General features: G+C 38.0%; 5 protein-coding genes, 3 long non-coding RNA genes and 1 other non-coding gene across 14 annotated transcripts; 5 read left to right on the forward strand and 4 right to left on the reverse strand.

Annotated features, from left to right (window-relative positions):
- Window positions 1-5,105: 5,105 nt before the first annotated feature.
- On the forward strand, window positions 5,106-7,996 carry LOC113341185 (O-fucosyltransferase 19-like). Its single transcript, XM_026586170.1, has 8 exons — window positions 5,106-5,822; window positions 5,935-6,019; window positions 6,127-6,194; window positions 6,300-6,388; window positions 6,476-6,608; window positions 6,696-6,928; window positions 7,029-7,505; window positions 7,606-7,996. The coding sequence occupies exons 1-8, from the start codon at window positions 5,274-5,276 to the stop codon at window positions 7,871-7,873; spliced, it is 1,902 nt and encodes a 633-aa protein (XP_026441955.1). The 5' UTR covers window positions 5,106-5,273; the 3' UTR covers window positions 7,874-7,996.
- A 40,834-nt stretch (window positions 7,997-48,830) lies between these two features.
- Window positions 48,831-50,370, reverse strand: LOC113341163. The gene is made up of 3 exons (XR_003355805.1): window positions 50,355-50,370; window positions 50,159-50,270; window positions 48,831-49,249 (listed from the first exon to the last, which is right to left on the reverse strand). It is a non-coding gene; the product is annotated as an uncharacterized LOC113341163 (long non-coding RNA).
- Window positions 50,371-51,075: 705 nt separating this feature from the next.
- On the forward strand, window positions 51,076-55,273 carry LOC113341197. Of its 5 annotated transcripts, XR_003355814.1 has the most exons (12): window positions 51,076-51,320; window positions 51,712-51,808; window positions 52,417-52,515; window positions 52,982-53,119; window positions 53,226-53,328; window positions 53,410-53,556; window positions 53,669-53,791; window positions 53,874-53,970; window positions 54,097-54,217; window positions 54,314-54,400; window positions 54,827-54,905; window positions 55,056-55,273. It is a non-coding gene; the product is annotated as an uncharacterized LOC113341197 (long non-coding RNA). The 5 variants fall into 5 exon arrangements; XR_003355815.1 differs by having other exon boundaries at window positions 53,874-53,980; window positions 54,827-55,273; XR_003355813.1 differs by having other exon boundaries at window positions 54,827-55,273.
- Window positions 55,274-63,926: 8,653 nt separating this feature from the next.
- Window positions 63,927-65,406, forward strand: LOC113341158. The gene is made up of 3 exons (XR_003355802.1): window positions 63,927-63,950; window positions 64,076-64,110; window positions 64,795-65,406. It is a non-coding gene; the product is annotated as an uncharacterized LOC113341158 (long non-coding RNA).
- An 11,253-nt stretch (window positions 65,407-76,659) lies between these two features.
- On the forward strand, window positions 76,660-76,731 carry TRNAR-UCU. Its single transcript has one exon. It is a non-coding gene; the product is annotated as a tRNA-Arg (tRNA).
- Window positions 76,732-80,871: 4,140 nt separating this feature from the next.
- On the reverse strand, window positions 80,872-83,280 carry LOC113341145 (fructokinase-like 1, chloroplastic). Its single transcript, XM_026586133.1, has 3 exons — window positions 82,476-83,280; window positions 81,336-82,235; window positions 80,872-81,214 (listed from the first exon to the last, which is right to left on the reverse strand). The coding sequence occupies exons 1-2, from the start codon at window positions 83,199-83,201 to the stop codon at window positions 81,543-81,545; spliced, it is 1,419 nt and encodes a 472-aa protein (XP_026441918.1). The 5' UTR covers window positions 83,202-83,280; the 3' UTR covers window positions 80,872-81,214; window positions 81,336-81,542.
- A 324-nt stretch (window positions 83,281-83,604) lies between these two features.
- Window positions 83,605-87,588, reverse strand: LOC113341150 (syntaxin-81-like). Its single transcript, XM_026586140.1, has 9 exons — window positions 87,528-87,588; window positions 87,302-87,392; window positions 85,690-85,769; window positions 85,506-85,589; window positions 85,301-85,405; window positions 84,875-85,024; window positions 84,539-84,781; window positions 84,312-84,443; window positions 83,605-83,920 (listed from the first exon to the last, which is right to left on the reverse strand). Exons 3-9 carry the CDS (start codon window positions 85,765-85,767, stop codon window positions 83,762-83,764), a joined length of 951 nt encoding a protein of 316 aa, XP_026441925.1. The 5' UTR covers window positions 85,768-85,769; window positions 87,302-87,392; window positions 87,528-87,588; the 3' UTR covers window positions 83,605-83,761.
- A 130-nt stretch (window positions 87,589-87,718) lies between these two features.
- On the forward strand, window positions 87,719-90,575 carry LOC113341154 (immediate early response 3-interacting protein 1-like). 2 transcript variants are annotated; one of them, XM_026586142.1, is made up of 2 exons: window positions 87,719-87,780; window positions 90,044-90,575. In XM_026586142.1, exon 2 carries the CDS (start codon window positions 90,048-90,050, stop codon window positions 90,279-90,281), a length of 234 nt encoding a protein of 77 aa, XP_026441927.1. In that variant the 5' UTR covers window positions 87,719-87,780; window positions 90,044-90,047; the 3' UTR covers window positions 90,282-90,575. The 2 variants fall into 2 exon arrangements, with proteins under 2 accessions (XP_026441927.1, XP_026441928.1); XM_026586143.1 differs by having other exon boundaries at window positions 90,047-90,575.
- Window positions 90,576-90,854: 279 nt separating this feature from the next.
- LOC113341153 (probable proline transporter 2) lies at window positions 90,855-94,061 on the reverse strand. Its single transcript, XM_026586141.1, has 7 exons — window positions 93,681-94,061; window positions 93,278-93,502; window positions 93,081-93,175; window positions 92,680-92,869; window positions 92,203-92,327; window positions 91,638-91,853; window positions 90,855-91,517 (listed from the first exon to the last, which is right to left on the reverse strand). Exons 1-7 carry the CDS (start codon window positions 93,769-93,771, stop codon window positions 91,137-91,139), a joined length of 1,323 nt encoding a protein of 440 aa, XP_026441926.1. The 5' UTR covers window positions 93,772-94,061; the 3' UTR covers window positions 90,855-91,136.
- Window positions 94,062-144,179: the final 50,118 nt, after the last annotated feature.

Consider the following 144,179-nt stretch of genomic DNA (forward strand, 5'->3'; position numbering starts at 1 on the left):
TGTTAAACCTACAAAGCATAATGATTTGTTTATCCTACTTTTTCTTGTGATTATATATATTATTATTTTTCATATTTTTTGCATACATGCAAGCTCACAAAAGTCTTCATACTCGACGTTGAAGTTCAAGATATATGTTTAGAAGTCACATCAATATTTAGTGTCAAATTGGATCGTGTTCGACCCAATCCGATTTACCTGAACCCTAGCATTGTTAGTATATAAAGACATTGTAAGTTTAAATAGCCCTAGTTTTGTTAGTGCAGAAATCCTAGCCTACCTAAAAAATCAAAAGCGATGATGATTAAGTATGTGCATTCATTAACTTTCTCAACTATGAAAAGTTGTTGCAGTGGAGCCTCCAAAGACAAGGCATGGTTGTGTGTTTCGTTCTCACATTTTCAGTTTTTATGTGATGTTTATTGTATTTGGTGTTTAATCTGATATTTTTTTCTCAATAGGAGGTGAATGGTAGTGCCGAGTTACTCAAAATGGGTTTATGTACTAATACAAAAGTGCTCTGTTTAATCCATTGATTTTGTATGAAATTGAAGAAGGGGGTTGAGGTAGATCTGTTTTTTTTCGATGTTCACCTTATAACATAAGGTGAAAATATAAGTTTTTGAGGCGATGTTTGTTATATTTTTCGATGTTTTTTTCTCAATAAGTGAATCAAAGACCTAAGTTTCTTCAAAAGGCTTTTTGAGCTGGTGCTAAAGTAAGTGCTATGTTTATCCCGTTTTTTTTTTCCCGTGTTTTACATTTTTGGTTTTGCTTTTTATGAGTTTAAAGAAGGGGTTTTAGGTAGATCTGTTTTTTTTTCTCGTTCATATTGTATTACATAAAGTGTGAACAAAAGTTTGAAGTGTAGATTTGGTTTTTTGTAGGTCGGAAAGTGTGTTATCAAGAGGGTTGAGCATGCCTCAGTTTCTATAGGCAAGGTAATATCTTCTTATTTTGGAAAAATAATATAAATTTATGATTTATAACTTATTCTTGATTTTTTCTCTCTAGGATTTATTTTTATTACAAGAATATGTTGTTTTAAACCATATGTATTATGGAAAAATAAAGAGTGACATCAAAAATTTATTATAAACAGGGAACATGTTTCTTTTTCAATGAAAAACTAGGTAAAAAAAAAATTCGCTCGAAACTCAGGTGGAAAAAAGATAATTTCACTGGAAATATGTATGTATCATAGTCTTAACTCAATGGTGAAAACACTTAAAACACGGGTGGAAAAAAAAATCTCCATGAAATGCGATTGTTTTTAGAATCTTATCAACCTTATGGTTGGTGTGTAAAAAGAAACTTTCCCAACAAAAATAAGTGAAATCTTTTTCATTTGAAATCCAAAAATATAAATAAAAGAAAAATTTACTCAAAACATGGGCGGAAAATGAGTTTTTACTCAAAGCACGTTCAACAAAAGATTTTTTTACAAAAAATATGCATGTTTCATTATCTTATAAGTTTAAGGGTGCGAACATATGTTTTTTTTTCACAAAAATAAAAATCCACATACTAATATTGAAACACACCAAAAGGGTAACTGAGAATCGTATCCACATCTACTTAATTGATTAATGCTTAGTCCCTCTACCAATTGGCTAACGCACCAAAAAGAAAACTTCACTACAAACATAAGTGAAATCTTTTTTCACTTGAAATCCATCTCATACACCGCATGTGAGTGACTAATAATTTTTAATATAACATGAATTATATTAATAACACATGGAGATAAATAAGTTTGCACATGGTAATTAACAACTCCAACTCTATTTTAATACTCATCTTTAGGATGCTTGATGTTTGGTGGCCCGAACCTATCTTTGTGTATAATAAACCTCATACTGATGCCCACAATAGTATTATCAGAGTTAACCACGTCGCTCCATAAAAATTACAAATTTGTCCCTTGTGCTACACTGCACAAGAAATCGGATAAAATTTTTGTTTCTATGGTAACATGTTGATATTGATAGCCTCGACCAAACCAATATGAGCCTTCATCCTTAACTCCCATCTTTATATTTAGAAAATTTTTCTTTACTAACGCTTCTTTTTCCAAACAAAAGCTTTTTCTCTAGCACGAGTGAGGGTATTTGGGAGACGAACGATATCTGGATGATCATGTCTTAACTTCAATAAGTTGATTGCATCCCCACAATCCGATCTATTAACTACATCCCCATTACATTGTTGGATGTGTGTGAATACATCAGTTTGAATAGCCTGTAGTTCATGGTAAGTAATACTTACATAATATCGGCCATCAAATTCTCTAGCTGCTCCGTAATGGCAGACCTCTAGATAATCCCGAACAGTAAAACCGATGGCTGCCCATGAAATATGATCTTTTCTAGAATCTTATTAACCTTATGATTGGTCTGTAAAAAAGAAAAATTTCCGAAAAACAAGTGAAATCTTTTTTTACTTGAAATCCACAACAGTAAAATAATAATAAAAAAAATCCTTGAAACATGGGTGAAAAATGAATCTTTACTCAAAGCACGGGTGATAGAAGAATTTTTTACATAAGATATGCATGTTTCATAATCTTATAAGTTTAAGGGTCCAGATACATGTTTTTAGACGTCTTTTCACAAAAATAATTTATTGTGTAAATATAAGATAATATGATAATATTATCTTATAATATGTCGTACTAAAGATAATATCATTATGGCATAGATATAAGAAGTGTAAAATCTATTTTTTGTGTAGAAATCATTGTTTATCAGTTTTTTTTATTAATTTATCAGTCCATCAGATCTATTTTGTTTGTGTTTTCGATTCTTTTTATGAATTTATTTTTGTAATTGGTATTATTTTGATGGAGTAGATTGTCAATTCCAGCTTATTTTATCTTTTTTGTCGTTTATCTTTATGTTTTTGTTAAATCATGCTTTTCTTGTTGTTTTTAATTGTATGATCTAGCATTACATATATGTAAAAAGATATTTAGGATTCTACTTAATAGTATCAAAAAAATTCATTAAAAAAAAAGAAAAAAGACAATTTCGGTAACAACTTAACAGTAGTACTGAGTAAGAGCAAGTCCAATGGTACATATCTAATTTAGAGATATGCATGTCTAGGTGGCTGGAAAAACTGAGTTTTGGGCAGTGGGGAGAGGGTTCCTCGAGTCAAAATGAGGCGGCCGGAGGATCTTGAGACGATTGGCTCAAATTGGACCGAGACTCGGCTCAGATTGAGATGAATCTCGACCCAATGTGAGTAGATCGTCTCAAACTGATCCGACAATGATCAGATTTCCTAACGGTTAGTTTTCCGCCTATAAATATTCAATCCATTTAAACATACGACTCACACCAAAATTCAATCTTCTCTTGAATTTTTTCCACTAATTTTTCTCTGGAAATGTCTCATAAGGAAATTTCTCTTTTTTGAGGCTCCTGGTAATTTAAAAAAATTGAAAATGGTAAAAAGGAAAGAGCACTGCAAGTTTTAGAAGTTAAATCAGGAAAATGTCCCGTTAAAAAGCAAAAAAAAAACAACTTCAGTTTTGAAAGTTAACAACCGAAAATTCAAAAACAGAGGAGAAACAGTTCACGAGCGCGTTGAATGGAAGTTACGTCAAATGAAGAAAACCAAGAGGCCAAAGATTGTATCAAATTTTTATTGATGTAATTACTTGAGTTCTTATTATTGTCAAGTTTATATCTTGTAAAAGAATTGGCACTAATATTAATTAATGAAAATATTTAAACTGCAAAAGTTGACTTCCATTTTATATTAAGAGATACTTGTTACATTTCCTCACATATAATAACTTGATTTCATAAGCACAACAATAACGTCGAGCATTCGAAATGCTTAAACTCTCTTCCGTTTTCTTCAATAAACTTGGCTTGAGCCATGATTTCAGAAAAACATATAAACAACAAGTTAGGTAATATGATTTTAATTAAACTATGATGCAGTTGCTCAATGAGGACAAATGTATTAAGATACTCACAAGTTCTTCGTTGGACAATCCAGAGTTATCACGCTGAACCATCCATAAAATTTATGTAGAAGTTTGACATCCTTACCGATGAATACAAATCATAGTTCTAGGCTCTTGTTGTTTCTTATATATCGATTTTGCGATGCCACAAACTTTTGCAACACTCTTTCACAATCTGAACCGCTCAGTCAATATGAGACGATGCTCGTCTCTATTGCAGCTGAGTCCCGGTTTTGTATGAGTCGCTCGGTCCAGATAAAACCGATCGTCTCAGACTGAATCGATACACTCAATCTGAGACGCCACGAACAAACCCTTTTATAGTTTATGGTTTGTTCATTCGTTTTAATGATTAGCCGGCCAATTATAGGTGCATAATGGGCAAATATATTCGCTTGTTGGTCCATTAAAATTAGTCTAATACACAATGATTCAATGAAACTATTTTGGGGAAACTTTGTTCATATAAATGACACGGAATTCCTTAGTGATCTTTGCCAAAATTCCTGGTATTTACCCACGACTTCCATTGGTGAGGTTCTAGAGAACGAAAATTGACACCCTTTGGTTGACCTGACACCCAGAGACTACCTTTGACCAAGGTCGGACGCGCATACAGTAAGTTTTACTTGGACCACCACACACACCAAAGCGAGCTAATGTCATGTCGACTAACCAGACCTTCAACATCAACACGTTAGACCGGACGAGGAAGACCAATCGATTTTGCTGAATTGGCTATTATGTGAAACTCAACTCATCCTCCTGATCCGTGTTCCATACGGTCGGTTCTTCAAAGGTCTTTCGAACCTATTTGGATTAGGAAACCTAAACCCGTCGGGTCGCTTTTTTCTCTCCTTAATCCGGTAAAACAGTCCTGACTTCGAATTGCATTCGAAAACGTAATTCCCACTCTCAATCAGACTCTAAAACGTGACGAACACTGATTATATTATTTTAACGGTAAGATTTGCTGTTGACGAACACGTATCAAAAGTCACAATTGGACCCCACTGACAAATATCAGATACTCTTTTTTTTTTCTCGTGTTGTCAACAAAATCATCATATAAATAACGGCAAGTAAAGCAACCTATTCGGCACAAAATTCGGAGATTTGTAAGAGCACGGATAACAAAAGAAAAACATCAGAGAAACAAAAATAAATAGAAGAGAAGAAGCCGACGGTTCTCTCTTCTCATCAAAAATCCTCCATTAACGTCGTCGCCTGATAATATTTTTATTTATTATACTGTTATTATATGAATTCGAATTCTGAATTCAACTTCTTCTGAATGATGTCGAACAGTGGCACGAATTCATGTACAGGGAGTCCGAAAATCACAGGACCATCAACAGCGAGAAGAAGAGTACCGGACGTTATAATCGATACAGAGAAAGGGAATTTAGCTGAGTTATATTCGGACGGGAATGAAGACGATGAAGCGAATTATGATGGTAGTGGAAGTCATAACCATAATCATCATCACCAGTTTCATGATCACCATTATTATATATTGAAGCCGATTATCATATTCTTGCCGGAGAGATGGATTTTTTTAGTTGAGAGATTATTATCTTGGATTCTCATGGTGTTTTCGTTGTTAACGTCGAGGAGGAATTTAGGGCGTCGGATTTTTGCAATGTTGATTATTTTGGCAGTTTTTTCCGTTTTTTTCAAGTTAACGTATTTTTCAAATAATCATCACCATAATCGTGATCACGACGAGGATATCATCAGTAAACGAAATAATATTGTGATGAACTGGAATCATATCCCTCAAAATATTGTTCAGGAATCTCAATCTAATCAAGTTGCTGCTGATGAAACCACCGTATTCCCGGTAAATTGATTTTTTTTTTTACAATTATCGGATGCATTATATTGAATCTTCTGTAGCAATGGTTTCTCTGGTTATATTTCTTTATTAATTTGGGAATTATCTTGAATAACAGGAGGAGGAGGAGGTACCTGAAATTTGGAAGAAACCAAATAGTGAAGAACATTACCGGTGTATTGATCGTCCGAGGAGCCCAACAAGTATGTAGAGAGACGGCATTCTCGATATATTTATATTCCTCGTTGTTTTCCGTATTCAAATGAATTTAGTAATAGCATATTAATAATTTATTATTGTACTTTTTCAGGGAGAAGCAAGACAAACGGTTACCTTCAAATTCATGCTAATGGTGGATTGAACCAGATGAGAACAGGAGTAAGCACTACTAGTACTTCTCACCAATTCTTTTTGATATTTTTATCTTGAAATTGTGTTCTTCTTTTTACTCAAAATCTTATGTTTGTTCTCTTTTTCCTGTAGATATGCGACATGGTGGCAGTTGCAAAGATTATGACTGCAACTCTGGTTCTTCCTTCTCTTGACCATGAATCCTTCTGGACAGATCCTAGGTAAGAATAACGCACACTTGAATCTTGTATCTTGCCACAGGAGTTGCAGTCGGAGCAAAGGTCTAATTCGTTTGTGGATTTTTGCAGTGGTTTTAAAGATATTTTTGATTGGCAACACTTCATAGAGGAGCTGAAAGATGACATTGAGATAGTCGAGTCTTTGCCGCCTCATTTAGCAGGAATTAAACCCCTCTTAAAGGCACCAATTTCCTGGTCTAAGGTTCGAATACAATAACCAAACCTTTTTCAAATTTCTGTGTCTAATCATCAGATTTCTTTTTTTGATTCAGTAATTTGATGTTTACAGGCAAGTTACTATAGAAATGAGATGGTTCCATTACTAAAGAAGCACAAAGTGATGAGGTTTACGCATACCGATTCTCGACTTGCTAACAACGGACTGGCAAGTAATATCCAGAGGCTTCGATGTCGTGCTAATTACCAGGCACTTCGTTACACGGACGAGATAGAAGAGCTCGGTAATAAACTGGTTAATAGATTAAAAAAGGACGGCAAACCGTATATAGCTCTCCATCTGAGGTATGTACTAGCTCAATTCATACTGGTTTCTCCTGCACACGCTTTCTTTGTTTGTGTTTTAAGGTTTCAATTTCTTAACAAGAATTCATACTTTTTGCAGATATGAGAAAGATATGCTTGCATTCACAGGTTGTAGTTATAATCTAACCAAAGCTGAGGCTAAGGATTTGAAAGAAATGCGGTACAGAGTGAAACATTGGAAGGAGAAAGAGATTGATGGCATAGAGAAAAGGATACAAGGAGGCTGCCCAATGTCTCCAAGAGAGGCTGCCCTGTTTTTGAAAGCAATGGGATACCCTTCTTCCACAACTATCTACATTGTTGCAGGGCCAATATATGGCAGTGGTAGTATTGATGCTCTGTTGTCCGAGTACCCAAACGTTTATACTCACTCCTCGCTTGCGACTGAAGAAGAGTTAGAACCCTTCAAGAAGTATCAGAACAGGCTCGCAGCTTTGGATTATATTGTTGCACTTCAGAGTGATGCATTTGTTTATACTTATGATGGGAATATGGCCAAGGCAGTGCAAGGTCATCGGATGTTCGAAGGTTTCCGGAAGAGCATCAACCCCGACAAGTATGTTACCATCATTTATTTCAACATCTACAAAACATCCGGGCTGACTTTTCTTTTTTCTTTTCTTACTAACGCTAGTTTCAAAATGGTGTTTTTACAGGAGAAACTTTGTAAGACTAATTGATCAGTTAGATCATGGTGAGATAACGTGGGAGTACTTCTCATCTGAGGTTAAGGAATTGCATAAGAATCGAGTTGGAGCACCCTATAGAAGACAAGTAGGAGAGTCACCAAGGCTTGAAGAGAACTTTTATGCAAATCCATATCCTGGTTGTGTATGCGAAACGGCACAGCTAAAAAACGATTTTACTAGCAGTCACATGAAAATTGATTTAAGACGGATCAAAAGCAGGTCGGCATTAGAATGAGGGATGTACAATTATATTTATAATAGTTAGATGATTTTTTTACTGTAAAGTATACGCCAATACCACCATAATTGGAAAAATTGTAGCAGGATGATTTCCATTTCAACAATTTTGGTTTTTTTATTGAGCTTGTGTAATCTCTGGCTCCCAGAATGAACTATGGGCCGTGGGCAGAAACGTTATTGGCAATCACTAGGTTGACCTGAACTCCCTGGTCACTTCTCTCGTGAACCCTGGTTTGGGGCTACACTTTTAGTCCGAGAGAGAATCAATAACACGAAATAGCTATAGCTTTACCATTCAGGTGTAAGTTACTGCAAATACTAGCCATAAATTAAACTCCAGAGCCCCTTGTTCTATTACCGCCTCTGCTGGAACCAAATTTAAAATTTTTAACAACTCAAATATGCCTATCACTCTATCTCGTGCTATCCAGAAAACAGAAGCGCAGAGGCTGCGGAAGGCAACTAGGTAAGAAACACATTTATAAAAATAACAGAAAACACTTGGATGCAAGCATTATATCTGAAACTCTAATCAAAATACCAAGACTCGTCTTACCCTCTGGTAGGCAGACCAGACCAGCATGCAAAACGAAGAATCGAAGTTGTGCAGATTAATACCAAATGGCCAAGAAGTTGAAAAGTGCTTGCAAAATTCTCCGCGTATTAGATACCAATAATCTTTAGTCAGAATATCATCAGTTAATCACCACTTGTTCTTACTAAAACATAAAAGTAAAACATACCTCAAATACCATCCTCTCAGCAGGATCTCCACATGCATCAATAGACGCATCTGAAAAAAACCTTAAGGGTTCTTCCTTGTCGATACCATTATCTTAATAACGGAACATCACATCAACAACCCTTTACAGAAAATAAAACACATTACCCACCAAAAAATTTGTACTGAAATTCGAAGATTCATCCACAAAATAATTATAATACAATACAGGAATAAGAAATCACAGAAGAAATTCATCAATAAAAATGATGTTCCATAAAGGGAAAAAGGAAAAACTGAAATCTACAATCTTAAAGAGTTATATTTTCATTTTAAAGATTACGAAATAAAAGAATGTGTGAAATATATAAACGAGTTCATTCTGATTTATCAGGAAATAGCCTATTGATATGCAATTCAAGATGGTTAACAGCATTCTCAGCTTCATTGAAATGCCTAGTGCTCTCTGAAAGAGCTTTCTCGGCTTCATTAAAATGCCTACTGCACTCGGAAAGGACTTGCTGACCAGCACTGATGGCAGCTCTCATATCTGACAGGTATTGAAAGGCAGTAGAGCGATTTTGTTGATTCTGTTCCTGTTGGTAGTACTGCTGCGGTTCTTGCGTCTTGAGCTGAGCTGTGGGATTGCTCCCATCCAAAAGGTCAACATGTTCATCCAAGAAGAAGTAGTATTTGCTGGTTTTTGACTGGTAGCACGAATAGAAAAATCCCCCAACTGTTTTCGATTGTTGCAGAGACCATATATTCTTGAAGCGTTCAACCATCATCGAATTTAAAGCAGCACAATCAGATTTTTGAGCTCGTACGGGCAACAGGGTTTTCAAAGAGCAGATGTTTTCAACCTCGCAATTCAACCAGTAGTGTTTGGCTCCAGCAGCTCGGGGTAACCTCTTCTTACTCATGCCTGAAACTATGTTCTTAACCACCTTGAGACATTTCCTGTGCAGATTGAAAAATTGAAAACTTTTGGGATTCGCCCAGTACATTAATATCTGGTCGGAGAAGCTCACAAAGCGAAAATTGTCACTGAAACGAATTGAATACGTCGAAAGATCAATAGTCTCCTTGTCCCAAACTTGGTCATCTTTGTAAGCTTTCAATATTTTCAAGTGAACCTTTTCCAAAGTAGTTGTATTAATTCCTACTACTGGTGGTGATTTCATTTCAAGAACAGCAACAACTAAGAATCCTTTATGCTCAAACATTCGAGTATCTGCATCGCGTTCCACTGGGATTCGGATGTATTGCAACTTCTCTTCATGGAGGTCAAACAAGAGAATTAACTGCGGATCAGTGGTCCGCCAAAACAAAGCTCCTCCTCCTGCTGCGGCTCCATAGGAAGCAAATGTGGCTGAAGTAGATGTTTGTAGTAACCCGGAATTAGGAGACCTGACTTCTGTCCAAGAAGATTTGATTCCAAAAGTAAAAAGCAAACACTTGGGAGAGTTGGTCTCGAGCATGAAAACGATGATTACCAGTTTAAACTCATTGTTAATAGAATCAAACCCAAATCCAGAAGAAATGAGCTTATAACTTCCTCCTCCTACACCATGGGGGATTATCCGTAATAGCTCTCTTGTAGTATAGTTCCAAACATGAAAGACGAGACCGATTTCAATAACAATCTGACTATAACAAAGTAAACCATTGCAGCGTCCAACAAATTCCCCTCTCCCTTTCTGTATTGGGAAAATTGGGAAAATGACCCAATATGGGGTGCAATGTTGGAAATCTGCCCCAACATTTAAAAGTTCGGAAAAATGCCCCATTCCGTCAAAAACTCAGTTAAGTCACATGTGTGAGCCCACACACGCGAATAAAAAGACAAATACGTCCTTCAAAATTCACGGTTAAGGGTTCAAAATCCAGGATTGAGGGTTTAGGGTTCATGTTTAAGGTTCTGGTGGTGGAAGCGGCGGTATTAATGGTAGTTCTGGTGGTGATGGTGGCTTTACGCATGTGACTTAACTGGGTTGGATGTCAAAGTTAACGAAATGGGGCATTTTTCCAACTATTTTTAACGTTGGGGCAGATTTCCAACATTGCATCTCATATTGAGGCATTTTTCCAATTTTTCCTTCTGTATTAGTGTCTGACTCAAACCGACATCGTAATTATCACTCATGTCATCTTGAATATCTCTAGTATGAAACAAGCTTTTGAGCAGACATTGTTGTTCCCCGGTACCATAATTAGTATAAAACACAAGGATGGGATTTTTTTGGGAATAATTAATAAAGTGTGATTTGGGAAATTGTTGATTTTGATTTATGTAATTGTACAAATACTTGCGCAGCTTAATCTCGTCAGAGAATTTACTGGTAGTCTTGATAGAAACTCCAGAATCAATTCAATTGGAAGAGATATCTGGAAACCATCATCCAATTTAACTTCTTCTGTCTTCGGCTTCTTCATCTTCTTCTTCTTCTTTGGGTTTCTCTTTCCTTCGTTATCTTCCACTTTTTCTTCGATCTTCTGATTCTTCATCTTCTTCCTTAAATTATTTCCATAAACATGATCTTTATGGTGACCTCCCTCATCTTTTTTGTGATAATTAACCACGAATTCTGAAACCGACATTCCCCTCCTCTTTTTCAAACTAGGGTTTTTGGTTTGATTTGTATTCTCGCCCTTTTACCGAGATGACACAAACAGTTCTAATATATACTTTTGACAAAATTTCTCAGCCACTCATCTGATTGAATCGACGGTTTTGAGTTTTGATGACGTGTCCCAACTTTTAACGAGAAGTGATACACTTACCGACATTATCTCGGGCAAAAAAATCCCGACAGGAGAAATCTACGGAAGATATCAAACCTTCTCAACATTTGGATCGGTAAAGGGCATATATGGCCCATTTGTTATTACCAGCGAGATAAAAATGATCAATTTCTCGGGGATCATGGTTTTTTGATGACCATGATTTTATTTTGCGTAAAGACATTAGAAGTAAATCTAGGTCACTTCTTATCTAGATATTTATATTAATACCTAAATTATTCTCCTGATTAATTTTGGGTGATGATTAGTTAATGTTCATAATAGTTAGTGTAATGATTAGTGAGATGATTAAATTAAAGATAATTAGTGAGATTAAAAAATCAGATGGTTTTTTTTAATGAAGTAGAATTATTGAGAGAGTAAAGTTAGAGAAGATGAAGAAGAAAAACATGAAAAACGATGGATTTTACCAACCACAACCGGAGGAAGGATATTTGGGTACCCAGGTAGGCTTCAAACTTAGATAATGTTGGTTGAATTGCTCCAAACTTTCAAAAAAAAAATGAATTTTTTATGTAGATTTGGGCCAGTTCGGTTACCATATATCAAGAACATGTAACCGAACACACCTGAAAGTGTAGTTCGGTTACGTTTTCCAAACACGCAGGTTACCGAACTCGCTCGTTAATGGAGGTTTTGGCCGTACAGTGTAATGTTCGGTTACCTAGGATAAAATGGTAGGTAACCGAACTTTGAACTTAAGAATTTATTTGGGTACATCTTGTGTGTTCGGTTAGTTCGCAAACTTCGACGCAACCAAGTTCCCAACCGAACTGCAGGTCAAAAGTAACCTAGTGTTAGAAGTTTAGTTGGTTCGCAAACTTCAACATATTTTGCGAATCAACCAAACTGGGCTTATATATGCATATACGCAATTAAGCAAACGTTCGGTTACTACGAAATTTATTTCTTGGTGAATTAGATAGAGTTCGTTTACGAAGTTTCAAAGGTGGAGTTCGGTTACAAAGAAAACTTAACATTTTTGCGAACAAACCGAACTTGTGGACTTCTCATTATTTTCGTAAACTAAAGTTCGGTGATATCCTTATTTTGTGAAGGAACCGAACTTATGAACTTGTGTTGTTCTAATACGAGGAGTTCGGTTAAAAGTATTTTTTGCGAATCAACCGAACTTAGAGTTCGGTTAAGAAAAAATTAATTCTTGATAACCGAACTTTTCTCTGAAAAAAAAACCTCCATTAAACCTCTCTGCAACTTCCATTTTCAACTCATTTTAATGATTACTTCTCATTTATTCAACCAAAAACGAATGACAAGTAATGGGTTTGTGAGAATATCTTTGTTAATGTTTTAAATTAAGCTATATATATATATATATATATATATATATATATATGTATATAGTGGTGGTTGGTGGTGGTGATAATCGGAGGTGGTGGTGGTGGTAATCGGCGATGGTGGGCGGTGGTGGTGGTGATAATCGGAGGTGGTGGTGGTGGTAATCGGCGATGGTGGGAGGTGGTGGTGGTTATATATATATATAGGTGATTATTGAGTTGGTTTAAATTAAATTAGGTTAAGGATAGGTTAGTCATTTCAATGCTTTATGACACCCCATATAACTATAGGGTAGGTGGCCTAATAGAACTATGGTCCCCAAAAAAAACATGATCCCAGAAAAATCGTTCATAAAAATCCAGGAGATTTATTCGTTCAGCGTATCATCTCCGAACTTTTAAGGGGTTTCTATTTTGGTCATGGTCTTTTAAATTGGAGTTGACTTGGCAACGGCGAAATTCAAATCCCTACCTCCCTGATGGGAGAAAGCATGAAAACTATCAGACAATTTGATATATCGTATCAACCTTCGCAGATATTGATGCATTACGACAGTGAAAGTGATAGTGACTAATACCAACTAAAATTTACCGATAATAAGAGATTACTCATCGCATAGAGTTGTATATTTTAAATATTATAATACTTTTTTACGAGATGCTGGTGCCAACTAGAGCTGACATGTACAAATTGGCCACGTGCACAAGCATAGAGCTGCACAAAACCGACTCAACCCACCAATCCAATCCACACCCGCCTGAAATTACCCGCATCCGATCCAATCCATTTAGGAGCGGGTCGATTATGGGTCACAACATCAAAACCCTTCGTATGGTGGGTCGACTATGGATGACAACTTCCTTCACCCGACCCAACCCACCCATCCACCTAAATATTTCTAAATTAATGCTAACCTTAGATTACCTATCCTAGATGAACCACATCCATTAAAGTGATAATATATAATGCCTAAACCTAATCATCGGTAGCTTCTCTTCACTGAAGAGTCTTCAATCAGTTCCCTTCAACGGCAGTCTCAGAGGCTCAGTTTATTTTTCATTTTCTCTTCGCTTTGTAAATCAAATCACAACATCACCAGCAGCAATCAATCAACATCGTCACCAGTAAACCAACAACCAAAGGTGAGACTAGGAATCATTGTAATTTTTAAATACTAATTAGGGTTTTGTTTCCTAAGATTGATTTTGGATTGGCTTATTTCAATTGGGTTCTTAATGTAATGTTCATTGTATTTTATGGTGGGTAATCCACCACCCACCCGATCCAACCCACCGTAATGTGGGTCTTGTGAAAATCGACCCATTGTAATGTTGGGTTGGTTGCGGGTGACAACTTCTATTACCTACCATCAGTGGGTTGGGTGACGGGTGAGGCCAAACCCGATCCATGTGCAGCCCTGAACAGGCACATACTTGCCGATCCGAGTTATTATTGAAACTTCGCGATTTGAAGGTTATAAAGAAAAAATGGTCTAAGCAGGCATATATTCGAAATATTAAATAAGAAAAAAAAAACAAAAAACGATATGACATAAAACTTTGAGCATACCTCAACGTTTATAAGTCATTATTATTCTCATTCATTAATATTGAATTCATCTGTATGTACCAAAAGACACGACGTGTCGGCACCACATAAATACAGACTCTATCGACGGATATGTGTTGGGCATACGGGGATATAAATAAACTGAGAATCTTGAATTAGCACCAAAATATACATATGCGATATGGAAAATGCCGAACTGTATCGGCAGATAAGGCATGTCATGACTATAATGAAACCTCGTAACTTTATTTTTATTCTAGTGTTTTTAACGGGAATCCAAAGATACACAACAAACAAAGATAAAATCATGTTAGAATTTTTTTTGTTGAAATGACGAGGGTTCCAAGTACACCACAATCTTTTCGTTATCAACCTTTATGATTGAAATATCACAGGTTGTGCGTAGTTCAATCAGTTGAGAAATCCGACCTTGCTTGTTGGATAGAAATCGATTGACACTTGGATATTGGTATTTGATACCATCCAAGTTATTTCTTATCAATCAGTTCACGGATTCCTATCCTGTTGATTTGCTGATTGATTTGAGGAAGATATATAACTCTTTGATAACTTTCCTAGATTGAGTATGACTGTCTAGTTGATTCTCTTGGAATTATATTGGATTTAAGTCCATACATATTGTCGAACGAATTATTGGGTATGGTTGTTATACCCCCACTTTTTCAATTGGTATCAGAGCAGGCAAACACGATAAACCTAACAAGTTTGTGTTTGTTTGATCCTAAAAGATTGTTCTAACGGGAAATCTTTTTGGAAAACTCGTTTCATCTGTTTCGACTGCACATCATAAATCCTTATGATTTGTTCAAAGTTTGATCTCGTTAAGACCTCTAGTCTCACAAGATAATTTTGAGTCATCTAAGAAGTTAAAAACCTTGGCTGATGGAAAACAACCTAAACGAAAAAGTAAAGGCTCCTCTAAGAAAAGTTGAATCAGGAAACGTGTTGACAAAAGCACAATAGATTGGTTCTCAATCTGTTTGAGGAATACTATCGTGATGGATCAATTGAAAGAGATTTCTTTGCTGCTTTTAAGGATGTATTTAAATTCCTGAGACGACTTAATTCTATTAAGGATAAGGTTAACTCCTATGTTGATTCTGGTTCTGCCAATTTATGTCCTCATGACTTACAAACTGGCTGTGTTAACAACTCATGTAAAAACAGTAAAATGTTTTCTGCTGAGTTTGCTATAAGTTCAAAGGATCAGAATTTTTCATTCCCCAATCACAAGAAGAATGAACCAAAGCGCAAAATAACCTTGGGTATCATCATTACTATGATTATACTTCTAGTACAATTCATAAATATCGACCTGAGATAGTCCGTGAGATACCTCCTGACTATCTAGCCGCTTATTAACAAGATTTGTCCTTTTCCCCATCTGTATATAACTTGTGATGGGGCGAGTAACAGGTTGATGTTCTTTGTGCCGTTGTATTTTTAAGGTTGTTTTTTAAAATAAAAATCTCAAAGTAAATCGTTTGCCATTTTTGATAAAAGCATCTTGCAAGGTGTTATGCTTTCCTGAGATTTAATAATTGTATGCAAAACTCTGGTTTTCTACCTTATTGTTGATGGTGGATTTTAGTTCAGGGATAGAATTGTAAAACCAATTTTAATATACTGACATCCTGCAAAGAATAAAGTCATTTTATAAGCGATGAGCGCAGAAATCCTCTCGCTTTATTTATTTGAAGCAATTCGATAAATACACAAAATTCACCCAGAATGGTGCATGTAGCAACAATCCCAAATATTCTGTGAATTTTTAGCATTATTAATTAATGCATAATTTGCCTAGTATTTCCTATGTTGTTCCTCGCCGAACTCTCATTATTAGCATGACATGACGACTGAGTGTTCACTCTCAGCAGAGTAGCATGAATCTCCAAGTGTCAATTTTGAGACATGCATGAAATACCCGTAGAGGCTACACCGTTCTTTAACAAAGAGAATCTCGCATCGGCGTGCTTATATTAGCCCGATCAAGCATGTTCAATTCCCTTAAAGAAATATGGATTGTCCGTATCATTCTCAGAAACGATCACGGCCACGCAAGTTGACCACATGATTTAACCAGCCTAGACGAACCCTAGAAGGAGCAGGCGATCACCGTAATGACCACCAGCGGGCCCGTTTTTTCCCTGGCCGGTCGAACACATGTTGTACTACCAAACACCCATCGAACGACAGTCAAGAACTAGGGTGGTTGAGCTGGTTCGTTTTTCCTTGGAGTGGCTCGCATGAGCAAAGACTGCCAAAGACAATCTCAAAAAACATCGAGACCGTCCAACTTCGCCATCCTAGTTTCGCGGCTTGGATCGTTCCGCAATTGATCGGTGAAGTGCTAATATGCAAATTGGCGGGCCCACTCCTCACCTACCCGATCGACTCTCTCACGGCCTAGCCATAGAGAAGAAAACGCTTGCTCGAAGTGAGGCTAGCGTGATGCTTAAAGGGTCATGGATCGATCACAACCATCCAACTTCGCCGGCATATTTGGATGGCTTAGATCGCACCTAGGACCATCAGGGAGGTGCACATATGTTCACAGTCATCCCAACGTGGGCCCCACACGATCGACCTCTCCAAAAGAGGAGCATAGCCTGCCAAACCGTTTGGCCAAAGTCATGCGTGCGTGACAATTAAAAACCCTAATTAGGGTTTGCGGCAATACATATATGTCGTAGTTCGATCTCGTCCATCCATCTTCGCCTGCCTAAACGGAGGGTGTAGATATAGACTCAAGAGATCCCAAGGATGTAGACTTGATCACCATGGGCCCACCTATGCTTGTGACCGACTGGTCTGGGCCAACTATGGCTGAGCGCCTCGAAACGCGCGCCCAAAGGTGGCATGTCAAGCTTCTTCCAAATTCTTTACGTCAATGGATTTCTATCGCAAACCGATCACGACCACTCATCTTTGCCGGTAAAATTTAGTGGCCTATATCGCATCTTCATGAGACAAAGTGGTACGGACATGCACAGGTCGTCTATACGCATGCCCGGTCGGTCCCACCAAAAACGTTGTCCATGCTTGATTTCGGTCAAGCTAAAAAGTGATGTTTGCGAAACTCTTTAAAACCCTAAAAATACATCAACGGTCGCAAATATGTGCCGTAGATCATCTCGTCCATCCAACTTTGCCAGCTTGGTCAGACAGCCTATGCTAAGAGTTAAACAGCCAATGAGGCACCTTGGTGATCACCGTCCGTCACTCTACCACAGGGAGTGATCGGCCAAGGGATGGCCTCCCATGCAGCCTTCGAACGATCCCTTGAAGATGTTTGAACATGATGCTATTTTAAGACGCTTAGTCCGCGACTTACTTCATTAAGCTTTAAAACAGCGATGCTTCATACACATTGATTGTTTTCAATACATTACATGCATCGTGTTATTTCCTGCGGCGGTTCCTACGACTCGACCCACTCACTCGAGACATCAAACATGTCACAAACTAGGGGATACTTACTGGGTATTGGTCTGGCGGTTTACAGCGTGCGGCGTGCAATGCTCCCATTTACAAGGCATGGACGGTTAAAATGATGAGGGAAGTGGGCAAAGATGTGATCGTGTGACAATCACCACTCATACACGACCCCACTACTCCATCACTTCACCTCCTTCACTTCCTATAAGACGAGGGTTGCGCTCAATGACTTGTATAAATAGGTCCCTCACCTATTTCCAAACAACACAGAAAACTAAGTGTTGTCATCAGTATCCAGAAAACACCATGTTTGTGGGTGAATACCGTTTCTGCTGATTTTGGTAATTTTGTGTGGGTGTGGGTGAGAAACGAATCTAAACCCAAAATAATGTACTGCAAGGGAGTACTTTAGATTCGAGGGATCAATCTGTACAAATCCGGCCTAAACCAAGAAATGGTCGTTCCAGACTTGCTTCAGTCACAAAATGAAGGAGAAGGGTTGGTTTTGGGGAGGGAAGCGAAGAGAGTATTGAGACCAGAATGGTTCTGGAAGAGTAGTTATTCGACTTGTATTAGAAAGTGAAAGCTAACAGATGGGAAAGCTAACAAATGTTTTCTGAGTGTTGTATGCTCTTGACCAGAACTTGTTGTCCGGTGGAAAATAGGTAATGCCTATTTATACAAGTCGAAGTGAAACGTACTCTGGTCTCATTAAGAAATGGAAAATTGGTGAGTAAATGGAAGGAGGTGGTAAATGGTAACGCATGGAATTGATGTTCCATAAAAGAAAGCGTTTCACCATTACTCCCGTATTTACTAACCGCCTCATCCTTATGACACTCTCTTATAACGTGCGTAGTGTATGTCGCACGCTGTAAACCGCCAAACCAATACCCAAAGAGCATCCCCCAGTTTGTGACATGCGTTGATGTCTCGAGTGTTTTCGTGGAAAACATGTAGCATATTGTTGTCGTCTAGCAAGTCGAGCTTGGGAGACTTTCCGGCTCGGTGACCTTCGATGGTTGAGATTTTGCATCTTAAGAGGAAAGGTAGCCGTTGATTATTGCAACCTTTCGTCTGGTAGCCAGTGGCATGAAAGCATGCTCGGTATGACTTTAATATGGCTTAATTAGGCGCGGCCAAACGAGGGACAAAAGTTAGTTGGTAACCTAGGACGGCTAAGATCTGCATCTTAGATGAAAAGGTGGTCGTTGATCGTCGCACGCCTTCGTTTTGGTAGCCGCATATGGAAGGCCGGTCATGGAATAGCGCAGCAAGGTGGTTGTCATGCCATTGGCACAGGTGGCATGGCATGCCTTGGCACGGTTTGGCGTGGCCAAAACTAGGGTTTTGGACCAAAGGTTACCATGCGTTTTCTGGTGAACTTGGACGGCTAGGATTTGCTCCTGGGATTGAAGGGTCGCCGTTGATCATCGCACGCCTTCGTTTTGGTAGCCGCATAGGGAAGGCCGGTCATGGAATGGCGCGGCAAGGTTGTTGGCATCCCATTGGCACAGATGGCATGGCATGCACGGTTTTGCATGGCCAAAACTAGGGTTTGGCCCACATGTTACCATACGTTGTCTGGCGAACTTGGACGGCTAGGATTGGCTCCTGGGATTGAAGGGTGGCCATTGATCATCGCACGCCTTCGTTTTGGTAGCCGCACAGGGAAGGTCGGTCATGGAATGGCACGGAAAGATGGTTGGCATGCCATTGGCACATGTGGCATGGCATGCCTTGGGGCGGTTTGGCGTGGCCAAAACTAGGGTTTTGGGCCAGAGGTTACCATGCGTTGTCTGACGACCTTGGACGGCTAGGATTTTCTCCTGGGATTGAAGGGTGGTCGTTGATCATCGCACGCCTTCTTTTTGGTAGCCGCATAAGGAAGGCCGGCATGGTATGGCCAAGGCTGAATGGTACGAACGTCTTGGCATAGCGGGGCCAAGGATGAATGGTGCGGACGGCTTGGCATGGCGGGGCCAAGGGTTTGGCATGCCGTTGGCGCATGGTGCGGCTAGCATGGATAGGGCCAAGGCAAGGTGCGGTTGGCTTGGCATGGTGGGGCCAAGGGTTTGGTATGCCATTGGCGTATGGTGCGGCTAGCATGGTTGGGGCCAAGGCAAGGTGTGTTGGTTGGCGACCTTGGACGGCTAAGATTTTCATCTAAAGTGGAAGGGTGGCCGTTGATCGTCGCACGCCTTCGTTTTGGTGTGGTCATACCGAAACCATAATTAGCGCCCTTTACTAGAATTGTCGTAGAATTCGCGTACGAAATCGGATTTTGACGGTCCGCCCCTCCATCTGGTCGGAAAAGAATTATATATCTCCCTACGCATAAATATTTAGGTTTTGAGCTCGTTTGAATGGTGAAAACAACCCGACAGTAAAAACCAGGAAGAATTCAGGAGGGACGGCGACATGGTCGGCATGCCTCGGCGTGGAGATGCGGTTGGCACGGCATGCCATTGACACATGTAGTGCGGCTGGCATGGTTGGCATGCCTTGGCGCGGAGACGTGGATGGCATGGTTTGCCATTGGCACGGTGGTGCGGCTGGCATGGTTGGCATGTTTTGGGCGGAGATGTGGCTGGCATGGTTTGCCATTGGCACAGTGGTGCGGCTGGCATGGTTGGCATGCTTTGGCACGGAGATATGGCTGGCATGGTTTGCCATTGGCACGGTGGTGGGGCTGGCATGGTTGGCATGCTTTGGCGTGGAGATGTGGATGGCATGGTTTGCCATTGGCACGGTGGTGCGGCTGGCATGGTCGGCATGCTTTGGCGCGGAGTTGTGGCTGGCATGGTTTGGCATTGGCACGGTGGTGCGGCTGGCATGGTTGGCATGCTTTGGTGCAGAGATATGGCTGGCATGGTTTGCCATTGGCACAGTGGTGCGGCTGGCATGGTTTGCCATTGGCACAGTGGTGCGGCTGGCATGGTTGGCATGCCTTGGCGCGGTAGCATGAGAATTAGGGTTTGCCATAGATGATGTCAGTCAATGTTAAGGGTTCTGCCGTGGAACATGACCCATGTAAAAAAAGGTACCCCGGTAATTCTTACCTAGGCATGCTAATTGATTCAATAAATGTGCTAATGGTCATAGTGACGTCATGTCAGTTGTACAATTTTACGATTTTAACCCTAAGCTAAAAACCACCATCAACATTAAGTCTCCTGCTTAGCTCGGAACAAGAGCATTGTTGCGAGGTAAGCATAAGATGGTGACGGAAAAGGACGAAAATAGAAACGACAAGTCGTGGAAAGATGGTCAGGAAGGTCCGATTAACCTTTTTCGAGAGGTAAGGAGAGTCCATGATCCTCGTGTTTAGTGGCCTTGTGTAGATTCTATTCGTGGTGTAGACCGTGAAGTGGTGATATGAAGATCGTCGGCTTAATCTGGTTATGCATCACCTTGGATGGGTTAGGGAACATCATGACGCTAGATTGGCGAGTTGTTGGTGTTGGCGCGGAAAGTCATGGCGCGACACGATGGTGCAAGTCATGACGCGGTTTGGCGAGGCAAGCATGCACGGACGGTGATGCAAGGCATGACACGGTTTGGTGAGGCAAAGCATGCGTTGTATTGGCTTGGAATGGAGTCGTCAGCGTTGTTCGGCTTGGAATGGAGCCGTCAGCATCGTTCGGCTTGGAATAGAGCCATCAACATCGTTTGGATTGAAAAGGAGCCGTCAGCATCGTTCGGCTTGGAATGGAGCTGTCAGCATCGTTCGGCTTGGAATGGAGCCGTCAGCATCGTTCGGCTTGGAAAGGAGTCGTTAGCATCGGTCGACTTGGAATAGAGGAAATGGTGATGACGCTGGAACTTCGCTATCAAATGGTGGTGATGGCGCCTGCTAACTTTGTCTAAATTAGGGTTTGGCATGTCGAAACCCTAATTAGCGCTCCTTAGTATAATCGTTGTAAAATTCTCGTACGAACTCGGATTTCGACGGTCCGCCCCTCCATCTGACCAGAAAAGAATTTCATATCTCCTTTCGGGGGAATATTTAGGTATTAAGCTCGTTAGGTATGTGTAAACATCCCGACAGTAAAATTCAGGATGAATTCAGGAGGGATTTTGCGGGTCCGAGGTGACATAGTTGCGCCAGTCATCTATTCCCGTTCATGGAGCAAGAAGGAATCTTCATTCTGTTCAAGCTCTAAAAAATCCGTCCGCATGAAAAGAGGCATCGACCTTCTTCTGTTTTTTTTTTCTGTTGCTCGTCCGGATCCGTGCTTTCGTCTGCAGTGTCTCTCCAGTGGATTCCAAAATTTACCAAACTCCGCTGCATTCTTGGGACGGATGGATGAAATATATGTTCGAAAACGATCATATCAAGGCTAATCTTGGAGATTGTTGTCGTGTTATCGGTCTACTCTTGACTTTAGGTTGTTCAGCGTCTAGACCTTCTGATTACGATGATGATATGTCGTGGATAATTGTATGGTAGAAATCTTTTGAAGTCACAAGGTGAAATAGATGAGTTGGGAGACATTCTGTTTCCGATGTGCTGCTATCAAGTCTTCAAGGATTTTATTTCAAGAGACATCCTTTGAACCAGCTTCTGAATCTTGGACTATCGTATGTAATGTGATGCAGTAGGAAATCCTCAGTTATATTTATGGAATGGCTGAATATGTGAATGTATCTTTGTGGCGTGCTTTTGGAGTATTCGATGCATATGTATGGCTTCACGTTGAGAAATTCCTGCGGCTCGTAAAACTTCGGCAGTGACGATGTTGAAATAAGAAATAACCAAGTTGAGGGGAGTGAAACCGTCCCATGATGGTAGTCCCCATGTGTATCCTACTTTCATTGCATCGCCTTGAATCCATGTCCACGGGATTTGATATAAGATTATCGTACTCTTCTAGATGTTGATATAAGAAATTACATGATGAAATATTCTGGATAGTGAAGTGGTAGGTCTGAGAGAGTTATGTTGTTTATCATGGCTCCCTCTGTTTTTTCAAGAAAATGTTTCAGCTGAGTCTCTGGAGTTATCTCATGAGTCTTTGATGGTCGTCGGGATGGATTGCGATGAGAAGTCCCCAGTTGTATTTTTCTTCAGTTTCTGAAGTTGTTTTTCTCTAATCAGGCTTGGGATCCTCCACGGCCTCGTAAAGTGTTGAACGCGTCTTCTAGACAGAGATGTGATGATATTCTTGCGCTATATCCTTGAAGAGTAGGTGACCTTGTTGTGGCTATGGATTTTTGGTTGACTGTGTCTTCTGAGCTTTGACAGTGAAGGGATTCTGTGTATATCCTCAGACCTCAAGTATGGTTTACATGTTTCCATATTTGTAGTGATTGCTGCTGTGGTGAAGCTCTGGCTGGTATCAACAAATGAGCGAGAACAGTTCTTGGTAGCAAATGTAATCAGAATAGACTACATTGTCGTGGTAACAAAGTAGGTTGTCTGGAATTGTATGGCTTCCATGGAAGTAAAAGGATTGGTTGGATGCGTAAGCGAGCAAACTGTCCATGATCACGAGTTTTGGCGAGATGGATCAAAAGATGGCCATGACTACGAAGATTGGATGGCTGTGATCATGATCCTTGACATGGGGAGCGTGGTGGTACGAATCTTTGCAGGAAGAAGCGGCGTTGAAGCAGCTTCGGCTCTTGGAGAGGATGTTGAAACTTAATAATCCAAACTCTAAAGCTTCGGCTTCGGATACCGAAGCAGCTCATGAAGAGAGCGTTGAAACGAAAGCGGCTGTCGGGATGAACGTTGAAGCGGCGCGGCTGCGTTAATCAGTGGGATGTCAAACTGGATAATCTTCAGGCAAACAACGATTAGGAGTCCCCAGTTCCATCTATCAGTCGTGCTTTCCAGGAGAGGTTGGGGTTTGGGAACGACTTCTCTGGTTGGAAACGGATGCTTCCCTGATACAGTGCGGTTGAGGGATGCAAATATGCCTTGATGCTGCGCCTACAGAATCTCACACAAGTTTTTCATCATAGACTGCATGATTTTGTGAGCGAAGTCCCCGGAAATCATGCAGCTCCTGACAGGAAGAGAGTCTTTGTGAACTCGGGGGGTTTACTGATTTTCTTTGCCTCGATTTTGGAGAAGTCATTCCTGATCTTTACGTGTTATGAAATTGGATTGCTAATTCCCTTCCACTGGGTGTTCAGAAGCAACGCTGGAAGGATGCAAGTTGCTGGTGCTGGGAAGATGCAAGTTGTTAGCGCTGGAAGGATGCAAGCTGCTGTAAAGATGCAAGTTGTTAGCGCTGGAAAGATGCAAGATGTTGGCGCTGTAAAGACGCAAGTTGTTGGTGCTGGACCGGCTTGGAATGGCGCTGGCTTGGCACATGCGCTGGCTTGGAAAGACATTAGCTTGGCGTGGTGCGGACTGTTGGCTTGGCACGGCGCTGGCTTGGCGTGGCGCGGTAGCAATAAAGTGGGAAAGCATATTTCAGGTCTGTACTCCAGCGTTTCTCTTCCATTTTGTTTTCTTGTGTTGGTGAAAACCCTAGCCATAGGTATGCCTTCCATAAATTTGTAGAAATATTGTTCTTCCGAACTGGTGTAAACCCTAGTCGTAGGTATGCCATTCATGAACTTGTAGAACTACTGTTCTTCTCTTCGAATATCACCATAGTAGCGTCGGCTACCTCATGAATAGTGATTGGTAATTGTTATTATGAAAAGTAGGTACGTATGGATAGGTGACTGATTCCACGAAGAACTTGGCGTTATGGTTTCTCTGAGATCCAAAAGTTGCAGGCCAAGGTGATCGAAGGTCTTTCTGTGGACGTGGTCAAACAACAACAAGCGGAGGTCGAAAGGCTGTCCAAAGAGTTGGAGATGAAACAGGAGGTCCTCCAAATGACGAATGACGCCTTCTTCGAGAAGAGCAAAACATCGCTGAATGGCTTCCTTTGAATGCACTTCTGTCTTCTGAAATTCTTTTGTTTCGTTTTTTTGTTGAAAGGCAAATGAAACACCTGGCTTATGGTTTTGATTTTCTGGATTTTTGGGTTGATAGACAAGTGTTACCTATGAGGGTTTTCGATTATTATTCGGGATGAAATATTTTAGGATGATGCTGTTTTTGGTTATGATTGTAAGCGACACAAACATCCCAGGGAAGATATGGAACCGTGAACGTTGCATGTCGGTAGATGACATGGGATGAAACATAACATGGATATTGGTTTTATCATTCCCGTGAAAACTTGAAATAGTAAACCATGTATTTTGTCTAGGCAAGACTTACTCGGATTTTTGGATCTGCTAACGAAAAACGAGTCAGGTGCAAGTCCGACTTTTGTGGGAAGCACGACGATTGTGGAAAGTCCCTAGTCGTCCCTGAGTCACTTGATAATCGATTTGTCGATCCTTGAGCGGATCGTTTGCTTTTAACCTCTGGAAAGTCCCCAGTCGCCCCTTGCCGTGTCATGACTGGTAATCGGGTCGTCTGGTAACTGAGTCGTCGATCCTGAGCGGATCTTATCGGGCCGTCTGGTAGCTGAGTCGTTGATCCCTGAGCGGATAATTTGCCTCTACCATCCTGACGTCTGGGTCGAAGTATGGGATCGAAGATTGAAAATTGACATTGTAACCGAAAAATCAATCTTGCACTGTGGTCGCCAATTGTTTGTGGGTGAATACAATTTCTGCTGATTTCGGTAATTTCGTGTGAGTGTGGGTGAGAAACGAATCTAAACCCAAAACAATGTACTGCAAGGGAGTATTTTATATTCGAGAGAACAATTTGTACAAATCCGACCTAAACCAAGAAATGGCCATTCCAGACTTGCTTCGGTCACAAAGTAAAGGAGAAGGGTTGGTTTTGGGGAGGGAAGCGAAGAGAGTGTTGAGACCAGAATGGTTCTGGAAGAGTAGTTTTTCGACTTGTATTAGAGAGTGAAAGCTAACAGATGGGAAAGCTAACAAATGTTTTCTGAGTGTTGTATGCTCCTGAACAGAACTTGTTGTCCGGTGGAAAATAAGTAATGCCTATTTATACAAGTCGAAGTGAAACGTACTCAGTCTCATTAAGAAATGGAAAACGGGTGAGTAAATGGAAGGAGGTGGTAACTGGTAACACCTGGAATTGATGTTCCATAAAAGAAAGTGTTTCACCATTACTCCCGTATTTACTAACCGCCTCATCCTTATGACACTCTCTTATAACGGGCGTAGTGTATGCCGCACGCTGTAAACCGCCAAACCAATACCCAAAGAGCATCCCCCAGTTTGTGACATGCGTTGATGTCTCGAGTATTTTGGTGGAAAACATGTAGCATATTGTTGTCGTCTGGCAAGTCGATCTTGGGAGACTTGCCAGCTCGGTGACCTTCGACGGTTGAGATTTTGCATCTTAAGAGGAAAGGTGGTCGTTGATTATTGCAACCTTTCGTCTGGTAGCCAGTGGCATGAAAGCATGCTCGGTATGACTTTAATATGGCCTAATTAGGCGTGACCAAACTAGGGCCAAAAGTTAGCTAGTAACCTTTGACGGCTAAAATCTGCATCTTAGATGAAAAGGTGGTCTTTGATCGTCGCACGCCTTCGTTTTGGTAGCCGCATAGGTAAGGCCGTTCATGTAATGGCGCGACAAGGTGGTTGTCATGCCATTGGCACATGTAGCATGGCATTCCTTGGCGCGGTTTGGCGTGGCCAAAACTAGGGTTTTGGGCCAAAGGTTACCATGCGCTGTCTGGCGAACTTGGACGGCTAAGATGCTCCTGGGATTGAAGGGTGGCCGTTGATCGTCGCACGCCTTCGTTTTGGTAGCAACATAGGAAAGGCCGGTCATGGAATGGCTTGGAAAGGTGGTTGGCATGCCATTGGCACAAGTGGCATGGCATGCCTTGGCGCGGTTTGGCGTGGCCAAAACTAGGGTTTGGGGCTAGAGGTTACCATGCGTGGTCTGGCGACTTTGGACGGCTAGGATTTGCTCCTGGTATTGAAGGGTGGTCGTTGATCATCGCACACCTTCGTTTTGGTACCCGCATAGGGAAGGCCGGTCATGGAATGGGCGCGGCAAGGTGGTTGGCATCCCATTGGCACATGTGGCATGCCATGCCTTGGCGCGGTTTGGCGTGGCAAAAACTAGGGTTTTGGGCTAGAGGTTACCATGTGTTGTCTGACAACCTTGGACGACCAGGATTTGCTCCTGGGATTGAAGGGTGGTCGTTGATCATCGCACGCCTTCGTTTTGGTAGCCGCATAGGGAAGGCCGGTCATGGAATGGTGTGGCAAGGTGGTTGGCATGCCATTGGCACATGTGGCATGGCATGCCTTGGCACGGTTTGGCGTGGCCAAAACTAGGGTTCTGGGCCAAAGGTTACCATGCATTGTTTGGCGACCTTGGACGACTAGGATTTGCTCCTGGGATTGAAGGGTGGCCGTTGATCATTGCACGCCTTCGTTTGGGTACCGCATAGGGAAGGACGGTCATGGAATGGCGCGGCAAGGTGGTTGGCATGCCATTGGCACATGTGGCATGGCATATGCCTTGGCGCGGCCAAAACTAGGGTTTTGGGCCAAAGGTTACCATTCTTTGTCTGGAGACCTTGGACGGCTAGGATTTGCTCCTGGGATTGAAGGGTGGTCGTTGATCATCGCACGCCTTCGTTTTGGTAGCCGCATAGGGAAGGCCGGCATGGTATAGCGAAGGCTGAATGGTGCAGACGGCTTGGCATAGAGGGGTCTAGAATGAATGGTGCGGACGGCTTGGCATGGCGGGGCCAAGGCTGAATGGTGCGGACAGCTTGGCATTGCAGGGCCAAGTGTTTGGCATGCCATTGGCGCATGGTGCTGCTAGCATGGATAAGGCCAAGGCAAGGTGCGGTTGCCTTGGCATGGTGGGGCCAAGGGTTTGGTATGCCATTGGCGTATGGTGCGGCTAGCATGGTTGGGGCCAGGCAAGGCGTGTTGGTTGGCGACCTTGGACGGCTAAGATTTGCATCTAAGGTGGAAGGGTTGCCGTTGATCGTCGCACGCCTTCGTTTTGGTGTGGTCATACCGAAACCCTAATTAGCGCCCTTTACTAGAATCGCCGTAGAATTCACGTGCGGACACGGATTTTGACGGTCCTCCCCTCTATCTGACCGGAAAAGAATTCTCTATCTCCTCACGCGGGAATATTTAGGTTTTGAGCTCGTTTGGGTGGTGAAAACAGCCCGACAGTAAAAAACAGGAAGAATTCAGGAGGGACGGCGGCATGGTCGGTATGCCTCAGCGCGGAGATGCGGCTGGCACGGCATGCCATTGACACATGTGGTACGGCTGGCATGGTTGGCATGCCTTGACGCGGAGACGTGGCTGGCATGGTTTGCCATTGGCACGGTGGTGCGGCTAGCATGGTTTGCATGCTTTGGCGCGGAGATGTGGCTGGCATGGTTTGCCATTGGCACGGTGGTGCGGCTGTCATGGTTGGCATGCTTTGGCGCGGAGATGTGGCTGGCATGGTTTTCCATTGGCACGGTGGTGCCGTGGCATGCTTTGGCGCGGAGATGTGGCTGGCATGGTTTTCCATTGGCACGGTGGTGCGCCTGGCATGGTTGGCATGCTTTGGCGCGAAGATGTGGATGGCATGGTTTGCCATTGGCACAGTGGTGCAGCTGGCATGGTTGGCATGCCTTGGCGCGGTAGCATGAGAATTAGGGTTTCGCATAGATGATGTCAGGAAATGTTAAGGGTTCTGTCGTGGAACATGACCCATGTAAAAAAACATATCCCGGTAATTCTTACGTAGGCATGCTGATTGATTCAATAAATGTGCTAATGGTCATAGTGACGTCATGTCAGTAGTACAGTTTTACGATTTCAACCCTAAGATAAAAACCACCATCAACACACCCATAACTGATAGCTTTCGTTGTGCAAGCCAGTTCATCATTCTTATACAAGTCATAAACATCCAACACCTTCATAATCTCAACACCTTCTTCGCTTCCTCCCTAAGATCAACCCATCTCCTTCACTTTGTGACCGAAGCAAGTCTGGAACGGCCATTTCTTGGTTTAGGCTAGAATTATATAGATTGATCTGTCGAATCAAAAATCACTCCCGTGCAGTGCATTTTTTTAGGGTTTAGATTCGTTTCTCATCCACACACACCCAAATTTACCAAAACCAGCAGAAACAGTTTTCACCCTCAAACAATTGGCAACCACAGTGGGAGATTAATCTGTCGGTTGTGAAGTATATTTCTTGAATACCCTATTCCGTTTGGTTGATTTCAAAATGGTTGGTCTTAGGCTACCCCAATAACTTCAAATCCTGGTCGAAGTTCCTCTAATGGAGATACCCCTCTTCCCGGCGGTGTATTTAATGGTGTAACTGGAAGAATCCCAACATTAATTGAGTTAGCACGGGTGCAGGAGATTCACACGAAGAATATGGACCTGATCAAACAAGCGATAAACGGCATACTCGATCTCCTCATCAAGATGACATTAGATATGAGTGGTTCTCCTGTCATGGAGATTTTTACACTGGGGATTGATCCTGGCAACGATCCTCCTGAAGTCAATAGTTTCGATATGAACCAGAGGTTGGTGGATCAGGAAGCGACTTCTCTAGTGGAAAGCTTATGCGAACTTTTACATCTCTCGAAGAACCAGCGGGCGGAGACGTTTGCTGCAATCAACCAGATAGCCCTGGACGTGCATTTAACTCCTTTGCGCCCAGAAGACTCAAAAGCACCAGAGATGTTTGTGAATAATATGACATTCACAGAAGAAGACATGATGGCGGAGGAAGGTCACAACCGGGCCCTACACGTTACTGCACGCATCAAGGATTCAGAGTTCAATAGGGCTCTCATCGACACAGGAGCATCTTCGAATGTGATTACTCTCAAGACTCTCAAGGTTCTCCCAGGCAAGATCGTACGGCAGCCTACCACGATGACAAACTTTGAAGGAAACCAAACCAACACGTACGGGTATATCAATCTGAATTTATCTATAGGACCCGTTCAGTCAAAAGTGAAATTCGAAGTCATATAAAATGAGTCGGACTACCATATGATACTGGGGAGATCGTGGCTTCATGACAATAGGATTGTCCCTTCGACGTATCATCAGTGCCTGAAGACTATGCTGAATAAAGAAGTCGTTCGTATTCCTGCATCGTTGTCTCCTTACGCACCGATATGTGTAGTGGAATTATTTGAACAGAAGCTCCGCGGGAAGAAGCAGACAAAGTTCATTGCATCTCACTCCCCACGTGGGCGTCAATCCAGGAGGAGGACCGACTTGATCATTGAGGGTTAATCCCCACGATGCATATTTGCTGACAAGGCGTTCTTCTTCATCCGGTGAAGCCGCGACCCACATTCACACTAAGAGGGAGCGAACTTTTATGGCGATCTGTGATCAGAAAGGGAAAACTGTGTACCGACGTCGTTGTTAGCATTTAGCAGGGGAGATTGTTGCCTAGTCTCTTCACCCAGTGGAATGCTACAACAACGACGAGCCACATGAAGAGGTGATGGATTCTCCACGACAGTTGCAAGACGGCACCAACTCCACGACTGATGAGATCGAAATCGTTAATATTGGGAATGAAGAATCTCCCATGCCTATCTCCATAAGCTCAACCTTGTGTACGGATGAACGCACGAAGCTCGTGGAACTTCTCAAAGAATACCGCGACATATTCTCTTGGACGTATGAAGAAATGACCTGTTTAGATGAAAAATTGGTCACCCATCATCTACATGTCATACCTGGATCCAAGCCGGTCAAACAATATTCGAAGCAGTTCAGACACGAGGTAGAAGAGCAAATCAAGACTGGGATTCAGAAGTTGCTAGATGCTGGCTTCATCAAATCCATTCATCATCCAACCTGGTTGCCTAATGTATTTCCGGTAAAAAAGAAAAATGGACAGATCAGGTGCTGTGTGGATTTCAGAGACTTGAACAAATGTTACCCCAAAGATGATTTTCCTCTCTAACATCGACATGTTAGTGGATGCCACCAGCGGAGACGGCGTGTTCTCCTTCATGGATGGATATAGCGGCTACAATCAGATAAGAATGTATAAGCATGACGCGAGTAAGACATCTTTTCGAACTCCTCTCAAAAAAATTTATTATACTGTAATGCCATTTGGTTTAAAGAATGTGGTGCAATGATATCAACGCGCTATGACGGCAATCTTCCACGATATGATGCATAAGCAAGTTGAGACTACGTGGATGATATAGTAGTTAAATCAAAAGCTTGGGCGGCCCACACAGGAGTCCTACGACAAGTGTTAGGAAGGTGGCAAATTGAAGATGAACCCTTTTAAATGCGCTTTCGGTGTTTCTTCAGGCAAATTTCTGGGATTCCAGGTGCCTGCTGAGGGGATCAAGGTGGAACCATCCAAGACCCAAGCTATCCTCACGATGCCGCCTCCACGAACGGTGAAGGATCTACAAAGCTTCATGGGCAAGGTGAACCACATTCGACGTTTTATACCTGGTTTAGCCCAGCTGGTTGCTTCATTCACCCCCTTGCTGAAGAATGAGCAAGTTTCTTCTGGACCGCACTACAACAAGAAGTGTTTCGGAAGGTTCGCGAATATTGTCGTCTCCAAATCATCATAAAGGGTTCTCCTATCATGTCAGCCCGGACGAGAGCGGGTCCAGGACACCTTCAGATCTACTGGAACCGACACCTCAAGAAAGCATCCCCAAGAAGATATCGATGTCCGCATCATCATGTCGAGAAAGAATCCTCAGCTTGGACGAATCACTCTGTCAGACTTAAGAGGAATGATTCAACGAACATCCAAATGATTATGTCAAGAAGTCCCGAATTCAGGCACTGGAGGGTCACGATCCAAATGTGACCGAACAACAAGTGGTGTAATTGTGCATCAATAGGGCGGTACCTGTCAATCGTGCTTTGTTGAAAAACCCGCGCTTTCAGACATCCTTTGAACTCCGTGAAGCTGCTAAACGCTCAGTTGCGACTGTACCTGCCCTGCTAGAAACAAAAAGCCTGCCAGTAATGAAGAGCCTCACGATGTTCGTGGAAGCATACATCTCACCAACAGGAAATACAACCTTCAGCCTTCTGTAAGCAGTTTCGCTGAAGCAGTAAGAGGAAAACCACCGAGATACAACATCCTGCGTGTCCAAAATCGTCAACTCCAACTCCAGTACCATATGCATGACTGCCACAATGATGAAACAACGTCCAAGATATTCCATATCTGGATCGACAGTAACTACATCAATGAGAGACGCTTTCATAATTTCGTCTCTCGTAGAAGAAGTAGTTGCGTTACCAAAGGAGATTGCACCTGGGACTTAAGAGGTACATACAGATCCTCCATGTCAAGAGCTTCATCATATTTGCAGAACCTATTAGTTAAGTCATTCACATGAAGGAACTTCCCTACTCCTCAAAGACACGATCCAATGATGATAATGGCAAAGGAGTATGACTGGGGACTGCTTAGCACTGCCTATCTCAAAGATGGTGAATTTAGAGAGATGCAAGCACGCTATCATTATGATTCCAAGATGTCCAAAGACGAGGGTATACTCAAGAGAGCAGACGTAAAGACGGCCTCATGAACCTAGCGTGACAACATCTATCAAGTTGAAAGCTCAGTGGATACTCGTGGGCAGGGGACTGTCTCCCTCTTCTCTATTCCATGAAGAAACATCAAGAAATCCATCGGTTACAGCTTCTCTCTCTAATAACGAGATTATATCTACCATTGTATGAAGAGTTCCAAGTTCGTGCAAATTGCCACCACGCCTCCCCCTGCCAGTCTCTTCTGATCACAGTTGCTGCCAAGAACCGTTGTTGCTCGTTGATCAATACCACCCAGAGCTTCACTATATCAACAACCACTACGTACAAAGGTAATATAAACTTCTGGATATTTTTACCCATGGAGAAGTATTATGATTACTAGTACGAAGGATGGATGGCGATACCTTTATTATGGTAGACCCATCGGGAATACAAGATAGAGCCACGTAGACCACGGTTGAGGACTGAGGCTCAACATGAAATTCCTTCGCCGTCAGTCAAGGACTTCTTCAACACAAGAGAGATGGTCAATCAAGGAGCATGTGATTCGTAAGGGAAAATTAAACTGAAGAAGAATCTGCTTCAACGCTCTCTCTTGAAGAAGCTACAACATAAACGCTTCAACGCTCCCTCCAGCATAAGCCGCTTCAACGCTCCCTCCAGCAAAAGTCGCTTCAATGCTCACTCCGGGACTCGACGTTCGTTCCAGAAGCCGCTTCAACAATATCTCCAGAAGCCACTTCAACACACCTTTCGGAAGCTACATCAACGTTCTCTTTGGGAGATACTTCAACATCTTTTCAGAAATTGCATCAGCATCCTTTTAAGGATATTCCTCATGATAGGGCTCGTCCACGTCAGAGTCGGGGATTATGGCATAAACCGACATCATGCTAGGGGAACGCTTACTTGGACGCCTCTTGAACGTGACATGTTCCAAGGACAGGACGACCCATCTCTCCTGGTAACATCTAACTTTGTCTCATAAGTTTTATCTTTATTTGTCAACATCTCATGCCTACCCCACAACAATGCAACCATTATGTGCTAGGCAGGGGACTTAATGTTGATGGTGGATTTTAGTTCAGAGCTAGAATTATAAAACTGATTTTAATATACTGACATCCTGCAAAGGATAAAGTCATTTGATAAGCGATGAGCGCAGAAATCCTCTCGCTTTATTTATTTGAAGCAATTCGATAAATACACAAAATTCACCCATAATGGTGCATGTAACAACAATCCCAAATATTCTGTGAATTTTTAACATTATTCATTAATGCATAATTTGCCTAGTATTTCCTATATTGTTCCTCGCCGAACTCTCATTATTAACATGATATGACGACTGAGTGTTCACTCTCAGCAGAGTAGCATGAATCTCCAAGTGCCAATTTCGAGACATGCATGAAATACCCATACAGTCTACACCATTCTTTAATAAAGAGAATCTCGCATTGGCGTGCTTATATTAGCCCGATCGAGCATGTTCAATTCCCTAAAATAAATCTGGATTGTCCGTATCAGTCTCAGAAACGATCAAGGCCACGCAAGTTGACCACATGATTTAACCAGCCTAGACGAACCCTAGAAGGAGTAGGCGATCACCGTAATGACCACCAGCGGGCCCGTTTTTTCCCTGGCCGGTCGAACACATGCTATACTCCCAAACACCCATCGAACGCCAGTCCTGAAGTAGGGTGGTTGAGGTGGTTCGTTTTTCCTTGGAGTGGCTCGCATGAGCAAAGACTGCCAAAGACAATCTCAAAAAATATCGCGACCGTCCAACTTTGCCAGCCTAGTTGGACGGTTTGGATCTTTCCGTAATTTATTGGTGAAATGCTAATATGCAAATTGGCGGTCCCACTCCCCACCTAACCGATCGACTCTCTCACGGCCTAGCCACGGAGCAAAAAATGCTTGCTCGAAGTGAGGCTGGCGTGATGCTTAAAGGGTCGTGGATCGGTCACAACCATCCAACTTCGCCGGCATATTTGGATGGCTTAGATCGCACCTAGGACCATCAGGGAGGTGCACATATGTTCACCGTCAGCCCAACGTGGGCCCCACACGATCGACCTCTCCAAAGGAGGAACATAGCCTGCCAAACCATTTGTCCAAAGTCATGCGTGCGTGACTATTAAAAACCCTAATTAGAGTTTGCGGCAATACATATCTGTCATATTTCGATCTCGTTCATCCATCTTTGCCTGCCTAAACGGAGGGTGTAGATATAGACTCAACAGATCCCAAGGATGTAGACTTGATCACCATGGGCCCACCTATGCGTGTGACCGACCGATCTGGGTCAACCATGGCTGAGTGCCTCGAAATGCACTCCCAAAGGTGGCATGTCACCGAACTTCATGAGACAAAGTGGTACGGATATGCACACCGGCTGGTCGTCTACACGCATGCCCGCTTGGTCCCACCAAAAACGTTGTCCATGCTTGATTTCGATCAAGCTAAAGATTGATGTTTGCGTACCTCTTTAAAACCCTAAAAATCCATCAACGGTCGCAAATATGTGTCGTAGATCATCTCGTCCGTCCAACTTTTCCTACTTGGTCAGACAGGCTATGCTAAGAGTTAAACAACCAATATGGCACCTTGGTGATCACCGTCCGTCACTCTACCATAGGGAGTGATCGGCCAAGGGATGGCCCGCCCACGCGGCCTTCGAACGATCCTTTGAAGATGTTTGAACATGCTGCTATTTTAAGACGCTTAATCCGCGACTTACTCCATTAAGCTTTAAAACAGCGATGCTTCATACATATTGATTGTTTTCAATGCATTACAAGCATCGTGTTATTTCCTGCGGCGAGTCCCACGACTCGACCCACTCACTCGAGATATCAAACATGTCACAAACTGGGGGATACTTACTGGGGTATTGGTATGGCGGTTTACAGCGTGCGGCGCGCAACGCGCCCATTTACAAAAAAAACATGTCAGGAGGCATGAACGGTTAAAATGATGAGGGAAGTGTGCAAATATGTGATCGTGTGACAATCATCACTCATACACGACCCCACTACTCCATCATTTCACCTCCTCCACTTCCTATGAGATGAGGGTTGCGCTCAATGACTTGTATAAATAGGTCCTTCACCTATTTCCAAATAACACAAAAAAAACAAGTGTCATCAATATCCAGAAAACGCCCATAACTGATAGCTTTCGTTGTGCAAGCCAGTTCATCATTCTGATACAAGTCATAAACAGCCAACACCTTCATAATCTCAACACCTTCTTCGCTTCCCTCCCTAAGATCAACCCCATCTCCTTCACTTTGTGACCGAAGCAAGTCTGGAACGACCATTTCTTGGTTTAGGCCAGAATTGTATAGATTGATCTCTCGAATCAAAAAGCACTCCCGTGCAATTCATTTGTTTAGGTTTTAGATTCGTTTCTCATCCACACACACTCAAATTTACCAAAACCAGCAGAAACAGTTTTCACCCTCAAACACTTATTTACCACACTGTGACGTGATGAAAATATAAAATATTCTTGTGCTCTGAATTTATTTTTTAGAATGGTTCATAGAGCTGAGAATAAAAGTAGTTTTTCTGCTATATTGTATAAAATCTCCACAATGTACGTTAGTCAATCAAATCAATTGAATACTAAAATAAACTGCAATTATCTAGTTTCCTATCAACGGTACTCGTAGAGCTTCCTGATCCCACAGAAGTCTTTAAACGAGCGGTCGTAAGAGATTTCGCATAATTAAGGTACTTTCCTCTCCTGGATAGACGACTCCACCAAAAACAACAAAAAGATGAAGTTTGCGTGGCTCTTAGGATAGTTTTCTAGAAATGCAAACTTGGGTATTTATAGACCAAGGATGTTTGGACACCAAGGAATTTCCAAAACCGAATATTCTCAAGATATGCATTAAATGCCCAAAATTGGTTTTCATAATTCCTGGAATTGCTTTGTCCAATATTTCCGAAATCTCACTAGAAAATCTCCAATTAGTGAATGTACATTACCAATTTTTATTTTCTAGAGATATGCATTTAATTGCTGGTAATTAAAGCATATAAAATTAACAACCTTAATTAAAACATTCTTAATTTATTTCGGACCGGAATATCTTTGAACAATAAAAGATAAGAGTTACTGATCATGTTCAAAGTATGTTGACATCTTTTCTTTGTAAATCCTCTTTCATATTTACAATCTTGGAATCGATTATACCACACTCCCAAACAAGTTTAGAATTAGTTCATCTGTATTCCAAGACAACTATGTGATTGATCAAAAATCAAATCACTAATCATGGGTTTACGGTTTACCAAACACAAGGATCGGTTCTACCTTAATATGGTTATTGCGACCGGTTACATCAGTTACCAGGATCGGTTACATCGATTACCAGGACCGGTTTACCATATACTCATGGTATTACTTGTGGTCGGCTGCACGAGTCACTAGGATTGGTTACACCAATTACCAAGATGGGTTACACCAATTACTAGGACCGGTTGCGCCAATTACAAGGATCGATTACACAACTCTTTTGTAATCGGTCACACCAATTACTAGGATCGGTCACACTAATTACAAATCTCCGTACCATCTCAGGTGATTACTTAGAATCGGTTACACTAATAAAAGTCATACCAAATCATAAGTCAGGCATTGTGACTAGTTATACCAAGATATATAACAAGTTATGATCGGTTCTACTAACTCACACATATTGGTAATCCAAATATATGCAATGAATAACAATACCAATAAGCCTAGTGATTTCCCTTTCGATTCATAAAACAAGTTCATGAATTTACTTCCTTTAAACAAATGTAAACATTGTTTCCTAGGACGAAATCTTCACCTTTACCCATACACATAATCTCAATAACATTCATACGATTATGTCGATGTCATATATATACGAAGTTCAAAAGATACGCTTTATACTCTGTATCCTAATTCCTTAACACTATGATCATGTGATCATGTCTCACTACTAGATTATAATCATTCATAGCTTCGCTTTTATGTTTTCAATATAACACGACTTGAAAGATACGTTAGGAATGAAACAGTTCAAGTCAAATATTACTAACCTCAAAAGGAAGGATGAGGTCGTCGTTGTAGCTTGTTACTTCTTCACATTCTTCAAGTCTTCGAGTAATACTTGTATGTCTCATAATCCTAGACTTTCTAGTCTAACCTATACGAAGTTGTCTCTAGTACATAATCAAGCGACTCTTAGATGAGTTTTGATTCACGAAAATATGACAACCAAACTTGACATACCAACGCTTGGTGGGTTCAACCGAGCAATGCTCTAACAATCTCCCCTTTTGTCAATTTTAGTGACAAAACTCTTAATCCATATGGATAAGCAAATTATATGAATTCATTACACATACGCTTGATTCCTAGTTTCAACAACACAATAACCTGCATATATTCAATCCATAAATGCTATTGTTGACATTTGAATAACAAAGCTAATACTCCCCGTAAAGGTAAGATAGGTATATTTTCAATCCGAACATCTTTGTTATTCCCCTTTTGTAGTCAAGATAACTACAATAGCAATATGATATGTTCCCCCCCCTTAGGCAATGCTTTACTATTTCGTTAGATATAACGTTTAAGCACAATTGTCCTTTACTTAGTGATTATAAATCACTTGTTTACTCCATATATTTCTCCCCCTTTTTGTCACAAAATGACAAAGGTTCGACCAAATAAGGGTCAACCCGAAAGGATCTTACAAATCTAAAAGACTTGTACAATCTCTAAGAGTTAAGCATGAAGGTTTCACGTACCATTTTAGATAACCAATATCAAAACCGAAACTACAAGTAATTTGGTTTTAATATATATTATCAAGGAATTAATTGCCCGAAGCAATTTTCCCTAATAGTTTAACAAATTGACTAAGAAACTTAGTTCCCTTGCTAAACCGATTGCACAAATACAATCGCTTATTTCGATTAGAGAAAAATAAAGATCATAATTAACTCTATTTTTTTCATCAGGTTCTAATTATTCGGACAATAACTTATACTTTCACTTTAGAAAAGACAAGTACTAGGTTAGTTAACTAATATTTCTTGTCAAGGCATTCGGTTAGGCTTGAATAACCGAATCCTTCACTTTGATAAGTCTAACTAAGATCAGAATCAACTTAGTTTCTCTTATCCAGAATCGAATTGGACTAAACAAATGATCCCATATTTTGTTAAGCCATAAAAAATATATAAAAACCAAATAAATTGACTTGCACAATTATTTCTCTTAACCGGAAGTAATTGAAACAAACATAGACATCATAGCACCGCAATTGCACCGAAATTTCGTTAAGCCAAAAACAGTTGATACCAAACAATAAAGAAGACATCAAACAATAGTTTTTCTTAACCAGAAACAATTGAATCACACACACACATCGATACACACATAATGGAATAAACATCTATTGTACCGAATTTTGTTAAGCAAAAGCAAAAAAAATATGCAATAAAATCAGGCTTTTCTTAAACAGGAAAACGATTAACTAACAAATTCGTTGCCTCATATTTCACATCCTCTTCTCCCCGGAAAGATATATCATTAAACGCAAGTTCAAGTTAGAATTATCCCCCATTATGTTGTCATCCTCTCGCAAGAATAAAAGAACAACAACAAGAGCAACCTTTACCAGAGAAAGGTTGAATCGGTTTTAACTAATGCGTGCCAATAGCAAAAGTCGAAAACCCGAAACACATATGTTTATGCTAAACAAAACTCATGTAAACACAAATTGATTCAACATATTGTGACTTTTTACATATGAGTCTCAATCGGAACACTTTATGATCCTTTGATAAAGCCTACCAACATGGCCTAGAACTTAATCCCGCTAAATCAAAATGCCACACAAACCATAAGGGTTCACATCATATGAGATCGAATATTAAGATTACAAAAACCGAAATCAAACGTCCCATAAACACATAGCAATAATATAAAGCATTCAAGCACAGGCTATATAATCAAAAAACTATCACAAGAAAAATTATAAATTAATAATTTTATTCATTATAGTTTTATTCAGAAATAGACCTTACATAATAATTGAAATAATCAAAAACTGATGTCTATTTTTCTTGCAACTTAGTCCTTCATATCAGTGCTAGAGGAAGACAGATTATTACTTTCAGTCTTCAGCTTGTGAATTTCTTCAAGTAGATAACCTTGTTGCTTGCAGTTGAGAAGTTTCCGTGAAGGATTCTGCAAGAACATGTAATTCTGTCTTTGATTGAACACAAAAGTGTGTCAATGCCTCAATACACTAATCAGTGTATCCTTGATCTAGTATCGTATGTAAAACTCTTTTCTTGTTACCACTACACCAAAACCAGGATTTTCTCACAATGCAGATTATGACAGATTTTTTTCCAGTTGCAGATACACCTGTGACAGGTCTTGTAACTAGTATAACTGTTAACATTTTTTGAATCGTGACAGTAATTAGTAACTTAGTTAAGTAACAATAACATTTGTTGACAATTTTTTTTGAAACAATAGTTACCATCTAAATACTAATTCCACCCAAAAAATTTCAATATAAAAAACAAACCCTAAATTTTATCAGTATTTGGATTTGTTTTATCACTAGATTCACTACCATATCAACAATTAAACAAACTAGTTTTTCACCCGTGCGATGCACGAGTCTATTTCTTGTTTATGAAATGTTGGCTCATGTTTTAAAATCAATTTTATTAAAAATAGATAATATGGTCAAAAACTTATATAAAACATTGAGATCGTGATTCTAAAGACTAATAACAAACTAATACTATAGATTTTGTTTTTCTTAAATGCTATGATTGTCCAACATTTTTTAAAGACTACGACATTTAATGCTTAGTATAGCTTTTCAAATTGGCTAAAAATGATGTCGGTTCGGTTCTTCTTTGAATTTTGACATTCATTAAACTTTTTAAGCTCATGTTTTTGTTCTTTTGTATATTTTTGCTTCTTTTGGTTTGCCAAATTATTATGTGCCTTTAATTTTCTTTATGGCTTCAAGGGCATAACTCAGTGGTATCCCATCAACTCCAGTTAGGATTGCAAAAGACCCGCACGACTTATCCGAACCCGTCTGTACCCGCTAAACCTTTGGGGTTTTAACCCGAACACTCCCGTAACGGGTTGTTAGTTGGTTATGAATATAAAAACCCAATATAATTGGGTTATAGTTGGGTTGGTTATTAGAGAAACCCGCCCAAACCCACCAGAAAAACCCGATAAATATAGAGCATTGATAGAAACTAATCCTAGCCCTCCATTGATTGAAACCCTAGTAGTAAATAAGGAAATTTACGGTATTTGTATTGCAAAAATTATCGGGCCCGTATTTTGACATAATATTATATGTTATGGGCATTTGGAAATTTGCTTAATGGCTTGATGTTATATATACCTTGGCAGTAGACAGTCTCTTAAGTTTCAGAATCATTAATTACTGATTTTAGTTAACTTAATGATTCCAATCAACATAGTAACCTATATGAGCCCACTGGTTAGAATGATGATATCGAAGACGACTTCCAACCATTCAGTTGTGCTCTCTGGGTTTCCAAATGTGCTGAAAACGATGATTGCAGGCGAAAGAAGGATTATTAGTCAATTCGATCCCGACAAATGAAGAAATATAGGGAAAATGATATTAAGCATGTATAATTATTACCTCAATGTCATAAGGCCCCAAAAGATGGGGAAGAGAATTTTCTCCAAGAGGTAACCGAAGGAATAATCCATTTGTAAGCACCGTAACTAAAATTATCGGCTGTGTCGAGACACATAAACCTAACATGCGTGTTTTGCACATAAACCCGATAATTTTTGTTTGCTACAACCTGAAGCGGGTTTAAGCGGGTTAAAACCTGAAACCAACCAACCCGTAACGGGTGGATCAAAAACCCGTCGATACTTGAGCGGACGGGGTTGGTTATGAAAATAAAAACCCGCTATAATTGAGTTGGTAGTTGGTATCAGCTGAAACCCGACCAACCGGACCCATGCGCAGCCCTAACTCTAGTAAGGAGGAAGTCAGGGGTTCAATCCCCATCTTAGAGGTTTGTATTTCAATTCCCACCATAGAGGTTTGTATATAATTAGTTGTATGAAAGGATTTGGCCAACTGGATGGATCGTTAGCCTTAAAAAAAAATCATCAGCAAAAGTTTCTTTAAGATCGCGATACATCTAGCTTCCAAAATCTTTATCAAGATTTAAGAAGTTATGTAAAAATATGACCGAATAAAGCCCAAAATATAACACACCACAGAAGTTAGAACTATCCCATAATTATGTCTTTCCCAATAAAAAAAATAACTTGCGAGCTAGAATATACGCTGGATGTATCGTCTCTAATAATAGTGTTTTCTTAATCACCAAAATCAGTTCAGTTTTGCTCTTTCTACTACCATCATGATCTGCTTGAAGCACCTTCCCTTCAACTGTGTTGCCACGTCTTTAAGTGCCAGCCACTGCAGATCCATCGAGTATTAAATGTCCAGCACTTTCATCCTTACCAGTACCTTATTATCGCCCAATAAGCATTAAGTAGCAGCAACTTTAATTTCTCTTTCTTGCTGCATCTTCCTAGTAGTCAAACAATCTTGAATTCCAATCAAAATGATGAAAAAAATACATTTGGAAGAACTTCACACCAACAAAAGATATGGAACAAAATCCCTGCCATTTGGGTTTTCTATAGATTTTTTTGTAGACAATGATATATAGGGCCGGCCCTGAGGCAAAGTTGACCAAGTCAAACTTCGGGGCAACACCAGGAGGGCATCAAAATTGTGATATCCGTGAATAACAAAAGAAAACTGGTTTAAACTGTCATTAGAAACGAAATAAGGACTAATAAGTAAGAAAGTGAAGTAGCAGAATAAAAATATAAATTTTGTTTAAAGGCCCCCCACTGTAAATAAGTAGTAATATAGAAGACAAAAAAAATGTCAAAATCATAATTTAGCCTCAAGCCCCTAATAGTTCTCTCTGGTTTAAGACTCTTTTCTCTTTCTTTGTTACCGCCAGTGCCATCGACCAGACTCGACGACCATTAATTGAATGGTGAGATAAACTATTACTGATGTAAGATATTCATTATATAGATACAAAGATCATGATATATATTCAATTTAATTTTTTGAATTTTCCAAGTCAAAAATCCAAATTTAATATTTTAGGGAAAAATTTTAGATGCTCAATTCAATTGTTCATTGTTTACTGATTTAGTATTTGTTCACAAACAACTTAAATCCCAATTTTAGTATTAGAGAGAATAGATTTGGTTTGATTTATTGTGTTATAGTTATGTTTTCTTGTCATAAAAGAATATGATCCTTGTACTTCCGCTGGTATAATTGGCAGGAGAATTACCAATATCGTATACGAGGAGAGGGATTTGATGCTGACTTGAACAAATGGGATAGTGATGAACTCGGTAGCAGCAATGTAGGAGAGTTGAATGAAATAGGCCCGAATTTCAGAGGTGCCAACTAAATGTTTGAAGGTATACTCCTATGAAAAGAGTCGCAGCTCTAGCTTGTTAAAGAATGGGTTTGGTGAAACTACTCGGTAAGTCTTAGACTTGGTCTTGTGTGACTAGTATTAACACGGATACATATTTTCAGTAGTTGGGACTCTGTTAAGAATCGTGTAGTTACGGTGTTAATGGTTCCTAGTCTTTAGGATAGCTTAACGTGATGAGTCGTGGTTGTAATGTCCTATAAAGGCATCTGTTTTTTTTTTTTGGTTAATAATAGTGAAAATAAGTAAACACAATGTAGTCTCTCTTCTTTTCCGCCTGTTCTTCCTCTTTGTTATGTCTCTCTATACCTTGATTCTTCATCAAGACTAGCAAAGGGTACTAAGGGTATCAGTGTGGATGGCTCAAAAACATCGGCCTCCCCACCTCGCAAGAATGTATGGCGCAATTTTTGCTAGTTTCCAGTAAATCGATACTTTCAACTGGATGCAGGAGAGCGATATTCTAAACAACCAGTCATTATTTATTTGCTTTCACAAATAATAACCTCCATTGTTAAGCTAATATTTTTAAGCCTTTGATACTTATTCTATAAGATTTAGCCATTTGGCCAAAAATTTCTTCTCAGCACAGAGAACTACCATCACTCAAGCTTTACTGAAATAAGCTTCTGAAAAGAGAAGGGGGAAATATTACTAATTTAACAAAGAAAAGAAAAAAGGGGAAATAAATTAAATTTGTGTTGCCCCAAAAAAAATTATTTCTGAATAGCTACCTTAAGACTACACAAAATAAGAAGGCCTGCAACAATGAAAGAAATGGGAGATAAAGTAGGTAAAGACGTACAACTGCAACATCTGGTAATCTTTTGTAAATTCTTTCATCTATTAAAATTCTTCTCTTCCAATCAAAATAAGAAAAAAAACAACAACAACAACAAAAATTGAGCTACAAAATACTGAAACGCAAAGTCCAGAAGAAAAAAAAACGATACAAAAGTAAGGTTACCCATGTGGCCTGGCCATGTAAAAAAACGAAAAGAAACAATATTTTAGTGTAAAAAAGTGGGTGAATAAACCAAACACATTGAAATCAAAGTTAAAATTTAAATGATGCAGTCGAGCTGTTACAGGCGAGAATAATTTGAAATTCGTAGTGATTCTTCTTTCACATCTGATGGTACCTGCTCCAACCGAGTCTCTACCGGGTAATCCTGAAAACACAAAGACGAATCATCCACATTCCACCATGCAGATCATTGAATAAAGAAAGATTTTCATGTGCTAGAAGATCTGAACGACCATTACTGAGAACATTGTTGTAAACACATGATTGTTCATGGAGCAACATCGTCTTAAACAACTCGTAACTCCAAACCAGTTAAGATGATTTCCGAATACATATACGTAAAGCAAGACCTGGGAAAAAATGAGACCAAGGCAGAACTAAACAAATTTTTTGTTTTAACTAGTTGTATTGATTACAAGTATTAAAATGTTAACCAACAGATACAAAAGAAGTTACACCGGACAAGAGTATTTATACACTATACTCTTGTCAGAATACAAACAAAGAAAGGACGATTGGTCTTCAATACAGCCTGTCACAGCTAGTAAACATGACCACACTAACACATACGAGTGACATGAGTGACTGTACAGAATCAAATTACACAGCTCTGCTATTACTCCCCCTCAAGATGAAGTCTGCTGCAAGAAGTTACTTTAAGCTTGTGTCTGAGAAGATCAAACCGTGGACCAGCTAATCCTTTCGTGAATATATCTGCTATTTGATCCCATGTGGAGATGTAAGTGACCTGTAGAATTTTGTTGTGAACCAATTTTCGCACAAAATGATAATCAATAGCAAGATGTTTCATCTTACTATGAAAAACTGGATTAGAATATAGGGAGACTGCACTTTGATTGTCACAGGAAATGAGAGGAGGGATAGGAAGAAAGAGATAAAGATCTCTAAGCAACTGACAAACCCACACTACCTCTGCAGCTTTATTTGCTAAGGATCTGTACTCAGCTTCAGTTGAGCTCCTAGCAACACCATTTTGCCTTTTGCTGGACCAGGAAATAGGATTAGTGCCAAAAAAGATACAATAACCATCTGTAGATCTCCTAGTATCAACAGTTGCAGCCCAATCAGCATCACTAAATCCATGAATAGCTAAGTGACCTTTTGAGAAGAGAATGCCATAGTCTAGAGTGTGTTTGATATATTTGAGAATCCTTTTTGCTGCTAGTAAATGAGAGTCAGTAGGAGCCTGCATATGTAAACAAACTTGATTGACAGCAAAACCAATTTCAGGCCCGGTCCAAGTTAAATATTGTAAAGCTCCCACAAGAGACTTGTATGTTCTAGGAGTTTCCAAAAGGGTACCATCTGTTTTGGATAACTGAGATGAAGGAGATATAGGAGTACTGCAAGGCTTGGCACCAGTCATATCAAACTTCTCTAGAAGATCAAGAGCATATTTTGTTTGAGACAAAAAAAGATGATCTTTATCCCTTTTAACCTGAAGCCCAAGAAAATAATGCAAATTTTCTAAGTCCTTTAGGGGAAAATAGGATTGCAAAGTGATGATAAATGAGTTCACAAAGTCTTGAGAGTTTCTAGTGATGAGAATATCATCAACATAGACTAAGATGATTGTTATTCTTGAACCAATATTCTGCACAAACAAAGAAGAATCTGCAACTGAAGGCTTGAAGTTATGAGAAACAAGAATATTGAGAAGTTTTTCATACCATGCTCTTGGTGATTGTTTAAGTCCATAAATAGACTTATATGGTTTGCAAACATGATGAGGCTTCTCTACATCAACAAAACCAGGTGGTTGTTGCATATAAACATCCTCCTCCAAATCTCCATGTAGAAAAGCGTTACTCACATCCAATTGTTTGATTGGCCAAGAGTAATTCACAGCTAAGGACAATATAAGTCTGATGGTAGTTGGCTTAGCAACAGGACTAAAAGTCTATGTTTAATCAACACCTTGTTGTTGATGAAAACCCTTAGAACCAAGTCTAGATTTAAATTTTTGAGTGGTGCCATCTGAGTTGTATTTGATCCTAAAGACCCACAGCCAACAACATTGTAGGAAGGATCAGGATCTACTAAAGACCAAGTACCAGCATATTTTAAGGCTGTGTGTTCTTCAACTATTTAATTCCTCCATTTTTGAATTTTAAATGCTTTAGAAAAGCATGTAGGTGTAGGTTGAGGTATTTCAGAAACCAAGTGTGCAGATAAAGCATGTTTAATATTGAAAACTTTAGGTTTAAAAATACCTCTTTTTCCTCTAGTTACCATTTGATGAGTGTTAAGAATTGGGACTTTAGAAGCAGTAGTTGTATTGAGGCAAGTATCATCTACAATTAGTGAAGAACTAGCAGTTTGAACTGAAGTAGAATCTGCATTTCATATAGAAGGAATATCTTCTGAAATACTTGTAGGAGAACTAGCAACTTGAGATGAAGTAGAATCTGTATTAGTAGAAGAGCATGTAGGAGAACCTGATACTGAATTAGAGACCAAAGGAAAATCATTCTCATTAAAGACAACATGTCTTGAAACATAAACTCTGCCAGTCTTAACATCCAAACATTTATAGCCTTTGTGAGTGGAGCTGTATCCAAGAAAGATGCAATGTATGCTTCTAGGCTGTAATTTATGAGTTGTATAAGGTCTTAACCAGGGAAAACAAGAGCAACTAAATTATTTTAGGAATGAATAATCTGGTACTTGATGAAATAACTTTTCAAAGGGAGAAATAAATCCAATGCTTCTAACAGGTAGTCTATTAATCACATAGTTTGCAGTTTGAAATGCATCAACCCAGTAAAAATCAGATAAACCAGATTGGATAAGAAATGTTCTACCTGAATCAACTAGGTGTCTATGTTTAGATTCAACTACTCCATTTTGCTCAGGTGTATGAGGGCATGAAAATTCATGACTTATCCCATGAAGACACAAGAAATCCTTCAGTTCATTATGTAAGAACTCTCCCCCTCATCTGTTCTTATTATAATAATAGAAGTATGAAGTAAATTTTTCAGCCATGGACTTGAAAGATAAGAAGATTTTCTTGAACTCTGATTTGTCATACAAAGGATATATCCAACAAAAGTTGTAGTAATTATCTATAATGTTGACATAGTACTTAAAACCACTAAGAGAAGGTACATGACTTGGACCCCATAAATCCGTATGTAATAATGCAAGAGGAGAAGTAGCTCCATGAGTAGAAACAACAAAAGGTAATTCGTGACTTTTACCTAGCTGACATTTATTACAAAACAAAGGTGTCTTGACAATGTGAGATAGTTCTAAAGTTTTACACACTTTTTGGAGCACTTGGAATGAAGGATGAGCAAGTCTTTTGTGCCATGTAGTAGCTGAAGTTTTTATTCCCGAAAAATCTTTGTATGAACTTTGCTTGAGAAATTGCATAGGATATAATCCATCTTTATGTGTCCCTTGGAAAGTTATCCTCCCAGTTAGAAGATCCTTAACAGTGAAACCAAGAGAATCAAATGTGATGGAGCAATTATTATCACTTGTAAATTTGTGAACAGATAGGAGATTTTAAGAGCATTTTGGCACAAGTAAAACATCATTAAGAAAAAAAAATCATTTGAAGCTGTTGTTTTAGAAGTATTTCCAATATGAGTTATTTGCATACCTTCACCATTAGCAGCTTGAATTTCTTCAGAACCACCGAAAGGAGTAGAGTGATGTAATTCAGTTTCATCATTGGTAATGTGATTATTTGCTCCAGAATCAGCACACCAAGGATTCTCTCCCATAATGTTGGCAGTTGCAAGCATAACACTTAAGTTGTGAGGAGTATTGGAGCTTTGATAAGCAAAATTCAATCTGTGTCTACAGTCAAGAGCTTGATGACCATATTTCTTGCAGATTTGACAAGGTGGATGTGTAGTAGGCAAGGAGGTTGAAGCTAAAACAACAGGAGTGTATGAAGTAGAACCTTGGTGAGGTCTATATTGAAAATTTGGCACAAATTGAGGTGTTGGATATAGTTGAAATTGAGAATAACCTCTGGGAAAGGTATATTTCAGAGGAAATGAATGTTGAAAAGGTGATGGTTGAGAAAATTGAGAATAACCTCTACCTCTTCCTCTACCAAAGTGAGAATTAGGTCTAGCATTAGAAGAAAAAGCTTTGGCATTAGCTTCAGAGAGCAAATCTTTATGTTTTGTTGTGAAAACTAATTCTTCACTGAGAAGTAAGTTGTGTAATTCCTTAGATGTAACAGGAGGATTGCGAACACGAATAGAAATAGAGAAAGAACCATAATCTGGTCCTAAACCATTAAGAATGGTGATAACTAATTCCTCATCTGAGATTCTAGATCCAGCAGCATATAATTCATCTTGAATCTTCTTAATTTCACCAAGAAAAGCATAAATAATACCTGAACCAAGACTTAATGATTGAAGCTTTAAACGAAGTTGAATTGAGTGTGTAGATGAGCTTATTGCGAATCTTGATTCTATATTATCTCATCGATCCTTTGATGTATCAGCTCCAACTACATATGGAATTACATAATCTGAAATTAACATCTGAATCCACAAAACGAGTGTTGCATCATCATCATGCCAAGCTGTATAACTTGGATTTACAGCGTTATCGACCAGATATGGAGGACATTGGATGGATCCATCAAGAAATCCGAACTCAATATCTTTTCAGTAAAGGAAAGAGTAAAGACTTCCAGGTTAGAAAGTTATCTTCTTTCGGTTTATAAGAAAGAATACTAGAAATTTAATTAAGAGGAACAGATGAGATTCTCGATTCGTAGTTCGCCATTGAGAACACAGAGAAAAGAAAGATCAAAGGACAATCTGATGATTAACAGAAGAAGAAAATAGTAGCAGTAAGATCTGAAAGAAAGAAAATGAAGTGGAAAAATTTCAGATCTGAAACAGAAGCCATTAATGACGGTGCAGAACCTTTTCTCATGATACCATAGTTGTATTGATTATAAGTATTAAAATGTTAACCAACAGATACAAAAGAAGACACACTGGAAAAGAGTATTTATACACTATACTCTTGTCAGAATACAAAGAAAGAAAGGACGATTGGTCTTCAGTACAGCCTGTCACAGCTAGTAAACATGACCGACACTAACACGTACGAGTGACATGAGTGGATGTACAGAATCAAATTACACAGCTCTGCTATTATTAAGGGACATTGGATCCAACAAAGACATTACGAAAAAATTTCAAGCCAGCATTACATTGATCTAACGTGCAAAATTTAATACAACCCCGCCAAACCTATAAATATTACTACAAGCTGTATTTAGTTTTCCAATATATTAAAGCAAGAAATAGCACAGTCCTACTATGATTCCCATTCTCAATTTCTTGGATCTTAATAAAAGTCGTTTGATATTGTAAAAATTATCATTTTGTTCCCCACCAATTCACTGCTCCTGCAAGTAGAACATAGACATTCAGGTTAAATATGCCAAAAAGATAAATTCATCAGACTCATTATTGTTACATACAGGGGCTGTTTGGTAACTATTATTTAATTGATTATCAACTCATAATCCATTATGCAGATTATAATGAATTCTATATCTGTTTGGTAACCATTATAATAATTGATTATTTTAATCATAATTGAAAAAATCAATTATTTCCATAAACAGAAAAAAAATTGTTTTGAAAATTTATTATAATCAATTATTTTTTCCAAAAACTAAAGTTGAAGTTTTTCTTCTTATTTTTTCTAAACTATCAAAAGAGAGACATAGAAACTACATAGGACTAGAAAAAAATCCTAGATCATTGTTCTTTCCTCTCCTTTTTGAGATCATCATTGTAAGATAATCAATTATTTGAAAAAAAAGTGTTTGGAAAAATTTATTTTAAAACTGATTATATCAAAATCATTTATCAATTTATGATTATCTATAATCATAAATAGATAATCATAAATTTTACCAAACAAGACCTATACGGATCGTTAAACAAAATGAATCAAAAACTGGTTTATAAGCCCTCAAGATTACAAATATGTAGATTTATCTTCCTGCAACTGCAATTGTTGTCCTACCAAGATTTCGTGATCATCGATATGCCTATCCTACAAGATTTTTTTTTTTTACTTTTGCACCATTAGCAGATGTTTATTTCCTCTCCAGTGATCTCAAACATACTAAACATACTGGACATTTCGATCTTTTACATGCAAGACCAAGATTTGAGAGTGACGGAGAATTACCAAATTCCATTAAGAACAAAAACCCAAGGTTTTATCAATCGAATGATCAAAATATCAATGAAAAAAAGGAAGCTAAAAACGAAAATAAACATCATGCAAAAAAAAAAATCACCTTAAAAATATCATCGTACAAAAAAAAATCATCTTTGAAAATATTTCTGATTTATCCGGGTGTTAGTTTGCAGCAAAGCCAAAAAGTCCCGACTTTTTTGGGTGTCCAGTAGCTGCAAAACAAATAATCACCGTCAATAAGTGAACCTTAATGGAAAAAATGATAAAGCCTAATATTCAAAAAAATAAACCCTAACCGTGTGGGAAAAAAAAAACTATGGGAGAATTATGAGATTTCATCCTTGTTGCAGCACTTTATATAGAGAGCATCATGCCAAATTTCACAAATTCCCAGTTAAGGTAACAAAATCTCATACAAAATAGCCGCAATTAATTAGTAACCATGAAATAAAGATTATAGAAATCATGAATTAATTATTAACCATGAAATAATATTTTTTCGATAAGGAAAATAATATGTAAAGATTTTGTTTACATTTGTTTTGTTTTTTTAATTATAGAAAAAAAAAGAAATTAAGAAAAATAATTTTTGGAAATCGTAGTTTATTGAGTGCTTGTTTGTTTTGTATTAGTTCCATTTTTTGTTTTGTATTAGCTATATTTAAATTATAATTTTTGTTCCAAATCATTTATACAGATTACTAACAAAATCCAACTGGTGTGCAAGAAACCAACAAAAATTTGTGGAAAAGAAATTCATGACCGGACTAATCAAATTTTGCGAAAAAGAAATTTATAGCTGGGCTAATGAGGTTTTTTTGAAATTCTATTTTTTCTAGAAAATAACATTTTCTTGGTATGTAAAATTTATTCTTTTGATTATCACGAAGAAATCGTGATTTGATATATCATTGGTTTTTTAAAAATAAAAGTAAAAATTTTCTTTTTCTAAATACTAATAAAACACCATTCTCCACCCCCCCCCCCCCCCCACCTAAAATTCCATCCTTACCCAAACTTCTTCTTTTACCCGAACCCCTCTAAAAAAACCAAAAAACCAGTCTTCATCTCCATCTCCATCTCCATCTCCATCTCCAACGATTTCAGCTAAGTTTTACTGCCATTGAAAAGATGTTGATTTAAACTGTATCAATATCATCACCGCTTTTCATCTCTATCAATCTGGATTTCATGCAACTGAAGATGATGGTTAATCGGTGATTATGGTGATGATTTGTTGGATTCTCTCTGTCTTAGATTAGGTAAACGATTCTCTATCTACTCTTGTTCGATCGATAATCAATTTTTGTTGTATTAAACTGGTGATTTTTTCTGGGTAAAAAATTAGGGGAACAATTATTTAGATTCAATCGCTTTGGTTGAGTATTGAATTGGGTTGTGGCTGTCGAGGGATTATATTTGATGGGTTTTTTTTTTATTAGATTTGAAAATATTTTACTTCAGAAGCTAAACTTTTCCACACTATTTTGATAAAGTTAGGGACCTGAATAACATACCTAATCGATTTCGATCAAGCTTCATCCATGTTGTAGTAGGCAGAAGCTGAAGGCTTCCCTTTCTCTATCAATGTGATCTATTTGCTTTTGTATTACTACTGTTACTCACTTAAGGTAATAAATTTGATATTTGCAGGAAGATCTGTGGTGTATTGATATTTGCAGTAAGAACTGTGGTGTATTGGTTGGTAGATAGTGGAATGCAATTGGGAAGGATACGATTTTTCTGGGAGGTATTGTTTTAATCTCGCCGCCAATTCAACTCTTGCCCTCCCCTAACAACTGTGTTTTTCTTCTTATTCCCCTTAGTCTCCTTATGAAATGCAATTTGTTTGTTCCTTGCTAGTTTGGTGGCTATGATATTAGTAATCCATCTGGGCTGGGGTTTTGAAATCCCTAATTACGATTTTTTGAGGGGCTTGAAACTCTGAAGCCCCTGTTTTTGCTATTTATTTGTTGACAAAAAAGAAGTACTGCATTACTTGACAATGTTGTTGTTATTGTTTCCATGTTTGCTTACCTTGTCGTACCCGTGTCCAATCCATCATAAACACTTCCAATCGCTCTGAGTACCGCTAGTTTGGCTGTGAGCCTACTTGACACAGAACATGAACACTTTTGAGTGATTCTGTTGGAATTTGTTTTCGAGTATGAATTGAATGTCTTGATGAATGCCTTTTTATGAACATAGGGCAAGTAGTGGTTGTGATTTCCAAAAAGAATGTTGAACTTAGACATGGTTTACTGGTTACTGAAACATCTCATTGTTGTAAACTGAACTGAATGCTTCTGATTTTCTCAAACTTTTGTGTGATTTTGGTTTTAATCTTGGCAATTTCAGGCCTGTATCTAAAACTAAAGCTAAAAAACCCAAGGAACGTAAGTACACATCCAAGGACGGTGATGATGCAATAATGCCTTATGCAATCGAGGGCATGAGGTGAGTCAGTCTGACCCCCATTGTTGTTTTGTTGTTGATTTGTGAAAATCACGGTTGAACAGTTGATTTGCTAGTTAACCACCTTTTCAGTTGCAATGTCGGATTGTATTAGTACACTGAACTTTTTATCTTGTTGAGAGATTAGCACTTCAGAATTAAACACAGGAATTAGCAGCTTCTGTGTGTCCTATGGGATACTACTATAAGTCTCTATGTTACGTCTCTTTTAGCTTTCTGTTTGTGTGCAGTAGTTTCCATGATTTCAGTTGTCTGCCATGTTGTTCGCCTTAGAATCGATCAGACTTTTTTGTTCTCTTTCTGTGTGCTACAATATCTTTATATTTATTGGCTGCTAATGTGTCTATGCTTCTGCTTAGATGTCTGTTTGTCTGCCCATTGTCTTACAATATGTGTTTTTTTACTAGTCTTGTGTTCTAAGTATTGGTCCATTTTATGGTGAACTCAGTGAACGGGGAGTCCAGATTATGGATTGTATATGTGATGAGCATGTGAACTTGGCATCCCTCAAAGTCGGTGCTACACTATATAACCATCACAGAAATTAAATCCTAACCTGACGTGATCGTTGGCATTCCAGATTCTGGTAAATATACAGCTGAATTTGCAGCTTATTGAGTTGAAATATGTACTAGCCCTTGAAATTTTATGAGTCGAGAATGAGAATTTCAGTTTTATACTTGAAATTGTAGGTATATGGCCTGAGTCAGAGAGCTTTAATGAGGAAGGATTAGGTCCTGTTCCTAAGAGAACTGCAATAGGTTGCTGGTGATCAGTTCACATTCAAGATCTGCAGTATGTAATTCATACTTTCTCATCAAAACTTCGAAATGAATAAAAAAATTCTACGTTTTAATGCATCATTTGACATTGAAGTTTGCAGGGAAATATTTGGTGCTCGTTTCTACTCTACTCTAAAGTAATTGAAGATGGACCACTTTAGAGTCCTTTGACAAAACCATTGTGCGGTCACATTGTGACAACAATGGCCATGGACCAGCGTGATCCACAATAGTTAATAATGTGAGCTTATTTGGTATTGTGTCCTATTAAAAAGTAGCCTTTGTTATCCTATGTGTTGGGTTTAATTTGTTATGAATTAAAATTTCTTGCCAAATTGATTTATTTGGTGCAGGTAATGAGAAAGAAGAGAGCTGATATAACTGATATTCACCAAAAAAATGTTTGTGCAGTTATATACTCCATTATGGCATGCAGCTGCTCCAAATTGGATCAGTTAACTATACTTGACAAAGAAGTAAGAATTTTTCTCTACGTGGATCTTATTTCAAGCCAATGAATTTCAAATTAACTGATAAAATTTATGTATGTTGTTACAGGGAATGGGATTTTTTTCCTTCGGAAACGTCTCTGGAATGCATGGTGAAGTTCTCTGATTACTTTCTTGTTGCTGTATCCCCTGGAAATCGAATTAAGGTTACAATAAGTAATTCCTTTTCTTGTTTTCTGCTTCTTTAATTCATGTATTCAATTTTACTCGGTTCTTGATTGTGATTTGTGTTTAGTTATGGAATTAGGGTTAAACGAACTTTCTTTTTGTAGGCACTGGAGTTATTCAAAGAAATAATAACCAAAAGCATTGCGAGATAACTGAGACGAATTGTCCGTGTGCAGACTTGGTTGAGGCGTTTATCAAGATAATAGAGGAGAAGGCTGACAAAATGTAAGTTTTATCTGCTACTCCTTGATACTTATGCATTACAAGATTATGTTTGTTAGGCAAGTTTTTTTATCTGATGGAAAGCATTCTTTTAAACAGTGATAGGGTAGATCATTTGGAAATATGGATGCACTCCACCGCCAGCGAGCAATCTATGAACTACAATCTGTGAACTACTTGGCTCAAGTAAGCATCTTTGTATCATAATTTTGATCACTGCTTTAGATGGTACAAGATGGTCAGTTTCTGTTTTTTTCCTAATGTAGGCAATAGATTACTTCACTAAGGTGTGATACTAATGTGAAGTGAACCTTCTATTGTTGGAGAGCTTTCCCGAACAAAAAGACTCTGATATGCTCTAAATTGGCATCTAGATGAAAATTACGCGGAGCCTAGATTAGGTGCTAGCTAGTTACTGGCATTCCTCTTACCTGTACCAAGTCATTTCAGTTGCCAAAATTTGCTTGCTCCCAAGGCTCAAGCCCACACTAGGACAGTGTACAATTACTACTCATAATCAATTTTTATTGAACAATCTTTTTTCACATTCTTGAATGATTGAATCGGTCATCCCGTCAGTCATTGATTGTTGAATACCATTTTTTTCTCAAGCTTGGGTTTACATACGAAGGCAAAAGGCTTGATGGTGAGGCACATGCTGTCATGAGATGGCTCCTAAGTCTCTGGGATGGTAATTTGTCTCACCTATGTACAATATACCAGTGCTACTCTCTTTTTCTCCCATATATTTTTCTAGTTATGTTGTTAGTAATCCTTATTGATCTTTTAACAGTAAGTGGATTATGGAGGATCCGAGTGTTCATTTTTTATTGTTGGACAGGTTATGCGTCATATTAAGGGGCTGCATTAATTTGAGGAGCATAGCTCATTGTGTTAGCTTTGAATTGTTTTGGGTTAAATTACATAACAAATAGAACGATTCTGTTGTACTTGTGTTCAGAATGAATGTATGAACGGTAAATGCGGATTATTCTTTTTTTGAGAATGTATGAACTGCAGATTGAAAAATAAGAAATTGCAGGCCTGTGTCCAGGTTTAGTTTTAGTTGTGTTACAGGCCTGTAAATTGGAAGTCCAGGTCCATGAAAATGATCTGGACTACCCGTTTTTCTTTATTGTTACTGAAAAACTGATATAACCGTAACAAAAATTGTGAAGTAAAAACAACGTCAACATCGTACTGTTTTTACAAATGAGAGTAACAGTTTAATCGTTACAAAAACCGTGACAAAGGACGACACGTGTCCGTCGAGTAGCCGTTGTAAAAATAATGGCAACACTAATGTGTTACTTTATCCAGGACAAAAATGACACGTGTCACTTAGAAATCGTTGCAAGGATCCAGTAGCAATTATAACCGTTGCTGTATATGTAAGGGTGCACACGGTTCGGCTCGGTTCTTGCCGAGACCGAGTACCTGTACCTTAAACCCTTCGGTACCAAAAAAATGGACCGGTCCCGGTACCGGTACCGGTTCCGGCTCCATTTTCAGGGGAAAAAAAAAGAAAATCTACTGCCCTGTTTTTTACTTTTTTACCTGTTTTTTTACCTATTTTTCAATATCTCAAAGCAACAACTAATAAGTAGCAATATTAATAGCAAACCAAACAAACAATGTCTTGAAAATCTTAAAAAAGAAGTAGCAGTAGTCACAGACACACACTAAGTCTTGAAAATGAGAAAATCTGGAAAAAAAACAACTAGCAGTCTAGCAGTGCTTCTGTAATCTTGAATCTTGACCTTCTAATCCATATCAGCAGCACTTGTGGTGTCATCACTGTTGATAGGACCAAGTAACGCTGCAAAAAAATAATAATAGCAGTTAGTAACTATTAGACTATATCTATTACTGCCAAACACAAGTAATAATGTAATATGTTACCTTCTTCAACTTCAACATCATCATCTGGTATGTAATTAGATAGAAGATCAAGTTGTAATCAGATAGAAGATCTGTAAACTTGTTAAGCACATATTATCACAACTGGAGCATGTGAAACTTGATGATGACATAGCATATATGAACTTGAAATGAGAGCTTGTTGACTGAATTATGTTTATGCCCACCACAGGTAGACGAGGAATGCACAAATACCAAATGACAAACCTTGAATGTGAAGTATCAGCAACCCTCTAGAATTACTGAATTAGTGAACTCCAAGAACTTAAATCTGCACTTCAGCACCTAATCAAAAGCACAAGAAAAACAAATAAATTAGATTTCAACAACATTTAATAAACCCAATTCAGAAAACCCACTCCACTCATACACTTGATCAAGTCAGATAACTTCTCAGTACCTATTGATTCTTCATTTCAATAAAATCCATTTTATTTAGACAAACATGGAGGTGATGAAACATAAGAAGATTCATGAAACATAAGAACTAACTACTTGTCATTCTTGTCTTGCTCTAACATGTAATTGCAGTTAACTACTTGGTACTTATATAGCATCATCAACAAAGTCTAACAGCAGTATAATGAACCAAATCGTAATCCCAGATTGCTAATTGTAACTAGTAGGAACACCTAACCCATATTAACTTTATAAACAAAAGTTACAAAACCACAGAATTGGAGCATCACTGCAAGTAAATGCACTTTGACAACACCAGAAATCAGAACAATTACTAACACCCTAATTTCATTAACAAAAAGAAAAAGAAGTACTCAAATTACTAAAACAACACCATTACCATTCAAAAATTAGCACTAGACACTAGACAATGAATTAGGAACAACATAATCCAAAACAAAAACAAATCTCTAACCTTTTCCTTCTCTTTCTCCACTCCCTTAGATAATCTGATTGATACTTAATCCAGTTCAGTTCCTTTCTTTTCCCTTTGTCTTACCCTGTGAAAGTGAAACCCTAATATAATCAGACATAGATTTCAAGATTAAAAGATTCAAAACTTCATAAAAGTAATGTTACCTTCTTGAAGATCAGATAATGTTGTCATTCAAATTATGAAGCTCAATTATTGCCTGTTGAACAAATTAGGAAGAAAAGAAAAAGTTGAACCCCAATTAAAATTCAAAACTAAAACAAACCAACAACTCAAATCAAAATGAATACATAAAAATACAAACCAATGCTCAGATTCATCAAAAATGCCCAAAAATAAATAATTCATGAACAACCTAATCAATCCTCAAAGTTCACTGGATCTAGACCAATCAAAACCAAAATCATAAAATTCTGATAACAACTAAACATGATTTGGTGAATCAACTAAAACAATTAGAAACCACATACAACATGATCTTCGTAATGAATCACCACAAAAAATTACAAACCTAACTTCGTAATAAATCACCACAGAAAATGAAAATCCGCAACATCTGATTACCTCTTAGTAAGAATTGAGACATAAACTCATATCAATCAACGAGACAGAGGAGTAATCCAACATAGTTCTTCTTCTTCACTTATTCAGTTATTCTCCTTCTCAGAGACAGAGGAGAGAGTCGAGAGACGGAAAGAATAGAAATTAGAAACCCTAGCCTATAATGTTTGCTTATATACCACCACTTAATCCAACGGTTATTATTGATCTATCATCCCCTAAATCTGACGGCTACAATCAATCGGTACAGACGGTACGGTTCGGTACGGGACTAGGCCAGGGCCGTGTACCTGTACCTCCCTAGCCTCGGTTCCTATTTTTAGGACCGGTACCTGTACCCCGTTCCTCGGTTCGGTACAAAACCAGGTACGGTTCCACCGGTTCCGGGACGGTCCGTCGGTCCGGCTCGGTTCCTGTGCACCCTTATGTATATGTGACTTTTTAAAACACGTGTCCCATTCACAATTGTTGTAAATAAAGAGTAACAGTTAAAACCGTTAAGGTAAACATGACAAATATGACACGTGTCGCAATCATAAAATTAGGCCAACCGTGGCTATTAATTATTGTAATGTTTTTTGTATCTGGTTGTAGCTGGCCAATGTCACAGATAAAACCGCTACAAAACGCAATCACAATTATTAATCACAAGGTTTTAACAACAAGTTATAACCGTTACAAATCTTATCAGTAATCCTGTGACAAAATCCTAGAAATGGTGTAGTGTCTGTTATTCTGGTGGTAGTGGACAGACTAACCAAATATAGCCACTTCATTGGCCTTCATCATCCTTACACAACTTCTTCTGTGGCTAGAGAATTTATCCATCATGTCTTCAAGCTACATGGCCCACCTGCCTCAATTTTCTCTGACAGAGACAAATTGTCACTAGCAATTTTTGGCAGGATCTTTTCAAGGCAATGGGCACTCAACTAAACTTGAGCACAACCTACCATCTACAGACTGATGGTCAAACTGAAAGGGTCAACTTTTGTCTTGAAAACTACTTGAGATGCATGTGTGGTCACCACCCAAAAAATGGCATCTCTGGCTTCCACTTGCAGAATGTGGTACAACACCAACTACCATACCAGCTTGAAGATGAGCCCATTTCAGGCTCTTTATGGCGCCTACACTCCACCACACATAGCCTTCCCATCTACTGTTACAACCTAAGTTGCTGCTGTTGGGGAGTATTTAAAACAAAGAGATGTTGTGAATTCTAAAAAAGCGGGGGTCTAAGAATACCACCCGATATTTCGTTTAGAAACCTGTATGGACAACTCCAATACAATTCCAGGAGAATCAACTAGAAAGTCAGACTCAATCACGGAAAAGTATCCAAGAGTTATATCTCAGTTTCTCAAATCAATCTGCAATCGAACAGATAGAAATCTGTGAGCCGGATTATTATGAGAAAAAACTTGAATGGTACCAAAGACTAATTTTCAAGTGCCAATCAATTTCAATCAACAACCAAAGGTTGGATTTACCAATTGATTGAACTACGCACATCCTGTGATATTTTAATTATATAGAAAATATAATGCGGAAAAGAAACAACACAGACTCCAGAAGTTTTGTTAACGAGGAAACCGAAAATGCAGAAAAAACCTGGGACCTAGTCCAGATTGAACAACACACTGTATTAAGCTGCTACAACCACTAGCCTACTAAAAGATTAAATTCGGACTGGAATGCAGTTGAGCCCTAATCAATCTCCCACTGATAAAGGTACAGTTGCGTTCCTTACGTCTCTGAATCCCAACATGAATCTACACACTTGATTCAATCTCACGCACAACCAAGAGTTGCTACGACCCAAAGTCGAAGACTTATAAACCAATCTGTCTCCCACAAAAAAGTCTATTCAGATAGATAAATCTGTCTCCCACAGAAATACGTATGAAGTTTTGTTCTGTCTTATGATAAATCAAGGTGCACATGAATCAATTGATAATCCGGTCTTATATTCCCGAAGAACAACCTAGAAATATCAATCACCTCACAATAACTTAACTATATGGAAGTAGAACAAGTTATTGTGGAATTACAAAGAATGAGACAAAGAGCTTTGTAGTTAATTTTTATATCTTACCCATCGGAGATAAATCTCGAGCCAATCTTAGAGAAGATAGTACTCAATATGATAGAACAAAGATCAAAATACGCAACTACAGAGAAAATAGTTGGATCTGGCTTCAGAATCCCAATGAAGTCTTCAAGTCGTTAACCTGCACGGTTTTGGAAAAACCCAAGGTTAATGGAGAATCGACTCTAGTCGCAACTAGTACCATAACGAGGTGTAGGGATTAGGTTTCCCAATTGTTAGAGTTCTTCTTTATATAGCTTTCAAATTAGGGTTGCTTAGTTAGCTTAGAAACTAAGCATTCATTATTCATCGTTAGATGAAATCCTGATTTAAGATGCAAACTAAGTTTTTCTTTAAACCAAAGCAATATCTCTCTACTGTTAGATGGAATTATCTTGTCACACACAAATGAAATATACTTCATTAAAATATGGGTAACCATACCTAAACGTATACATGAGGTTGGTTCAATAATAGTCAGCCAAAGTTAGTCATACGAACACTTTTGTCTAATCCACATTCATCTAACACATCTAGATCACTTATGATGATCAAAGATAATGAAAGGATATAATTGTGTTTTTCATAGAGTTGTTCAATTCTCAATAATCACATAGAAGTATATATGATTTAATTGAGACAAAATCGATTGATTCATAAGCACAAGAATCAATTCATGAAATGTATTTATTCATGAGTATGAAAACATACTTTACCGATTTAAAAACTTGAATTACTTAAGTTTGCGAAAGGGTATGCAAACTTAAGTTCCGGACTTGGTCACAAGCAAACAGTTTGCAAACGGGTACGCGAACTTTAGATCCGGACCGAACTCAGTTGAAACTGTTTGCGAATGGGTACGTAAACTTGGTTCCCGGACTTCAACAATTAAATCAGTTTGCGAACGGGTATGCAAACTTAAGTACCCTGATTTAAACAGTTGACTTAAGTACCTGTCAAAACAGTTCGTACACTAAGTATACAAACCGTAATGTATCTAGACATGTTTTAGCTCTTAACTCCCATTTCAATCATTGAAACATTCTTAGAAGAAGAGAATGGATGTCTCGCACACACCATTAGCTAATAAGCAATTTTCAGTTGAAACTGTTTGCGAACGGGTACGTAAACTTGGTTCCCGGACTTCAACAATTAAATCAGTTTGCGAACGGGTATGCAAACTTAAGTACCCTGATTTAAACAGTTGACTTAAGTACCTGTCAAAACAGTTCGTACACTAAGTATACAAACCGTAATGTATCTAGACATGTTTTAGCTCTTAACTCCCATTTCAATCATTGAAACATTCTTAGAAGACGACAATGGATGTCTCGCACACACCATTAGCTAATAAGAAATTTTCAAATAATAGAATGATCAATACGAAACTTTCCAAGTCGACATCACATGACTGTCTCACACAAATCATGTAAGATGTTTCATGGTAATTTCCACCTGATCATCTTTTGACGTAAAGTCAAGAATCACAATGAATGTAGATAAGACAGAAAGCTACCAACACGTATTTCGATAAAAAGATAAGAGAGTTATACTCAGCTCGAAATATCAAATGTGTGTGATATGAAAGACCATATCATATACGATTTATGTCTCAATAGGATATAAGTAAGAACATAATAAACTTCTAAAGGATAGACAAGTTTTAGTGTCTACATACCTTTATGTTGATGAAGTTCCTCCGAGTTCTTCAGTAGATCTTCGTCTTCAGTTGTAAGCATTGTGAAGTCTAAAGCTCAACTATACAATCTATCCTAGTCTGAAACTCCTATAGGTATACTATAAATCAAGACTCTAATTTTGATCAATTAAACTTGACAAACAAGCTTGAGATAGCAACGTTTGCGAGTTCGACCAAGCAATGCTCTAACAATTTCTATCTTGAAGGACACCCTTAATCGCTCTCAACAGAGGATAAATTTTTTTGCTGATATGAAAAGAACAGAAAAAGCTTTTGAAGTGGGTGATAGAGTCTACTTGAAGCTCCAACCATACATGCAAACTTCTGTGGCATTAAGGAAAAATTTAAGCTTGCATCTAAGTACTACGGACCATTCACTATCCTATAGAAAGTTGGAAAGCAACATACAATTTACAACTTCCAGCATAAGCAAGAATCCAGTTTGCTTTTCATGTCTTCCAACTGAAGAAACAGATTGGTATTCATACTTCTCAATCCCCTACACTGCGAGTACTTGATACTGATGGACAAGTACTTGTCATTCTTGCAGCTGCCTTGAACTCCAGAACCATCTTTAGAAATGGTACCTCTGTACCTCAATTACTTATCTAGTGAAAAAATGCATCAACAGAGGATGCTACCACTTTCCTAAATTTCATCCTTGAGGACAAATATTTGGTGATGGGGAGGGTATTTCCATGTAGCTCCTACTTGGATGCCCTTACCTTAAGAAGAGTGTTGAGTTTCGGGTTCCCCAAGTAATATGTGTGTCTGCCTAAATGATTGTCAGGTTGTTTAATGATTTGTAATTGTTTGCCTAGTAGATCGTCTGCAGGTGTACGATTATGATTAATTATTTCTTTAGGGTTACCTTTCAATTCGTGTTGCATTTATATTGTAGGAGAAACCGTGTTTTGGGATGAGAAATGAATTATTAAGTTACAGTTGGCTGCTACGACAAAGTTGCTTGATTCCATCCTTTTTTGCATTCAAATTCATCTTTCTCTGTACCAGAACAATACACGATTGGGGATGACTGAGAGGCGGGGGTTTATCCCAACTATGTGGGGGTAAAATCGTAAGGAGCGAAATCCTTTAAATACATGCACCAATCACAGGAAACCGTAATATTTCAAACTGCTAAGGGTTATACCAATCTGAACGAAGTATAAGTTGGTAACTTATTTTTTCTGATCGGTAAAGAATTTGATGTTGGCTAGTTTTGAGTTCATGTCACTGTCATTGGTTAAAATAAATCAGTAACTTAATTTTTGATTGGTAAAAAATTTAATGCTGGCTAGTTTTAACTCTACTAAAGGACCCTGACACTGGCAAAGCCGGTAGAAATTAAAAGTAATAGCGATATCTATTTTTTTTGGGTGCTCTTTTATATACCCCTAGAAATACTAGTGATACCCCTTTATCTGCGTTCCTCTAAGATAACTACCTACTCCATCAAAAGCATTTGGTTTTTTGTACCCCGGTAAATCATCGATATTATTTATTTTCTATCTGAGAAACACTGGTCTATATCTTCTCACTGGCGCTGCTAGGGTTCTTAGAGCATTTCCAAGATACCAGATCTAAACCCCTTCACTAAAACCACCCAAAATCAAAAACTCTGTCTTTTTTTAACATGATCCATCATCAGAAAAATGAATATTTGATCACATGTGATACTTCGAGAAATGATTGAAGAGATATCTTAATATTTGATGATAGCTTATGAGTTGGATTCTTGCTTGATTCATTGTTTCATTGACTGGTACTAACATTTGTTGCCCGAGAAGTCAAGAAAAGAGATAGAATTCGATTTGGATAGTGGGTATATATTCGTAAGCAGTCCACCAACTAAAGTCCACCAGACGCCGGAGCAACACCACCGACAGGAAGAAATGCAACAAAGCAGATCCCAGCACCAGTCGCAGAAACAACCTCACCAGCATGAACTGCAGCAGAGACATCAGACCGCCCAACCCCGCCAGCAGGAACAGCAGCAGAAACATCGAGCAGCAATTCAGTACATCGCAGATGTTAGATCTGCCATTGATGCTGGTAAAAAAGCCATATCCAGTAGCACCTGCCATCTCGAAGCAGCCGAAAAGGCCCATTCTGAGAGCATCAGTCAGTACAATTTAGCCGCCACAGCAATTTCAGAGAGCACTAAGAAGTATAATGAAGCCGATGAAGCTGCTAATCGTCTTGAATTGTACATCAGGGAACAATTTCCTGATGAATCAGAATCAGAATCAGAATGAACTAATTGTTCCTACTTGGTTATTCTTCTGTTTGTTTTACTATAAACTGAAAATATAAATGTAAGATTTTTGTAGGTTTCAGTACTTTCTCTTTTTTCCCTTTACTCGTAAATGATTGTAAGTCTTGGGAATTCAGCAAACAATATTGGTGGATGAAGTGCTTTTATGATATCTAATATAAGGTTGTTGATTGTTAATGTTCACCTGTCTTGTGAATTAAGATAATGGTGTTGAAAAGGAAGTGTCCTTGTGTGTGTTTTTCCTTCAGATGTATCGGTTGATGGAGATCCCGTGCAGAGAGGATGGTGTTCGAGGTACGTTTCAGTTCTTAACTTTTGGTAAGAACAAGTGGTGATTTGTTTGAAGTGATGATAGTCTGGCTAGGTTATTGGTATCAGGTACGCAAAGGCTAACTGATTTTGCATTAATTGTTTTACAGGAGACTGGGGAGAATTTTGCGAGAACTTTGTACAGGTAAGTAATTCAAATCTCTTTTCGACTTCATGGCCATTCGGGATTAGTCTGCGCGCAACTTTGAGTTCTTCTTTCTTTCTGCATGCTGGTCTGGTCTGCTTACTTACATAAGTCATGTTAGGTAGGTTACTGGATGAGACTTCCAAGTATAGATCAGTTTAGGTACTAGACCAAGACTCATCTAAAATAATAGGTCCTGGGCCAGATGGTAACCATGAGTCTCAATGATCCGATTACGAGTTTCAGATGTAGCATTACAATACATGGTTATTTGCGTATAACTAGTTTAGGAAACTAATTGGTGATAGCTCTGAGATTGAAACAGTAGGTACCCTTTTATTAATTGGTTGAACTAATGAGCCTTATTGCCTAAAAACTGGTTAGCAATCACATTTATTTATTTAAGGGGGTTCTCGTCTAATAGTAGCTGCACATTGTTACCCATTTAACTGGGCACCAAGAGATGTACTTGGAACATCTGTGGAAAAACTGGAATTTCGGTTGAACTCCACCTTGTATTTTGTTTCCATGGCTAAAATTGAATAGTGCTTCTTTCTGTCATGTTTCATTCACATGCCCTCGAATTTACTTTGAGGTTGATGGCTGAGAGGATGGTGTTTGAGGTTGTGTCAGTTCTTAACTTTTAGCGGTGTTAACTAATTTTGTATGAATGTCTTTTTACAGGTTTTCCATGACAGCGGATTAATATGTCTTTTTTGCACTTTGTACTAGTAGTAATACATATCTTTTCGCCTCCAGGGTCATTCGGTATTAATCTGCGCGCAACTTTGATTTTTCGTTCTGCATGCTGGCCTGCTTACTTAAATAAGTCATACTAGGTAGTTACTACATGGGATTCCTAAATACCAACCATTTTAGGTCCTCGACTCCAAGACCGAATGATAACACCAGTCCTTTTACTCTAATTACGAGTTTTAGATATAATCCACGCGTTTTCTGTTATTTGTGTGAGCCTAGTTTAAGAAAACTAATTGGTCCAATCTCTTAGATTGATATAGTAGGTACCCTTTTATCAGTTGATTAAACTAATGAGCCTTATTGTCGAAAAACTTGTTAGCAATCACATTTATTTATGCGATGGGGGTTCTTGTTTAATAATAGCTGGACAGTGTAACCCATTTTGCTAGGCACCCAGAGATGTTGTATCTACATGCTATATAACTACACGATGTACTTGAAACATCAGTTGAGTTCATGGAATTTAGGCTGAATCCCACCTTGTATTTTCCCGTGGTAATAAACGTGTAACCTTTGATTTTTTTTATAAAAACTTGTTCATTTGGTTTCGTCCCTGATAAAACAAGCACCATTATGTCCTTGAAACTTGTTGTATGTGCATATTTTGGAGAGCTTCTGCTACATGGTTTCAGGAAGTTTTAGGCTGAGACTGTTGACTAGATAGAACAAATAGATTGTCTTTCACTGAGTTACTGACTGGTCTTGTTTTAGTGGGGCATCAGCGCTATATTTGTTCAAATATGGCCGGATATGCTTTATTTAAACTGTGTGCCTGTATCCCAGAGACTGGGTTATCCCTCAGCTTTGTATCTAGAGTCTACCATATCCAATTTACATGCAACTTTCCCTGGTTGAGCCCAAGTGCTGCAAGCCATACGTGACCCACTTTTGGAAGGCATTTAACATTGTTATAATGGCAACACATGGGTTTCACGCATTATGTCACTTTTCTTTGATTTTTGACAAACTCTACCGGTGTATCCTTGTGTAAAAGTTCTTAATCGGGGAACTCAGCAAAGGGAACCGAGTCTAAATTATCAATTGAAACGGACAAATTTACCTCCACTACCACATAGAAATATTACATGATTCCTTCTCAACTTGGACGGTAAAAAAAACAGTTCTTCCTCCCAACCCAACTCCAACCATGAAGAACAAATCCTAGAAAAGATGATCAAGGTTCGTCAGAGGATCACAGACTTGGAAAAAGAATTAGAATTGATAAAAATGTCACTGAGACTCACATAGCTGTTGAAAACTCGCCACATATGACATAACATCAAAACATCCATTGGGACTACTCTCAAGATCACTTCCCAAGATAATCAAGCTGTAATCACACGATTGGAGGCTTAGTTAAACTCTAGGATTCATCTCTTCACACGTATTATATCTTTTAAATCAAGCAAGTTATAGGGGCGGCATGGTTTATGAGAGGGGCAGCAGTGTGATAGTAATGTCCCTCTAGTTGGTTAGGGGATGTCCTATAGGGGGCGTAAATTGACTAGAATATCCTTCCCATTTTTTAACCTAAATCAAAGCGAAATTGGAAATTTGTTTTCTTTCTTCTTCTCTTCTCCTCCTCCCATCAACCGTAACCTCCTTTAAAACTCAAAATTTCATCGTCTTCGATTAATCGACGATTCGAAAATTAATCAAATATAGTGTAATGACTTATATGAGGTATGTTTTGAAAACCCAGTTACGATTTGGTTTATTTTGTTCGATTTAAGTTTAATTTCTATCAAAAATTAGGGTTTTAGATAAAAATTGAAATTGAAATTTCTGGGTTTATGTGAGCTACGGTTGATACTTTGGATCATCTGGTAACTTTCAGTTAGTTAGAGTCACTATATAAACAAATAGAACACAAGCTCTACCGTCCACTTTTGGCTCTCGGTAGAGTACAGCTTTCTTGCCCGTAGAGGTACTGAAAGTACTCGAAGCATATGGACCTAGCCCACCTAATCTAAGGCTAACCCCTATGGGCTAGATTGGATTGCTAGATTGGCCAAAAAGTGTTGCAAATCAAGAAAAAAGTGTGGGAAAAAATTTAACACTCTGTCTGGCTACTTCTCTCTCCTAGCATTTTCTCGCAGTTCAACTATCAGCGAGATTGAAACGCTGAATAGTGCGGCGCTCAAAAAGTGACAGGAACGCTAGATGATTCGGCGTTATGCGAATATCCCAGAGATTCAACGCCGAACTGTTAGGCGCTAGTATGGACGCTGTTCCATTCGGCGTTCGTCTCTGACGCCGCACCATCCAACGCTTGACTCTTTTTTTAACCAACGACTATTTTTTTTAATTCATTGAAATCGCACAAAAAATCAAAAATCATAAACTCTAAACCTAAAACTTAAATTTCTTACCTTGAATGATTTCGTGGATGGAATCGCACCAAACCACCTTCAATCAATCACAAATTTAATGATGCACAAACCCACGGGAGGAATTCGTAAACCAACTTCTAGAACTCAAGATCTTTGAGAATCATTTGCGGTAGAGAAAGGGAACGTTTTTGTGAGAGGAACTGAGAATGGAGGAAAGGTCGAGTTTCTGTGAATGTATCGACTTTTCTCCACGCCGAACAGAGCGGCGCGTCAACATAGTTGACTATGGTCCAATGTCGCTTGGTTCGGCGTTTCTCAAACGCTCCACTTTTAGGCGTTTAACGCCGAATTGTTAGGCGTTTCGCTGCTAGATTGGCCATCCCATAGGGGTTAGGAGGTTTCCCATGCTGACGTGGATGGCCAATCTAGCAGCTAAATATCTAGCCCATAGGACTAAGCCTATCATAAGACCATGCTCTACTTTGAGTCTTCTTTAACACTTTACCCATCTCCTTGAGAGACAGATTCCATTAAACCAACTGCGAGATACGCCTCTACTAGATCAACTGCTTCAGTTAAATCAACTGCGAGGCGTCATTCAGATCGAGAGAACTTATAATCAAGTTGACCAGTGCTAGTTCCTCTGCTCTATCGCACCCAACTGTGACCTGAATTCTTCTATGTATAGCTTTCAGTTAGCTATATAAACTATATAAAAAAATAGAGCAAGCGAATAGAAACAATTTCCTTATTGAACTCATTTTACTTTGTCGACTTCTTCCGTTATTCAATCCCATCTCCAACTGAGACCACTCGACCGATCTCATCACTTGAAAGTGTCAAAGTTGGTGATTCTGCTGGGGCGTGAGCTGCTCTGGGAGAAAATACCTTAATTCATTGAATATAGTACGGGGAGAGATCTAATTGACTAATGGACTAAGAAGGAGATATATAAACAAATAGATCAGGCGCAAGGGTGCTTAATAACTTTCTTATCTGGGCAACACTGATAGGCACATTTTTGTGTCTTATATGATCTCAATTGTATATATTTTTAGTGCTCGGTTTTGTACTTATTTTGGTTATTTTATGTCTTTATAGGTATTTTGGAGAAATAAACTTTTGCGGCGAAATTGGCTCGAAAAGCGGTTTTTGTGCTCGTGGGAGAAAATTACTATACGGACTCTCGCTTTGGATAAGGGGTAACCCATTTCGGGCATGTGCTAAAGGGACACCAGAACTGGATAAGGGGGAGGTCACCTTCACCGTTTGAAAACAAGTTTTGGCGGGAAGCATGTTCTTCACACCTGCAGATTTAGGATTCGATTTTTGGGCGAGCTACGATGAGACTAAAGGGCTGAAATTGAATGGGTATCTTCTTTAGGCCTAAATAGGCCTGGTAAAGTCTTTGAATTGCACCCAAATTGGCTAGAAACTGAGTTGGAGCTAAACAGGGAAGGTATTTTTATACGGACCTTATTGAGCTTATTTTTAGAAGTTCTAGAGAGACTAAAGACCTAAAACTCTTTCCAAAGGTACATTTCTATCTATGAAGAGTATGAGATAAGTTGGAAAGCTCAGAAACGCGTGAAACAATTTTGGGAAGATATTATTGCCGTAACTGCCAAGAAAAGAAAGTAAGAGATTTCGAGAAATTTTGGGGAGATTAAATCGCTATGTTGGCTATATATAAGTTGTTGGGAGTTCAAGGAAGGGTTTCGAACAATTTGGGGTAATTTAGAGAACCACAGGAGACAAAAATCAGAGTTACAGACATTCGTTTCTGCTGGTGTAGAAGGAAGAACACGAGGAACATCGACCCTCACCTAACTGTCGCAAAAAACTGTCGCTCTTCTACAACACTTAGCTTTTATCGTTCTCTAACAGTTCCGCTTGTAACAGAAACAGTCAGTCTGTAACGCTTATAAACGTTGCAAACTGTCTGCTTATTACTTTTTCATTCTTTTAATCAACTTTTGGGCTATGAACATGTATTTTGAGCAAGTGATTAATATGAGGAGCTAAACCCCATCACTGGGACGACGGAGGAAGACTTATTTCACAATTGTTTGGTAATTATAATTGATTCTTCATGACTTCTGCACTTGTTTTAAATTGATTTATGATTTTTACTAATTATTTGTGATTTCGTTTGATGTCGTATGCTTAGACTTAGAGCTTTGATGCGTCATGCTTGTGATTTACAATTAATTTTGTACAAAATCTACCTTTGGCAAAGAAATAGAGTCAACAAAAGAGCCAGAATTGTTATGAGTCATCATATGAACCAATTGAATGTGATTAGTGGTGAAATCCTAAGTCTCAGTACCTCTCGATATTCGTGACAACCTTGTGAATATATTTTTAGTATTTTTATTTTTAGTTCTTAAATCAAACCTTTACACAATCCGAGTTGAACGAACTTTATTACCACTTTAAAAACTACATCAATTTTTGGCGCCGCCGACGCGGATTTGTATTAGGTTTTAGGTTTATTTTATTTCTTTTAGAAATTTTGTTCTCTTTTACGCCTTTGGTATTTTTCGATTCTTTTCAGATTTGGAGCGAAGCTACAAGGGAAGAAAAAGTGTTATAAAAGGAAAGCATCGCCAAAGAAGGAAAGAAAAGAGGAATCCGAAAGGAGTGAAGAAGAAGATTTTGTATATAGTTATTTTGTTTTATTTTAAGAAACTGTAAATAGGGTATTATTTTTGTAATTTTTCTTTTCCTTTTTGGGACATTTTTATTTTTAGACTTTTTGGACATTCTTGGACATTATTTTTTAAAACCCTAAGGAAGGGTTGGTTTAAATACAAACTGTGTGCAGGGAAGGACGGTGATTACGATATCACCTCGGCCCCTCGGGTTCGTACACTAACATCGGAGTCGGTGGCCTGAGTCGACTTCAACGGTTCATCGCCCGTCTGGTACGGGAGGTAAGACTCTATCCACCCACGAATCCCCTGTCAGTGGGTTTTATTTTGTGATAACTCTCACCCCTGCAAAAGAATGTCGAACTGGTATCACAATAGCCAACACAACGAATATCCGATTGAGTTTCAAAATGGACGTTACAATGTTAACCATAGTGTGAATAGTGATTGGGAACATCAACCTTTTCAAGGTTACGGCTCATACCGTGGTGAGCCCAATTACTATACACACACACACCGGTCATACGAGCAAGAAAATAAGGATTATTATAGTACTAGTTCCTCGTCTTTGGACAATATAATGAAAATGTTGAAAACTAGTCCCTATTATGATCCTTCTGAACCTGTTCTTCCTCTAGAAGAGTCTCTCAAACAATTAACTGAGAATACAAATAGATTTGTGTTAGAAATGAATAAAAAAAATGCACCCATGAGTGAACCTTCTATACACGATACCATAAGGAAGTCATGTGAGTCGACTCAGAAAATGTTGTTAGAGGCCCAGGACAGAACTGCTCAAGATAGTCTTAATTTCCAATATAGTGTTTCCAATAGTACCCTTGAAAATGAGGATAGTTATTTGCATAATCAAGATGCCGGGGTTAGAATTGGTAACACTACTTTTTTAGATGAGGTTCAACCATTTTCATGCTATTATGATGATTATGACGAGGATAGTGTTGATGAAGAATTTGAAATATGTAGGCATTGTGATCAGGAATTTGTTACTCCAAATGAACTTTATGATGATAGTGTTATTTCTGGTTCAGATCCCGATAATTTTAATGATTATTCACCTATTCAAAAGGACGAGGATTTGACTAGAGATACCCCCGTTTTAGACGATGTAGTATTTCCTTTTGATTACGAAGCCGATAATGGTTTGGAGGAACAAGTTTTTCTGAGAATATTGTTTTAGAGTCTAGCGATTTAGAAACATTAGTCTTAGACAAAGAAAGTGAACTCGTAGAGATGAGTGAGGATGAACCATACTTGGAAGAATCAATTGACCATTTTCAGGAATCCAATGACCTTGAAATTAGGGACGTTGTGACTAGTCTTTCTAGAGACACTGAAAACTCTAAGTTTGGGGGTGATTATCATTCTCCATGTGCTTTAACTATTAGAAAGGTCTCTCACTTGGGACTTGACATATGTGCCTCAACCATTTTACAAGATTATCTTCATACACGTTTTCCTGAACCTAGTGATGTCCATAAGGAAGTTCAGTTGTTAGAAACCCATCCTCTGGTTGATGTGGTTTACCCAGGCTATGATATCCAGATTGACTTTGTTTTCCCACCAAATATTTTTCAACCAACTGTGGGAACGTATAAATTTCAGATGTGTCAATTATTTAGTTTTGAGACTAAACCTAATTACTTTAAGAGATTAGGGTCGATACATTTGCTTAAGATTGACCACCAGTTTCATCGTGGTCGATTGTGTGAGTCAAAACTGATTGACTTTAAGGATCCTCAATTATTCAGGTTATTATTATGTGCTTTTAAATTTTTACTTGAGTTTCTTCAGACTCTAATACCTGAACCGGATCTGAGCTTTGAGGAATTCCAACCCATGAAAATATTTTATTTGGACCCAGTTATAGAACCTGAACCACAGCTAGATGTAGTTGCCTTAAACAGGAAACTAGACAAGGGTGCGCTTTATTTGTTAATTTTCTTGGCAGGTTGCAGATTCCTTTTATTTGTGATAGCTCTATTTGGTTTTGATGACCCACATAAATTTCGGCTATTACTTTATGATTATATGAGGTGACTAATCCTTTCTTAGTCTGGCTGAAGACTTTAAACTTAGCACTTCTTGGGAGGTAACCCAACATTCATGCGACACGGTAATATCTTTCCTTATCTCTTTTGCTTCAAATGGTAACAGTTTCTCCTTGTTCATGTTTTAAATTTTATCTTTAGAACATTGAGGACAATGTTAGATTTAAGTTTGGGGGTATGGGAGAAACTTTTTAGTTGCAGTATGAATAAATAAACTCTAGAACCTAGAAATTTATGCTTATTAAGGATGGCACTAACCAATCTAAGTGGATGGAAGCATTTTGGTTATAGGAGTTGAGGAACCAATCTGATTAGATGGAAACATCTAAAGAGTCTATTCATAAAAGCACATAGCTCAGGTGTTAGAAATAACATGATAGTTCCACCATATCTCGTTGAGTCCTTTTCACTTCTATTTTTATTTTATTTTGTTTTTAAACTATGTTTCTCTAAGTGATTAGGTGGGGCTCACGATTCAAGTTGTTACCAATGCTAGGGTGAATTAGAGTGATTGAGATACCATGAAAAAAAAAGTTGAAAAAGAAAAAAAGAGAAAAAAAGAGATGAAAAAAAAAAATGGTAGTTACCAAAAAGTTGAAAAAAAAAATTTGAGACCAGACCATTTGACCAAAAGGAATAAAGTCGACCACTGGTACCCTTGTATATGCCAGTTGTGTTGACCTAGAGTTAGGTTATCGACCACTGGTTCCCTTGTATATGTCAGTGTGTTGATATTAGTCAGACTAGTATCTCAATCCATTAGGATAGGTTCATTTTGGCGGAGGCCTTCAGACAGATATGGGAAATGCCGTTCACTTAGTAAACATCAAAACCATCTATGTTTTTCTATATCCATCTTCTTGATCTATCCATGTGATTAGTTTTGACTCCGGATATTGATGTCCATAGTGAAACTATTTGAGTAGAGCTCTGTCACTTTATATGAATTTTAGTATGCCTGAGTGCAAACTCGTGTACATCAATTGGAATTTCTCATCAGGGTACTTCCTCTTGTAGTCAATGAGTATGCCAACCAAGGAGATTCTTTAGTGCCTTCCAAGGTTCTGCGTAGATAGCTAAGGTCTGGAGTAAAGGTTTTGTGGGTATATCTCTAGTAAGCCCTCCCGAGACTATAACTCGGCCACTAGGGACACCTAGGGGTTTAAAGGCTTATTGCATACGCTAAATGCAATCGACGATGCCTGCGACAGTGAGTTAGGATTTTATTTTCTATTTGATTTGCTCGAGGACTAGCAAATAATAAGTTTGGGGGTATTTGATAGGCACATTTTTGTGTCTTATATGATCTCAATTGTATATATTTTTAGTGCTCGATTTTGTACTTATTTTGGTTATTTTATGTCTTTATAGGTATTTTGGAGAAATAAACTTTTGCGGCGAAATTGGCTCGAAAAGCGGTTTTTGTGCTCGTGGGAGAAAATTACTATACGGACTCTCGCTTTGGATAAGGGGTAACCCATTTCGGGCATGTGCTAAAGGGACACCAGAACTGGATAAGGGGGAGGTCACCTTCACCGTTTGAAAACAAGTTTTGGCGGGAAGCATGTTCTTCACACCTGCAGATTTAGGATTCGATTTTTGGGCGAGCTACAATGAGACTAAAGGGCTAAAATTGAATGGGTATCTTCTTTAGGACTAAATAGGCCTGGTGAAGTCTTTGAATTGCACCCAAATTGGCTAGAAACCGAGTTGGAGCTAAACAGGGAAGGTATTTTTACACGGACCTTATTGAGCTTATTTTTAGAAGTTCTAGAGAGACTAAAGACCTAAAACTCTTTCCAAAGATACATATCTATCTAAGGAAGAGTATGAGATAAGTTGGAAAGCTCAGAAACGCGTGAAACAATTTTGGGAAGATATTATTGCCGTAACTGCCAAGAAAAGAAAGTAAGAGATTTCGAGAAATTTTGGGGAGATTAAATCGCTCTGTTGGCTATATATAAGTTGCTGGGAGTTCAAGGAATGGGTTCGAACAGTTTGGGGTAATTTAGAGAACCACAGGAGACAAAAATCAGAGTTACAGACATTCGTTTCTGCTGGTGTAGAAGGAAGAACACGAGGAACATCGACCCTCACCTAACTGTCGCAAAAAACTGTCGCTCTTCTACAACACTTAGCTTCTATCGTTCTCTAACGTTCCGCTTGTAATAGAAACAGTCAGTCTGTAACGCTTATAAACGTTGCAAACTGTCTGCTTATTACTTTTTCATTCTTTTAATCAACTTTTGGGCTATGAACATGTATTTTGAGCAAGTGATTAATATGAAGAGCTAAACCCCATCACTGGGAAGACGGAGGAAGCCTTATTTCACAATTGTTTGGTAATTATAATTGATTCTTCATGACTTCTGCACTTGTTTTAAATTGATTTATGATTTTTACTAATTATTTGTGATTTCGTTTGATGTCGTATGCTTAGACTTAGAGCTTTGATGCGTCATGCTTGTGATTTACAATTAATGTTGTACAAAATCTACTTTTGGCAAAGAAATAGAGTCAACAAAAGAGCTAGAATTGTTATGAGTCATCATATGAACCAATTGAATGTGATTAGCGCTGAAATCCTAAGTCTCAGTACCTCTCGATATTCGTGACAACCTTGTGAATATATTTTTAGTATTTTTATTTTTAGTTCTTAAATCAAACCTTTACACAATCCGAGTTGAACGAACTTTACTACCACTTTAAAAACTACATCAAACACTAAGAGCTAGACCTCGCTCAAGATATATAGGGTGTATGCTACATAGAGACCTTTTTTTTTGAGATCAGTGCCTGTTAAATTCTATGCTATATAAACAATTTAGGTACAAAGAAAGTCACTTACTTATAGTTGCTTTCTCTCCACTCCTCTTCCATTCAGTCGAGTCTCTTCCTTTCCGAACAAGAAAGTAGCTTTCATTCTCCTTCTTTTATAAAAGACAGTTCCTTCGGACCTGACTCTAGCAAGTAAGCAATTAAACTACCTTTTTTCGACGCTCAATTTAACTTCTGGCATGAGAACTTGAGATGAAGTAACAACACTTGAGATGGAGTAACAATTATACCTATATATGCAATTAGTGAACAAGGCGGACGAATGTCCTGCTCGAGATATCCCTTTGACTATCTTTCTGACCCACTCCGAGCAGTCGAAATTTAATCAAGAATCGAGTTTACTCTACAACAGATGAGAGAAGAAAAGTCTTCTATTTTGAGCTCTTTGTATAGCTTAGCAACATCGGTTAAAAGCTACTATTGAGAGCCTCTCTTCATGGTCATGCTTGTGAAAAAAAGGAAAATCGCGAACATTCCACCGGTGAATCAAAATTTCTGCTAGGTTCTTAGTAGCACTATCTTCTTCTTTACTTCATTTATCTTTGAGTCTCCTTTCTACTTCATTTAGTTTTTAGTCTCCTTAATTGCAGGAAGTTCTCCAAAAGTATGAAAGGTTGCAGGACTTTGGACCATCCATTCCCACACGGATTGAGAGTAAAGGCAAGGACTTCGGGGTGAGGTTCCCTTACTTGAGGATTCTTCCTAGGGTTCCGTCTCATTTATCTTAATTTGAGTGGACTGAATTTGTGCTTTCGAATTCATCCTCTTTGGCAGATTCCCACGTGTTACGCACCCGTTCGCCACTTTGTTCTCAACTCATTAGCTAAAGAGATAGCTAGGAGCTGATCTTCCTTCTTTTTCCAACTCCCCGAAAACAACGTTCGACTTGCATGTGTTAAGCATATAGCTAGCGTTCGTTCTGAGCCAGGATCAAACTCTGTTTTTGACTATGATTGTAGATAATCAACTAGTTATGATCTGAGTAGGCTCATAATAGGGAATACCTTAACCCTGGGAACCTGGGAACCCACCAGAGAGTGTCCTATTTCGAAATCCTCCTAGTAGTCTTTTTGGTCGAAGCTGAATAGTTGAAACGAAGAAGTAGCCGAGAGTTCCTTCGTAACCGGTTAGTTGCTTTTTCCGTAAACCCTTCTTCTGTTTATATAGATCGGAGCATCAGCCTCATGAGTCTAACTAGATGCTCACGGCTGAGATACCTTATGTGGACAAAGAGAATTCATATAGTGTCCTACGATTTGGAAATACCGAGCAACTATCCGTAAGTTTCACCGCTCTATATATTAACTAGTGGAATAGGACCTCCTTGGAACTCCCACCTGATCGTAACTAAAGACAAAGCAATAGTAATTTAGCCTGCGTAGAGTTGGCTCAAATGCTTCGTTCGTGAAAAGTGAAGTATAACAAAAAAATGGGCCCATGTACGCCCTAAGAAAGCAAGTATCCTCTATACTAAAGGGAGCCACACCCTATGGTGGACCTTAGCTCGGCTATAAGTCTCAGTGATCTGCTAACGAAGTGGAATAGAAACTAAAGTCTCGCTCTTGTAGTAACTCCGGCTAACCATTTAAATAAGCCCAATTTTAATGATGAAAAGATGCTCATATAAGGCGTGGTTCGATATCAAGATGTTCGGTTTTGAATTAGAGACGTCAAAAAGAAAGGCTGAATCGACGTCGACTATAAACCCTAGCCTTCCAAGCTAACGATTCGGTTTCGATTCCCGCTACCCGCTCAATTTTAATTCTGATATACGCATCATTAATGTAAATACGCATATTTCTTTCCTAAATTATTTCACAAAAAAATCTGGTTCCTTTTTTACAAAACAGTAAGATAGTAAAGGAAAAATAAAAAGATAAAATATGGAATGAAAAGGCGTCCATTGTCTAATGGATAGGACTGAGGTCTTCTAAACCTTTGGTATAGGTTCAAATCCTATTGGACGCATATGCGACGAGAACGGGACTGCATGCACTTGAGAACGATGTTCTTCCTTCAGATAAAATTGGGAACCTACGGCTTTTTAAGATTCTCAATACCCATGTTTCCCGAAGTAACACTTCGTTCCAATCCTTTAATTTATACTCCAAGTGCGATTGCTATAATACATATTTCCTCGACCACTTCAAGACAGATCGGTCTTAAGAAGATTATTGCCTACTCCCCTGCAGCTCATATGAATCTGGTGACTATTGGTATGTTTAGTCCGAACATGCAAGGAATTGGAGGTAGCATTCCACCGATGTCAAGTCATGGACCGGTTCCTCCATCCATTTTTCTATGTGTTGGTGTTCTATATGACCGACATAAGACTCGACTTGTTAGATATTACGGAGGTTCAGTGAGCACCATGCTGAATCTCTCTAAAAGAATCTGGTGATCCTGAATGGATGTATATAGAGTATGGTATTATTCATTGAACAAGACTGACTTCCCGTTAGAGAATAGTTCGATCCTTGATTGCATATGTCTCTTTTTGCTTCTAATTGTAAGGAAAATAAGCCCATCATATAAGCAAGCAGATCCCGCAGAGTATAAAGAACCCAATCCTGACAGAGTATAAAATTAGTTGAGGCATTAGTTTGCCTGAGGAAAGATGCCAATGTTTGATTTTCTCTGATATTCATGAATCTTGGTAATAATTGAAGCGTTCCACTTGGAAAGTATGTTCCAGATTTTTCTTTTAGAATTGTAAAGAAGTCAAACTTGATAAAGAAATCATAGCATTCAGTTTTAGAGTTTACCAAATCAGAGGTGGTAAACGGCGCTTAAAACCTGCTATAAGCGGCTTCTCAATTAACTATGACAAAAAAATGGACCTAACTTTGATAGAAACTTTGGTACTTTAAGTACTCGACAAGAGAGAAAGGGACTGTAAAGCTAACGCTTCTTTGTTCCTGAAATCTCCTTCCTCACCAACAAAGCCCCCAACTATCTCAGTTTCTTTTGCGCCTATTGAATCTGACAACAGATCGAGTGTGTTATATTTTCCAGTAGTGCCGATTCTAGTGCCTGGCCCTAAAGTTCTTTTAACTCAATTACGAACCGTAACTGGAGATTTTGATGTTGTTACGGTTGGTAATAGTTCAATTACCAACCCTATGTTCTTATATCTGAGAGTTATCAATTGAAACGGACAAATTTACCCTCCACTACCACATAGAAATATTACATGATTCCTTCTCAACTCGATAGTAAAAAAAGTAGTTCTTCCTCCCAACCAAACTCCAACCATGAAGAACAAACCCTAGAAAAGATGATCAAGGTTCTTCAGAGGATCACAAACTTGGAAAAAGAATTAGAATTGATGAAAATGTCACTGAGACTTACATAGATGTTGAAAACTCGCCACATAACATCAAAACATCCATTAGGACTACTCTCGGGATCACTTCCCAAGATAATCAAGCTGTAATCACAGGATTGGAGGCTTAGGTAAACTCTAGTACTCATCTCTTCACACGTATTATATCTTTTAAACCAAGCCAGTTATAGGGGCGACATGGTTTATGAGAGGTTGCGGCAGTGTGATAGTAATGTCCCTCTAGTTGGTTAGGGAATGTCCTATAGGGGGTGTAAATTGACTAGATTACCCTCCCCATTTTTTAACCTAAATCAAAACTAAATTGAAAATTTGTTTTCTTTCTTCTTCTCTTCTCCTCCTCCCATCAACTGTAACCTCCATTAAAACTCAAAATTTCATCGTCTTCGATTAATCGACGATTCGAAAATTAATCAAGTATAGTGTAATGACTTGTATGAGGTATGTTTTGAAAACCCAATTATGATTTGGTTTATTTTGTTCGATTTAAGTTTAATTTCTATTAAAAATTAGGGTTTTAGATGAAAATTGAAATTGAGATTTCTGGGTTTATGTGAGTTACGGTTGATTTTAACTCAATTATGAACCGTAACTGGAGATTTTGATGTTGTTACGGTTGGTAATAGTTCAATTACCAACCATATGTTTTTATATCTGAGAATTTTCTTCAGTTACAGTTGGTAACCATTTTAGTTTACGAACCGTAAATCATTTACGGTTGGTATCGAGCATTTGGTTACCAACCATAACTGAGTTACGGTTCGTATCGAGTATTTAGTTACCAACCATAACTGGTTTTACGATTGGGTTTTCTTCAAATTTAACCAGTTACGGTTGGTAGTTCATCTTTTATGAACCATAACTTCGATTTACGGTTGGTTATGAGCAAAATTCCAACCGTAATTAACTCTGAAAATGTAAAAAAATTGAATTTTTTACGTACTTTAGATAACTTTGAGCATCAAAAAGCTAGTTGGGACTAATTTAGAAGTATACCCGGTCATTTTCAGGCCCTGGTTCTTCATTTTGTTGGTTAATTTCTCCAATTGATTGAGATTGACCTTCTCCTCTAAACTTTTTTTTTAACTCTAAAAATCTTATATTGGTTTTGATTTTGAGTTAACATAAGTGAAATTGATCATTAACACTAAACTTGATTATCATCACTAAACTAGGTTATCAATTATGAGGGTTAATTTGTCATTTCCAGTTTTTTTTTGATATGGGACACTTGAGTTATCATGTAATAACCCTTTTTGTCCTATTACAATGCCGCCCCTCTAATAAAACATGTCGCCCCTATAACAGGCTTGTTTTAAATACTTCACTCATATCATAGGATTCATATCTTTTAAAGTTTTAAATTCACTCTGGTAGTTCATAAATAGCACTAGGGCTATCACAAATTTTCTTGCATTAAATGCTTTTTTCATTTATTAGAATAAGTTCTCATAAGAAGTTTTCTAGACAAAAAAATTAAAAACCAAACAACTCTAGGACCAACACAACCGAACACACGTTAAAATCAGAGTTCGTGTTCAGAATCTTCACGAGTTTCAAGACCATCAAGCTTGAGATAACAACGCTTGCGAGTTCGACCGAGCGGTGCTCTAACAGATTATACAAAAGGCCGCGAGATGTTATACGCACCCGATCGAGCCGACATTACGAGTTTACAAAAGGCCGCGAGTTGCTATACCCACCCGATCGAGCTGACATTACGATTACTATAGGCCATGAGCCGACATTACAGATATACCAAAAATGCGACGGGTTGATATGCTCATCCGATCGGCCACAAATATACAAAAAGGCGATGATTGATATGCTCATCCGATCTGCCACAGATATACAAAAAGGTGACGGGTTGCTCCATGCATCCGATTGGCCACAGATATACAAAAAAGGCGACGAGTTGCTCCGTGCATCCGATCGTCCATAGATATACAAAAAACGCGACGGGATGATATGCTCATCTGATCGGCCACAGATATACAAAAAGGCGACAGGTTGACCGTGCATCTGATCGGTCACAGATGTACAAAAAATGCGACGAGTTGCTCCGCACATCTGATCGGCTACAGAAAAGAGGGGGCGCGTAAAGGGGGAGCGCATTTGCCTACCTTGGAAAAGGAAAGGAGCGCGTTTTGCCTACCCAGACATAATCATGAAGAAGACGCACCTCCATTTACCCCCTCTAAACATCCCCAATCACGCAGAACAGTTAGAGAAAATAAAAGAGTGGGACTAAGTAAACATTACGCCCTGTCTTCACCACACTCCCCCTAAGACTCTCAAATTGTGCTACAGTCCAAGGCCCAAGAAAATGTTCAATCGTTTCATGCAAGAATTCTCGGAAAATACTTATCCAAACACTTGTCGCGCATGACAACAATTTCTTGCAAAAAAAACTATCTCATTTCATAAACTCCTCAAAACTTTCGCACTGGGGACTCGAGAAGACAGTACAAGAGACGTTAAAATGGAATGCAATATGACTATCGAGTTATTTGACAATCAACCCAACATACATGGGACTAATGTTGATACATGAAAATAATTACCCTTAGCAGGGCTAGGGAGCCCCTAAGGGGAGGCAAATCCAACATTAAACATGGGGACTTGGACTAAGGTCCAAATCCACTAAAAAGTATCCATAAGATGGAAAGGACAGGGAGAGAATTAATGGAAAAGGAAAAGATTGTATTAGAAAAAAAGTGGCATTAGTGGTAATTGAGAGATTTAGGACATGTGGCATGATATCATAAAAAAAATGGCTTTTAGGAAAGCTTATAAAAGGAGACACATGGTACAATGGAAAAGGGAAGTCTTTCTCTCTCTCTCTAAATCATATTCACCCCTCGACAGATATCAGACCAATAAAATTTGGGCACTCACAAACACAAGGGATACAGTTTTCCTACATTGGCATGACATGGTCACAGGTTAGTTCCCCAAAATTAAAAAAAACATATACTCAGACGCCTTAACTTGACTACAACAGCAACATGAAATATAACACTCTCAGGCTTTTCAACCCTTCTACTCCACTGTTTTTGCTAGAATAAAGCTTTCCAATCCTCGGAGATTGCTAACTTAGCAACAAATCTGCATTGACACAAAACAGCTAACAAGACTTAGAAACTCTTAGTGTGACTATTCAGTAAAACTTGAAACTTCAAGGAATCAGACAGTTAATATTAAGGTTTAATAATAGTAATCTTCTTACCTATGATAGTTAATCAGAAGACTAAATTAACTGCACGCTTCTACTTTGACTTTCTTAACTACCTGGCTTAACCATCCATCTAAACGAAAACGGTTCAGAAATACACCACCAGTCCCAAAATGGATGTCCGAGATCTCCCTACGAAGTAAGTTAAACTTTGTCCTTCGACAACAGCAACAGAAACTTCAAATCGTAGCACTCGAAGTTTCACCACATTGAAGGCACATAGACCTGTTCCTTCAAATTCTGTGTAGCACTCTCTGAAGGAAAACCTCTCACAGCACCAATCGTCCACTGAGCAATGATCCCGGCTGCAATAGCAAAGCGAAGTTGTCGCTCCAACACGTCTTGATTTTCAAACATCTCTGGGGTTGTTGTCAACTTTCGCATTATGCCAGCCACTACGGCATCACCGGAACCAGTTCTATCACAAGTGAATGGTGTTATAAGAACATCTTCAGTCCCCACTACAACCCCATCAAAAGACGGGGTATAATAGTGAATCCTAAGTGTTCCATCAGTCACGAACAAAAATTTAATCCCATCATGCCACAACGGAGAAATTTCATCCCTGGTATAATGATAATAATCACGCCGGTTTTTTGTTTGCTCAAAAGTCTGCGAGAAGTACTGTGGCTTATACTTTCTTCTCCTCTCGTAATGATCTTCGTCAAGAAGGAACTCTAACTCTTGCTTTGTAACCTCAATAATGTCTGCATGGTCCCAGGCTTTCTTAATCGCCAGCCTCGTCTCATCACGAGATGTCCACAGGGGTAAAGGCAAATTCAAATCAAAGAATACAAGCCCCCCATATTTTCTTGACAATGCAATAGCTCTGTAAAGGGCAGACTCCATTTTCGGAGACGTTATAACTTCTGAATTGAAATGGAAAATTCTAGCCTGCGCACATCAAATATAACAAGAACTGAGTTCAGTTCCTCCATAATAAAACCACAATCTTACAAATCAAGAATCTAAACTTGCTGGTTCCACCGAAATATCCTTACTAATCCTTGAATTGAATTTACTTGTAAAGGGAATTCTACCAAGACGAGCACAATCACAAATGGTTTTTCTACAACTAGTTACATTAACAACTCACATATATCGACAAGATTGAGTAAATTGATAAGCGCAAACCTCTTTTAGCACAGAAATGTTGAGCTCAGTACTCAGTAAGGAATCTTCAGCCGACTCTCTAATAGTCTCTGCTTTCATCTTCCCATCTTCAAACTTAATTTTCATATAAGCAGCACCAGTTCTAGCCCCCTGGGAATCAAATTTAACCCCTCGAGTTTGAACATTCTCTTTATTCATAGTCAAAACCAGTTCCTGACCAAAATCATCATCTCCAACTTTCCCCATGAATGCAGCTCTACCACCTAATCTAACATGCGCAATTGCAACATTACTTGGTGGTCCTCCTGGTGCTCTAACAAACTCTGGCGGATCCCACTGAAGGTTTTTCCATGTTGAGTAGATATCAGGATGCATTTGTATCTCTGATTTCCGAACTGATGGTACAAATTCTTTTTGAGCAGCTCCAAAACAACAGATTAGTGGCGGTTGTTCATATTGAAAATCAATCCCATCATCATAATCTTCCACTTCATCTTCTTCAATTACATCAGTTACAGTCTCTGGTTTTTTGGACCGCTTTGTTTTAGAAACTGAAGATGTTTCAGTTCCTTTCTTTCTTCCTTTGGACTTCGGTTTTAGGGTTTCTGTAGCTCCAGTATCTCCGTTAATGGCTGCTAATTTAAATGACTCTGTGCTTCTTAATTTTCTAGGGTTTTTGTGGAAATTTGTTGGCCTGGTTAATGAATTTGGAAGAAATGAGAGGGGTAACTGGTAGGTTGATGCCATTAGAGAAATCCTAGCTAGGGTTTTAGAGTCTTTTACTTCATCTCCTTTCAGCTCCTGCAAAGAGAATAAGTAACTCTGTTTGAAGTATTATCCGCTCTTTTCTAACTAATTCTGTAATGACAATTTCACCCTCATATAATTTTTAGATTTTAGATGTTAGAATTTCAAGGAGTATCTGGAGTTTTGAGGAAAGAAAGAGGTATATTCGTCTATCTAAGCTGATGTTGTAAACAAAATTATTACTGCTTTGAAAGAGTGAGGCTTGGATTTGCCATTGCCCATTGGGAATTTTACAATGAGCCTCAGTAAATTTTCACTCAAAGAACAAAATATCACCCAGAGTGACGTCTGAATCACAAAATGTCAGTAACAAATAACATATTCCTAGCAGAACAGTACTGTGGAAAGTTGATTAACTTAATTTTCATTGAATCTACTCTTTTTCACTTCTGGTTTCATTTTTGGCATTGCCCTCTATAAGTAAAACCAAGTAAACAGAGATAAGGAGAACAAAAAAAAAAAGTGAAGAAACTAGAAGGCGGATTACAAACTGAAGAGATCTATTTGTCTCGTTGCCCGTCGTACCAATCAAGGAAAAGTACAGAGAATGTTAGAACAACTATAAAAAACACAATAAAGGTTCTGCTGCTGCTGTTGCGGTCAATGGCTTGTGTGAGCTCCTTGTTACCCATTTCTACATTGTTTGTAGCTTCAATTGCCTGTGATCGGAAACCAAAAGGTAAGAATATCCTATCAGAAGTCAAAGCTCCAAAACAATTGGTCAACTTATAAAGAATAACTACATAAAAACAGCCAAATTCATATGACACTTGGATTTGGTGGAAATACAAGGACTAGGTAAATGCAAATTATGCAATCAGATGTATGAGTTAATGTAATTTACTAATTTGTTATGGTTGCGAAGTAATAAAATCGGCTACTCTATTACTAAATTAACCTTAATACTTGGACATGATTGATGATGCAACTAAAACGTAAATAGACAAAAGTCAATAGAGTAATTTTGCTAAATGCACAAAATAGGCAGAGGAAAATTTGAGCTCAAGATAAAAGAACGGGCTGAACTGATAAAAGCAAGAAGACACCAACCTGCTCATACAAAAACTCAATCTGCTGAGCCTGTTGGAGAACATGTGTGGACATGAGGTGATTTAGGGCAGACATTTCGACCATCTTCGTTTCAGTTTCTTGCACAGCATCCAGAAGATTAGACAACTCCACCTAAAATGGAGAAGCAAAACAGATCAGTATACTTTTATACATTTCAGAAAGCAAAAAAGGTTTCTGAAGTCATTAAAAGGTGAAATCATAATCACCTGAAGAGCCTGTGTTTCATCATCCAAGAGCTGTTGCTGGACCCTAAGAGGTTCTGGTGGAAACTCGTCTGGCTCCCTGACCTCTGCACGTACAGATCTAGATGCATCCGTTGAGTGTGAAATGGACACTTTTTGCGGTTTTTTTCTCGGCATGGCTCTATTAACAGCTTCTTGAAATCGTATGGCTCTTAACTGGTCAAACTGAGCAGTTACCACATGCAGCCTCTCACTGAGGATCAAAACCTGTAGTTCGTCAAAACAGCAGACACGAGAATGTAAAGAGTGGAAATGATCAAAAGGATGGGTAAAAGCAAGAAGCATAAAATGTCTGCATACCACACCGTGTCTGTGAGCCACAATGTCAGCTTGGGAATTATCAGCCATAACGCCAAGCCATGGCCTTGAAGTCCCGTTTTTATCTTCATCTTTTATCCTTCTTTGCAGAATATCTATCTGCTCCTTGCACGCTTTTATAAAAACCCCAACCTGCACAAACGTGGGTAGTTAGAAGATAAAAAGCAAGACAGGTTGAAAATATGTTGACAAAGATGTTACTAGCCAGAATAAAGAAATCTGAACTTGTTTATCTCTGAATCTCTGATATTCGGATGATAAAGACAAAATCAAGCATAGGACAAGTCAATCCGTGGTTATGTGACACTGTGACTAATGAACATCCAATTTCCCCAAACCAGATGAAAACAAAAAATAGTGACATCTTTTTTATCTTCTCCTGAATGCGCTAACTGACTAACAACTTACTTCATGCTCGATGCTGTCCCTTTCCTGTTCAGTTGTCCGGTGCCGCTCCACATAATCCTTCCGATGCTTCACAATAAACTTATCCAAGGTTTCGATACTTTCAAGCTAAGAAATGGTAAGAGCAATAAGAAACACGCAGAAACACTATTAGCAACAAGAAAAGATGACAAGAATCTCCGAGTATATAGTTCTACTATTAGCATACCGTTTTCAACGTGGCTTTAGTGAAGGGAGACTTCTGTCTTGGCTTGCGGATAATAAAAGAAGCTAGTATTGAAGCTATTTTTGACTGTCAAAAACGACAACAGAATCATAAAATTAGAATTGCAACTATAACATCAAGATTAATACCCAAAAAATAAAATCACAGTTCAAAAGTTTCCTCATACCTCATCATATTCTAGGGAAAGAGCTACAGAGCGAACAGTGTCCTTCAAATCCTCGGTTCTATCCCTCACTCCTGCCATCCCTGCATCATCCATCACAAGCATTTTCAGAACAAGAACCCTAGCTTAGTAAAATAAAAAAATCTAACTTTCAACAAGGAAGAATAAGTCACTCAAGTGTAGTAGAACAGATGTGATCTTGTCACTAACAACGAAACACAAACACGGAAACTTGGATATCTCATCATGTTTATCTTTGCAACAGATACGCAAGAGTACACAACATTACTTGTACAGATGAAATAGATAACATAATACTTCTAAATAGTAAAAACCACCTAAAACTAAACTTCGATGATGCTTTTTTTATCCCCATACTCATCTAGGGCGCAGCTAAAAACAATTTTCCGAGCAGTCACATGAAAATTGATTTAAGACGAATCAAAAGAAGGTCGGCATTACAATGAGGGATATACAAATATATTTATATAGTTAGATGATTTTTAACTATATAGGTAGGATGACTTTCATTTCAGCAATTTTGGTTTTTTATCCAGCTGTATGATCTCTGGCTCCCAGAATGAATTACCAGTAAAACTGTTACTTGAAAACTCATGTAGCACACAATCCAAAATATATACGCCAATTCCGCCAGCAAAAGTAAATGTAATCAGGAAGCTCTCTTTGTTGCTTCCTAATTAATTATGTGTTCTGCTATGAAATTTATAAACCTCGCAATCCATCTTTCCTAAGCAGATGAGTTATATACAGCTGGTTCGAAAATGTCAGTAGACGATCTCGTTCTTTGACCAAGTGAAACTTGGTCCTTTGACATGAACAGCTTCATTCAGTGACTGGTTAAAGAGGTAAGACTCGACCAGTAAGTGAGCTTGGAACTGGTTTGACATTTTTATGTATGCAAAAAGTGTAGTGTAAAACGCCTTATACTTTAAACTTAGACACAAATACTACAGTCTAAATAAGACTGAGATGTAGTGTTTTAGACATTTTACACTCAAAAATTCAATAATTAAACCAGGATGCGCAAACAATGTTACATGCACAATGCTACATGGCATTGAAACCAGACCAATAATATTTGGGCACTCATAAACACAAGGGGTACAACTTTCCTACATTGGCATGACATGGTCACAGGTTAGTTGCCCAAAATTAAAAAAAAAACATATATGCATTAACTTGATTATAACAGCAACATGTTGCAAGTTTACCGAATACAATACTCTCAGGCTTATAGGGTAGGAAAGATGTGATCTTGTCTAAATGGTAAAAAACCACCTACAAACTAAACTTCGACGATGCTTCTTTTTATCCCTATACTCATCTAGGAGCTTTGTGCTTTCTATTTCAAGGCAAAGGATAGCTAAGGTCAGATGTGATCATGCAGGTGCATTGATTGCGGCTAAAGAGGGAATTTGATCAAGGCAAGGGATAACAAATAAGACGAGGCTCTAACTCAATTAGAAGCTGTTGAAGTGTGTCACCAAAAGAATTTGAACACTCAATGTCCCCTTGGAAGATAATGACAAGGAGTGTAATTATGTCTTGTTTTTTTTTTTTACACAAAGGAAGACAAAAAGAGAACCATAATTACCTCAATTGAGATTGTCAGTACAAGCAAGAATTAGGGCAGAACCACCACCATCCAAAGGAATAAGATGCAACTCCAAACTCCGAATTCCTCCCTGATTAAAGCAAGATCACGAATATTTACTTCTATGAATCGAGAAAAATTGAATAACGATATACTGAAATCGGTAAATCATGATCATATAAAAAATTACTGACGAAAATTGAAAACGGAAGAGTTTCAAGCTCACCTAGAACTGGTGAACCTAAGATTCAGAAAAAACTGTGTAAATTAGGAGATCAGAATTTTTCTTTTTCTTTCCACTTCGCTTACTGTTTAATTAAGTTTACATTTACAATTATACCCCTTAAGTAAAACCATTATTACAATAAATGCCCTTACACGCTGAATTTATAGTTTAATGAATTTTCTTCCTGTGCCTTCTCCCCGAATTCTCTTAAACGCCACTCTGCTCTATCTTCTTCTCTCCGTCTCGCTTACAGGTACCATTCTTCTCTCCCTCTAGCTTTCTTCCTTCTTTAGTTCATTGAGTGGACACTGAAGTTTTTTTGTGCTCGTTAATTTGTTTATTTTTTAATCTTCTTAGTTATCTCATTTAGTTAGGTTTTAGAAATTGACCTGAATCATTTGTTGAACTCCTCAATGATTAATCATGTTTATTTTGGTCGTCTTACTTAAAAAATTTAAGCCAAAACATAGATCTGGTTGTTGACTTTATAAATCATGGTTTGCTCTTCCTGAAATTGATTTGGAATGTTATGGGTTTTTAGAGAAACTTGAAGACGGACATAATTATTGAATTTTAGGTTTCGAAATAGTCAAATGTTTTAGGAATGAGAAACAGTATTTATCGTCAACTGTGGAATTATGTAGGAGAGAATTTCAGATGAAAAAAAAATCCAGTAGGATCTGGAGATCTGTTTTCTGTACCATATTGCATGTAGATCTTTGAAAGGTTCACTAAAATACACACAAATTGAACATGTTTTTATACAAGTAAGTGGAGTTCGGGTTTGGTCTAGAAAAACAAGTAGAGTTTTTGTTCTGGGGTTTTGAAAATACAATTGAGTAGGAGGTGTTGGATTTATGAAGCTTTTATGAAGTTAAACTGCAAACAAACTCGGGAAGAAACTTATTGAATTTTCAGTTTCGAAGTAGTTAAAGTTTTAGGGATGACATCTGATAAGAATCAGTCCATTGTATATAATGTGCATTATTAGGTTAACAGACTGAGCAATCATCGTAACTGTCCTGTCAAGTATAGATATACGAAGGAGATAAGTATCAAATAATCAATATATCAAATAAATTTCTGAAGAAAATGATAAGTAGTTTTCTGGAGACTGGTACCACAACCACACTCTTCTCTTGATCAACCTTCTTCTTCCCAACTTCAAAGGTAATGTACATACTACCTATGTAACATACAACCTTGCTTGGCCTGTAACCCTTTTTATGAAAGGTATAGAAAAAGAAAAGAGAAAACAAAAGAAATTGGAAAGAGGAATGATGGAGATCAAAATGCAGATGCAGAAATTGTGATGTTTCTCATAGTTGATCCTTCCCAGAAGTGCTGCTGTTTGTTTCTGGATCCCATCAGGGTCTACTTTTTCTTTTGAGGGATCATTATTGTGTACTTAATACGTCATTCCTCATCTTCCTTTTTGTAGTTCACATAACAAAATCCCTTTTGTCTTTTGAAGATTATATTGTAGGATACCTTGATGAAATCAATAGATTTATTATTAGAAACAAAATTTCTCACTGTTGGATGGTAATGTAGTATCTGCTTTTCTTATTTTTTGATTTCCCATTTCAGACTTGTGTATGTTTTTCAATTGCTATGTTTGTTTGAATAGCTTAGTTTCCAGATTTTCTGTATATATTTTGTGCTGCAAGTTGATACTAGGAAAATTCAAGTTGCATCTTTTACGCATAGTGAGCCATAAAATTTTGAATTCTGCAAGCACAGTCTCTATCCAAATTGTCCTTCGTCAGTTTTTGGCTAAGCACTGGTGAAAATGCAGTGTTGCAGACAAAAAAGAGAGATGAAAGTTGTGTAGAATCTCGTATACAGTAACATCAACATTTCTTATTATCATGTGCAACATTGCCAAAATGCTTTAATATGAAGCTGATTTTAGTCTTTTACAGCCATATCTCTACACTATGTCGTAAAATATCAAATGGTTCAAAAACAAGTGGAAGTTTCAGTAGAAATTACACACAAATAGAATATGTTACTATACAAATAGGTGGAATTCAGGTTTGCTGCAGCAGATTACTGCATGTACATCTTTAATGTGTAGAATATGTAGCTATACAGAAAGGTAGAGTTGAGGTTTGTTGTAAAGATTCTAACTCTGAGATGTTATAAATGCCAAATAGATTTACACTAGTTGGGGTTTGGGTTCATCAAATGGGCATGAAGTAAAACTGAAAAGATGCACACTGTTTTATGTATGTTGTATTTCTATATTTTGGACTCTGGAGTATGGATCCGCATGTTTGCTAGTCACATGTTTATGTCAAATTTTCGTATGGCACCAATTCTCCTTAAGTTATCCTATCAGTTTGTTGTTTATATATGCTTTGGTCAATCCCGTTGCACAGAAAAGCACAAAACTCTCTTGATGTATGTCTGAATATTTTCGTTGTCAATTATCAGGTTTTCTTTGTTGGTGATTCTGATTCTATATAATTGGGTTGCCTCATGATTATACTGAACTACTAATTTTGTTGCAGAAGTATGGGTTTGTGGACTCTATTGGAAGGCTTTTTGCTTCTTGCAAACGCATTAGCAATATTGAATGAAGATCGTTTCCTTGCTCCTAGAGGATGGAGCTTCGCAGAAGTCTCTGGTGGCAGGACAAAGTCGTTGAAGGGGCAACTTATAGGGCTCATTTATGCGACTCAGTATCTGAGATTACCACTTATAGTTCTCAACGCGATCACTATAGTTGTAAAGCTTGTATCTGGGTGATATAGGTCGGAGGAAGACATGTATGAAATACAATGTGGTCTGGTGAATGGGTTTGTCAACACTTGTTACTAACATTTTCTTAGGAACTGGATTTGGTGTGTTTAGTTGATCAGAGTTCAAAAAGTAGATCAGCAGAGAAGTGTAATTTCTCTAATTATCTTTTTCCCGTAAATTGGCAACCGCATATGTTATGACTGAGTTTGGATACAAAATATATTCATATTTTTTAACTACATTAGGACATTACTCTGCCAAGTTTTTCTGTTGAAATCGAATGAATGGGGAAATTATTCCAATGGTCAGCTTTTCTTTGCTCTTGAAACAACTGTTTATGTTTTCCATATCTCTATATTGTGTAAACTGTTAAGGGGCATCTATAGTCAGAATGTGGTTTTGATGACATTGATTTGCACCCAAGACTAATTTGTACCCAAGGGTGGCTGTACTTGACATGGATATCTTGTGATGTAACAGGGGAGAATAAAGCACTACCTCTAATCAAGTATAAGAATGATAAAAATATACTAGAAATTAAGAGCAACTAAGATCTTTAAAATCACACTGCGGAACAGATGAAAAATAAAACCTAGGACTTAAATGCCAGAAGAACTCGCCTGTAGTAGTAACTGGGATCAACACTGTTGGAACACACTATAATTATTCTACAAAGTTAAATATACAAGATCTTTAAGAGTGCAGCAGGATAGAGGTCCTTTTCAGGCTCGAATATTAGACCTTCCACATTTCATATGGAAGAATGACTCAAAAAAGAAGAAAAATAACCCGAGTAACATTACTCCGCTGAAGCATAAACAGCCGGAATATCTGAATTAGATTTAGTACTTCGTCTGGTCTTTAGAGATCCGCAAAAATGTTGTAAGTTTTGGAGTCAGCTAGGATTAGCCTCACGGCTGAAACCCCTGCAGCAACAGACATTACACTAAAAAATGTGATATTGAGCCAATGCCAGGATTTTTGGGGCATTGAAAGCTTATGCTTCTTCGCCATTAGGTACATATGATTTGCGAGGATAAATGTGAGTGGAAATGTGCTGAAGGCCCCTGTTAAACTCATGAAATCTCCGAGGAAAGGTAGAAGAGCTGACACTAAGGTGTTTACCGTTAGGTAACCCCCTCGTACGAGAACTCTGAATGAGATATGGCTTGGAGAAAATGCACCTCCTTTAGTTGGACCAAACTTCGTATCCAAGTATTCGTACATTGGACTCGCAAAAATCTAGAATATCCAAAAGAAAGAAAAACATTGTTAGTGCAGTAAGAAAGGTGAAGGTGATCTGAAAAGAAAAGGCATCCCCTCCCATAGATGGAACAAAAAAATCAGGATGAAGATGAGTACATGTAATGCGATGACTGACTGCAAAAAGGCTGAAATGTTGGCAACTGCTTTCACCCATACTGGACCTGAGACATTGTTAAGAAGGTATGCTGATGTTTCGTTTCCGTAAGCCCAGTATCCCATTAAAGTAATGGCGTACATAGGTACAAGTCCAATTGTGAACTGAAAGACAAGAGCTTTCACCATGTTGCCAACCACCGGCTGTTTCACTGTTGCCTGGAAATAAAGAAGAAAAAGGTGAGAAGTTTACTAACACTTGCATCAACTTTGAATAAATATATAAGTCAAGTTACAAGGTTGAAAATTTGGAATATATATCAGTACTAAAGAGGCAATACTCCATTTGTAAATTCTGGTTGATTTGCTAAAAATAGTGACGAGGGGTAGGCTTTGTTAGGAAGATAACCGCAAAATTATCCTCATTTTTAGGCATTCACCTTGTAAGGTACAACCATAAAACAATTAGGTTATAGTGGTCACACAAAAACTGTGACGCTTAACAGTCTAGGGTGTATATATAATGGTTAATATTTTAGATGAGTTTGCATTCATTTGCTTGACCAACCTGTATCTCTGGAAGCATTCCTGTATTGAATGAGAAAAAGAGATTTGCAAATCCACCGATACAGGAAAAAATCTTGGTTGCTGTTGTACCCGTAATGTTGTAGTCTCTAGGTGCAGCCTTCTTGCCTACAAGAATAGAGAACTTGTTTTAGAATAAGAAAATCTATCCAAGAAAATTTAAGAGTTGCAATACAGTAGATCAAGATACTACTTGATCAAAGCTCGCCGAAGAGTAGATTATAAGAGCAAAAAAGATAGGAATTGCAGTCCTTACAAAACCAAATAGGGAAGAGAAAATATAAAAGGGCAAAGGAATAAGAACTAAGAATTGATTGTTGCTTTTTTCAAGTAGGACTAATAACTGTTCTTTTTTTAAGGAATAAGAACAGAAAACAGCTGTGTTCGTCTTTATGTTATGTTTCGGCTAATGAGTAGGTTTTCTTGTACAAATATGTGAGATGATTTCAGAAGTACCTACCGTCGTTAAGCGCCAACATAAATGCTATGACGATGTATATGATACTGAAGAAATTTGAAAATCCTAGCCAAATCTTCAGAGCTGATAAATGTGGTACACCAAAGGCGAACAAAGCGCAAACAAACCCAGCTATAACAATGAAGTAAGGGAGCTTCATTAAATGATCATCCCTGAAAAGAACGTACATAGCCTGTGGAAATGAGAAAGAGCATCAAAGACGAACAGTGGACATAACATTACACCATCCTGTGTAAAAAAAGAGTTGCAAAAGCAAAGTCCTACTGATGGAGAGAGACTTTAATATCTTCAGTGTTAGTCTACGGAACCACGCACTTTGAAAACAAAACACAAAAATAACTAGCTACAAATTGCATCTTTCACACTCAGGTCAGCGGCCTTACCTTGAGAGCTTGACCAGCTAAAATGATATAACCTGTGTTAATCATGAATAGATTTATGTACTGCAATGCCCATGTAAGAGCATAGGCATTCTTTCCTGCAATTTAGAAGTAATACCGAGTTATAGCATAAAACTACTAGTAATCATCTCTTGCAGCTGAACAGAAATTTAAAAGAAATGTCGGTTACTCGAATATACCGTAGATATGGCCAGCAAGATCTCTGTATCTGATATGTCTCTTTCCACCAAGCTCATGAATTTTGGCAAGAAGAACATTGGCGTACAAGGATAAAGCCGCTGCAAAAACCAAACCAACTGAACCTCCTACCCAACCTAAAGGAACCATAACCGTGCCGGAATATCCCAGTACATACGCACTGTTTATACCGGTGGTAAGTATAAACGCAATTTGTAGCCATGAATCTATACATACAAAACAACAACATAAAAAACTTTTTATCAAAAAAACCAAACAAAAATCAAAAAAAAATAAACAAATCACAAATACGTAATCATCGAATTAAACTACTAATCAACAAAACAACATAAAAAATCCTTATTATGTTTCCATTTTCACATCAAAATCAATATAGGAAATTACCTTGACTAATTTGATGAGCAGTTTCTGGCACTTTGACATCCGAGCTTTCAACATCTCTTGATTTTCTCATACCAGAATCAAACTCCGCCATTGCAATTTTCTCTGCCTCCTTTTTTTTTTTTTTTTCTTCCTCAATTGAAATTCAATAGAGGTCTAAAAAAAGGGAACACTAATACAAAAAAACTTCAAAAGATTACCTTATATGATTCCTCTTCAAACAAGGATTGCCTTGAAGAAACAAAAATCCTGGTGGAATCCTGATACGTAAAGAGATTTTTCGTTCGTTCTTTCTTTCTTTCTCAGGAGACGCAACCTGGGATTTGAGGAAATGCCAGAGAAGAATTGGCGCGTCTTGAGTTGCGTGAAACTCTAAATATGGAAAGATTAACAATGTGTATATATATCGACCATTAATGGGCACGTGTCATAGGTGTCACTGGTATAATATTGAAGGTTATTATTGGACGTCACACTCCCATAGAGGAGCTTTACTTGGATTCTTAATATCAAAAAAAAATAGTTATGAGTTATCCTAACACATATACAAAATATCTAAATCATCCTTTAAATAAAAGTGATTTTACGTCTAGATTTAGATTAATTCGAACCGTAGAATTTTATTTGGAAAGATTAACGATGTGTAATAGACCGGTGGTTAGAGAAATAAAAGGGAATCAGATGGGATTATTATCATTGAGATATCCTTGTCGTTATTATTGTTTAGTCAACTGATATTTTCTTCTCACCATATTTCGCCTTTCTTATCGACAGGGAGAGAGATAAGGAAGGCGGGCTCATCTTTTTTGACTTCAACACACCGTTGAAATTGCATGGCGTGTTTTTTCCGCAGCAATTTAAAATACGGCGGTATGTGTGTATGATTGGGAGGAGAACCTTTCAGTGGGTGGGTGGGTGGTGCTCCTTTGTTCCCATCTCTGCTAGTCTTTTAAATCCAATCAGTAATCACCTCAAAAAGGGGTGGTTGCGGGGCTCTTAATAACTCTGATAATGTTATATAACATTGAGAGGATGTTTGAGGATGCGTAATCACATGAGATTAATGCCCCCAGTCTAGCAAGAACCTTGACCCCTACTTGCTCAGATAGTGACGGTGTCCCTCCCGCTATTTATTTTTATGATGTGGTCCATTCTGTCTAGTATGAAACTTTGTCTACTTTGGGCCTCAACCATGACTTATTCCCCTAGCTTTCTTCTTTGTGGCATAAACTCTCGAATAATCCCAAGGTTGGGACATTTATTTTCCAAAAATTCTGCATGAGCGGCCGAAGCGGACTATTTAAAACCATGAAAATAAACCATTCACCAAAAATAAACTATTTTTCATGTCTCGACTATTTTTTTGTTCAAATAGCGGTGTGTGCAGAGTGGTTGTTTGTTTTCAGTGAGCACTATATTTTTGTACAAAAGAAGATTTTAGAAACATGCTATCCATTGTCATCTTTATTAGGAGCTTCTCCTATAATCATGTGTTCAGTTTCACATGTGGCGTTATGGCAGAGCCGGTCCTGTGCCTATAAGGGCCCTATGAGGGAAATATTATAGGGCCTTTTATAAAGTCGAAAGTATCTTCTTGATAATTTTCCAACAACGATAAGAAAAAAATGTCTAATAACTGTAAAATTATGGGCAATGGTGCATTCGATAAGACGTTAACTTAATCCAACAACTCTTTTTGTTAACGTAGCCTAAAAGAACGCATCCTAGGGGAAGTCGAAACATAGGTATGGATGTAGATATAATTATAATCCAGGGGCTACGTAATAACCGAAGCCATATGCTAGCCTAATGGATGAATCTACGTAAGCGTCAAACTTGGTCGGGGGTTCGAGTTTTTGGAAACGCAAAATAAGGTCTTTTTTGTCAAGTACAGGACTGGGCTTGAAGGAAAGAAATTGTACATCAAAGGGAAAAAAGGCCCTTGACAGAGCTGTGCCCTGTGCGTTTGCACGTCCTCAGGCCCGGCTTTCCCTTATGGGAAGGCATCCTCCATCATACATGACCATCAATTTTCCTAAAATTATGGAACTTTTTCTTCTCCGACCCACTTTTTTTTTTCATTTTTGTTGAGTGTCCTCTTTATTCCCGTAATTTTCAAATTACCTAAAATATTAATCCCATCCTTTTTATTTCTTTTTATCATTCGTTCTTATTTATTGTTTGTGATTTTTTTTCTTTCTTTCGATGCAGTCATATCACTGTTGACATTATAATATGATGATGATGCAGTTGTTAGGAAGCAAATATCAGGTTTTGAAGTTGTAGAAGATGGGCTTATGATTTCTCATTTGCAATTTGCAGATGATACATTGCTCTTTGTGGATGCTAATGAGGAAGAAGTGAGAAGATTGCTGCTTATTCTTAATTCTTTTGAACTTTTAACAGGAATGAAATTGAATTTGGAAAAGAGTACAATGATAAGTGTAGGTGCATATGATTTTGTTGATTCTTTGGCTTTGGAGTTGGGCTGTAAGGTGGAGAAACTTCCTTTTAAGTATTTGGGGTTGCCTATTGGGGCTACTGCAAGGTGTTCTTCAGTTTGGGATGAAGTAATTAAAAGAATGGAGGTGAAATTAGCTTATTGGAAGAAGAAATTTCTTTCTAAATCTGGGAGGTTAGTACTTATTAGAAGCTGTCTTGCAAGTTTACCAGTGTATTTTCTGTCTTTAATTCCTATGCCTGTGTATGTGGAGAAGAAGCTTAATAAGTTGATGAGAAGATTTTTATGGGATTCTACAGATGATAAAAGGAAAATGAGTTGGGTTTCATGGGTGAAGATTTGTAAGCCAAAACACTTAGGTGGTTTAGGTGTCAAGAATTTGAGGTGTACTAGTAAAGCTCTTAAGGCTAAATGGGTTTGGAGATATGCAACAGAGAGGAAGGCTTTATGGAGGAAGGTGGTTCAACAAAAGCTAAAAGATGGTGAAGATGTTTGTCTGCCAACTGATGATAATGCTGCTCGGTGGAGAAGTAATTGGAAGGGAATTTTGAAGTCGACTGATTTTTTGGAGGATCATGTGAGCTTTAAGTTGAATAATGGGAAGTCTATCAGATTCTGGTTAGATAACTGGACTTCATCAGGTACTTTTAAATCAAAATATCCTGCAATTTATAAAGCTTGTAGTGTGAAGAATGCTTCTATTCATGACATGATATAGAATGGGAGGTTGAGGTGTCAGGTTAGGAGGAGGTTATATCATTTTGAGCAGCTAGAATGGGATTTGCTATGTAATGAGCTACGACCTGTGCATGGTTTGAATGGAGAGGATGATTCTGTGGATATTATGGATGGATTTACAGTGAAGAAGTGTTATGATATATTGGTGCAGGATGATGATGTATGTGATTTTAATAAGTTTCTTTGGAAGAATGGTATTCCTCCTAAGGTGAGTTTTCTGATTTGGGCAGTTTTTCATAATTCTTTACTTTTACAATGCTTAATCACAGGGGAATGCATTTTGAAGATGTCAGTTGTTCATTGTGTAAGAGGGAGGAGGAAACTTCAGATCATATTTTTCTCAGGTGTTCTTTTGCTTCTCAAGTGTGGTCTCATTTCATTAAGGCTTTCAAGGTAGCTTGGGTGTTTCCTGACACAGTGAAGAAGAACTTTGAATGTTGGAGGTTGAACAACTTGAAAGGGAGGTGTAAAGAGGTATGGTGGAAGATTATTTATGCAGTGCATTGGCACTTGTAGAAAGCAAGGAATAATCGAGCATTTGGTGGGAGAGCTATGGATGCAGATGAGGTTATCATGCTTATAAAGCAAACTATTGTATTGTGGTTTTTTGATAGGGATGTTTTTAAGGATATTACTGTTAATCGGGTCCTTTTTCATTGGGATACAGTTTTGTATTTGTGATGTTGTTGAATTGTTCCTTGGCCTTTCCTTGTAAATATTTTTCTTTTTAATATAATATTCCCAATTCAAAAAAAAATATGATGAGTGTCACAGAGAATTCTATGATTCAAACACCAATACCATCGTGCAACACCAGTACAAGAAGGTGAGTAAAACAAACTAACTCGAAGCCGCATCAAACGTAATCATATCAAATCACTTATGCGATGATTTCATCTATTTCTATTGTACAAAAAAAATTGACCAAATACCTCGACTAGTTTGTTTCTCTAATACCCTTTGCTAAACCTTAAAAACAAATTTGATTTGATCATCAATGATGATCATAACATAAATGTTAACATGCTTGTACTATTACATTAATCAATAAAAGTTTCATGTTGGATGATAAGAATATCAAAAAATACAATATAGGCAGATGATGCATTGATCTTATGCGATTGAGTTGATGGCTCTGTGTAAAAATATAGGTTTTGGTCACAAAAAAAATTGATGTGCAATATAGATTTGTAATCAAAAATCATTTTTAAATAAATTAGGATATAATGTAATTTGGTATGTGTTTGAAAATATTTCCCAACCATGATTAGGATATAATGTAATTTAACTACTTCGTAAGGGTACTTTGGTGAATTTCTTAGACGGTCAAGCTAATCATGGGTCAGTCAACGACCCTAATGCATCAACTGCATCTTTTAGGACCCAGACCCTAATTAGGGCCAAATCATACGACCCTTTTACAAAATATCTCTTTCCTAATTGATCGATACAAAGCACAACCTATGGTAACCGAGTCTACGATCTCATCGAGAAACTACATGGAAATTACTCGATCAAACCTCAAAGATAAGGGGGGGGGGATTCCGATTAATGTTGTCGGATTGGACAGAGGCCGATGGAATCTTAATTTTAGATGGTTGGATTCATCGTTCTTATGGAGTTTCCGACTTATAGTAGTCCAATCCCGGCCAGGTTTCGCTCTCACGGCCAATTTGTCTCTCGAAGTTGACGAAATTATGGTCTGTTTAAGGTTTCGGGGAATATTTCGATGAGGTTTTCTGTTTGCCTTCATGAAGTCTTATTGTTTCATTTTATGGTCTTATTTCGCCCTTTAATAAGGTTTTGGAGAATACTTTGATGGAATCTTAATAGTCCATACAATTCTTTCACTCTAAAAGAAACACATACTAATATGTAGAGAAAAATACTTGGTGTTGATGGTGGTTTTTAGCTTAGGGTTAAAATCGTAAAACCACACATCTGACATGCCGTCACTACGACCACTAGCGCATTTATTGAGTCAATCATCATGCCTACGTAAGAATTACCAGGGTACCTTTTTTTATACATGTGTCATGTTCCAAGGCAGAACCCTTAGCATTGACCGACATCATCTATACCAAACCCTAATTCTCATGCTACCGTGCCAATGGCAAACCATGCCAGCCACGTCTCCGCGCCAAGGCATGCCAACCATGTCAGCCGTACAACCGTGTCAATGACAAACCATGCCAGCCACGTCTCCGCGCCAAGGCATACCAACCATGCCAGCCGCACCACCGTGCCATGGCAAGCCATGCCAGCCACATCTTCGCGCCAAGGCATGCCAACCATGCCAGCCGTACCACCGTGCCAATGGCAAACTATGCCAGCCACCTTGCCGCGCCATACCATGTTGGCCTTCCCTATGTGGCTACTAAAACGAAGTCGTGCGACAATCAACGACCATCCTTCCATCTTAGATGCAAATTTTAGCCGTCCAAGGTCGCCAACCAACGCATGGTAACCTTTGTCCTAACGCCAAAACCCTAATTTTGGCCACGCCAAACCGCGCCAAGGCATGCCGGCCATGCCACATGTGCCAATGGCATGCCAGCCACCTTGCCACGTCATACCATGTAGGCCTTCCCTAGGCGGCTACTAAAACGAAGGCGTGCGATAATCAACGGCCACCCTTCCATCTTAGATGCAAATCTTAGCCGTTCAAGGTCGCCAACCAACGCATGGTAACCTTTGGCCCAACGCCAAAATCCTAATTTTGGCCACGCCAAACCGCGCCAAGGCATGTCGGCCATGCCACATGTGCCAATGGCATGCCAGCCACCTTACCGCGCCATACCATGCCGGCCTTCCCTATGCGGCTACCAAAACGAAGGCGTGCGACAATCAACGACCATCCTTCCATCTTAGATACAAATCTTAGCCGTCCAAGGTCGCCAACCAATACATGGTAACCTTTGGACCAACGCCAAAACCCTAATTTTGGCAACGCCAAACCTCGCCAAGGCATGCCGGCTATGCCACATGTGCCAATGGCATGCCAGCCACCTTGTCGCGCCATACCATGCCGACCTTCCCTATGTGGCTACGAAAACGAAGTCGTGCGACAATCAACGGCCCCCCTTCCATCTTAGATGCAAATCTTAGTCGTCCAAGGTCGCCAACCAACGCATGGTAACCTTTGGCCCAACGCCAAAACCCTAATTTTGGCCACGCCAAACCGCGTCAAGGCATGCCGGCCATGCCACATGTGCCAATGGCATGCCAGCCACCTTGCCGCGCCATACCATGCCAGCCTTCCCTATGCTGCTACCAAAACGAAGACGTGCGACAATCAACAACCACTCTTTCATCTAAGATGCAAATATTAGCCGTCCAAGGTCGCCAACCAACGCATGGTAACCTTTGGACCAAGCCAAAACCCTAATTTTGGCAACGCCAAACCGCGCCAAGGCATGCCGGCCATGCCGCATGTGCCAATGGCATGCCAGCCACCTTGCCGCGCCATACCATGCCGGCCTTCCCTATGCGGCTACCAAAACGAAGGCGTGCGACTATCAACGACACCCTTTCATCTTAGATGCAAATCTTAGCCGTCCAAGGTCGCCAACCAATGCATGGTAACCTTTGTCCCAACGCCAAAACCCTTATTTTGGCCACGCCAAACCGCGCCAAGGCATGCCGGCCATGCCGCATGTGCCAATGGCATGCCAGCCACCTTGCCACGCCATACCATGCCGTCCTTCCCTATGCGGCTACTAATACGAAGGCGTGCGACAATCAATGGCCACCCTTCCATCTTAGATGCAAATCTTAGCCGTCCAAGGTCGCCAACCAACGCATGGTAACCTTTGGCCCAACGCCAAAATCCTAATTTTGGCCACGCCAAACCGCGCCAAGGCATGTCGGCCATGCCACATGTGCCAATGGCATGCCAGCCACCTTGTCGCGCCATACCATGTCGTCCTTCCCTATGCGGCTACCAAAACGAAGGCGTGCGACAATCAACGACCATCCTTCCATCTTAGATGCAAATCTTAGCCGTCCAAGGTCGCCAACCAACGCATGGTAACCTTTGGCCCAACGCCAAAACCCTAATTTTGGCAACGCCAAACCGCGCCAAGGCATGCCGGCCATGCCGCATGTGCCAATGGCATGCCAACCACCTTTCCGCGCCATACCATGCCGGCCTTCCCTATGCAGCTACCAAAACGAAGGCGTGCGACAATCAACGACCACTCTTCCATCTTAGATGCAAATCTTAGCCGTCCAAGGTCACCAACCAACGCATGGTAACCTTTGGCCCAACGCAAAAACCCTAATTTTGGCCACGCAAAACCGCGTGATAGACGCATTTATGTGTCTATTTTCATCTCTTTTGTGTATTTTTTTAGTACTCGTTTTCGTCCTTATTATGGTGTTTTGTGTGTTTGTAGGTATTTTTTTGGAAATAAATAATTTTGGAAAAATCGGCTCAAAAAATTATGAGGAGCATCCCCGAAGGACATTTGTTATTCGGACTCTCTTCTTTGGATAAGGGGCACCCACTTGATAAGGGGTGACCACTTGTTATTCACACCCCTGAACTGGATAGGTGGAGGTCATCTTCTTTGTTTGAATTTGGTTTTGGCGGGAATACTTAATGCAGACGCTGTTGATTTTGGGTCGGATTGTTGGAGGGATTTCAGCGAGATTCAATCGCTAGAAACGGTTGGGCTGGGCCTGAATACACTAGACAGGGTATGTGAAAGCGATTTGATCGAGTAACTTGGGCCATAAATCCGAGTTTGGAAGTAAACAGGGGACCGAGATATTTTAGAAGATTATGTTAATTACGGAAGCTGTGTGAAGATTGGGAGAAGATATTTGGGAAGATATTCTCTCATGATATTATACGAACAATTTAAGACAATCCAGAGACGCGTAGAAGAGTTAAACAGGGAAGAAAATCCCATATCCTGCATGAAATACAAAGAAAATATTTCCGACGTTAATGGAGATTTGTGGGAGTTATTGTGAAGATTTGAAGGCATTAAACAGTATATAAAGGCTCTTTGGGTCGACTAGCGAAATTTTTTGAGAGAGAATGGGGATAGGTTTAGAGCACTACAGAGCAAGAAAATTGAAGTTGCAGAGATTCTGGTTCTGCTGCTACTGCTGCTCGAGGAGGAAGAAGAAGAAGAAGAATAACCGACTACCAAAGGTAGTCGTTTACCAACAAAGACAACGACCGTCGTCCGTGGGTCATAGTTTTCCAACGACAACAACACTTCATCTCTATCGTTGATTCTGGTCGCCTTCTGTGGGTCGCAGAATCCTGTTTTATATCATTTTCTTGTCTTTCTCTTTATTGTAAAACACTTTTGAGCATCAATGAAAAATATTTTGAGAGGTTTTCCAACATGATGAGCGGCTAAAGTACCTGGTGATTGAGGCAATGGAGAATCTATTCACTCATGTTTGATTGGTAATATTTTTATTTATAATTTCGTTAATTATTTATTTTATTTAATTCACTTGGATAAAAATATAAAAAAAGGATAAAATGGTTTTCTTAATTATTTGTGAATCAGTTTGATGTTTTATGCTTAGAATATATTCTTTGATAAATCATGCTTAAGGATTACAACTTAATATTTGGACACCTTTTAAATTAAAAAGTGATTTAATAAGAAAAGGAGCTTAATAATAATTTCTGAAATATTTTTTATAACCAATCAACTTGAAGTAATAGTGAATCCTGAGCCTTAATCTTTCTAAAATCTTGACATTACTATTAATTTCCTTCATTTATTTATTTGTTTAAATCATTAAAAAAAAGAGTTACCTTCACAAGTTCGAAAAGAACCTAGTTCTTACCACTATTCACAACAACTTTTGAAAATACACCAAATTTTTGGCGCCGCCGACGCGGACCTGTGCTTAGGTAGAATTTTTTTTTTTTTTTTTTAGGTTTATTATTTTTTTTAGAATTGTTTGTTCCTTTTTACGTTTCTTTTTGTCTTTATTTTGCAGGTTCAAAGTGAAAACTAAGGACTTGGAGAGGAAAAAGCTTAAAGCGAAAAGCGAAAAGGGAAGAAAAGAGGACAATTTTAGGATTTAATTTTTAATTCTTTTAGAGTGTGTGAGGAAAACTGTAATTTTATTTTATTTTTTCTTTTTGAACTTTAAATTGGACTGGACATTTGGACTTTAATTTTTAAACCCTACGAAAGGGTACCCTTAAATACAAACTGTGTGCAGGGAAGGACGGTGATTACAATATCACCTCGGCCCCTCGGGTTCGCACACGGCATAGGAGTCGTGGCCCGAGTCGAAAACAATGGTTCATCCCCCGTCTGGTACGGGAGGTAAGTCCAATCGAAACACTCGCGAATCCCCTACAAGCGAGTTACTGTACTCCTTAAGGTGCTAATTGTTTGAGGACGAACCGGTCTGTCTTTATTTTCCTAGTAAAGGGAAAGGCCTGGCCTAAACAAGATAAGGGTTCGAATTTCATCACCGCTCCCTTCTTGCCCGCTTTAGGAGAACAAAACCTAACGCGAACCCAAGCTTTAAAACCTGATTAGAAAGAGACCTATAGGGTATCGAGCTTGTTAGGAAAATTTTTCGAAGGATATTGGTTATTCTTTTAGCATACTTCGAAGTTCATGACGGTTTCTGTGAGTTGAATGCGTGACTGCGCCGCCTTGTACTGCGGTGAGGCCTTGGGTATCAAAGCTCCACTAAGATTCCCTCGCCTCGATTCAACTTACTTTGACTCGGATTGACTCCAGAGGGGTTTGCTTAAATTGTAACGAATTCCCTTTCGAGACATAGAAGCTAGTCTAGAAACAATCTAAGTGAGCCATCATGCTTGTTGTTTGATAGAAATCTCTAGGTTTTCTGTGGTAAAGTCGAGTCAGCCTGCTGTGTGATTGCTAGAACCTTCCTGTTAGGATTTTTATTTCTTTTGGTTTTTTAGTGTATGCCCAATTTTGTTAATAGGGCTTGGAAAAGAGATACTCTAGGTCGATTGATTAGCGAAAGACCTAGTAGTTCTTCTGATATAAGCAGGGAGATCGAAGATTGTTCTTTTGAGAGCCCTGTTTTTGGAAACTTCAGTTTTAAGAATCTGTTTCTTCGTGAGGAAAGTACCCCTAGTACTTCTGTTGTGCCAGCGATGGCAACTTTGAGAGATTACATGTTCCCAACTAGGACCAACCGAGCTTCGTGCATTAAATTGCCAGCCACTACGGCTAATTTCGAGATAAAACCTAGTATTCTCCAGATGATCCCTATATTCTTAGGAAAAGATGATGAGAACCCTTATTTCCATATTAGGGACTTTGAGGAAATTTATGGGACAATTAGAATAAGAGACCTTACTGATGAAGTCTTGAAACTTAAGATGTTTCCCTTTTCCTTGAGAGATAAAGCCAAGACCTGGATGAACAACCTACCATCTGAATCCATAGAAACATGGCAGGAACTTATCGCTGCCTTCTATATGAAGTCCTACCCTAAGCATAAAACTGCAACTGTTAGGCAGAACATTAGTACTAGTATGCAACAAGAGGGAGAGTCTCTTTATAGATTTTTAGAGAGATTCAATGATCTTCTATCCCAGTGTCCTCACCATGGTTTGATAAGATGAAACTTGTAGAGATTATTTATAATGGTTTGGACTATTCGACCAAAGCTACGGTCGAATCTATGTGCGCTGGTGAGTTCACTAGTAAAAATGTTGATGATGCTTTTACCTTCTTAGGAGCTATCGCTGAAAAATCCCAACAGTGGGAGTCTTGTGTTGAACCCCCTAAAAGACTCTTGGTCAATAGAAGTAGCACCAATGTGGTAGATACAAGTTTTGGTTCAGATGCTAAGTTTGCTGCTTTATCTATAAGGCTATAACCTTTGGAATTGAATCAGCCTAAAAATAGGTCCCTTGTTGAACCTAATAGAGCCGCCCAAGTCTCTAGTTGTGGAATAGAGCCCGATAACTCATTCTGGGAAGGTCGGGTTAGTGAAGAGCAATCTCATGCTGTCTATAACAATGCTAGGTTTGAAACCGTCAGGTTTGACCCCTACTCAGAGACCTACAACCCTGGTTGGAGAAACCATCCTAATTTCTCTTGGTCTAAGGGCCAGAATCAAGGCCAGTCTAGTAATTCTCAGCCTCCCCCAGGTTTTGGTTATACTAAGAACTCTTCAGGTCAGACCCAGAACCCATCTGAGAATAGAATAACTAGCTTAGAGGAAACCCTTAGTATATTAAGGAAGAGCCAGGAGATGCTATCACAAAGCCAGGAAATGTTAGTAAAAAGCCAGGGTAATTTTCAAGAGGAAACCAAACAGAATTTTAAGAATAGTGCCCAGTCTTTTGCTAAATTAGAACTTCAAGTCGGCCAAATAGCTAAGTATATTAATGAGAGAGGAAGGAAGGTTCCCTAGTCATACTGATCCTAACCCTAGAGGAGAGAAATCGTACGTCATGTTAACTCTGTTACGACCCTTAGGAGTGGAAGGAAAGTTGATAATAAGGTCGACATACCTGAAAGTGAACATGCTGTAGTTCACCCTTATGAGCCAGAAAATGAGGAGACTGATAGAGTCTAAAGAGACCAATGAGGGTCCTGATGAGCCCGCTTTGTTCCCAGAGCCCCGTTCCCCCAGCTGCTAGTTCCGACTAAGAGGGAGTCCAACTTTAATGATATATTGGAGGTTTTTAAGCAGGTTAATATCAACCTTCCATTATTAGATGCAATTAGGCAGATTCCCTCTTATGCCAAGTTCCTTAAGGACTTGTGTACGCGAAAGCGTAAGCTCAGTGTCCAGAAGAAAGCCTTCATAGCTAGTCATGTGAGTTCTATTATTCAGAATACCACTACTCCTAAGTATAAAGACCCAGGGTCCCCTACCATTGCTTGTACAATAGGTAAGTACCGTGTTGAGAAAGCGTTGCTTGACTTAGGAGCCAGTGTGAACTTACTGCCATACCATGTGTACCTTAAGCTAGACTTGGTGAGATGAAACCTACCAGATAACACTTCAGTTAGCTGATAGGTCCGTTAAAGTTCCTCGTGGTGTGATCGAGGATGTTCTCATAGAGGTTGACAAGTTTATTTTTCCAGTGGATTTTATTATCCTAGATACCCAACCTGTCCCTGACCCAGAGAACCAGATACCGTGATTTTAGGTCGCCCGTTTTTAGCCACGTCTAATGCGATCATAAACTTTCGAAATGGTATTATGAAAATATCTTTTGGTAATATGACTATTGAGTTGAATATTTTTAATGTCAATAAGCTACATTCTGAGCTAGATGACACGTGCATTGAAGAGGTCAACATGATAGGAACCTTAGTTCCGAAGTCTGTACCACACACCGAATCGGAAGATCCATTAGAGAGTTGTCTATCCCGTTTTAGCATGAATTTCGACGATGATAGCAACATTGAACAAGTAAATGCTCTGTTGGATTCTATTCCTATGTTAGATACCGATAGATGTAAATCTAGTTTTGAACCATTACTAGCTACCGAATCTACCTTAAGCCCTTATTTCGAAGAGCCTAAAGATCCTCCTAAGTTGGACCCCAATTATGCATTTGTAGGCCCATCTGAGATTTTTCCTATAACTTCCGATTTGGATAGTGATCATGAGATTAGGCCAGTAACTGTGCTTCAACACAATAAGGAAACTCTAGGGATGACCATAGAGGATATGAAACATATAAGTCCTATAGCTAGTATACCTCAAAAGAATTTAGAGGATGAACCACCTGATTATAATTCAGAGAAAGCAATTGACCTTTTTCAGGAACCGGATGGTCTAGAAATTAGGAATATTGTGACTAGTTTATGTAGAGACACCCAAAACTCTAAGTTTGGGGGTAGTGAACTAGAAGAAGCTCTAGAGTATTTTAAATACTCTCCGGATCCGGAAATTCAAGCCATAGTTAAACGTCTTACGGAGAATAGTGATTACCCTAAATTTAGGGGTAGAGATTGTCAATTATCCCCAGTGGAAGTCCCTAACTTGGGACTCAAGCCTAGTGCATCTGAGATATCGCTTGAGTCTATTCAGACTCCACAACCCGATCCGCCTGATACTGTTCAGGAGGAAATTCATATATTAGAAACCCGTTTTTCGGATGAATCTATTTTTCAAGGCACTCTTATGAAGCCCAACTGGAGGCTCTGGATAGATCCGGTTGTCTTGCAAGAAACCTTAGATGAGGATGTGCTCCTTCTGTTCATTTTTCTGAACCAGTGCAGTTGTCTCATATTGGTGTTAGCTCTATTTGGTATTATGGACCCACAACTTTTTCGGCTATTGGTATATGACTTTGGAAGGTGAAGATCCTTTTTGAGGTAATTGATGTTTGGCTGAAGACTTTAAACTTAGCACTTCTTGGGAGGTAACCCAATCTAATGCAACATGGTAATATCTTTCCTTAACTCTTTTTCTTCAAGTGGTAACAGTTTCTCCTTGTTGATGCTTTTAATTTTATCTTTAGAACATCGAGGACAATGTTAAATTTAAGTTTGGGGGTGGGGAAGAAAATATTTGTTAGTTTTAAGTTGCAATAAATAAACTCCAGAGCCTAGAAATTTACGCCTATTAAGGATAGCACTAACCAATCTAAGTGGATGGAAACATTTTTGTTTTAGGAGTTGAGGAGCCAATCTGACTAGATGGAAACATCTATAGAGTCTATTCATAAAAGCACAGAGCTCAGGTGTTAGAAATAACATGATAGTTTCGCCATATCTCGTCGAGTCCTTTTCACTTTCTATTTTCAGTTTTCTTTTATTTCAAGTGATTTGGTGGGGCACACGATTCAAGTTGTTACCTTTGCTAGGGTGAAATAGAGTGACTGAGTTACCTTTTCAAAAAAAAAAAAAAAGACCAGACCAGACCAGTAGACCAATCGGAATAAATACTAACACTTGGATAGCAATATGTGTGTGTTCTCCCTGTCTCCGTCGCCTAAACAAGCGTGGAATGCAGGATCCACGGGAATTACCGTGTAACCTGCTGACAAGAAACATGCGCTTGGGTCCACAAGGTCCAATCATGTTGTTAGTTCTTAAATAAATGTGTGTTTAATAAAGTCGACCATTGGTACCTTTGTATATGCCAGTTATGTTGACCTAGAGTTAGGATTATTGACCATTGGTTCCCTTATATATGCCAGTGTGTTAATATTAGTCAGACCGGTATCTCAGTCAGTTAGGTTAGGTTCACCTTGGCAGAGGCCTTCAGACAGATATGGGAAACACCGTTCACTTTTCAACCATCTACATTTTTTTATTTTTCCATCTTCTTAATCTTTTCATGTGATTAGTCTGACTCCGAGTATGATGTCCATCGTGAAACTATCTTAGTAGAGATCTGTCACTTATATGAATTTTAGTATGCTTGAGTGAAATTCGTGTACAGTAATTGGAATTTCGCATCAGGGTACTTCCTCCTATAATTAATAAGTATGCCAACCAAGGAGGTTCTTTAGTGCTTTCCAAAATTTTGCGTAGATAGTTAGGGTCTGGAGTAAAGGTTTTGTGGGTACACCTCTGGTAAACCCTCCGGAGACAACATTCCGCCACTAGGGCCACCTAGGGGTTCAAATGATTTTCCTTTCTAGAATAAATTTGCTCGAGGACTAGCAAATAATAAGTTTGGGGGTATTTGATAGAAGCATTTATGTGTCTATTTTCATCTCTTTTGTGTATTTTGTTAGTACTCGTTTTCGTCCTTATTATGGTGTTTTGTGTGTTTGTAGGTATTTTTTTGGAAATAAATAATTTTGGAAAAATCGGCTCAAAAAATTATGCGGAGCATCCCCGAAGGACATTTGTTATTCGGACTCTCTGCTTTGGATAAGGGGCACCCACTTGATAAGGGGTGACCACTTGTTATTCGCACCCCTGAACTGGATAGGGGGAGGTCATCTTCTTTGTTTGAATTTGGTTTTGGCGGGAATACTTAATGCAGACGCTGTTGATTTTGGGTCGGATTGTTGGAGGGATTTCAGCGAGATTCAATCGCTAGAAACGGTTGGGCTAGGCCTGAATACACTAGACAGGGTATGTGAAAGCGATTTGATCGAGTAACTTGGGCCATAAATCCGAGTTTGGAAGTAAACAGGGGACCGAGATATTTTAGAAGATTATGTTAATTACGGAAGCTGTGTGAAGATTGGGAGAAGATATTTGGGAAGATATTCTCTCATGATATTATACGAACAATTTAAGACAATCCAGAGACGCGTAGAAGAGTTAAACAGGGAAGAAAATCCCATATCCTGCATGAAATACAAAGAAAATATTCCCGATGTTAATGGAGATTTCTGGGAGTTATTGTGAAGATTTGAAGGCATTAAACAGTATATAAAGGCTCTTTGGGTCGACTAGCGAAATTTTTTGAGAGAGAATGGGGAAAGGTTTAGAGCACTACAGAGCAAGAAAATTGAAGTTGCAGAGATTCTGGTTCTGCTGTTACTGCTGCTCGAGGAGGAAGAAGAAGAAGAATAACAGACTACCAAAGGTAGTCGTTTACCAACAAAGACAACGACCGTCGTCCGTGGGTCATAGTTTTCCAACGACAACAACACTTCATCTCTATCGTTGATTCTGGACGCCTTCTGTGGGTCGCAGAATCCTGTTTTATATCATTTTCTTGTCTTTCTCTTCATTGTAAAACACTTTTGAGCATCAATGAAATATTTTGAGAGGTTTTCCAACATGATGAGCGGCTAAAATACCTGGTGATTGAGGCAATGGAGGATCTATTCACTCATGTTTGATTGGTAATATTTTTATTTATAATTTCGTTAATTATTTATTTTATTTTATTCACTTGGATAAAAATATAAAAAAAGGATAAAATGGTTTTCCTAATTATTTGTGAATCAGTTTGATGTTTTATGCTTAGAATATATTCTTTGATAAATCATGCTTAAGGATTACAACTTAATATTTGGACACCTTTTAAATTAAAAAGTGATTTAATAAGAAAAAGAGCTTAATAATAATTTCTGAAATATTTTTTATAACCAATCAACTTGAAGTAATAGTGAATCCTGAGCCTTAATCTTTCTAAAATCTTGACATTACTATTAATTTCCTTCATTTATTTATTTGTTTAAATCTTAAAAAAAAAAAAGAGTTACCTTCACAAGTTCGAAAAGAACCCAGTTCTTACCACTATTCACAACAACTTTTCAAAATACACCACCGCGCCATTGGCATGCCGGCCTTCCCTATGCGGCTACCAAAACAAAGGCTTGAGACGATCAACGACCATCCTTCCATCTAAGATACAAATATTATCCATCCAAGGTCGCCAAACCAACGCATGGTAACCTTTGGCCCAACGCCAAAATCCTAGTTTTGGCCACGCCAAACCGTGCCAAGGCATGCTGGCCATGCCAATGTGCCAATGGCATGCCAGCCACCTTGTCGCGCCATACCATGTCGTCCTTCCCTATACGGCTGCCAAAACGAAGGCCTGCGACAATCAACGACCACTTTTCTATCTAAGATGCAGATCTTAACCGTCCTAGGTTACCAGCTAACGCATGACAACCTTTGGCCCGACGCCAAGCCCTAGTTTGGATATGCCCAAACAAAGCCAAAACCCTAACTTTTGGCCGCGCCTAAACTAGGCCACATTAAAGCTATACCGCCATGCTTTCATGCCACTGGCTACCAAACGAAGGGTTGCAATAATCAACGACTACTGATCGGTTCTCAGCCGTGCAAAAATAATTCACTTTCTCACTCAACTAAATTTAAATGAAGTATGTGGTAAGAAATAGTTCGTTCCCACATAGAGGCTTTTGTTGTTATAAAATTTCAGTTTCTTAGTAACCAAGGGGGGGATTTTTGTTTTTATCTAAGCAATAAAATAAATTTAAAGCAATAAAATAACTTGAATAATCAATAAGAGAAGATATTGGTCACGGGATAGTATCATTCACAAACATGTATTTTCATCAATGACTAGAATTGGTATTTTAATCTCTCATTCACTAAAATTCCTGGTATACCTTGATCGCAAGAGTATCCCGTTTATTTCCCGATTTTATCACAAACAACATCAAAAGATGCTATTGTGAAATCTACTTAGAAAGCAACCTAAAGTGTAAAAGCACAATTAAGTTTAACTCCCTAAGAGCATTAAGTTCTATGAAATAAGACTAATCAATGCAAACAAAGGTGTACAAGCACTAATTCGTTTTAACAAAGGTTATGATTCATATGTGACTAGTAGGATATATCACTACAAGCACTACTCACATTTATGCTACTTGTAATCAGGAATTATCACTTTTTCGTATAATAACCCTAATCTAGCAATAGAGATGAAGACTAATCTAATTGATTCCGGACTCAACCAAACTAGCATTCAAATCATAAAACAGTATAAACCATGAATCATAAACAATAAAGCTGAGACAAAACTAATCCATTGATTTAAATATCATGCTTGAGAAATCAACTTTTATCCCATAACCAATAATTGTGTTTAGTTACTCATAGTAATGGAGTTCATCATAATCATTTTCATAAAATAAACAAATGAAAAATGAACGAAAGCAAACTCTAGTCGCCGCTCTCCAAAACTCCAACTAGAAATACGTGATTCCCCAAAAAGAAGTAGAAAACTTTCCTTTTTGTAGCTTTTCATCTTTCCAAAACTAGGTCTTAAAAGCCCAAAGTCCAATATCAAGATGTCCACCAAGCCCATATGTGAGGAGTACCCAGGTGAAAATATGTCCCAAAAGAAGTCGATGGAAAACTGGTAAAATGGCCGGAACTTGGCCGGAGAATGGTCGGAGAAGTATCTCAGGTGGCTGGAGAAGTCAAACCCCACCGGTCAAACGGTTTAACTCGGGTCAACTGGGAAGTCAAACCGAGTCGGATGGGCGAGTCAGAATCAGCTGGGCTGAGTTGCCAAGCCATAGTCTTGCACATGCCAGAACTGTGCATTTTTACAACCATTGTGCATCAATCCTTCTTCTGCTCAGGTTCAACTGCAACATCTAATGCAAATCATGCCTGCAATTTCAGCTTAAACATAACATCTCCCCTGCAATCTTCTTGTCTTTGAGACACCAACAACAACACAATGTCTTTAAATACTAAACACATCTCCTCCCTCTTGTAACAACCACTGTGACCACCTCTGTTGTAGCTCATCATCATTTGCTTCTCTTACCGACAGAAACAACAACCCCACTTTCCTTCAGCTTCACAACCATTCCATTGCATATGCACCTGCAACTGCATCTTCATAACTGTCTGCAAACTCATTTACTTGCAGTTCCATTCTCTGCAATACAGTCACTGCACCTTTGCAACTTAATATCTACCAGTCTCAATACCAACATGATATAATTTTTGAATGATGTTGTAGTAATGAGGTTCAAACTCTCGGACTTGTGAAGATTAAATTTAAAGATTTAATAAAATTATGTACAAAAATATTAACAAAGTGGGCGAGAGGTAACCAAGACACTAGATTCCACTATGACGCAAAATTGAATGATACATATTTCAAAAACTCTAATTATCTTTTAAGACTCTTATTTCTTAATTCACAAATAATCTGGAAAATTCTCAAAAATTAATTGTATCCCCTAAGCATAGATTATCTAAACAAAGCATAACCTATCTAATTGAATCACAACTAATGAAGAAATTTTTTGCAAACAATAAAAAACTCTGCAAAAGCAGTGATTGAGTGAATTATAAATTATAAATTAGAGAGAATAAATGATTACCAATTATTCATGCGTAAATAGCTTCCTCACTGCGTTGGTTGTGGGAGAAATTAGCCTCTCATCATGTTGGAAACACGCTCAAAAGTTGATTTCATTTATGCTCAAAGATGGGTTTACAAATGATGAAAAGGGAGAAATAATTCAAAACCGGGGTTGTAACAATTATATTTTTTACAAACCAGAGAACTACGACCCTCGGCTGTCACTGTAACAAATAAGACTGCCCTGCGACAGTCGCTGAAACTGTAGCAAAATAAGACTGCCCAGCGATAGTCTCTGAAACTGTAGCAAAATAAGACTGCTCAGTGTGGGTCTTATGTTCTTCGCGTTCTTCAGCAGCAGCAGAAAAATGGCAGCTCTGTAACTTGATTTTTTTCTTCTTCTCTGGCTCTCCTCAGCCCCCCAAACTCTCAACACCCCTTCTATGATACCTCAAGACCCTTTTTATACACCTACAACACAAGAAATCGCCTCCATAACTCGAGATAATCCTCTCTTTACTCGGGTGATAAAAAATATTTTCGGGAAGATTTTCTTCCCTGTTTTATGATTTTCACGCGTTCTCAGTTGTGTTTCTTTCCTTTTATACCTTCTTCACGTTCCAGAATATTGATTAAGTCTTCCAATCACGAGCAGTACACGTTTAAACTCGGTAAGTTTGTGTTTATCCTCCAACTCATTGTTTGGATTAAACCAAGTAATCCAGCCAAATTTGATCGAAACAAACACCCATACTAGCTTTTCTATGACATATCACATCTACCCATGAAGTTTCAGCGATTGAATCGCACAAAAACTCCTCAAAAATCCGATCAAAAAAATATGCCTGTGAAAAGAAATATTTTCCCGCCAAAATATTTTTTTTGAATTTGTGAAGAAGGTCACCCCTTATCCAGTGGTCGCCCCTTATCCGTTGCTGGAGTCCGAATAACACATGTCTTTTGGGGTGCCTTAAGTAATTTTTCTGGGGTGTTGCCAGCATTTTTTATGGGTTCCTCCGGCGCATCTCTGGGGTCTTTTTAGTCTCTATCTTAGGGTGTAAAACACCACTTATCGAGCCAATTTCGCCGCAAGAGCTTATTTTTCCAAAAACATCTACAAAAACATAAAATAACACAATAAGTATTTAATCGAGTCTAACAATACAGAACATTGAGGACAAATTAGTCACAAAAATGTGTCTATCAAATACCCCCAAACTTATTATTTGCTAGTCCTCGAGCAAAATTAATCTAGAAAATAAAATCGAGTTATTCTCGAGAGGGTTTACCAGAGGTGTACCCACAAAACCTTGACTTTTAATTGGTCACAAGTATCCAAAGAGCTATGAGGACATACATATTCTCAACCTATCTCCAAGTAACTAGAATGCTAGAGAGATTAAAGGTGCCAGCTCTAAAGCTGACTAAAGAAAAAGGGAAGACACATCCGCAACACTGCTAGATAAAGAGATATCCGCTACATATCTAGATAAACATTGTAAGATGAGTCCGATGATTTACAGCTGGATAAGATTAGGAGAGAGATAAAGATGAGAGGTACATCTGCTACACAGCTGGACTAATTACGTGTGATGAGTTAAACCAGTGCTAGAAAGATCTTGTGCCAGATTGAAAGCGGAATAACAAAGCAACCAAATGTATCTTTATTCGACTCTCTCATAGTGCTCAGTAGAAACAACGTCCTCTTAGGTCTTCAACTGTTGATGATAAACTATCGAACCTCATAGAACCTTGACAATTAACTCTTCTCTTCGATTTCTTCCTTGACTTATAAATTCTACTTCCCTTTGACCTTATTGAACAAAATGTAACGATGATATTTTTTTATTTTTCATTTTTTTCATTTTTTTTTTGGAAACAAAAATTACAAGACAACAATTTCCATGGCCATGAGAGAAGGACTTTCAACACTTGGATCTTCGCAACTTGTGATGTCTTGGTATCATGGATTCTAACAACTTATATCATTTGCTCTTACAACTTCAACTTTGATTTTTGAATTATTCTTTTCTATTGTTGCTTCTAAACCTAAAACGTCTTCAACTTTCTTCATAGATTTTGATGTCACTCCGCTTTTTGATGATGATAAGTTTCTACTGAAAGAGAGTCGCAATCCAGTAACTAAGACTACATTGTGAGGTTACTTTGTCTTTCTGGCATTTCCTGACCTACTTGCCTTTCCATCATGGATGGTTAGGTTCATCACGGTTACCCTCTAAAAGGAACAAGTTCTCTCCTGAATTTCAAGGATCTCAATGTCTTTTTCTCTAATGTCTCAAAAGGTTGTTATCCCTAGCATTCCAATTTCTATCTTTTCGATGAGAAACAGTATGTAAACTTAGCTAACCGGATACCATGTGACGCTAGAAGTTTCAAAAGTGCAACTAAAAAGTTCTTCCCCACCCCCAAACTTAAATCTAACATTGTCCTCGATGTTCTAAAGATAAAATTAAAAGCATGAACAAGGAGAAACTGTTACCACTTGAAGAAAAAGAGTTAAGGAAAGATATTACCATGTTGCATGAGCATGGGTTACCTCCCAAGAAGTGCTAAGTTTAAAGTCTTCAGCCAGACTTAGGAAAGAATTAGTCAACTCGAACCGTATAACAGTAGCCGGAATAACTGTGGGTCTTCAAAACCAAATAGAGATGACCAAAGGAAATTGCAGTAAACCAAGAAAATGAACAAGACTAGCATGCCGTTACCTAGTTTCCTGATTAAGACAACTACATCTAATTGTGGTTCAGGTTCAGGTTCTATAAAAGGGTCTAAATATATTTCTTTAGGCTGCAACTCCTCAAAAGTGAGATCCGAATTATTAGGTCCTAGAGTCTGTAAAAACTCAAATAAAAATTTAGAAGCACATAATAATAACCTAAATAATTGAGGATCCTCTAAGTCAATCAGGTTTGACTTACAAAATTGACCACAGTGAGGGTAGTAGTCATTCTTAAGAAAATGTGTTGATTCTAATTTCCTAAAGCAATTAGGTTTAGTCTCAAAACTTAATAACCGACACAGCTGAAAATCATATGTTCCCACAATTGGAAGAAAAAATTTTGGTGGGAAAACAAAGTCAATTTTGGTATCATAGCTTGGGTTAACCACATCAACCATAGGATGGGTTTCTAACGACTGAGCTTCTTTCTGGACATCATTAGGTTCGGGAAAACATGTATGAAGATAATCTTGTAAGATGGTTGAGGCATAAATGTCAAGTCCTACAGGAGGGTACTTTCTAAGTGTTAAAGCACACGGAGAATGATAATCACCCCCAAACTTAGTGCTTTATGTGTCTCTAGAAATACTAGTCACAACTTCCCTAATTTCTAGGTCATCAAATTCCTGGAAATGGTCAATAGATTCTTCTAAGTTGGGTTCATCCTCACTCATTTCTACGAGTTCATTTTCTTCGTCTAAGACTATTGTTTCTAAATCGCTAGACTCTAAAACATTATTCTCAGAATAAACTCGTTCCTCTAAATCATTATCGGCTTTGTAAACATGAAATACTACATCGTCTAAAACGAGGGTATCTCTAGTCAAATCCTCGTCCTTTTGAATAGGTGAATAATTATTAAAATTATTTGGATTTGAAATAGAAATAATATTATCATTGTAAAGCTCAATTGGAGTATCCATTTCCTGATCACTATTCCTACATAAGTATGATTCTCCATCAACACTATCCTCATTTTAATAACATGAAAAAGATCGATCCTCATCAAAACAAGTAGTGCTACCAATTCTAACCTTGTTATCTTGATTATGTAAATAACTATCTTCATTCTCAAGGGTATTATGGGATACACTATATTGGCAATTCAAGTAATTTCGAGCAATTCTTTCGTTCATCTCAGTTATCCGCTTGAGGTGGTCTTCTAAAGAAGGTTCACTCATTATTGTAGTTCTTTCGTCTATAATTATACTATTCATCTCATCTAACTTACGCGTCGACTCAACTAACTTCCTAAGGGACTCTTCTAAAGGAGGAATAGGAACAGAGGGATCATAAAAAAGACTACTTTTCAATAGTTTGATTGTATCCTCTAGAGACGAAGAACTAGTACTATAATCTTCTTGCTCGTAAGACTGATGCACGTGTGGATAGTAATTAGGCTCACCAGGGTATGACCCATATCCTTCCAAAGGTTGGCGTTCCCAACCACTATTCACACTATGCTAAGAGTAATGTCCATATTGTTCAGTTGGATAATCATATTCATTGTGATGGCTATTATAATACCAGTTTGACATCCTAACTACAAGGGAATTCTAAACAAACACAAAGAAGGCTGACTCGACCACAACAAGCCTATTTTATCTAGCAAACAAAAAGCATGATGGCTCCACTTAGATTGTTTCTAGACCAGATTCTAATCCTTCGAAAGGGAATTCGTTAAAATTTGAGCAAACCCCTCTGGAATCAATCCGATTCGAAGTAAGTTGAATAGAGACGAGGGAAGCTGCGTGGAGCTTTGATACCCAAGGCCTCACCGCATTAAAAGGCGGCGCAGTCACGCATTCAACTCACATAAACCATCATGAACTTCGAAGTATGCTTAAAAGAGTAACCAATATTTCTCGAATGACTTTCCTATTAAGCTCGTTACCCTATCGGTCTCGTTCTAGTCAAAATTTTAGGCTTAGGTTCCCGTATGTTACGTGTTCCTAAGGCGGGCAAGAAGGAAACTGTGATGAAATCCGAGTCCTTATCTTGATTTGGCCAGGCCTTGCCCTTTACTAGAAAATTAAATCCGATTTCAGGTCCTCAACATATAGGCATACAAAATCATCTAGTAAACCCGCTGACAAGGAATTCGTGGGTGTTTAGAATTCTTACCTCCCGTTCCAGATGGGGGATGAAACGTTGAAGTCGACTCGGGCCACCGACTCCAATGTCAGTGTATGAACCCGAGGGGCCGAGACGATATTGTAATCGTTATCCTTCTCTGCACACAGTTTATATTTAAAACTACCCTTCCGTAGGGTTTTCAAAAAAATAAAATAAAAATGTCCAATGTCCAAAAATAAAACTTTACAAAAATAAAAAAACTTAATTACAATTCCTATAAAAAAATAAAATAAAAATTATTTACAAAATCTTCTTCTTCACTCCTTTTGGATTTCTCTGTTCTTTCGTTTTTGGGATTCGTCTTTCTTTTCAGCACTTTTCTTTTTCTTTAGCTTAGCTCCAAATCTGAAAGAAAATAAAAGTACCAAAACGCGTAAAAAAGAACAAATAAAATAAAACCTAAAAACAAATCTATAAACAAATCCCCGGCAGCGGCGCCAAAATGATATTATTTTTGAATGATGTTGTAGTAATGAGGTTCAAACTCTCAGACTTGTGAAGATTAAATTTAAAGATTTAATTAAATTGTGTACAAAAATATTAACAAAGTGGCAAGAGGTAACCAAGACACTAGATTCCACTATGACGCAAAATTGAATGATACATATTTCAAAACTCTAATTTTCTTTTAAGACTCTTATTTCTCAATTCACAAATAATCTGGAAAATTCTCAAAAATTAATTGTATCCCCTAAGCATAGATTATCTAAACAAAGCATAACCTATCTAATTGAATACAACTAATGAAGAAATTTTTTGCAAACAATTAAAAACTCTGCAAAAGCAGTGATTGAGTGAATTATAAATTATAAATTAGAGAGAATAAATGATTACCAATTATTCATGCGTAAATAGCTTCCCCACTGCCTTGGTTGTGGGAGAAATTAGCCTCTCATCATGTTGGAAACACGCTCAAAAGTTGATTTCATTTATGCTCAAAGATGGGTTTACAAATGATGAAAAGGGAGAAATAATTCAAAACCGGGTTTGTAACAATTATATTTGTTACAAACCATAGAACTACGACCCTCGGCTGTCACTGTAAAAAATAAGACTGCCCTGCGACAGTTGCTGAAACTGTAGCAAAATAAGACTGCCCAGCGATAGTCTCTGAAACTGTAGCAAAATAAGACTGCTCAGTGTGGGTCTTATGTTCTTCGCGTTCTTCAGCAGCAGCAGAAAAATGGCATCTCTGTAACTTGATTTTTTTTCTTCTTCTCTGGCTCTCCTCAGCCCTCCAAACTCTCGACACCCCTTCTATGATACCTCAAGACCCTTTTTATACACCTACATCACAAGAAATCTCCTCCATAACTCGAGATAATCCTCTCTTTACTCGGGTGATAAAAAATATTTTCAGGAAGATTTTCTTCCTTGTTTTATGATTTTTACGCGTTCTCAGCTGTGTTTCTTTCCTTTTATACCTTTTTCACGCTCCAGAATATTGATTAAGTCTTCCAATCACGAGCAGTACACGTTTAAACTGGTGTAGGTTTGTGTTTATCCTCCAACTCATTGTTTGGATTAAACCAAGTAATCCAGCCAAATTTGATCGAAACAAACACCCATACTAGCTTTTCTATGACATATCACATCTACCCATGAAGTTTCAGCGATCAAATCGCACAAAAACTCCTCCAAAATCCGATCGAAAAATCTTCCTGTGAAAAGAAATATTTTCCCGCCAAAATATTTTTTTTGAATTTGTGAAGAAGATCACCCCTTATCCAGTGGTCGCCCCTTCTCCGTTGTTGGAGTCCAAATAACACATGTCCTTTGGCGTACCTTAAGTAATTTTTCTGGGGTGTTTCCAGCATTTCTTCTGGGTTCCTCCGGCGCATTTCTGGGGTGTTTTTAGACTCTATCTTGGGGTGTAAAACACCACTTATCGAGCCAATTTCTCCGCAAGAGCTTAATCCAAAAACATCTACAAAAACATAAAATAACACAATAAGTATTTAATTGAGTCTAACAATACAGAACATTGAAGACAAATTAGTCACAAAAATGTGTCTATCAAATACCCCCAAACTTATTATTTGCTAGTCCTCGAGCAAAATTAATCTAGAAAATAAAATCGAGTTATTCTCGAGAGGGTTTACCAGAGGTGTACCCACAAAACCTTGACTTCTAATTGGTCACAAGTATCCAAAGAGCTATGAGGACATACATATTCTCAACCTATCTCCAAGATTAAAGGTGCCAGCTCTAAAGCTGACTAAAGAAAAAGGGAAGACACATCCGCAACACTGCTAGATAAAGAGATATCCGCTACACAGCTAGATAAACATTGTAAGATGCGTCCGCTGATTTACAGTTGGATAAGATTAGGAGAGAGATAAAGATGAGAGGGACATCTGCTACACAGCTGGACTAATTACGTGTGATGAGTTAAACCAGTGCTAGAAATATCTTGTGCCAGATTGAAAGCGGACTAACAAAGCAACCAAATGTATCTTTCTTCTAATCTCTCATAGTGCTCAGTAGAAACAACGTCCTCTTCGGTCTTCAACTGTTGATGATAAACTATCGAACCTCATAAAACCTTAACAATTAACTCTTCTCTTCGATTTCTTCCTTGACTTATAAATTCTACTTCGTTTGACCTTATTGAACAAAACGTAACGATGATATTTTTTTCATTTTTCATTTTTTTTTTTGGAAACAAAAATTACAAGACAACAATTTCCATGGCCATGATATAAGGACTTTCAAAACTTGGATCTTCGCAACTTGTGATGTCTTGGTATCATGGATTCCAACAACTTATATCATTTGCTCTTACAACTTCAACTTTGATTTTTGAATTATTCTTTTCTATTGTTGCTTCTAAACCTAAAACGTCTTCAACTTTCTTCATAGATTTTGATGTCGCTCCGCTTGTTGATGATGATAAGTTTCTACTGAGAGAGAGTCGCAATCCAGTAACTAAGACTACATTCTGAGGTTGCTTTGTCATTCTGGAATTTCCTGACCTACTTGCCTTTCCATCATGGATGGTTAGGTTCATCACGGTTACCCTCTAAAAGGAACAAGTTCTCTCCTGAATTTCAAGGATCTCAATGTCTTTTTCTCTAATGTCTCAAAAGGTTGTTATCCCTAACATACCAATTTCTATCTTTTCGGTGAGAAACAGTATGTAAACTTAGCTAACCGGATACCATGTGACGCTAGAAGTTTCAACAGTGCAACTAAAAATTTCTTCCCCACCCCCAAACTTAAATCTAACATTGTCCTCGATGTTCTAAAGATAAAATTAAAAGCATGAACAAGGAGAAACTGTTACCACTTGAAGAAAAAGAGTTAAGGAAAGATATTACCATGTTGCATGAGCATGGGTTACCTCCCAAGAAGTGCTAAGTTTAAAGTCTTCAGCCAGACTTAGGAAAGGATTAGTCAACTCGAATCGTATAACAGTAGCCGGAATAACTGTGGGTCTTCAAAACCAAATAGAGCTGACCAAAGGAAACTGCAGTAAACCAAGAAAATGAACAAGACTAGCATGACGTTACCTAGTTTCCTGATTAAGACAACTACATATAATTGTGGTTCAGGTTCAGGTTCTATAAAAGGGTCTAAATATATTTCTTTAGGCTGCAACTCCTCAAAAGTGAGATGCGAATTATTAGGTCCTAGAATCTGTAAAAACTCAAATAAAAATTTAGAAGAAGATAATAATAACCTAAATAATTGGGCATCCTCTAAGTCAATCAGGTTTGACTTACAAAATTGACCACAGTGAGGGTAGTAGTCATTCTTAAGAAAATGTGTTAATTCTAATTTCCTAAAGCAATTAGGTTTAGTCTCAAAACTTAATAACCGACACATCTGAAAATCATATGTTCCCACAATTGGAAGAAAAAATTTTGGTGGGAAAACAAAGTCAATTTTGGTATCATAGCTTGGGTTAACCACATCAACCATAGGATGGGTTTCTAACGACTGAGCTTCTTTCTGGACATCATTAGTTGAGGGAAAACATGTATGAAGATAATCTTGTAAGATGGTTGAGGCATAAATGTCAAGTCCTACAGGAGGGTACTTTCTAAGTGTTAAAGCACACGGAGAATGATAATCACCCCCAAACTTAGTGCTTTATGTGTCTCTAGAAAGACTAGTCACAACTTCCCTAATTTCTAGGTCATCAGATTCCTGGAAATGGTCAATAGATTCTTCTAAGTTGGGTTCATCCTCACTCATTTCTACGAGTTCATCTTCATCTTCTTCATCTAAGACTATTGTTTCTAAATCGCTAGACTCTAAAACATTATTCTCAGAATAAACTCGTTCCTCTAAATCATTATCGGCTTTGTAAACATGAAATACTACATCGTCTAAAATGAGGGTATCTCTAGTCAAATCCTCGTCCTTTTGAATTGGTGAATAATTATTAAAATTATTTGGGTTTGAAATAGAAATAATATTATCATTGTAAAGCTCAATTGGAGTATCCATTTCCTGATCACTATTCCTACATAAGTATGATTCTCCATCAACACTATCCTCATCATAATAACATGAAAAAGATCGAACCTCATCAAAACAAGTAGTGCTACCAATTCTAACCTTGTTATCTTGATTATGTAAATAACTATCTTCATTCTCAAGGGTATTATTGGATACACTATATTGGCAATTCAAGTAATTTCGAGCAATTCTTTCGTTCGTCTCATCTATCCGCTTGAGGTGGTTTTCTAAAGAAGGTTCACTCATTATTGTAGTTCTTTCGTCTATAATTATACTATTCATCTCAGCTAACTTACGCGTAGACTCAACTAACTTCCTGAGGGACTCTTCTAAAGGAGGAATAGGAACAGAGGGATCATAAAAAGGACTACTTTTTAATAGTTTGATTGTATCCTCTAGAGACGAAGAACTAGTACTATAATCTTCTTGCTCGTAAGACTGATGCACGTGTGGATAGTAATTGGGATCACCAGGGTATGACCCATATTCTTCCAAAGGTTGGCGTTCCCAACCACTATTCACACTATGCTAAGAGTAATGTCCATATTGTTCAGTTGGATAATCATATTCATTGTGATGGCTATTATAATACCAGTTTGACATCCTAACTACAAGAGAATTCTAAACAAACACAAAGAAGGCTGACTCGACCACAACAAGCCTATTTTAAATAGCAAACAAAAAGCATGATGGCTCCACTTAGATTGTTTCTAGACCAGATTTTAATCCTTCGAAAGGAAATTCGTTACAATTTGTGCTAACCCCTCTGGAATCAATCTGAGTCGAAGTAAGTTGAATAGAGGCGAGGGAAGCTGCGTGGAGCTTTGATACCCAAGGCCTCACCGCATTACAAGGCGGCGCAGTCACGCATTTAACTCACAGAAACCATCATGAACTTTGAAGTATGCTTAAAAGAGTAACCAATATTTCTCGAATGACTTTCCTATTAAGCTCGTTACCCTATCGGTCTCGTTCTAGTACAAATTTTAGGCTTAGGTTCCCGTAGGTTACGTGTTCCTAAGGCGGGCAATAAGGAAACGGTGATGAAATCCGAGTCCTTATCTTGATTTGGCCAGGCCTTGCCCTTTACTAGAAAATTAAATCCGATTTCAGGTCCTCAACATATAGGCATACAAAATCATCTAGTAAACCCGCTGACAAGGGATTCATGGGTGTTTAGAATTCTTACCTCCCGTTCCAGACGGGGGATGAACCGTTGAAGTCGACTCGGGCCACCGACTCCAATGTCAGTGTACGAACCCGAGGGGCCAAGACGATATCGTAATCGTCGTCCTTCTCTGCACACAGTTTATATTTAAAACTACCCTTCCGTAGGGTTTTAAAAAAAAATAAAATAAAAATGTCCAATGTCCAAAAATAAAACTTTACAAAAATAAAAAAACTTAATTACAGTTTCTAAAAAAATAAAATAAAAATTATTTACAAAATCTTCTTCTTCACTCCTTTTGGATTTCTCTTTTCTTTCCTTTTTGGGCTTCGTCTTTCTTTTCAGCACTTCTCTTTTTCTTTAGCTTAGCTCCAAATCTGAAAGCAAATAAAAGTACCAAAACGCGTAAAAAGAACAAATAAAATAAAACCTAAAAACAAATCTATAAACAAATCCCCGGCAGCGGCGCCAGAATGATATTATTTTTGAATGATGTTGTAGTAATGAGGTTCAAACTCTCAGACTTGTGAAGATTAAATTTAAAGATTTAATAAAATTATGTACAAAAATATTAACAAAGTGGGCGAGAGGTGACCAAGACACTAGATTCCACTATGACGCAAAATTGAATGATACATATTTCAAAACTCTAATTATCTTTTAAGACTCTTATTTCTTAATTCACAAATAATCTGGAAAATTATCAAAAATTAATTGTATCCCCTAAGCATAGATTATCTAAACAAAGCATAACCTATCTAATTGAATCACAACTAATGAAGAAATTTTTTGCAAACAATTAAAAACTCTGCAAAACCAGTGATTGAGTGAATTATAAATTATAAATTAGAGAGAATAAATGATTACCAATTATTCATGCGTAAATAGCTTCCTCACTGCCTTGATTGTGGGACAAATTAGCCTCTCATCATGTTGGAAACACGCTCAAAAGTTGATTTCATTTATGCTCAAAGATGGGTTTACAAATGATGAAAAGGGAGAAATAATTCAAAACCGGGTTTGTAACAATTATATTTGTTACAAACCAGAGAACTACGACCCTCGGCTGTCACTGTAACAAATAAGACTGCCCTGCGACAGTCGCTGAAACTGTAGCAAAATAAGACTGCCTGGCGACAGTCTCTGAAACTGTAGCAAAATAAGACTGCTCAGTGTGGGTCTTATGTTCTTCGCGTTCTTCAGCAGCAGCAGAAAAATGGCAGCTCTGTAACTTGATTTTTTTTATTCTTCTCTGGCTCTCCTCAGCCCCCCAAACTCTCGACACCCCTTCTATGATACCTCAAGACCCTTTTTATACACCTACATCACAAGAAATCTCCTCCATAACTCGAGATAATCCTCTCTTTACTCGGGTGATAAAAAATATTTTCAGGAAGATTTTCTTCCCTGTTTTACGATTTTTACGCGTTCTCAGCTGTGTTTCTTTCCTTTTATACCTTTTTCACGCTCCAGAATATTGATTAAGTCTTCCAATCACGAGCAGTACACGTTTAAACTGGTGTAAGTTTGTGTTTATCCTCCAACTCACTGTTTGGATTAAACCAAGTAATCCAGCCAAATTTGATCGAAACAAACACCCATACTAGCTTTTCTATGACATATCACATCTACCCATGAAGTTTCAGCGATCGAATCGCACAAAAACTCCTCCAAAATCCGATCGAAAAATCTGCCTGTGAAAAGAAATATTTTCCCGCCAAAATATTTTTTTTGAATTTGTGAAGAAGATCACCCCTTATCCAGTGGTCGCCCCTTCTCCGTTGTTGGAGTCCGAATAACACATGTCCTTTGGCGTACCTTAAGTAATTTTTCTGGGGTGTTTCCAGCATTTCTTTTGGGTTCCTCCGGCGCATTTCTGGGGTGTTTTTAGTCTCTATCTTGGGGTGTAAAACACCACTTATCGAGCCAATTTCGCCGCAAGAGCTTATTTTTCCAAAAACATCTACAAAAACATAAAATAACACAATAAGTATTTAATCGAGTCTAACAATACAGATCATTGAGGACAAATTAGTCACAAAAATGTGTCTATCACAACACCACATAACCCAGGACAACATTAGCTTCTCAAACTATTCTCCATCTTAAGCTGCACCTGTAATTCCAACACAATTCTATACTCAGTTACATCAGTACAATCCAAACAACAGTTACAGCTTCGCATCAAGCCTTAAATCATCGCCATCCACCATTGTCATCTCCTGCAACTGCAAACATCATCAGCACGACCAACTCAAGCCATATCTCCTTGGCATCAACCACAAGCACCATTAGTTCAACCTGCAAACACCAAGCTCAACATGTGTATCATCACTGCAACTGCAACTTCAGCTCGGGTCCATTTACACCATCATAATGCATCTTTCCTGCAATATCCTAGGCATACATCTACTGCTTGAACTGCAACTCAACTATCAACAGTCATCAGCACTACCAACATCTTCGGTTCTGCATCATCATGAATAACAATTCCTTGTCTTCCCTGAATTGAGATGAAAACCCAGATTCAAGATAACCCAGCTTCTAAACCAACAACAGTCAAGACTCGGTTAAACCTATTTCAGCTACACATCCATTAGCTCATAGCAACTGCTATCAAACCACATTCCCTTCATTCTCAGTATCAAACCATTGCAACAACAGTTTCAACTGCAACAACTAATGTAATTCATGCTTGCACTTTCAGCTAAAACACAAACTCTCCCCTGCAATTACAACTTCATTTCTTTAGTTCAAGTCGATAGGACCCTGCAACAACACCATTACAGCTGCACAACCAACTCTGCAATTCAGGATAGCTGCATCATTACCAGCACCACCAAAGCCAACTTCATAACCCGCATCTTCTTGCATCAGCTGTAACTGCAATCGAATACCTGCCCTAACATTCATCTAAAGTCAGAACCATTCATCTTCATCAGTTCTTCTTAACCCATGAGCAGATTCATCACCAACAGCTCTAACCTTCACCAATTTCCTCAATCTGAGCTTCAATCTCAGATCCCCTTCTCTGTGTCACAAACATCAGTATCCAGCTTCTTCTCATTCTCAATCTCCATTCATGACCACCTGTAATGAACTTAAACAGCAGCAATCACCCAACACCACTGCCACAGGCCATATCTGTGTCCTTCTTCATATCAGATTCTTCTCTAAGTTCTTGATTCTAGGGAAACAATACTCACAACCCCATAAATCTAATGTTAATCACCATAACCCCAACTTCTGAGATTCTCAAATTCTCAAATTAATAAGCAATTCCTTCTTCTTGATCAATCGATCCATACATATCCATCGTCTTCTGAGCAAACACAAACATCAGATCCATCAATCCTCTAACCCTAACTGGTTTCCCCCTGTCTTCAATTTCAGGTACAGATTAAAACCCTCAATTCTTTAACATCAACTTCATGTATCAATCGATCTTCCACCAACAGCAACAACTTGTTTCATAACCACCATTTTCTTGTCCCATGAGAACAAATCCATAAACCCCATTAACAACATCTCATTTGAGCCTCCATTAACTTCGTTTCACTAACACCCATGGATCGAACAGATTCATTTTCCCCTTCTTTAATAATTTCTCGGTCTGGATCTCTTCAATCATCAGAGTTCACAATTTTTCTCAAATTTCACTCGGCTTTGTAGTGGCAGCCGTAACTTCTCTAACTTGCAGACAACAAGAGGTATAATGATAAGAAAGATGACTCCTTGAATCTTAGGTTATGTGTAGGAGTAGAAATTGATATAGACACTCGGGTGCAGTCGATAAGAGCCACCTAGTTCATCTTTGGCTTGTCAGTTTCGCAGAACTGACTTCCTAACTCTTTCTTTCTCAACTGTCAGTTACGAGGAACTGACAGTTTATTCTTCGCCTCCTTTGTGCAACCTTATCCCGCTCCAAGTATAACTCGCCAGTGTTTTGATTTTGCTTCTTCTACGCTCCGAATGAACGTTGCCTCCTTCTTTTGCTCCTAAGGACTCCATTGCACCTAATAGCTCAAAACTAAACATAAGAGATGCAATTCACAACGATAATAGCAAAGAAAGCATAAATACTCGATATAAAATTAGGTGTTTACAACACCTATCAAATTCCCCCACACTTAGACTTTTCTAGTCCTCGAGCAAATCAAACAAAACAATTCTAAAACATACAACTCCCGAGAGGGTTTACTAGAGATATACCCACAAAACCTATTTTTCCAACTTACTAGTTCTCCGTAATGATAGCATCCAACGCGCTAAGAAGACATAGAAATTCTGCACACTAGTCATAAGAAGTTAGACACATAAATGAACACAATCTCATCCTTAAAAGTTGAGAGAGAAATAATCATCCCTTATCGAAAGAAATTCGGGTTCGGAGTGATCGAAAGTCTCGACTCTGTCTCACAAGAAAGGGTTTTATGAAGTTGCTCTCAATAAGAAATAGTTTTTTATGGATCACACATGTGTCGAGGTAGGAGTGAAGAAAGTATCCTGCGACACGTTGAATGGTAGGAAGGCAAAAACCCTCCGAATTGTTTTGAAAACCCACATATTTTATTCATTTTGAAAACCCTTTTTTTATGACGATCTCTAAGAAAGGAAATCTACCACTTAATGAAGGTGGGAATATGCTTACTTACCTCATTATCCGTTGGGCGTGCAGTTAGCACCACTCTCACAGCATTCATAGAAACGTCTTCGGTCTTTAATCCTTGTCTTCATCTTCGTCTTCGATCTTCAACTCTTGATGATGAAATCTTGAACTTCGTAGAATCTTGACAATATGATTCTTTCCTCTAATTCCTTGTTGCTTGAAACTTCATTATGAATATTTCTTCTTCCATTGGCTTTATTGAATAAATACAAAACCCAAAACGAACTAAACAAACCAAAATATGATGCAATGAATATTTTTTCTTTTCTTATTTTTTACTTTTTTTTTGAGACACAAGATAAATAAAGTAAATACAAAAACAAACAAAATATTAAAACTAATGATGGACCTAATGAACTTTTCTCTTGTCATCATTCTTTTTTTTTCTTATAACAAGGGACCTAACATAATGAATGATGACCATGTCCCAAGTTTTTTTTTTTTGAGACAAGAGAAAATAAAATACAAATAAAAATAAAGATAAAATAAAAATGCAAGTACAAAGGTCATGGTTTAAGTACTTAACCGCTCGATTCTTCACAACTTGTATGTCTTGATATCATAAACTTCTTGAATTCCCATCTTGATAATATTCGCTCTTGTACAATAGTCTTCAACTTGTAAAAATTCTGCTCCTTATCTTGTTGCTATACTTCAATCTGAAACTGCTCATCTCTGTATTGTTGCTTGTAAACCTAAAACGTCTTCAACTTTCCTTCGAATCTGTGATGCTCCTTTTGTTGATGATGATGGTGTTTTTATGGATCTGTTGGTGTAGAGAGAGATAAAGTGGATGGTGCTAACTTCCAACAAGATTACAAGTGGTATGTAAGTTAGCAATTCGATGTCACCATCATGATTGATAAAATAACACTCAAGAGATCAAAATAGTGCTTCTATTGGTGGGAGGTTGGGTAGCTCACCATTCTACCCGGAGTTTACGTACGGTAACACACACTCTAAAAGCACATATTTAGACAGGTACAAAGAAGTGAAGGTCGGTGCCTCTCATGATGTAACATGGGTAGTCTCCAGTATAGGGGACCACTACTCTAATACCGAATTCAGTCTGCACCTCATTTTCCACTGGGATGGTTAAATCCAACTTTAACTCTCATAAAAGTAAGAAACCCGATCATGTTCTCTGTCATCTCTAAGTTCAGTCACTCTTATGAGAATCTTGATGTAATCTTAGCGACATGTATACTATGTGACTCTAAACTAACCACAAGTTGGAGTTTTTCATGCACTAATTTACAAAAAAGTTGAAAAAACATGAAAATTTCAAAGAAATTTACAATGCAAGCTTAACCACTCCCCCACACTTAAACTTTACATTGCCCTCAATGTAAATTGAGTCATCCAAAGTAAGTCAAGGTGGGAAATCTTACATGAAATATGATAAGAAATCAAAAATAAATAAAAAAAAAACAAAACAAGAGAAAAAATACTCATCCCATGGGTTGCCTCCCATTTAGCGCTTGGTTTAAAGTCGTCAACCACTATCTCCTTGTTTGTTACGCCTTAGTCGGCTTCCAACACATTATGGAAATCTGATTGAATGTTAATTGGATGTTTCCTCGCCTCAAAGATATTGAAGTGTATGACTTCTTCATCAAACTCCATAGTCAAGGTGCCATTGTGGATATCAATCTTCGTTCTAACAGTACTCAAAAATGGTCTACCCAACAGTAAAGGCGTAGACGATGATGAATTCACATCACTCATGTCTAAAACGTAGAAATCCACTGGAAATATTAGTCCTTTCACCTGCACCAAAACATCCTCAACAATCCCTTTCAGGTAAACATTAGATCTATCGGCAAGTTGAATAACTATGTCGGTTTTCTTAAGAGGACCAAGATTTAAAGCATCATAAATTGAAGTAGGAATAACATTAATGGAATCTCCTAAATCTAGCATAGCTTTGGTAAATCGTGTTTTACCAATTGTGCATGGAATAGTAAAACTACCGGGATCCTTCAATTTAGGGGGGAGTTTCTTTCGAAGATATGTCGAAGCATTCTCCCCCACACTCATTACCTCATTACCCGTTAGCTTGTGTTTGTTAGTGAAAAATTACTTTACACACTTTGCATACAGAGGAGATTGCCTAATTACTTCAATAAGTGGAATATTCACTTGGACCTTCTTAAAAACATCCCAAATATCCCTATCTTGTTCCACTTTTCCATTAGCTTTAGCGAACCTGCCAGGAAAAGGTATATGAGGAACATAAGTAGGAATATGATTTTTAGTGTTGGAAATAGGCACCTCGGAAGTTTGGGGGAAATCAACATCCTTTTCCTCCAAAACTAGTTCCTTCGGGGCTTCTTCTTCACCCGAATCAGTAATTTCAGGTTGCACAAGTCGTGTACCACTTCCAAACGTAATAGCATTGACACCATCTCTTGGGTTAAGAGGTTGGGAAGGGAGTTTCTCACCATTTTGTGCATGCAACTGATTAATCTCCTCATCCATCGAACCAACTTGTGTTTGCAAGTCCTTGACTGCACCCTCCGTTCTTTGTATAAAATATTTCAGCAACTCTTCCATATTGGACCCTTGATTTTGAGGTTGTTGTTGTTGTGGTTGACCAACTTGTGATTGCAACTCCTTAATTGCATTATCTGTTTTCTGCTGATTTAATTTCGCTAGTTGTTGATTTTGTTGTACCACGGACATTAGAGCCTCCACCAAAGTAACCATCTTTGCCAATTCTGAATTTTGGGCTTGTTGCGGTTGTTGCACTTGTTGTTGGAACTCACTCGGATGGTTGTAAACAGAACTTGTACTTGCAACTTTATCGTAAGTGTTGGAGTAAATACCATACGGCTGAGTTGAGAATATAGCATTGACATGCTCTACGTTCTCATAAGCTGGGTGTGATGGTTTTACAACCACTGCTGCAATTTGTTGCATCATTGCCATCATATTGCTCATTTGTTGACGTAATTCCATAATCTCGTCAACTTGATTAACTCCCTTGGTAGGTGGTTCTGATCCACGACTTGAAAATTGTTTAGAATTTGCTTCCATACTCTTAATCAACTCTCTATCTTGGATCACCGTCTTGTTCATAAGTGCACCACCACTTGCAGCGTCAATAAGATTCCTATCATTTGCTTGGAGACCTTCATAGAAGTATTGGATAATCATTGCGTCACTAAATTGGTGGTGAGGGAATCTTGCTACCAATCTATTGTACCGTTCCCAACATTCATACAACGATTCCCCCACACTTTGTTTCATCCCACAAATCTCCTTGCGAATTTGAGTCGCTTTCGACGCAGGAAAATATCTCTCCAAGAAAAGTCTCTTCAACCCATTCCATGTTGTAATACTACCAGTCGGTAAGTAATATAACCAATCTTTAGCTGCATCGAGTAAAGAGAAAGGAAAAGCACGCAACATTCCTTCATCTTCATTAGCTCCATTAGGTATCATGTTTGTCATCAACCATTGAAACTCCATAAGATGCTTGTTCGGATCTTTCCATACACATCCATGGAACTTTGGTATTTGACTGATCAACCCTGACTTGATATCAAAAGTGGAAGTTTCTCCAATACACCATTGTTGTTGATCCAACTTCTGAGAAGCTAGCTCCTTGAGTGTGCGATTTGCATTACCCATTGTTTCTCCCAATTTGTATTTCAGTAAGGTACCTGAAACACAATTCTCAAAAACAAGTGAGAAACAAGACAAGAAAAAAAAAGCAAATATGAAAGCAGAAATGATGATAAGAAACTAAAAACTTAATAACAAGCCGTATGCCTCCCCGGCAGCGGCGCCAAAATTTGATTGTTGTCAGCCGTGCAAAAATAATTCACTTTCTCACTCAGTTACGGGGAACTGACCGCCTAACTTTTTCTTGCTCAACTGTCAGTTACGGGGAACTGAAAGTTTATTCTTCGCCTCCTTTGCACAACCTTAGCCCGCTCCAAGTATAACTCACCAGTGTTTTGATTTTGCTTCTTCCACACTCCGAATGAACGTTTCCTCCTTCTTTTCCTCCCAATGACTCTATTGCACCTAATAGCTCAAAACTAAACATAAGAGATGCAATTCACAAGGATAATAGCAAAGAAAGCATAAATATCTGATATGAAATTAGGTGTTTACAACACCTATCAACTACCCTTCCTCTCAAGATGCAAAATCTCGAACCGTCGAAAGTCACCACCGAGCCGGCAAGTTTCCCAAGCTCAACTTGCCAAACAACAACAAAATGCTACATGTTTTCCACAAAAACACTCGAGACATCAACACATGTCACAAACTGGGGGATGCTCATTGGGTTTGGCGGTTTACAGCGTGCGGCGTACACTACGCCCGTTATAAAACAGTGTCATAAGGATGAGGCGGTTAGTAAATACAGGGAATAATGGTGAAACACTTTCTTTTATGGAACATAAATTCCAGGCGTTACCGGTTACCACCTCCTCCCATTTACTCATACGTTTTCCATTTCTTACGAGACCAAAGTACGTTTCACTTCGACTTGTATAAATAGGTCTTACCTATTTCCATCGAACAACAAGTTCAGGTCAGGAGCATACAACACTCAGAAATATTTGCTAGCTTTTCATCTGTTATCTTCCGACTTTCTGATACAAGTCGTAAAAACAACTACTCTTTCAGAATCAACTATTCTGGTCTCAACACTCTCTTCGCTCTCCTTCCCAAAACCAACCGTTCTCCTTCGCTTTGTGACCGAAGCAAGTCTGGAACGACCATTTTTGGTTTAGGCCGGATTTATACAGATTGATCTCTCGAATCTAAAGTACTCCTTGCAGTACATTGTTTAGGGTTTAAACTCGTTTCTCACCCACACACCCGAAATTACCAAAATCAGCAGAAATCGTTTTCACCCTCAAACACTTGGTAAACAAAAGTTGTTCACATGAAAAAAACTGACTGTATTTTCTTATACCAGCTAAGTTGGCTTTCTGCACAACACTTGTTTACAGACACATTTTCATCACATTACTCAACATTCTCCTCCTGAATGTGATGATCCACAACGCCAAGTTCAGATTCTATTGATCGATGCTCTGATACCAATTGTTCGATTTTTGGTTGAGATGATTTGAAGATTAAGATGATTTTGATTTGATAACGAAGAAGTGGGAAACTAATAGTTTCTTCTCTCTCTTGTCTTTTCTTGAGTAATCTCTCTCAATAATCATTTTTCTCTCTATTACAGGGTCAATATAAGACCTTAGAGATAAGATGACACGTGGACTCCCAAACTGCTCCTAAATTCTTTGACTCTAAAAGAGACACATACAAATATGTACAAAAAATATATTTTGTAAACAGAACTTGTTCACATGAATAAAACTGACTGCATTTTCTTATGCCACCAAAGTTGTCATTCTGCACGACACTTGTTCATAGACACATTTTCTGCACAACACTTTTCACAACACATTTTCATCACATTACGAGGGATATAATATTTCATATTTTGTAGTTCATGAGAGATTCACGAGGGATGTAATATTGCCTATTTTGTGGTTCATGGGAGATGTAACATTCAATCTCTACAAAAGTTCTCACTCTTAAATTTGTAAACAACTTTCTTTTCATGGATTTTGTTGATTCTCGAGTGAATGTTATTAGATGCCTCTATTTCTTGTTGTACTTTTATATGAATTCAGGTTTAATTCTATGTCCATTCATGAATCCAATCCACTGATCCAGTACATGTGCATCCACCCATATATTGGGGTGGTATATGCAGTACACCTTAAGAGAAAACAGAGTTAATGAGAAGGAGAGAGAGATCGCGGGACAACAATTCGTGATTGAGGTTGGAAATTGTAGATTTTTGGCATCCAACAATGGTTTTTAAGAAAAATAGTTTGTAGAAAGCCCATTATTCTGCAACATTGGGCCAATCGCTGTAATACATCCGTTGTAGAGATTTTTTTTTTCTTTTCTTGTAGTGTTCTTTGAGAGCTTCTTGTTCTTTGCAAAAAAATTGCAACTTTTTCCAATCTCTTTAATGTACGATCAAAAATGAGTGCTGAGACCACTAAGGGATACTAAACTATGGAATTGTAGTAAATAAATGAGAAAAAAAACTTTTGCTGCCAGGTTTGCACTCTACTCTAAAACTCACGCATACATGTACCTTCCTGATTTCCTCTTCCTCCAAATTGACAAACAACTCTGGTGTCCCACAACCACACATTCCTTTTCCTGAAAATCCATACCATGTTGAAACTAGTCATACCATGATAATGTTCTGCATGAACACCACTTGATGTAGGTCTTTTCACTAAAAAATAACACATCCCCTGAATCTTGCCCATTTTCAATGAAAATGAACCAGAAACTTGCATTGATACTTGAAACAGAGTGCAAAAAGAGAGAAATAAAAGATGTATCATTGACGAACCCCACGGAAATGGGACGGAGGGAGTAACACAATAATATGTGAAACTACCTCGTGAAACTATCTCTAAAATGATAATCTGATTCACTGCTCCTACACCACTTCAGTTAACCTATTCAGGGTAAACTAGGGAAAAATACCTAAATGAATTTCAGAATGAGGTGTTTGACTAGAACTCTGAGAGGCAAAATTGAAACCCTAGTTTACAAGAAGAGACCAAGTTGAGAAATAATTAGAAATATAACAATTAATAAGATTAACAAAAGAATGAAAAACCTAGCTCCATTATTCAACACACTAGAGTACTTAGTAAAGCACCATGAATTATTCACCCTCACAAAGCATAACTTGGATAATGAAGTAATAAAAGCAGTAAAGGATAAAGAACACCAGGCCACATTCTCAATTGAATACTGACTCATTAAAGAGAACATGTACTTAACATATCTCATCAATTTCAATCCCATGACAACATCTTCAGTTTCATCATTAAACTCGCAAGCCAACTCACTCGTGATGTCTTACATGACAAAGACTGTACCAAAACTAACAACAGTTGGATGAACTGAAAATAAGTAACATGAATTGCGCAACAAACACTCACTTCACAACTCAGACACACTTCTCATTCTGTGCAGTTAACCTGCACAACTTCTCAACTCAGACACACTAAGCTTCTCCTCAGCTACATGCTTAATCCTTTTTGACGACGTTGCAGTAAAGTATCAGGATCAAATCTAACTTCACAATATAACTAGATTGCTTATTTTCAGGATCAAATCTAAGTGAATGTTTACTGCTGGTTTCATATAAAACATATGTTGCGTTTTGAACTCTCAATTCCAGAAACGCTAATGATAAGAGTTATGAACTAGAGCCTCCCTAACTACGTGATATAAAATAAAGTCTGTATACTTCTGGACGAGTATAATTAAATTTTTCATTCCATCCAACCAACAAAGGAAACAAAAATGGGCCACAATATATATATATATATATATATGATACCAAAACGTTCCCAGGTTTTATATAATCTTTATATTAAAACAGAATATATAATTAAAACCTATAAACAGAATATATTATGAAAACTAATAAATAGAAATAGTGATTGAAAGATAATTTAGAAAATGATTAATAGAAAATTAAAAGGAATCTTCATAATTAAAAGAAACTTAAAACATAGATAACAGGTAGAGATACTTACAAAGTAGTCTTTTATTCCTTAATAGATAGCACACCAAACAACTTCAAACTCACACTTAGAACATAAAAACACTCACAAACTATCACTCTCAAAGCAGGAAACACTCAGAAACTTTCACTCTCAAACTTATAGACAATGACTCTTGAAAACTAAAAACTTGCCCTTTACCTTTCCCTTAATGAGTATTTATATAGGGGAAAGTTTGCAAGAAACAAAAGAGATAAGATTTTCTTTTTTGAGAATCCTATCTATAATTACAACAACCTATAAGTGGTAGACAAGTGGAAGACATATTTAAGGTGGAAATCTTAGATAAGATTTACCTTTTTTTTTTGGAAAATATTAAACCTTTTCACTTTTACTATTTTGAAGCAAATACGTGTCCTTGATGAATAGTGGAGTCGATCCTGCTTCCTGTTGATGAAAAGTTGACCTTTTTTTTTTTTTGCCGGAAAATAATTAAAATTTTCCTATCTTCTTCGAACCATTTAAACCCTAAATCATTCCAAAGCAATCATCACCATTTGCATTTAGGTCTTCTGTATTTTCCGATTTATCTCTTTTTCCTCAAAGGTTTTTGACGAGGACGGTTGGGAACCCAAATCTTCTTTATCAAGTGCCTCCAAAATCTGCTTCTTAAATTCTTCCTTTGAAAAGTCCCCGTGCCTATGCTTTAGTGCGAGTATGTGGGTTGAGAATTCCATCGGCATTGAGATGGTTGATGCCGATACCATAAGCTGACCTGCAACAAACTGCATGTTAAATGTAGATGGTTGTAGATGTGCTGCATTATATCTATCCCACCATTTGATATATAATTGCCTTTCTAAATAAGGGATATAATCCCAATCAGGATCATTATCTTGTGGAATCGAATAATTCCATCTTAGAATCCATGGGATTTCATACAGTATAAAGAACCACTGCATTAATCTTCTTATATCATAAGATTGGCTATTAGCCTTGATAAACTTATTTAACATATCTACAATATATGCAGGTAAAATCTCTGGGCATGGCCCCCAGCTACTTAGCTTAGCTCTGAACCAATTTGGTAGCTCTTTGATTGTATTGAGTTTAAAACCAATATACCAGGAATGAGAGAATCTCTAAGTTTGATAGCAAAAAATATGTGTCCATGCTTTAATATAATCAGTATAAGAATATGATCTTGGTTTGATATGGGGGTGATCATTAAATTTTTTTAACCCATGAGGGTTCATTCCCCAATCTCGGTATGATAATACCTTAAGAATAACAAGCTTGGAGAACGCAGGAGGACCATTACCATTACTGTTGGCCGTGTTATGTGTTAAAAGGATAGATCCAGTCTCTATGAGTATTGTTTCATAAAACTCTCTAGTTTTACCATAATGTGGTAAAATATGATCTTTTAAGTACATGCTTGCAACTTCTGCAGGATCTCTATTAGCATGTTCTGTTTCTATCGCTAAAAGCGGTATTGATGTGGACATTATAAATGCCGACTTTTCTTCTGAAGAAGAATATTGTTTTCCCTTATTTGGGTTTCCTTTAATCATAATAGGATTACTTTTGTTCCTTTTATTAGGAGATGGGTAAGAAAATTGAAGAGCCTTTCCCCTAGTTATCTGGCAGTCCATGCTTCCCCTGCAAAATTCACGAGTTAAGAAATCAGGTAGAGAATTAGTTTCACCTTTTATATATTCAATTTTTAAATCAAACGCTGATAAAATGGCTTGCCATCTTGCAAAAATTTGCCGAGAGGCTAAATTTTTAACATCCTTTACCAATACTTCCTTAGCTGCCTGACAATCCACTCTAATAAGAAATTCCTGGTTTAACAAATCACTTTCAAATTTAGTAACACAATGAATTATTGCCAATATTTCTTTTTTAATGGTTGAGTAATTTTGTTGTGCCGATTTCCATACACCTGAGGTATATCTTACTAATTGCTCTTTATTATGAATCCTTTGTTTAAGGATTCCTCCATATCCGACATCTGAAGCATCAGTCTCAACTATTTTGTAGGCTGTTGGATTCGCTATAGTTAGGCATGGCAATTCTTTAGCTTTAGCTTTGATTTTTATAACAGCAGTTGTATGCTCACTGCTCCAATTAGCAGGGTTTTTCCGTAATCTTGCATATAGAGGTTTGCTATCCTTAGCTAAATCCTTATAAAAATCTGCTATATAATTTAAGCTTCCTAAGAATCTTTGTAATTGTTTTTTATCCTTGATTTCATCAGGAAATTTATCAGCAAAGGATATAGCCCGTTCTATAGGTATTATAGTACCTTTATTAATATTGTGACCAAGGAATCTAACCTGGGTTTGAAATATTTTCATTTTTTGCAGATACCACTAATCCGGCCTGTTTTACTATTTTGAGGAATATTGATAAGTGTTTAAAATGTTGCTCAATTGATTCAGAATATATTAATACATCATCAATGTATACAATTGTAAAAGTTGAATAAGAATTAAATATGTTATTCATAATATGTTGAAATTCTGATGGAGCATTTTTTAAACCAAATGGCATAACATTCCATTCATAATGTCCAAAGGGAACCGTAAATGCAGTTTTATACTTGTCTTTTTCTGCGATTTGAATTTGCCAATATCCTGACTTTAAGTCAAATTTTGAAAATATGACAGCATTATGTAATCTATCTAAAAGATTTTTTTATTAGGAATTGGATACCTAATCCATCTTAATGCTTTATTCAAAGGCTTATAGTTGATGACTAATCTCGGAACTCCTCTTTCTAATTCAGCTGCTTTTTCTACATAAAATGCAGGACAACTCCAAGGAGAGTAACTTTTTCTAATCAAACCTTTATCTAGTAAATCTTGAATTTCAGATTTACATATTTCTAATAATCTATTGTTCATTTGAATTGGTCTGGCTTTTGTTGGAATCATTTTTTCAGAAAAATCTGGTTCATAAGGTAATTCTACTATATGTTGTTTTCTTTCCCAGAATGCATTTGGGATTTCAGCACAAACTTCTTTCACTAGAAGATCATTAAAATCATTGATTTGTTTTTGGAGTTTTGGGCAATTTAGTTTCTCTTCTATTTGCTTATATTGAATCTCCTCTTTTAAGAAGAAACAAAATTTTCTTTGTGCTTGATTTTTTCTTGAACCTGGTTAATAAATTTTTGCCTAGGTTCAGAGACAAATTCAAATAATATTTTATGTCCCTGAATGAGGGCTTCAATGCCGTATTGTTAATACTTAACGGGTATAACATATTCAAGAATGGAGTCCCTAATATGCAGGATTGAGATAAATTCTTTACCATGATAAATGGTGTCGCTAGACAAATACCATTATTACACACCGCAGCATCAGATAATTTGTAATTAATTATCAATTTGTTTCCATCTGCAGTATTAAGAACTTGGGTTGTTTTGCTAAAATACTTTGTGGGAACTAATCCTTCATTTAAGCAGTTTAGATCTGCACCCGAATCTATGAGTGCCATAGTTTCAAAACGGTATTCTTTTCCTATGATTAGGGTGACTAAGGTGTACCACTTTTGAGTGATTACTTTATCTATTATATTAATGAATTGCATGTTTTCGATATCCTGGTTATTAGTAGGTGATTCTGGTTTATCTATATGTGTAGTAATATGAGCCTGGTAGTTTTGTAAAATTTCATCAAAAGAGTTTTCTTCTTGTGAGTCATACTCACAGTCTACTGGTTTATGAAGTTCCAATATCTGGACTCTTTGCTTAAGACTTCTTAATTCTTCTTTAACCTGATTAACTTCTGCCCTAAGATCATTGACTGATGGTTCTTTTTAATGTGATGATTTTCTACTCTTGCCATTATTTCCTTAAAACTATAAGGTTTGTAAGAAGTTTCGATTTTCTCTTGTTTTGGTGCTCTTTTAGCTACTTCAATATATTTTTCTAAAGCTATTCGCTTTGATTCTGGATTTTCAATTTTATCAATTAACTCTAATATAAAATTTTCTTCATTGGTGAGGACATTAATTCCTAGACTAGATATTTGTTTATGAAAACAATTTTTACAAGAACAACCATCTGTACATTCATCATCCTCCAATCCTGAAATTGTCCCTGAATCATTTTCTGAGGAGGATGATTCATCCTCTTCAGATAGATCGGAGTCCATTAAGAGGACTTGTTCTAATTGACGTTTGAGACCTTCGTCTAGATTAAGCTCATTTATTTTTTGTTTTGTACGACACTTATTACTATAATGCCCAATTTTTCCACACTTGTAACAGACCGGAAGTGACTTATTAGTCTTTTTATTTAATTGTTTGTCTTATTGTTGTTTTTCCTAAAATTGGGTCGTTTAGATTTCAATGGATACCTATTAGGATATCTAGTAGTCTTAGGATTGTTATGGGAAGGTGGTCGAGTACCTTTCTTCCTAGATAATAACGCGGATGGTGTATTAGTGTATCCAAATTGCTCACAAAAATCACCTAACTCTTGCTGTTAGATAATTTATTCTTTTGTATTTGTCTATGTAGCTTTATGTCTGAGCATAAAGCTAAACCTTCACATACAATTTCGGAAGATAGTTGGCCAAAAGTATATTCGCCATACTCAATACGTTGTTGAATATTTTTTGATTTTAGTCTATTTCTAACCCTTTCAGCAAACAGAGGGGGTAATCCTGAGACGAATTTCTCTTTCCAAAAATCAGAATTAGAGGAACAATCTTCTCTGCTAAACAATTTTGAGAAGAATACATCCTTGTACCATCTATAATGGGAGAGGGTAGGACATTTAAGATTAATAAGTAATTCCCTAGATCTTTCCATTTGTTGGCTATTACTTCCTACAAAGTGCAGGCCAATGGTATAAAGTAGGGTACTAACAATATCTTCCTGAGAGTATTCAGTACCATCTTCTAGCTTGATTGGTTTCTTTGCCATATAAATGCTATATTTTGCCTGGTCGGACATATGGAAATCCCACCATCCTTTAAGTTGGCCAGTAAAGCCAGTAACTATGGATTCACAATTTGTTTTTCTGGGTTTTTAATGAGTCTAGAAGCAGAAGCATACATCGACATTTGTCTTATGATATTTACTATTTGGTATTCGTCATACCATCTATGTTCCACTCAACTATGGATCTTCCATCAAACGAAGTCTGATTCCAATTATAATCCTCTTCCAGTTGTAAATCTACCGGTGTTGGTCTAGGGTAATAATTTCTAGTAGGAACTGTCGGTGTATATTTTTTTTTCCAAAAGATATTTTATTAATGTCATCAGAATTGTTGTTAATATTACCAGAATTTGATGAATGAAAAATTTCTTCCAGTTCTTCTATATCTATATCACTGTATTCTTCGTGTTTGGATAGAACATTTATTCCTTCTTTTGATTGTTTGGATGCTTTAGATGGGCCTGAAGCAGATAAGCTTAATTTTCCTAGCTTTTCTACTACTGCATCTACAAAGCTATTATCTGGGTTGGACAACCTGAAGACATTTGGATCTATTATTGGGTTTGGTTTAAATAATAATCCACTAGATGGTGCCGGATTAAGTTTAAGCTCATTAGGTTGTATATGTTGGATTTTATCCTTGTTTAATAAGCCTTCAATTCTTGTCGTTTGTTTTCCTATTGAATGTAAATATAAATTGGTGTAGTTATTTTGTTGTATTAACTGAACAATATCTTTATGGTTAGCTACTGAATCAGTTTCTTATGTTCTAATTTGTGTGGGGCTGCTATAGCACCTTTGATATCAAGGACTACTTCTGGTGGATGGATTGACTGAATAACATTTCCATCTTTTGTCGTATAAGATTGAAACTGAGTTTTCAACATATTAAGCGATCTCTTATATTTATTTAAATTGTAAGTTTTGGTAAAATCTTCAAACCAGGTGAAAAATGGGTTTGGATTTTTATTATGACTTAAGTATAGAGCATAAGTTTTATATATTCTTGTTCTTATATTAGAACTAAAGTTGGATTCAAACCAAGTGTGAGTTTTGCCTGGTCGGTCAGGCAATGAACTGACCAATAGAAGAGCACCATCTATGTTTGAGAGTAGCTTATACATATATTCTATTTAATTATTATTTTTATTAATTAAATAGAATATATGATAAAATTGAAAATCAATAGAATATAAAAATAATAATTAAATAACATTTCCATCTAAGTTTCAATCATTATTTCTATTTTTTTTTAAATGGCTCTGATACCAAAACGTTCCCAGGTTTTATATAATCTTTATATTGAAACAGAATATATAATTAAAACCTATAAACAGAATATATTATGAAAACTAATAAATAGAAATAGTGATTGAAAGATAATTTAGAAAATGATTAATAGAAAATTAAAAGGAATCTTCATAATTAAAAGAAACTTAAAACATAGATAACGGGTAGAGATACTTACAAAGTAGTCTTTTATTCCTTAATAGATAGCACACCAAACAACTTCAAACTCACACTTAGAACATGAAAACACTCACAAACTATCACTCTCAAAGCAGGAAACACTCAGAAACTTTCACTCTCAAACTTATAGACAATGACTCTAGAAAACTAAAAACTTGCCCTTTCCCTTAATGGGTATTTATATAGGGGAAAGTTTGCAAGAAACAAAAGAGATAAGATTTTCTTTTTTGAGAATCATATCTATAATTACAACAACCTATAAGTGGTAGACATATCTAAGGTGGAAATCTTAGATAAGATTTACCTTTTTTTTTTTTTTGGAAAATATTAAACCTTTTCTCTTTTACTATTTTGAAGCAAATACGTGTCCTTGATGAATAGTGGAGTCGATCCTGCTTCCTGTTGATGAAAAGTTGACCATTTTTTTTTTTTAATTTTTTGCCGGAAAATAATTAAAATTTTCCTATCTTCTTCGAACCATTTAAACCCTAAATCATTCCAAAGCAATCATCACCATTTGCATTTAGGTCTTCTGTATTTTCCGATTTTATCTCTTCTTCCTCAAAGTTTTTTGACGAGGACGGTTGGGAACCCAAATCTTCGTTATCAAGTGCCTCCAAAATCTGCTTCTTAAATTCTTCCTTTGACAAATCCCCGTGCCTATGCTTTAGTGCGAGTATGTGGGTTGAGAATTCCATCGGCATTGAGGTGGTTGATGCCGATACCATAAGCTGAGCTGCAACAAACTGCATGTTAAATGTAGATGGTTGTAGATGTGCTGCATTATATCTGTCCCACCATTTGATATATAATTGCCTTTCTAAATAAGGGATATAATCCCAATCAGGATCATTATCTTGTGGAATCGAATAATTCCATCTTAGAATCCATGGGATTTCATACAGTATAAAGAACCACTGCATTAATCTTCTTATATCATAAGATTGGCTATTAGCCTTGATAAACTTATTTAACATATCTACAATATATGCAGGTAAAATCTCTGGGCATGGCCCCCAGCTACTTAGCCATGCTCTGAACCAATTTGGTAGCTCTTTGATTGTATTGAGTTTAAAACCAATATACCAGGAATGAGAGAATCTCTGAGTTTGATAGCAAAAAATATGTGTCCATGCTTTAATATAATCAGTATAAGAATATGATCTTGGTTTGATATGGGGGTGATCATTAAATTTTTTTAACCCATGAGGGTTCATTCCCCAATCTCGGTATGATAATAACTTAAGAATAACAAGCTTGGAGAACGCAGGAGGACCATTACCATTACTGTTGGCCGTGTTATGTGTTAAAAGGATAGATCCAGTCTCTATGAGTATTGTTTCATAAAACTCTCTAGTTTTACCATAATGTGGTAAAATGATCTTTTAGTACATGCTTGCAACTTCTGCAGGATCTCTTAGCATGTTTGTTTCTACCGCTAAAAGCGGTATTGATGTGGACATTATAAATGCCGACTTTTCTTCTGAAGAAGAATATTGTTTTCCCTTATTTGGGTTTCCTTTAATCATAATAGGATTACTTTTGTTCCTTTTATTAGGAGATGGGTAAGAAAATTGAGGAGCCTTTCCCCTAGTTATCTGGCAGTCCATGCTTCCCCTGCAAAATTCACGAGTAAGAAATCAGGTAGAGAATTAGTTTCACCTTTTATATATTCAATTTTAAATCAAACGCTGATAAAATGCTTCCATCTTGCAAAAATTTGCCGAGAGGCTAAATTTTTAACATCCTTTACCAATACTTCCTTAGCTGCCTGACAATCCACTCTAATAAGAAATTCCTGGTTTAACAAATCACTTTCAAATTTAGTAACACAATGAATTATTGCCAATATTTTTTTTAATGGTTGAGTAATTTTGTTGTGCCGATTTCCATACACCTGAGGTATATCTTACTAATTGCTCTTTATTATGAATCCTTTGTTTAAGGATTCCTCCATATCCGACATCTGAAGCATCAGTCTCAACTATTTTGTAGGATGTTGGATTCGCTATAGTTAGGCATGGAAATTCTTTAGCTTTAGCTTTGATTTTTATAACAGCAGTTGTATGCTCACTGCTCCAATTAGCAGGGTTTTTCCGTAATCTTGCATATAGAGGTTTCTATCCTTAGCTAAATCCTTAAAAAATCTGCTATATAATTTAAGCTTCCTAAGAATCTTTGTAATTGTTTTTTATCCTTGATTTCATCAGGAAATTTATCAGCAAAGGATATAGCCCTTCTATAGGTATTATAGTACCTTTATTAATATTGTGACCAAGGAATCTAACCTGGGTTTGAAATATTTTCATCTTTTTTGCAGATACCACTAATCCGGCTGTTTTACTATTTTGAGGAATATTGATAAGTGTTTAAAATGTTGCTCAATTGATTCAGAATATA

Source organism: Papaver somniferum, unplaced genomic scaffold, assembly GCF_003573695.1.
Source record: "Papaver somniferum cultivar HN1 unplaced genomic scaffold, ASM357369v1 unplaced-scaffold_25, whole genome shotgun sequence".
NCBI lineage: Eukaryota > Viridiplantae > Streptophyta > Magnoliopsida > Ranunculales > Papaveraceae > Papaver > Papaver somniferum.

Excerpts from the sequence above, each read along its gene's own strand:
- LOC113341150 (XM_026586140.1), bottom strand. The coding sequence starts at position 85,767 with ATGGCAGGAGTGAGGGATAGAACCGAGGATTTGAAGGACACTGTTCGC. Across the intron at positions 85,406-85,505 it reads CTAAAGCCACGTTGAAAACG|CTTGAAAGTATCGAAACCTT; the intron begins GTATGCTAATAG and ends ACCATTTCTTAG. Across the intron at positions 84,782-84,874 it reads TGGCTCACAGACACGGTGTG|GTTTTGATCCTCAGTGAGAG; the intron begins GTATGCAGACAT and ends GACGAACTACAG.
- LOC113341145 (XM_026586133.1), bottom strand. The coding sequence starts at position 83,201 with ATGGCATCAACCTACCAGTTACCCCTCTCATTTCTTCCAAATTCATTA. Across the intron at positions 82,236-82,475 it reads ACATTTCTGTGCTAAAAGAG|GCTAGAATTTTCCATTTCAA; the intron begins GTTTGCGCTTAT and ends TGATGTGCGCAG.
- LOC113341185 (XM_026586170.1), top strand. The coding sequence starts at position 5,274 with ATGATGTCGAACAGTGGCACGAATTCATGTACAGGGAGTCCGAAAATC. Across the intron at positions 6,389-6,475 it reads TCCTTCTGGACAGATCCTAG|TGGTTTTAAAGATATTTTTG; the intron begins GTAAGAATAACG and ends GGATTTTTGCAG. Across the intron at positions 7,506-7,605 it reads AAGAGCATCAACCCCGACAA|GAGAAACTTTGTAAGACTAA; the intron begins GTATGTTACCAT and ends GTGTTTTTACAG.
- LOC113341153 (XM_026586141.1), bottom strand. The coding sequence starts at position 93,771 with ATGGCGGAGTTTGATTCTGGTATGAGAAAATCAAGAGATGTTGAAAGC. Across the intron at positions 93,503-93,680 it reads TGCTCATCAAATTAGTCAAG|ATTCATGGCTACAAATTGCG; the intron begins GTAATTTCCTAT and ends TTGTATGTATAG. Across the intron at positions 93,176-93,277 it reads TCTTGCTGGCCATATCTACG|GAAAGAATGCCTATGCTCTT; the intron begins GTATATTCGAGT and ends TCTAAATTGCAG.
- LOC113341154 (XM_026586142.1), top strand. The coding sequence starts at position 90,048 with ATGGGTTTGTGGACTCTATTGGAAGGCTTTTTGCTTCTTGCAAACGCA.